Source organism: Mchenga conophoros, linkage group LG16 (assembly GCF_057382185.1).
Source record: "Mchenga conophoros isolate Kocher_MC1m ecotype Shallow Benthic linkage group LG16, M_conophoros_male_GT1.1, whole genome shotgun sequence".
Taxonomy (NCBI): domain Eukaryota; kingdom Metazoa; phylum Chordata; class Actinopteri; order Cichliformes; family Cichlidae; genus Mchenga; species Mchenga conophoros.
The window spans coordinates 11841863-11986041 of record NC_140541.1 but is presented as its reverse complement, the minus strand read 5'-3'; the positions used below and the strand labels follow the sequence as shown (position 1 = coordinate 11986041).

Below are 144179 nucleotides of genomic sequence, written 5' to 3'. Positions count from 1 at the left end.
TGATTTCAATCAGGCTGAGTTCTGGACTTTGACGGAGTCTTTGCAACACTTTGATGCTTTTCGTTTTCAGTCATTTTATTGTACATTTGCTGCTGTGCATGGGATGATTGTCACGCAGCATGATCCAGTGTAGGACAAGTCTTAGCTGTTGGACCGAGGACTTCACATTTGACTCTAGAATACTTTGGTAAACAGAGGAGTTTATAGAGTAACTGACTCAGTAACTGTAAGGTGCTCAGGTCCTGTAGCTGCACCACCACCACCACCTTGCTTGACCAGTGGTACGAGCTGTTTATGCTGATATGCTGTGTTCTGCCCCGATGCTCCAGACCAGCAAACTACTGTCATGTTTTGTAGCTCATCTGGGGTTTTATTTGCCTAATTTTAAGATCTGCTGGAGACCAGATTATTTTTATTGTTTTCTTGATATGTGTTTACTTTCTTTTTACCTTGAACGTGTCTTGATCAGCATTCACGGTGCCTTCACAGACATCCAAATATCCGTGACTGTTACCACTGATGCATAATCGTACCGTCAGATCAGGCTCTGATGCATGCTCTGGATAATCCTGCTCCTCTTCAGCCTGAAGTATGCTGCTCCTACCTTTTCCAAAAACACAGAAGGACATAATTTTCTGCTTAATTCATCCAAAATGTTTTTTTTAGTTGAATAGATGGCCAAAAAATCATAAGTATTCACATCCATTCAGCATTACTTTCCAATTTTGTAACTCCCACACAGAAACTCCTCAAGCTTCAGAAACTTAATGATTTATTGACGGCAGATTACAAAAGAAGTCGTCAAATTCTTCGCAGTTTAGTTGTGACATGCTCCGTCAAGAATTAGTTTGGGTGTTTTTTTTTTTTTTTTACATAACTTTCCCAGTCTTTTGTGTTTGTTTGCCTGCCGTCTTTAAAGGAAGAAAGCAGCACATAAATGTGTCTAAGACAAGTGTTCTTCTTGATTTTTTCAGTGACTCGCAGCTCACACGTTCAGTCTTCGACTGCAGTTTCACCAGAAACATTTGTCACATACAAAATATCTGGACAGTGCTGTGTTCAGTTTAGTTATAGCTCTTCGTCTGGTTTGGTCCACTTAAATCTAAGAACTTTTTACACATTTAAAGTAATAGTATAGACTAAAAAGAGTACTAATGCATATGTTTTAAAAGCTGCTGTATCTCCAGAATGGCATGGCATGGCTACAAGTGGAAAAAAAAACCCAGGTGCGTTGTGCTATCCTCTGTGAGGTTTCATTCCAATAACGTAGGTCCCCAAGGAGGAATAAATAAGAAATAAGGAGGAATGAGGAAATGATAGCTCTGTTTTTTTTTTGTTTAAACTGGTCATGTATAAGGTCAGTGTGGTACTCTAAAGCATACACTGATGTTTTAGTCAACAAATCCGTTTCCCAGCAGAGATGCTGACTTGTCACAGTAGGAAAAGAATTGATGGACCCGTTGTATTAAAGCATACCTTTACATCTCCCTGTTGTGACAAGTCTGTATGTCTGATTGAAGTGGTTTGTCCCTTTGTCTTGGTTGCATGACATGCCCATGACAGGCAGTCAGATCTTTTTCAACCAGGTCACTTTTTCCACCTTAAGCTAGTTAAAATTCTAAATCGTTTCAGTTTCAGATCTTCCTTTAGTCTAAATGGTAAATGGAAATTTTCTTATATAGTACCTGAGCACTCAAAGCACTTTATACAGCATGTCTCTCTCACCCAGTCACACACAAAATCACTTTTTTCTATGTCTAAGTGCTTTCTATCTAACATTCACACACATTCAACCCCAGTGAACACAGCGGATGCAACTCAGGGTTCAGTATCTTGCCCAAGTGCACTTTGACTTGCAGACTGGAGCAGTCAGGGATTGAACTGATTAGTAGATGACCAGCTATACTTCCTGAAGCACAGCCATGGTCATTCTTTCTAAGAATTACTAAAACTGAAAATGTCAGTTTGTTTTTTTTCCAGAGGCTTTCTGATATTTGTCAAAGAGGTTTGGAAATTAAAATAGGGATTTGTTAGGAAAAGCTAGCTAACTTATGATCCAAGTATCCACAAAAACATCCAAGCAGTGATGCAATCAAGAACAACCAGACTTCCAATATTTCCTGCATTGGTTGTCTTAACCTCACTGCGTGCAAATACCTATGCATGTCTGGAAAATGTAGTTTATTAAATAATTTCAGCAAATAAATAGCACATCGACCAGGGAGATGGACTGTCTGTTCCATCAGCAGCGTCCTGCCCCCCTGAGCAATGCTGGTGATTCTTCTGTCTTTAGCCTCTGGCAGTAACAGTGTGGATTGTGACTGAGCAGTGGTGCTTTGATCAAAAGTTGAATCATTTACGAACATGCTACAAGTGAGCATTTAAAAGATAAGATAAGATAACGTGGTGCCAAGGAATTTGCTACATCTATTCAACAGAATAAATATATAGAACAGTAACAATAGAGATTATTATCAAGAGATTATATAAAGAAGGAAACAGAATATATACACATTTTACACATATACAGTGGTGAAATATTGCACAGATGACATTTGAATCATTATTAAATCACAAAACCTCACATTAACAGACACTGTTTGACATCTTCAGTTTAATAAATAGTAATCTAACAATTTTGAAATTGTAAGGAACACAAGGTAAAAAAACAAGAACATTTTACACTTAGGTCTGTTTCTTTCTGACTTTTCCATTCTGTTCGCAAATTAGATTAGACAAAAAACATTTAACAACAAAAAAGGAAAATATATACAGTGTTGGGGAGTAACGGAATACATGTACCGCCGTTACGTATTTAAAATACAAAATACGAGTAACTGTATTCCATTACAGTTACCGTTTAAAAAGGTGGTATTCAGAATACAGTTACTTTGTTGAAATAAATGGATTACACTGCGGTACTTTCCTGTTTCATATTGTGGCAGGTCAGGACTGTTTGGGTTTTGTTTGACAGCTACGTTCTGTTGTTCCAGGTGGCAGCGTTACGGTTGCCATGGTTACAGGGTGACGCTCTTTCTCTGCGTGTTTCCTGGGTGAGAGAGCGCCTTTTTGTTGTTGTTGTTGTTGTGCTAAGCTAATAGGCAGAATGCTAAATGCTGTAAAGAATGTAGCATCATGGGCAGTATAGTCCGTGCTGCAGGGAGAATGGACTGCCATACACGTTATGGGTCTGTGAGCGCGAGGAGGGAGAAAAAGGGGAGTGGAAAGGTACGAGTTGTCATCGAGCAGAAACGGGAGCTGGAAGCATGTAAATATAATAATAACCACTGCAGCCAAGAAGAGTGCCTGACGAGCCCAGTTGTAAGTAAGCTATTAAGACTCGACTGTACACCGTGTTCCTGTTTTCCTCCGAAAACAATAAGTTCGGTTGGAGCAGTCTTTCAACGCCTCTCTCTGTCTCTCGCTAGCAGAGTTGACCCAGACAACAAAGTAAAGCTATTTTTCGGCTACGAGCCGACAGGGAGCCCGACATATTAGCCAGAGGTCCCTTTAATATGGTTCGGAGCCGCGGACCTTCAGTAATAGTCATAAATCACAGCAATAGTTGTAAAAAGCATGATAATATATTAAGTAATCCAAAGTATTCAGAATACGTTACTGTCATTGAGTAACGTAACGGAATACGTTACAGAATACATTTTGGGGCATGTATTCTGTAATCTGTAATGGAATACATTTAAAAGTAACCTTCCCAACACTGAATATATATCAAGGAAATACATTGTAATATGTCATCATTCAAACCCAGCAAAGAGGACATTACATAATAACCAGAGGTGGAAAGAGTACTAAAATATTTTACTCAAGTAAAAGTACTATTACTTTGCTGAAATTTTACTCAAGTACAAGTAAAATTACCTGTCTAAAAATGTACTCAGAGTAAAAGTTACATAGTTACTTTTTTGTCAGCAGGAGGACAGCCTCTTCTGAGTAGTGCAAAAAAGACAATGGGATAAATCTCAAAGTAGTTGTTTTTTAATTAAAAGAAAAACTTTACAAATTAAAGCTCAGTGGCAGTTAAACTGCAAGTCTATACATCAAAATGGATAATGGTCACCAAACCAACCAAACTGTCAAAACCATATAATTCTTTTACATGAGAATGTGTTCTAAACTGTCAAATAAGAGAACAAGTACTGAATTGAGCTGTACGGCAGCTGCTATAAAAATGTGTTTTCATTTTTTTAAACTTGGCCCTGCTCTGTTAATTTTGAGGAGCAATTCAATTCAATAAAACTTTATTGATCCTGAAGGTTGACCCCGAAGGAAATTGGGTTAAGGCTGCCGACCTTTGCCAGCGCCGACTTACCCTTCTGACCATACATACAGTACAGGGAGTGGAGAATTATTAGGCAAATGAGTATTTTGTCCACATCATCCTCTTCATGCATGTTGTCTTACTACTACCTACTACCTTACTACTACCAATTAAGCATATTAGGTGATGTGCATCTCTGTAATGAGAAGGGGTGTGGTCTAATGACATCAACACCCTATATCAGGTGTGCATAATTATTAGGCAACGTCCTTTCCTTTGGCAAAATGGGTCAAAAGAAGGACTTGACAGGCTCAGAAAAGTCAAAAATAGTGAGATATCTTGCAGAGGGATGCAGCAGTCTCAAAATTGCAAAGCTTCTGAAGCGTGATCATCGAACAATCAAGCGTTTCATTCAAAATAGTCAACAGGGTTGCAAGAAGCGTGTGAAAAAACCAAGGCGCAAAGTAACTGCCCATGAACTGAGAAAAGTCAAGCGTGCAGCTGCCAAGATGCCACTTGCCACCAGTTTGGCCATATTTCAGAGCTGCAACATCACTGGAGTGCCCAAAAGCACAAGGTGTGCAATACTCAGAGACATGGCCAAGGTAAGACAGGCTGAAAGACGACCACCACTGAACAAGACACACAAGCTGAAACATCAAGACTGGGCCAAGAAATATCTCAAGACTGATTTTTCTAAGGTTTTATGGATTGATGAAATGAGAGTGAGTCTTGATGGGCCAGATGGATGGGCCCGTGGCTGGATTGGTAAAGGGCAGAGAGCTCCAGTCCGACTCAGACGCCAGCAAGGTGGAGGTGGAGTACTGGTTTGGGCTGGTATCATCAAAGATGAGCTTGTGGGGCCTTTTCGGGTTGAGGATGGAGTCAAGCTCAACTCCCAGTCCTACTACCAGTTTCTGGAAGACACCTTCTTCAAGCAGTGGTACAGGAAGAAGTCTGCATCCTTCAAGAAAAACATGATTTTCATGCAGGACAATGCTCCATCACACGCGTCCAAGTACTCCACAGCGTGGCTGGCAAGAAAGGGTATAAAAGAAGAAAAACTAATGACATGGCCACCTTGTTCACCTGATCTGAACCCCATTGAGAACCTGTGGTCCATCATCAAATGTGAGATTTACAAGGAGGGAAAACAGTACACCTCTCTGAACAGTGTCTGGGAGGCTGTGGTTGCTGCTGCACGCAATGTTGATGGTGAACAGATCAAAACACTGACAGAATCCATGGATGGCAGGCTTTTGAGTGTCCTTGCAAAGAAAGGTGGCTATATTGGTCGCTGATTTGTTTTTGTTTTGTTTTTGAATGTCAGAAATGTATATTTGTGAATGTGGAGATGTTATATTGGTGTCACTGGTAAAAATAAATAATTGAAATGGGTATATATTTGTTTTTTGTTAAGTTGCCTAATAATTATGCACAGTAATAGTCACCTGCACACACAGATATCCCCCTAAAATAGCTAAAACTAAAAACAAACTAAAAACTACTTCCAAAAACATTCAGCTTTGATATTAATGAGTTTTTTGGGTTCATTGATAACATGGTTGTTGTTTAATAATAAAATTATTCCTCAAAAATACAACTTGCCTAATAATTCTGCACTCCCTGTACATTACACAAACATCACATGGGGAAGACAGGTCAGAGAGGCATAACAATGGAAAATGCACAACATGAGGAAAGATAAGGAGAAAAAAATAACTCCCCACAGACTGAGCTCCAACAGGGAGATCAGTTTGAGATCAGAAAAAAAACACCTCTGCACAAAGCACGTTATTCTTTTGCCTGCAGTGTGAACATATGTGGGTTAAGTAAGAAAGTAGCCGCTTCTGTCTTCTGTCTAATTTAACTATTTCTTTAAAATAAATTATTATTATTAACAAACAGGAAAAATGTATTTTCTTTTGGCAATTTACCGATCCTGTAAAAAAATTAAATTGCGTGGACAACAACGTGCCCAATAACAGCTTATGTCTTAATGTGATTAACTTGAGCACAGCCTTTTTGCTAAAATAAATGTACAGGTTTCATTTAACTTACCTCTACATGCTTGTGCAGGTTTGATGAGGAATTTTTAAAAGCTGCTAACTCGGTCTCTCTGGGCAAACACAGCTTACACTGCATAATAAAGCTGTTGCCTTACTTGCACTTGAAGCCGAAATGGTCCCTTAAATAAGGCCAGGGGTTCACATCGGTTTCCTCGAGTTCAGGGTCAGCATAATTCGACAGGGTTTCTTTTTTCGCTGGATCCGTACCACCGATGTCAGACTCATCTTTATCGTGACCCAACGCCAATTTGTTCTACTACCCATCATTCCCTGCAGTATTTCCGAAGCGCAATGTTGTTTTTTTTTTGTTTGTTCTTTTAATTTACTCAGTAACGGGTGTGATTGAAAATGTAGCGAAGTACAATACTTTTTAAAAAATATACTTAAGTAAAAGTAAAATTACCGACTTGAAAAATGACTTTAAAAAGTACAAATACACAAAAAAACTACTCAATTACAGTAACGCAAGTAAATGTAATTCGTTACTTTCCACCTTTGATAATAACCATGGTAGCTGCTTCATTCAAAATTTAACAGCCCATTATAGCTAATGGGCAAATACAGACTGATGCATTTGACTGGTCTGTTTTTCCAGCTTCTCACATATGGTGATAGTTACAGAACGCTAACTTAGCATTCTGTAATGCTATCATAGCATTAGTGAAGCCATACTGGCATATTTTGAAACAGCTGACTTTTCATCTGCCGTTAGTGTTTGTTTCAAATGGGAAAATTATGTCCAGAAATAAAATTAATAGATTTAATGATGTTAAGAGTACGTTTGCCATAGTATTTTTTGACAGCTAAAGTTAAACTCTCCTTTATTTTATCAGCTTCTGTTCACAAAAACATTTAATAACAACATTCCCATTGTATTGTGTATGTCTGTGATACTTCTTCTAATTCACTATCTTATGGAAGACCAGGCCACCACCAGTATTTGGTTTACTGACAGTATCTCTCATCAGCAGTTAAATGAAATGTGCACGGCATCATTACCATTAAACACACACATTTAATTTATGCCCCTTGGCTACTCTTGCTCTGTTTAACAGACCCTGCTTGCTATACAGCATCTTGTGTTGGTAACCGGCTGGCAACAGAGGAAAATATAACAGAAAAAAAAAGAAACAGAAATTTATCAGCAGAAGTTGGTGTGTTGGTTGAAGAAACTGACGCCAAGACAAGTGTTTCGTTTTTGCCAAATCCTCTAATAAACATTGGCAAGTGAATGTGTTCTCTGTCAACAGTGAGAGAATGAGAAACGCTAGAGGTGTAAAAATAAAGATGCAGAATTCAGCTTGTCTACTAACCTGACAAGACTGAACTCCGAGGTTAGGGGAACTCCGTCACGGGGAGTGAACACACTCCGAGGTTTGTTTAGTTTTCCGGAGGATTCTTCTGCTCAGTGAGAAAAGGTCTTAGATAAAACAACAAAGCTGGTTTTATTTTGGGTAGTGAGTAATGGCAACAGGCATCTGTAGTTTGACAGTAATGCTGCTTGTGCGTAAGCAGAAGCTCTGCATGCCTATGTGTCCCCCCTCAGTGCCTGTGCACCTAGTAAATAGATCCCCTGCTGCACCTGAATGCTAATCACACTCAAAAATTGTTGGCACCTCTGACCTAACAACTTGTGAGGCATAGTTGTAAATAAAGTAACACTCTGGGTTGCAAAGTAGCAGTGACTAAGGAGAGACCATTTGAATGAACAGTTCTCAATATGGAGCTTGATTAATAATTGTTTGGCAATTAGACTCCGATCAGTCTTTGTAGTAGAACAGAGTCCAACGCTGGTAGGAAGGATGGCAGCGAGGTGAAGCAGGTGAAGACTTGGAGGATCTCTATTCTGGCGAGGATGAGGTGGAGATTTGGAGGAGGCTGGTTGCACGAATGAGGATCTGAAAGGCAGAAAAGTAGTAAGATTTAAAGCACACAGGACAGAGCTCGCAGAAGACAAGCAAGAAAATGTTTGGGCCAAAGTGATGACAACAAAATTAAGTTTGACGCCACAGGAAAGTGGAAGTAATGTGAAGAATAGACTAGCAGCGCCAAACCCCGAGGGATGCAGGCAGACGAGTGGATATGGAGCTTCCCCATTGAAATTAGCATAATCATTATTATATGTTTCAGTCTGTTGAGTGGTGCACCACAAATGGAAATATCTCAATAAGTATGGGCTGAGAGGTTGTGAAAAACTCTATGGACATTCACGTCACATTCCTCCCTGAATAACAGTATCTCTGAACCTCCTGTCTCCCTCCCCTCAGCCCTAAACAGTCATGGCAGATGGATGCCCCTCACTAAGTCTGATTCTCCTGGAGGTTTTCTTCCTGCTAAAATGGAATTTTTCCTCCCACTGTCACTAAGTGCTTGCTCATAGGGGGTCATGTGATTGTTGGGGTTTTCTCTTTACCTTACAATATAAAGCATGTTGCATATATATATATATATATATATATATATATATATATATATATATATATATATATATATATATATATATATATATATATATATATATAATAGAATTAAATTAAGTTTGACTTAGTTCAGACAGACCACAAAGCCAAGCTTACCTGCAATCCATATGCTATAGGAAGGGTGGTGAGGTTCTCAGACAAGAGCCATGCAACCGAATATAAACAAACGAAAAGACAATCTGCTTTTGAATATAGTCGTTCTGACTTTGAGTCTCTTCATATGTGCAGTTACCAAAAATGAAAAGAAAAAATAATATAAAGAGAAGCCTTGTTGTTACATTTCTTTTTCATAGACTGCAAATTTTTGTTTGATTTAAAAAAAAAAAAAAGTATTAAGGTTACTTCATCATGTTACTGCCAGGTACATTTGTATCGCTATCATCAGAGCAGAGCAGAGCTGCTGTTCCATTTATAGACATTCTGCCTGCCACTGTTGACCTTTCCAGGCACAATCCTCCCTAAGTTTGGGGACTCTGTATTTAGAAGGGCCTTGTGACATTGACTTCTCTATTATAACCTGTGACACCTGTTAAAGCAAGTTTCTGAAATGTACAAATTATCATAAACTTTGTCCAAATTAAATAGAGCAAGCATGAATGAATACAAGATTAAGACCCATTCAAGTGGTCACAAAACCAGCTGTTTCTTTGTGTGAGCGATTGTGTCTTTGTGTTCATTACAATATTATTTCTTCCTGGCAGACATAAAGTTCATCCATAAATTAATCACAGAGCTTAAAGCTGTTTGACAAGAAAACAAAAAAGTGTGAAGATATTTATTTATTCGTTTATTTTTGAAAATTTCCCCCAGTTTCCGTGGTAACAGCAGAACATTTCGATGCAGTAAACTAGAAAAGGACAAAAAGAGAATAGAACAGCTTTTCATTTACTTTTGTTTTTTTACACATTGAGATGCATAATTTTTATTATCAGTAGGCTTTGGTGAGAAGCTGAGTGGAATTACAGAGGAAGTGTAAAGTGTAAAAACAAAAGCAAAAAATAACTTTTTTGACACATTAAAGAGCAGAAATCAGCTGAGAAAGCTCAGCTATGAAAAAAACGTTCTGCCATCTGAGGATGTATTAAAAGAAGTACCAGACTGTCCAGGTCAGATTAAGCAGAAACTAATCTTTATAATGGTTTTTGCATGTCTGGCTTGTTGTCATGCTTCAAAAATTAAATTTAGGACCAATCTGAAGCCACCCTGATGAGGTGGTTAAGAAACTAAACAACAAAAGGCTGATACTGTGTAGTGTGTGTGCACTGCTTCAATTTAATGGAGGTTCAGCTTTTTTCTCCAGGACACTTGGTCTAGACGTGGGCGGGTTAGATGGAGTTAACCATCACACACACACACACACACACACACACACACACACACACACACACACACACACACACACACACACACACACACACACACACCCTGCAGTGATGCATTGCAAACAGAACAGTGCACGAAATAAAATACATTCCACAAGCTCAGTGTTAATGATGCAGAGAAGAAAATGTGTAGGTGAAATCACAAAACAATTGGTACAAGGACAAAGAAAAAAAAAGAGGTAAAGACGCAAAATGCAAATTCTTTCGCTGAAGGCGTCACCCTGTAAAAGTCATGATAGGGAGGTGAGTCATTCTCCAGAAACTCTCTGTCCTCACCTGTCACTATTGCTGCTGCCGCGTGCTGGAGAGTTTTCTCTGACTAAGAAAACAATGCAGCGACCTGGCACTGATCAGCGTGCCTTATACAGCTTTGTAATTCAGCTCTGATCTGCCCACGCAGGCCGGCGTACAATTACCATTCGACCATGAAATAACAGGTCTCTACAGTCGCATTTCAAAGCTGAGACGTGTCAGAGCTGTGATTAGCTGCTGGGGTCAGATTCCAGAGCTGTGACTGGCTAATTTCAGACCAAATGGAGCGTTTAGATCGTCGTCATCTACTCGTGGGGTAATCTGCTGTTCAAATTTACATTCCAATAGGTGTTTCGGTTCGGTGACGCATGATTTAATGCTTGCATTTTGGTGACATTGACTTTGTTTTGCATGGTTTTAATAGTAGTAAAATCAGGTCTATTTTGTCCCCTTTTTTCTGACCTCATAACATGTAATGAAGTGGTAACACTTTCCAAATTGGATTTGGGCATATTTATCAAAGGTGAGAAAACATGTAAATTAACATTAAAATCTTACTACTTCACCAGTACCACCTCTTTGGCCTGATTTGGAAAGAGTGATGTTGTGTAAAAAGCCCAAGGATATTTGGCATGCAGACTGGGGGAGCCAGGGATCGAACCACAAACCTTCTGATCAGCAGATGAAGGATGTATGGACACCTTTAGATTTATTAATCATGTAAATTTCCTGTACCTGTTATAGATGTCCTCAGTCCAAAGTTCAAACATTGAATGTCATATTGATGGCCAAAGTGGGTCATGGCTGGACGCCCAAATTGTGGACTTAATTTGGACGGAATTGGCTATGGACCAATGGACCCAATATAGATCAGATCTGCATGTCTATCCAACGTCCAATGTATAGTGGGAAAAAACTAAAAAGTGACACAAAAACACTTCAAAAAGACATAAAATGTCTACAAAGGGACAAAAATTTACTGCAAAGTAGCACAAAACAACTTCTAGGAGACATAAAATGACTAAAAAGTGGCAAAAAACAACATCATAAAGACACAAAATAATTCTTTGAAGGAGACACAAATATGTAATATGACTTAACCCTCTCAAGGCAGGCGTTGCCGATTTGCAACAGTTAAAAACTAACAACCTGATTACCCCACATACATATTTTATGAGTTTTCTTTTACTCAGAAGTACCACTGCAGGACTTGGTTGTGCATTAGTAACAAAAAGTTTAATTTGAGCCTGAGAGGGTTAAAATGGTGGCAAAAAATATGTGCAGACTCACGAGACATCAAAGACAAACTTTAAAGAGAAGGGAACCGAGCACAAAGAGATATAAAATAAAAAATGAGACACAAAATGACTGCAAAAAGACACAAAATAAGTAGAAAAATGACAACAAACAAACAGCAAAATAGCTAAGAGAGGCGAAAAAGAAAGAAAAGGGACCATAAACTTCTTTTTAAAAAGTCAATATTTATTTAATATGTGTTTCCATCCCATCATGTCAAATACTGCTTGTGTTCTGGTTTCTCTCCCTGCTCCGTGTGCTTTAGTCAGCAACACGTACTTGGTTTAATTTAGGCAGCAAAAAAACTTAAAATTTGTCCCCTATACATCATTGACCTTGTGTGGTGAAAATGTAACAAAGGTGACCTTCCATACATGACACATTAGTTGTAAGAGAGCTTTTTCATTATTGCCAGAAATGTGTGTATCTGTCAGATGTCAGCATTTATAGGAATTTGGTCATTTACTTGAAAATCCATCCCAAACACACATCCAACATATCATATGTTTCTTTACATGTGACACAGCTTTAACCTGCACGCCCAATATCACGATTGGAATGTTAGATTCTTTAACCTTTCATCGCTACAAAAATCTGCAGACTAATATTTCACCCAGCAAATCATTTGTCAGTACAAAGTTATATTTAGGCACCCTGTTCATTAACTTGGCCTCTGTCTTTATCAGAGAACAGTCTGCATGGACTGGCTTTGCTTTGCATCCTTCACCACATAACAGCGGTAAAATGTAATCATGTGCTTCACAGTTTCACAAAATTAACAATAAATCATTTAACAGGTGCTGCTTCCCCAGATTGGACCTTACTATGAGGCATCTGTGTTTTAGAGGGAAAGGGAAAGGTTGTCTGCACTAGCACATTTAGAAGCTTCCAACCACTTTATTGATGCAACTTTTTGGGAAAATATTCCCGCCCCCTTTGGCGTAAGACAGGAATCAACCTCAGTGAATTCAAATGTTGAGCTGGAGGCAGTGACATCATTGTCAGCCATCACGCTCAGAGAAATGAATGAGAAAAATGGAGTCTGAAATGGAGTGTGACACTAGAAATATATTCAAAGAAAAAACAACTTGATAGGGTATGTGCGATCCCTGGTTGATGTAGGACAGAAAAAGCTGACAGTAAACCCCTGAATCCCTTTTAAGTCATGATTATTCTTTGTGTAGGGTTCTAATAATTTGGGGTTTTTTGGTGATATAAACATGAATTGTGTTGTAACACAGAGTCAGTCATTCACTTAAACTGCTGTAGTTTTTTTCATTGTTAGCAGTCTATCTGCAGTTCTTCTTTGGCATGTGCCTATTACAAAAGGAAACATAGAAATGTGAGGATTCTCAGGCTGCTTATCAAGATGACATATTCATTTATGATGCCTGCAGAATATGCTACTATCCTCCATACACTGAATCTAAAAGGAGGTGTATCATATCTATGTGTTCATATTTGGCTGTGCTATGACTCATAGGAAGCTCCATGTTTGATGCAAATTGCTGCAATCTGCTACTAACGGGTTTAAAGTACCTAAATTACCTCCATGAGCCACTGCTGTTGCTGGAACCTCTGACAGTGTTGAAAAGCAACCAAATCAGCCACCAATCTCCACAAAATACCCAGAATTCATGGGTTCCTTTCACCTCCGCTCTCCATGTTCAACTCTTTGACACCCTGCTGGGACGGCTCAATTCCCAGAACGAAAACCTTTGCTCCAGTGCTTTGGAGTGCTTGTCTGAGCCACCCTTGCACACAAAATGGGTAGAAAACATGATTTGCTAACCGGTCTCTTTCAGACTTTTCAGATTTTATTGGAATGAGGGACATTTTAAAAGACTTAACACAGAGGACAAACAGTTTTTGAGTATGTTGGCCATGTATCATGTATGTATGGTTTAGCTTTATGTGTCTTCTAAGCCTTTCGAGGCAACAGCAGTTGCCATTTTTGTTGTGTAACGCTCCCGTGGTTGCATGTCATTCTCATCTGTCTCGAGGTTAATGGAAATGACAGTTTGCTTTTCGCATGCAGTGTTTGAGTTTGCTCTCTGTTATGCAGCCCCCTGACTGACTTCAGTAAATCCAAGCAGCATTTCCACCTAACGCACTGACATTAGTGCAGGTAGCTTTGGTGTGCACTCATAAACTGTATATAAATGATGGACGTGCCATCAAGGTCTAAAACGTGAATCCAATGTGCCAAAGTACCTTAAGTACCTTCTGATGGCCACTATAGGAGCAATCTGGTCTCGTAAAAAGTCTTTTAAAATACATCATGTTGTTAATTTAATGAGTAGTTCAGTACAAATGAAATATATCTGTATATACCGATATAGACATTTATTCAAGCTTCTGAATACTCTGTGGTTTATTTATTAGTTCCAATGTGAAGATGTGTTTTTGTTGATGAAGATAAGACTTTATTCAGAGAAGAAATATCTTTGTTAGTCTGCATGTTTGTTTCAAGGTGTGCCTTCTAACCTAGCCTGAAACTCACCATGTGAGTGGCCGATTTGATTAACTCTTGTTTGTTCTTGTTTGTTTACAGGCAGAAATATAAAAGTACATCGCAAAGGTAAGGCACGCACTGGCACACACATACACGCACAATTGTTTTTATGGAGAGTTGAAACAATTAGTTGTATTCTTGTGTATTTGTTTAGCGGAAAATCATTGTGACAACTGACAAGCATGAATGAAAAATTAAAAATACAAAATAGAGAAAAAAAATCAGCTTCTCTAAACTGCAGATGTTTTTGCTTTTTTCTTCTTTATAAAAGTGTAGAAGTGAAAAGTGTAGATATTTAATAACATTCCCTTGGTCTTTTGGTCTATGAAACTTACACTACCAGTCAAAAGCTTGGACACATCTTCTATTTTATAGGTTTTTCTTTATTTTCATGACTATTTAGATTGTAGATTCTCATTGAAGGCATCAGGACTATGAATGTGTGTGAATTAACTCAAAACAAGTTTTATATTTTAGATTCTTCAAAATAGCCACCCTTTGCTTTAGGTCAGATGACTGTGAAAGCCAAGCTATCTGGCGCAGCACTCCATCACTCTCCTTCTTCTTCTTCAGCATGTATGTTGAAAGTAGTAAAAAATAAAGAAAAAATATTAAATGAGAAGATGTTTCCAAACTTTTGACTGGCAGTCTATATTTTCTGATTCATGATTAAATCCTTTCTGCAGTTGTTTTGAGTAAGTCTTTGATAATTAAGTGCACAAAGATTTTTTTCACCATAAAAGCACACTGAGCTCATTATGCATCATAAAAATATGAAAATGAATTAGCATGTTATTTTAGAATTGTGGAAACCATCATCGACACATAAAAGGTACTACTTGCTTTACCCTGAAATTTAAAAGAAAAAATAACTTTGTCTTTGTCTAAAACAGATACACTCCCAGAGGGAGGCCTTGTTTGACGTGCAACACTAAAACATGTTTCAGCTCTTTAAAAAGACCCTCCCTATTTCTTTACGTATTTTGTGTAATTTTAAAACAAATCTGACTGTAAATGTGTGTGTTCTCAGGGGATATTTAATTGTAGCTTTGAGACTGTAGACTGTAAACTTGTCATGGTCCTGGGTCATTTTGGCCCAGCGTTTTGTGTTTCCTTGAAGTTCATTTTTGTGCTTTGTGTTTATTCTGATTTTGTATTGGTTTAGGGTTGAACCTGTAGTTTGGTGTGTGTATTCAGCCCTACCTGTGTCTGTCCTTGGTGCTCTGTTCATGTCCCCGTGTTGTGTTGTAAATCAGTCTGTGTGTTCCTGCTTTACTTTGAAGGCTCATGTTCTGGATTTCCTATTCTATTTTGAAGGTCTGTGTCTGTTGTTATTGTGTTCAGCTTGTGTCCTCCGGTCCTCATGTGTATTAGGTTCAGCTGTTCTTCCCTCCTGTGTGTGATTACCTGATTACCTTGTGTGTGTATATTTAGTGGGTGTCGGTCTGTGTTCATTGTCGGCTCGTCTGCGTTCTATGGTGTTCCTGTCTCTGCGTCTCTCTGCCCCGCACCCCTTTTGTATGGTCTCAGGTTTGTCATTTAGTTCTCCCAGTTTAGGTTTCTTCAGTTGTTTTGTCATGCCTCACTGCCTGTTTCTGCCATTGTCACTTTGTAAATAAACATCACTCGTATCATCAGTCACTGCTGCATTTTGGGTCCTCCCTTTCCTCCACACCACACGGCTCACTCCGCCAGCCGTGACAGTACGAGCCGACCAAACATGGACCCAGCAGCTTTGTCTGGAGAGAGCGACCTCGCACGCATCCGACGCCTGATGGACTGGGTAACCCACGCCACCAACGCAAGGGCACAAGTGGTGGGGTTAAAAGCCATCGAAGCAATCCTGGAAGAAAATCCCTACCTCTGCCAGCTTAAGGGAGTTTCAGGCTTAATTTGCAACCTGCATAAAGCCCGGGGGGTGGTGCGAGCTCGGGAATCCACAGACTTTGTCCAGCAGCAGCGGATTACGGCCGCCCCGGAACAGCCACGTCAGCTTCTCCCGCCGGAGGTTTTGCCCGGCCCGCCGGAGGTTTTGCCCGGCCCGCCGGAGGTTTTGCCCGGGAGGAAGCGACGATCGCGCCGTCGGCGCGTCACCCCACAGCCGGATATTGGAACTTCAGAACTGCCGGCCGTGGTGAGTGAGAAGGACCCTTTTTCTGTCTTGGACTGTGGAACAGTTTATCCAGGGACTTTGTTTGGTGCAGCAGACGACAAGGAGAACGGTGTGTTGCTTGCTCATTCTCCTGCTGAGCTGTCTTTACCTCGTTTAGCTGCACAGCCGCAAGCAACTCGGACTCCGGTATCTCCGCTAGCCCAGTCATTCATGCCGTCTCCGTCTTCACAGACTCCCTCTGTACGGGAGGCTGCGTCCGTGCCTCCCATTTTTGACTCTTTTTCTAGTACGTATTATTTGCAGAGAGACAAACACGTTAAAAATGCAATCGTTCCTCAACAGCTGGCTAGTTTAGAGACTGTTACTTGCTCCAGGGCCTCCCCAGAGGCTGGGTTCCAGCCCCCAGCCGAGTCTGGACCCCTGGAGGTTAAGAAGCCAGCTGAGGACTGCACCGGACTGTCGCTGCCTGAGCTGAGTCACTGCTCAGTGCAGCTGCAGTCTGCTTTGTGTTTGCCAGAGGCCCGTGTGCCTGCTGGTTCTGTTGCGTCCCTACCAGAGGCCCGTGTGCCTGCTGGTTCCGACCTGTTCCTGCCAGAGGCCCGTGCGCCTACTGGTTCCGATCCATCCCTGCCAGAGGCCCGTGCGCCTGCTGGTTCCGTTCTGTCCCTGCCAGAGGCCCGTGTGCCTGCTGGTTCTGTTCTGTGTGTGCCAGGGGCTCCAGTGCCCACTGGGTCTGAGACTGTTTTTGCTGGGGGGCCCGAGGAGCCCGTCCAGCCTTCTGCCTCGTCAGCTGGGGGGCCCGAGGAGCCCGTCCAGCCATCAGCTGCAGTCTCATCACCAGCTGCAGTCTCATCACCAGCTGCAGTCTCATCACCCTCGCCTGCTGCGGCCTCAGAGTCTTCGGCCTCGCCTGGTCCGGTTTCAGCATCTGCTTTGGCTTCATCCTCGTCGCCTGGTCCAGCGTCTGCTTTGGCTTCATCCGGTCCAGCCTCTGCATCTTCGTCTGGTCCAGCCTCTGCATCCTCATCATCTTCGTCTGGTCCAGCCTCTGCTTTGGCTTCATCCGGTCCAGCCTCTGCATCCTCGTCTGGTCCAGCCTCTGCATCCTCGTCTGGTCCAGCCACTGCTTCATCCTCGTCTGGTCCAGCCTCCGTGTCTTCATCCTCGTCTGGTCCAGCCTCCGTGTCTTCATCCTCGTCGCCTGGTCCGGCTCCAGCATCCTCATCATCCTCGCCTGGTCCGGCTCCAGCATCCTCATCATCCTCGCCTGGTCCAGCTTCTGCTTCAGCGTCCTCATCAGCTTCGTCTGGTCCAGCCTCCGCCTCCGCCTCGTCTGGTCCAGCCTCCGCTTCGCCTTGGGCTGCAGGGGCCACGCAGCCTTCAGGTCCCCTACTACCACCTTTACATCGTCGGTCATCTGCCAGGCCGCTTGTTGGGCATCTCCGCCACCGTGGACGCCCTCCAGAACGCCCTCCTGAACGCCGCCACTGCCTTCCACGTGGCCGGCCTCCGGACTTGTTTCCACGCCGCTGTTGCCGTCCGCACGGTCAGCCCCCAGAGCTGTTTCCACGCCGCTGTTGCCGTCCGCACGGTCGGCCTCCAGAACTGTTTGCCCGTCGCCGCCGTTGCCGTGTGCACGGTCGGTCCCCAGAACTGTTTGCCCGTCGCCGCCGTTGCCGTGTGCACGGTCGGCCCCCAGAACTGTTTGCCCGTCGCCGCCGTTGCCGTGTGCACGGTCGGCCCCCAGAACTGTTTGCCCGTCGCCGCCGTTGCCGTGTGCACGGTCGGCCCCCAGAACTGTTTGCCCGTCGCCGCCGTTGCCGTGTGCACGGTCGGCCCCCTGAACTGCCTCCACTCCGCCACCGCTGCCTTCCGCTCGGTTGGCTTTTGGATCTGTGTCAGCCTCCGGGCCGGCCTCCTGAACTGTGTTTTGTCCTTGTGCTCCAGCATGTGTGTTTGTTTTGGACAGGTCACTTGGTTCGCTGGGGCTTGTTTTTGTTCGGTGTTGGTCCCTCCGTCCTGGGCCCCCGCCGCCCGCCCTGGGTTGGTCATCTGTTTTTGTTTTGGGCTGTCTGGAGTCAGCCCTTGGAAGGGGGGGTACTGTCATGGTCCTGGGTCATTTTGGCCCAGCGTTTTGTGTTTCCTTGAAGTTCATTTTTGTGCTTTGTGTTTATTCTGATTTTGTATTGGTTTAGGGTTGAACCTGTAGTTTGGTGTGTGTATTCAGCCCTACCTGTGTCTGTCCTTGGTGCTCTGTTCATGTCCCCGTGTTGTGTTGTAAATCAGTCTGTGTGTTCCTGCTTTACTTTGAAGGCTCATGTTCTGGATTTCCTATTCTATTTTGAAGGTCTGTGTCTGTTGTCATTGTGTTCAGCTTGTGTCCTCCGGTCCTCATGTGTATTAGGTTCAGCTGTTCTTCCCTCCTGTGTGTGATTACCTGATTACCTTGTGTGTGTATATTTAGTGGGTGTCGGTCTGTGTTCATTGTCGGCTCGTCTGCGTTCTATGGTGTTCCTGTCTCTGCGTCTCTCTGCCCCGCACCCCTTTTGTATGGTCTCAGGTTTGTCATTTAGTTCTCCCAGTTTAGGTTTCTTCAGTTGTTTTGTCATGCCTCACTGCCTGTTTCTGCCATTGTCACTTTGTAAATAAACATCACTCGTATCATCAGTCACTGCTGCATTTTGGGTCCTCCCTTTCCTCCACACCACACGGCTCACTCCGCCAGCCGTGACAAAACTTAGGCTACATTCACACTGCAGGCGAAAGCGCGTCAAATCCGATTTTTTTTTTTGACCCTATGCGACCCATATCCGATCATAGTGTGACAGTGTGAACGGCACAAATCCGATATTTTCAAATCCGATCTGGGTCACTTTCGTATGTGGTGCTGAATCCGATACATATCCGATGTTTTAGAAAGCGACTGCTGTTTGAACGGTCATGTCGCATTAAATCCGTCTTTTACGTCACTGACACAAGACAGATGCCAATTATCAGCGCCGGAGAAGCGCCCGATAAGACATCGCGAACGCTTCCTGGCCATCCAGCGTAGATGTCAGTGAAACTGTTGGGAAGACAACGTTGGAGAAACGTGAACATTTTATTTGTACTGTATAATCTGCAGATTCTGACAGAAATCTGCAACTATCCTTTGAAGCACCGCTCCTCTAAAGCAGCAATAAGGATAATTATTAGGTTATTTACATTATTATGTAAATAACAAAATAACTTAAAGCAATAATTGGGAAACGTAAAGTCCGAAGTCTTTATATTAAGGGCCATCAGTCAAATATTGTTTGCTCTGGGTCTAAACAGAGCGCGTTGTGTGTGACATCTTCTTTTGCGCATGCGGGCCGCTTTGAGAGTTCACACTATTTTATTTGTAGTGTGAACAAGCAGACAGACAACCATTCGCATGAGCAATTTAGAGACCACCAGTTAACCTAACATAACACCACTAATTACCTGTCTTTTATCTGTGGGAGGAAGCCGGAGTACCTGGAGAGAACCCATGGAAAACATGGGGAGAACATGCAAACTCCACACAGAAAGGCCTCCGGCTATTTTCAAGTCTTACTGAATACAGGGACTTCACCTTTGTGGTTGGGGTTGTGTCTTTTACTGAAACAGTTCTAAACGCACTGCATTAGAAACCTCTAACCTACAGTGACATTTGAACTCAGCAGCTACTACTACTAATAACTAATAATAACATGGAATATTTCAAGTTATTAAAAAAGAAAACAGATGGTGTTTTGTTGACACCTGAAAATGACGCACCTGAATCACAATCTCTCTAGTCTTGAAGTTATCTTTCTCACCATCTCCTACTCTGACTTCAGCTGTTACCATGGCAACTAAAACAAATTTCATCCAGTTTACAGGGTGGTGGTAGGTCACCATGGCAATGTTAAAAGGCTTGGACACAGCAGAGTCTTTAAATCACCCTGTCGACAGTCCGCTACATACAAAATATCACAAACAGCATCCTGGTTCTCTTGGCTCATCTGTCATCCTGAGCCTCAGGTACCTTGGTGTGATCTTTGATTCTGCCATGTCCCTAGAACAACACTGTCCCCACTTGATTAGAAATGGCCTTTTTCAGCTAAGAAACATCTCCAAACTGCGAACTTTGCTGTCTAAATCTGAGTTAGAAATGGTTATTCATGCTTTTACTTCATCTCGCTTAGATTATTGTAACAGTCTTTTTCTTTGTTTGAGCAAAAGGAATCTTGACCGTCTCCAGTTAGTCCAGAATGCTGCTGCAAGGCTTTTAACTAAGACACGAAAAAGAGAGCACATTACACCAGTGTTACATTCATTACACTGGCTTCCAGTACATTTTAGAATTCATTTAAAAATCTTGATACTGACTTTTAAAGCTTTGAATTGTGATGCCCCTGCCTACATTTCTGATCTTTTAGAACCCCACGTTCCCTCGCGCAGTCTGAGATCATCTAATCAAAGGTGTTGTTAGTCCCACAAACTCATTTTAAGACCAGGTGATAGATCTTTTAGAGCGGTGGCCCCCAGGTTGTGGAATGCTCTCCCTCCATCATTACGTTGCCTTGATTGTATTTATTCTTTTAAAAAGAAGCTTAAGACTCATTTATTTAGATTGGCTTTTAATTAGATTTGTGCTGTATGTTTGATTATTAATGTATTTTATGTATTTCTGTTTTATATTACTGTGAAGCACTTTGTGGTTTTTATTCTGTGAAAAGTGCCATATAAATAAATTGATTTGATTTGATTTGAAGTAGCAGGCCTAAAAAACTACAGCAAATCTACAGCAAATGAACTGTATCTGAGAGTCATGTCCTTGGGCAAAGACCTAATACAGGACCCGACAGATGCATCTGGCCTGGCCTTTCAGTTGATCTACTGATTGCCAAAGGCTCATCAGATCTCAGTGGAAGGGTGGCTGTCAAAACCTGGAATTATGAATGCAGAATAGTAGATTTTGATCCACCAGGCAATACCATCTGGAAAACTTGATGAATAGTATCAACTACTGCCAGTGGAGTAAAAGCATAACTGGATAGAAAACCACACATTAGAACAGTATCAGTCATGGATTGGCCTCCCCAGAGACAGGACGTCAACATTACTGAACCACTTCTCTTGACAGAAAATAGAAGAAAAGGCAGACAACATCCAAACGAGAGCACTAATTGTCTTTCATGAAGCCTGGAGAGCTTATAAGTGCTTTTAAATGCTTATAATTAACCTCTAATGACTTTCAAACAGTTTGCACAAATTCTGTTTCAATGAAGCCATTAGTTTGTGATATGTAACTTAATCTGATTTCATCATTTAAAAGTAAGTCATAGGTCATCCCATCTGAGAACTTTTCAAACTGGCATAAGGGCGCTGTTGGCTGGCAAAGACGCAAGGAAGATGCACTCTACAAGGCAGCGTGTTTATTTCCTGGAGGAGACTCCAGTCGTTTTCTGTGGGTGTCAGCTGACTGACAGGAGGCAGCGTGTCATGTGTCCATCTGGAGGAAGCAGATTTTCATGTTCTGGTTCTGTGGTGTGAACAGGACAGCAGCTGTGTGGGTGCTAAGAATGAAAATCCACCAGTTAGCAGGTGTGTGAAGACTGCAGGCAGACTAAAAGCATATCACTGATGTCGTGAGGTGCAGGATATCATACACATATACATTATATGTACATTTAAATCCAGTGAAGTACAGTATTTAGTATAGTAAAGCAGACGGAGCGTTACACGGGTTTTGAGTGATGCACTTCACGTTAACAGACAGTTTATTAGCGATAGTCATTCTGTATCATTCACAATACTGTTATAATGTAGGAACTACATATCTGACAACACAAACAAAATTCACCCTGATTTATGGCATACAGTTCAATTCATTTTGATTAAGTTTTGTTTAAATGACACCAATTTACAACTACAATCACCTCCAGGGGCTTTATATTGTAAGGTTAAGATCCTATAGTTTTAGAAAGAACCCTAACTATCACACAGCCCGCTATGTTCATGCCCTTGGTGACAGCAGGAAGGAAAAATTCCCTTTTAACAGAAAGAAACCTCCAGCAGACCCAGGCTCAAGGAGGGGCGGCCATCTGCTGCAACCAATTGGGGGTGATGATTAAAGATATGCTGTGGAAGAAACCAGAGATTAATACTAACTGATAATCAAATACAGACTAGTGTCACTCCTGGCCCTTCATATATAAAACACATGGTGAGTGAAAAAGGTGAATGAAGCACTTTGTAAGTGTGCTGCCTGCTGTAACCTATAATTTCCTTCGGGATTAATTGTTAGGGTTTCTGGGTCGGTGACCCAGTGTTTTGTGTTTTTGGTTATTTGATTTTGTTATTTCTTTATATTCTAGCTTTGCTTTACGGGTTTTTCTTAAGTTAAGGTCCTCTGGGTGGGGTTTGGTTAGAGTTTTAGTGTTTTGGTTTTCTGTCTGTGTTCCTTTGTTGCTGTCTTCCCTGTCTGCTGTATTTCCACGTCCAGTCAGTGTCTGTGTCTGCCCTGGTCCCACGTCTCTGTTCCCTTTGTTTTAGTGCTTGCCTGTGAGTCTGTCTTATGTTTCCGGTTTTACTTTGGAAGTCCATGTCTGATGTTAATGTGTCTGGTTTTGCTTCCCCTGGTCTCGTTAGGCCTGATTTGCCCCAGCTGTTTTTCCCTCCTGTTACTCATTCCCTGATTGCTCCCTCTGTGTATTTAAGCCCTGTGTTTCTCTGTGTCCATGTCGCGATCTACCGTTTATTTTGCTGGGCTCTCGTTCACCTGCCTTTTTTCTGGCAGCTATGTGGTCAGAGGATGAGGAGGAGGTCTCTTTTTCTCCACCGGTTCCTGTTTCCTCATCCCGAAGGAAACGGCGTTCTGGCCGCCGCCACAACAGAACTGTTGAGCATTCTGACATCACACCCACTTCATCTGTTCTGCAAACTGGTTCTGCTGGAGGGTCCGAGGGGCCCGTTCTGCCCCCTGTCTCCGCTGGAGGGTCCGAGGGGCCCGTTCAGCCTCCCGTCTCCGCTGGAGGGTCCGAGGAACCGCTTCAGCCGTCTCTTCCTGCTGGAGAATCCGAGGGGCCAGTTCAGCCACCTGTCTCCGCTGGAGGGTCCGAGGGGCCCGTTCAGCCACCTGTCTCCGCTGGAGGGTCCGAGGGGCCCGTTCAGCCACCTGTCTCCGCTGGAGGGTCTGAGGGGCCCGTTCGTTCAGCCACCTGTCTCCGCTGGAGGGTTTGAGGGGCCCGTTCAGCCACCTGTCTCCGCTGGAGGGTCCGAGGAACCGCTTCAGCCGTCTCTTCCTGCTGGAGGATCCGAGGGGCCAGTTCAGCCTCCTGTCTCTGCTGGAGGGTCTGAGGGGCCCGTTCGTTCAGCCACCTGTCTCCGCTGGAGGGTTTGAGGGGCCCGTTCAGCCACCTGTCTCCGCTGGAGGGTCCGAGGAACCGCTTCAGCCGTCTCTTCCTGCTGGAGGATCCGAGGGGCCAGTTCAGCCTCCTGTCTCTGCTGGAGGGTCTGAGGGGCCCGTTCGTTCAGCCACCTGTCTCCGCTGGAGGGTCTGAGGGGCCCGTTCGTTCAGCCACCTGTCTCCGCTGGAGGGTCCGAGGGGCCCGTTCAGCCACCTGTCTCCGCTGGAGGGTCCGAGGAACCGCTTCAGCCGTCTCTTCCTGCTGGAGGATCCGAGGGGCCAGTTCAGCCTCCTGTCTCTGCTGGAGGGTCCGAGGGGCCCGTTCAGCCACCTGTCTCCGCTGGAGGGTCCGAGGGGCCCGTTCAGCCACCTGTCTCCGCTGGAGGGTCCGAGGAACCGCTTCAGCCGTCTCTTCCTGCTGGAGGATCCGAGGGGCCCGTTCAGCCACCCGTCTCCGCTGGAGGGTCCAAGGGGCCCGTTCAGCCACCCGTCTCCGCTGGAGGGTCCGAGGGGCCCGTTCAGCCACTTGCCTCGTCAGCTGGGGGTCCGGGAGGACCCAGCCAGCACGTCCCAGTGTCTGCTGATGGTTCTGGCGAGGCCGTTCAGCCACCACCGGCCTCCGAGTCTGCAGCTCCGCCCGGTCCGGCCCCAGCCTCTGCAGCTCCGCCCGGTCCAGCCTCTGCAGCTCCGCCCGGTCCAGCCTCAGCAGCTCCACCCGGTCCGGCCTCTGAGTGTTCAGCTTCGTCTGCGCCTGGGGTCCCCATGCCGTCTGGTCCTGCTCGTCCTACACGTCCTGCTCGTCCAGTCTGGCCTGCTCGTCCTGTCCGGCCTGCTCGTCCTGCACGTCCTGTCCGTCCTGTCCGGCCGATGACTGAACGTCGTTGCCGTCATGGCCGGCTCCTTGACCTACGTCGCCGTCATAGACGGCCCCCTGAACTACGTCGCCGCCAGTGCCTCCCGCCCGGCCGGCCTCCTGATCTGCTCAGTCGCCGTCGGTGCCTCCCGCCCGGTCGGCCTCCTGACCTGGGCCTCTGCGCCTTTCATGGGCTCTTTTGTTTGTTTGTTTGTTTTTGGACTATTCCTGGGCCTTTGTGCTGTTGTTTTGGACTTTGTTTCCTGTGTTTTGGTTTCTGGTTTGATGCGTTTCATTTGTTTCGTGCCCTCCGTCCTGTTTCCCCCACCGCCCGCCCTGGTTGGGTTGTTTTTTGTTTTTTGGTGTTCTGGTTTGGGCTGTCTGGAAGCCAGCCCTTTAGGGGGGGGGTACGGTTAGGGTTCCTGGGTCGGTGACCCAGTGTTTTGTGTTTTTGGTTATTTGATTTTGTTATTTCTTTATATTCTAGCTTTGCTTTACGGGTTTTTCTTAAGTTAAGGTCCTCTGGGTGGGGTTTGGTTAGAGTTTTAGTGTTTTGGTTTTCTGTCTGTGTTCCTTTGTTGCTGTCTTCCCTGTCTGCTGTATTTCCACGTCCAGTCAGTGTCTGTGTCTGCCCTGGTCCCACGTCTCTGTTCCCTTTGTTTTAGTGCTTGCCTGTGAGTCTGTCTTATGTTTCCGGTTTTACTTTGGAAGTCTATGTCTGATGTTAATGTGTCTGGTTTTGCTTCCCCTGGTCTCGTTAGGCCTGATTTGCCCCAGCTGTTTTTCCCTCCTGTTACTCATTCCCTGATTGCTCCCTCTGTGTATTTAAGCCCTGTGTTTCTCTGTGTCCATGTCGCAATCTACCGTTTATTTTGCTGTGTTTTGCCAGTCCACCGGTGTTAGTTTATTTTGAGTTTTTCCAAGTTATGTTATGTTATGTTTGCGTTCAGCATTAAAGCTGTTTTGGTTTAAATTTGTCTCTGGAGTCTGCATCTTGGGTCCTATCCCTGTCCGCACACAGCCGTCATCTAAGATTAATAAAGTATTCTGATTCTGATTCTGAAGAAGAAACGCTCAGTGCTTCACAGGAATCCCTCAGCAGCCTAAACTTATTGTAGCATAACTAAGGGAGGATTTAGGGTCACCTGGTCCAACAATAACTATAAACTTTATCAAAAAGGACATATCAACATTTTTTTTAAACCAAATCTTAAAAGTAGAGATAGTGTCTGTCTCCTGAATCCAAACTCCCAAGCTGTTTCCACAAAAGAGGGGCCTGAAAGCTAGAGGCTCTGCCTTGCATACTACTTATAAATACTCTAGGAACAACAAGTAGGCCTGCAGTGCGAGAGTGAAGTGCTGTAATGGGGTGATATGGTACTATAAGGTCATTAAGATAAGATGGGGCCTGATTATTTAAGACCTTGAACAGGATTTTCAATTTGATTCTGGATTTAATAGGGAGCCTATGAAGAGAAGCCAATATAGAAGAAATCTGCTCTCTCTTTCTAGTCCCTGTCAGTACTCTTGCTGCAGCATTTTGGATTAACTTAAGTTCTTTTCAGGGAGTTTTCAGGACATCCTGATAATAAGAAATCACTAGTAGAACCAGACTCAGGGAGGAGAAGGGGAAACAATTCCAGAATCAAACATATAGAGAAACATGGTAATTGCAGCTGGACATCTGCACCCTGAACAAAGAGAAGTACCACACCTTTCACTGAGACACTTTGGAACTAGGCCTGAATGATCGGGTAATTAAAAAAAAAAAAGAGTCATGATGACACATAATTTCTGATTTCAGCTGAGAACAGACATACCGAAAGCTACCTCCTAGCTGATAAATTTAGCTCCACAGTGATAAAAATAACTCAAGTTGACACTGAGAGAAACAAAAAAGCAAAAATACTTGAAAAGAGGCAAGAGTACTTTGACAGTTCTGCAGCACAAACTACATAGTTCCGGAATGTTCAGAATTCCAGAATGTTTGGAATTCCGGAATGCGCCAAAGTTCCGGAATGTTCGGAATTCCAGAATGCACCATGGTTTCGGAATGTTCAGAATTCCGGCATGCGCCAAAGTTCCGGAATGTTCGGAATTCCGGAATGCGCCAAAGTTCCGGAATGTTCAGAATTCCGGAATGTTCGGAATTCCAGAATGCGCAAAAGTTCCGGAATGTTCGGAATTCCGGAATGCGCCATGGTTCCGGAATGTTCGGAATTCCGGAATGCGCCAAAGTTCCGGAATGTTCGGATTTCCGGAATGCGCCAAAGTTCCGGAATGTTCGGAATTCCGGAATGCGCCAAAGTTCCGGAATGTTCGGAATTCCGGGATGCGCCAAAGTTCCGGAATGTTCGGAATTCCGGAATGCGCCAAAGTTCCGGAATGTTTAGAAATGTAAATATGCTGTAAATATGAGGAATGATATCCACAGCAGCCATGAAGAAAAAGATACCTGACTATATTAAAGTATAAAATCAATGCCATATAACCGAATTAAAAGTGCTTATTGTGTTTGTGACTAAACTGCATCTAACAGAAAATTGAGCATAACATTAGTTCTGTCAGGCTGGACAGTAAAGCTCAGCCTGCAGTTCCATCAGATCAGCTGATGCCCAGGCTGACATTCTTCAATTTATTCTACTCACTAATATTTAAGATGCTTCACCTTCCATACAGATACTGCTGCCTCTGCAAGCTGCTTCACAACCCAGATTCCCTCCAGCTAAAGTGTTACATGCCGTTAATTAATGCCATATGTTTTCTAACCGATGCCTGCTCTGCTGTGTTAGGGGCCTTTGTTGCATTCTTTTTACCTCTTAGCTTTCAGTGTATGCACATGGACATACAGAACAGAACTGTACAGACAAATATGAGTTACTGCAGATATAGACAACAATCTCCTTTCAAATAAAGTGGTCCTGACAGGATTTTAAATGTTACCTAGCCCTTTAACACTGGGCGTCCAACTTCTGAATAACTTTGCATCATTTACTTGTTCTTCTACTGTTTGCTCAATTAGTATAATGCACTGTATATTTGTTTGTGCTGTCAGGCTGAAGGCGGTCTTGGAGCAGATGGACCGTGGTATGGTGGACCTGCAGGAACTCCGGAGGCACTTGGAGCTTGCAGCTGCCATGCTGGATGCTGTTTACACTGATGAGACCAGGTGAGCCTGAGCAGGCTGTTGAATGAATGGCTGTATAGAAAATAAAGCTTTATCAGCAGTTGCCAAAAATGTGACTGTTTCTCTCTGCAGGCGCCTGCTGGACACTGAAGATGAGCTCAGTGACTTGCAGGCAGAGTCGGTGCCAAGCGAGGTGCGTGACTGGCTGGCGTGCACCTTCAGCAGGAAGATGGGTGTGGCCAAGCGTCGCCCTGAAGAGAAGCCAAGATTCAGGAGCATTGTTCATGCAGTGCAGGCTGGGATATTTGTAGAGAGGTAAATGTTGCTCTGATCAGCTAAACAGAAAGCTTGTATTCACTAATAAGCATGCTAGAAATACTGCACGGAGTGTGAAGAAAAGAAATTCACAAATTGTTTCAGTCCCATAATTTCTCCAAAAGCCTGCATTCAGGTTTTGTGAATTCAAAATAAATGCTCATGAATAGAGAAAGTGTCTTCGCAACTGCACCAGCAATGAGATTCTCACTCTAACTGCTGCTAATGGCCATTAAACATAGCAGGCATTAGTTAAGCTTTGTAAATCTCATTTTAAATCATTGTTCAGTGTGTATAAAACTGCAGAAAACTTTAAGTACCTCTGCTTCACACTCCATTAGCTGTTAACAGACCTATTCAAGGATTAAAATGGCTGAAGAGCTTGGAACGAATTTATATACTGACTCACTTTCTTCCTTTATGTCCTCCCAGGTGCTCTGACCTAGAAAATAATGAAGTAACTTTGACATCGCCCATTATCTCCTTATATAATAAGACTGTTACAAAAAACAAACAAACAAAAAACATATTATGAACATGAACTGAGTCCTGCAGGACAATTCACAAACCTTTACAATATTAATAATTTGCTGCAACTTCTCAACTGATATTCGAGTTTTATGTAAGCATAACAACCCACAATCCACCCATTCATTCATCGGTTTTCATCCACTTATCCAATTTAGGGTCACAGGGGAGGAGTGAGTCAATTCAGAGTCAAAAATGAATGTTGAATTGTAAATAACTATAAGTTTTATACTTACTCAGGAAGAGACTAGCAATGTGAAAAGAGTCTGGAATGTCAATGCTGCCATTAAAACTCACCATTAGCAACGTGAAGTGCAAGGGACTCAGGCTTTCACGTTTGGTTGACCCATCAGTCCACCCTTACCTTCTCCCTGATTTCCAGAAAAATAATTACGATGAACAGTATGCCACACTCCGCAAATGAACTTCCGATAACTATACTCTCCACTTTGGGTGTTTTTGTGTGTTTGCTTGTTTTTTAAAATGACCTTACTTTACTCTTAACCCTCTCAGGCTCAAATTAAACTTTTTCTGCAGTCCTGCAGTGGTACTTTTGAGTAAAAAAAACCTCATAAAATATGTATGTGGGGTAATCAGGTTGTTAGTTTTTAATTGTTGCAAATCAGCAATGCCTGCCTCGAGAGGGTTAAGACTTCAACATACAACCACACTGTAGACAATACTGATCTTCTAATTGCACTCGCCCCTCGCTAGAACCTGATCATCTTTTTGCACACAAAGCCAGCTCCAAAGTGAAGTGGCTTTCCTAGTTTGGTTTATAGGTCCTGAACACCAGGGGATGAGTTCCAGCACTGACTGTGACTCAAATCCAGTTCCACAGCTGGACCTTGTGAATGCTCTTGCAGGTACATGTGGACCAGATTCAATGTTGAGGGATTCATATGATTACATTTCATAAAAGTTGGGTCTGACTTAGAAACTGAGGAATTCTACACTCACCCTCATACTGCAGCAACTCGTCAATCACACAGTAAAGCATACCCCATTTTATCCTGCTGTGTGACTCTAATGGGGACCATAATATTGTGCAGGCGGAAACTATCCATAGAGCTAAATTAACTAAAAACAGCTTACCATGACAGGTAATTATTAATAATTGTAGGAGCACAGAACTGTGCACACTTTGCCTTTCTCTTGCTATTGACATTTTTCTTTTGTAGTCCAGCACTTGGAGAGAGTTTTCTGGAATATTCTGACCCTGAAGGTAGAAACGATTGCGGCTGTCTCGCTGGCAGGAGGTGACATTTTATTGTATTAAACCGACATTTGATCAGAAGTTAAAACAAATAAAAACCTTTTCAGTCAGAGCTCATTTTTTTCACAGCTCAGAACCTTAAACAGAAATTGAGAAAAAAACAAAAACAAAAGAAAAATTGAAAAAAGGCTGTAGAAAAGTACACAGGTAACAAAGGCAGGGAAAGAGCAATCTGAGAAGAAAAACAGTAAGGTGGTAAAGGAAGATAAAACAGTCAAATGACAATTTATCCTGCTGTTTGACTCTAAAGACTTTTGTACTTTTGCACAAATATTTTGTGCATGAAAATATTTTTTGTACTCACCTGTACTTACTGCAACCTTTCACACTCACCGTATCATTTCACTGAATATAGAGTATTTTAGCATTTATTTTTTCAAACCAAGCTTGATTCTTGCTATTTCTCAGCTCCAAAATAACAGATCTGACCCAATCAGACCACTGTATGTGGTAACAAGTGTGCTCGTCGCTCAAAGTAGGCACAGGTACAATTATATGGTAATAGTAAAATAATACTAACCCCAGACACACAGCTAGACACTACTCTGGCCAGTTGGCTCTCTGAAATGATTTCTCTGCCTCCTCAGAAGTTGTTTCCAACTCTGCCAACAAGAGTTCAAACTTCCCCACTCACATCCTGAAATATGTGTGAATGCGGTGGTGATACAGCTTCAAATCCTGGATCAAACCATTAAATTCTCCCTCTTGCTGCTTTCTTGTGAGACTTGGATGAACCCAGAATCTTTCTTTCTTTGTTTTCTTCCTCAAAATTTAACACTTTCAGTGTGTAACATTTGGACATATTACATTCAAATATTACATATCTTCCTAGTTTTGTCATTTCTATTTCTAGTTCTTAGATTTGTGTTCATTTAGTCTCCTCCCTTTCATGCTGTGGTCATCTTGGTCTTGTCTGTGTTCTCCCCAGTCCGTCATGTCTCTCATCCTCTCTGTGTCCTCATTCTGTCTTGTTCTCTGCTTCTGTTTCTCCCCTGGTCCCAGTGTCAAGCCCTTGTCTCTTAGTCTGTGTCTCAGTGTCTTTCCTGTTTTATTTTGACAGTCTCTCGTCCTGTGTTCAGTGAGTTCAGTTTCCCTTCTCCCTGTCTCATTGTGCCTGATTACTACCAGCCGTGTTTCCTCCTGTTTCCTAGCCCCTCATTAGTCTTTGTGCATTTAAGTCCCCTGTCTTCCTCTACTTGTTGTTGTGTTGTCCATGTTGCTGTGTGTTCTCCTGGGCTCCTCGTGTCCATCACTTCCTCGAATTTTCTTCCAGTTTCGTGTTTTCATTTTCCAGCGTTAGGTTTTGTTTTTGTGAATTTAGTATCTGAGTATTTTGATACAACACATAAAAGCTGCCTCTTCTAGTTATCCCTTTGTGTTTGAGTCCTGCGTTTAGGTCCTACTCCTGCCTGCCACACAGCCAGCATTGACAGATCTGACCATTCAGATCATTATTTGGCAACAAGTGTGCTTGTAGTTCCAAGTCTGTAGAATGAATTTTTCACAAAAGCGCAGCACATTGGTGTGCACATACTTTACAAGACAAGTTTATGATGTGAGCAGGAGGTCAGGCAATTGAGAACAGTGAGTAGTTGCATTTCTGGGGAAAGAGTTTGCAAGAGGACTTGGTGGATTTTACCATGAGCCAGCGTCTAGGGCAGGGGTAGGCAACTTCAGGCCTCGAGTGCCGGTGTCCTGCAGGTTTTAGATATCACCCGGGTTAACTTAATCAAATGATTAGTTCATTACCAGGAGAACTTCAAGACATGTTGAGGAGGTCATTTAGCCATTTAAATCAGCTGTGTTGCATCAAGGACACATCTAAAACCTGCAGGACACCGGCCCTCGAGGCCTGGAGTTGCCTACCCCTAGGAGATTGCACTGCGGGTAAGTTTAATCAGAGACTTGGCAGGAGAACAAGAGCCACAATGGACTGTAGTTGACGGGCATGACCTGGGAGATGTGGAATGTGGGATGGATGTGCATGGATGCTTGAAGCTTGAGTTTAACCACTGAAAGGCTGATGACAATCTCGATCTCATATAATCCAATAAAACAGGGAGCGAGCTTGCAAGAGAGATGGCCTTAAGATGAATATCTTTAGTGGCTAATCAAACCTTTTGTCCTAGTTCATATCTGAGAGTGGGTGTTTGGAGGCAATCTGCATAGTGGCAGTGCTGATCGACTGTTCGGAGTACGGCCTCTGGGCCTAAATGCGCTATCTGCAGGTGGTGCTAGATGGAAAGAACAGATCTGCTTCTACAGACAGGCAGGTGGTAACCTAAGGATACGTTGAAAGGTGAGAGACAGTAGCAGATAAGGTGAGTGAGTTGTTCTGTACTCTACTCATGGGAACTCTGAGGACCAGATGGCTGAGTTTTGTGTCATAACAAAACGGAGCCAATTCCAACTCTTGATTGAGCCTCTTGGTCAGGCCGTCGGTCCGCAGGTGAAACCTGGAACTGAGGCTGATGTTGGCTCCCACTGCAGTGAAGATCTTCCAGACCTGGGAGGTGAACTGAGGACCCCTGTCCAAAACGATCTTCAGCGGAATGCCATGGAGCCTGAAACATGATCAATGAGCAGTTGGGTGGTTTTGGTAGCAGTGGGTAATTTCTGAAGAGCAACAAAATGAGCGAACTTTGAGAACCGGCCTATTATGGAGAGGAGATGGGTAGCCTGGTAATGAAGTCCAAAGTAACTTGGGCCTGTGAGGTGTAACTAGCGGTTTGAGTAAACCTGAGGGTTGCTGGGAGTTACTCTGACTGCGTGCAGAGATGGAACAGTTGGCTACATAATCCCTAACATCTCTTTCCATAGATGTTAGATTGAAGATGAGAGAAGGAGGTGAGCAATCAGGGCACATAGGTGGACACAGGAGAACACAGGACCCAAACAGAAAAACACCAGACATCACTCAGATCATGACAATATTTAGTCAATGATTTTTATTCTGTCACTGATAAATTAACAAACTTCTGTGAAAAAGTAGCAGGAAATGCGCATTAGGAATGTGAACAGGCCAATCACAATATTTAGTTACATTTCTAGGGAGGTGCATGCCAAGTTATGTCATAGGTTACAGTGCAGGGTTTCAGAGTGCTTGCAATTACAGCTAAACATGTGAGCCTATGAGGATTGACTCACTTTTGGTTATTTAGAAGATCTGCAGTTTATGACACGTTGAATTTACTTCATTTTTCAGCCCTTAAATGAACTAAAAACAGGAACCCAAGCTTACCATGACAGACCTTTATTGATAAAGGACTGCTGAGAAAACAGTGCTGTGCAGACTTTAGCCTTTTATTGCTATTGACATTTTTCTTCCATAGTCCAGCACCTGCAAAAGAGTTTTCTTGGATATGTGAATTGTTTTTATATGATGTTGAAGAGCCATAAACAACATGAAAAGTATACTTTTTAATGTAACTGTATCTTATCTTTACAGTAACGTCATAAATGTATTCCCTGCCACTTCACTGACATGCAGAGGTATCTCTTAACCTCTGAGCCTAGTGCTCTATATGTTAATTTATCTTAAAACTTGTTATACATGTGCAGAAAAGCAGTGAGGCATCGCAGAATTCTGTCAAATGATTGTTTCAAAAGAACACTTTCAGATGTTTAGTCATTTCAGTTATTTTTATCTGCAGCAGAAATCTGGAACACCTGCAGACAGAACAGAGAACAGTCATAGATTTTCTTCAAAATAAACGGCAGAACATCCGGCTGACTCCACCGCAGATGTGATTAAAGGGTCCAACATGAAGTGTAACAATGTTAGCCTGCAAGAGAGCTGGGGATGGAGATCATATAGGGAAACTGTGAAGTCCACTATTATTATATTGTAAATGACTCGCAGTGATAGAACGGTATCAGTTCATCTGCTGCAGCTTAATGACGCATGAAATCAAAAAATATCTGCTGCACCGAAGCAGCGCTCATTGTGTGTCTGTGTGTGTGTTTAGAATACGGTTACCATGACAACAAACAATCCATCCTGGTCACAAACTGTGGAGGAGGGTGGCTGGAGGGGGTCTGTGCGGGGAGTGTTTATATGCATGCCACTGCCTGTATCAATGTGTGAAATTAGTGCGTGATATTTTTATCTGTGTGTGTGACAACAGGATGTACAGACGGACGTCCAACATGGCTGGTCTGACCTATCCTCCCACAGCTTTGACAGCTCTGAAGGTAAAAATTACTGCTGCGTTCCCACTGGCAGCAGGTGACATTTTATTGTATTAAACCTGCGTTTGATTAGCAATTGAAAAAAAACAAAACCTTTTCAGTAAGAGTTCTGAGTTCAGAGCCTTAAAAGGAAATGAAGGGAGAGAAAAACAAAAAATGAAACAAAATAAAGAATGACAAAAAGACTGGAAGAGGTAAGAAAGTGTGTAAGAAGGTAGGAAACGCAGGGAAAAGCAATCCAGGATGATGAAAAGAGGAACGTGAGAATGACAAGGAGGGTAAAAAAGTAAGGTCGTTGAAATGGAAAGGAGGCAATGTGAAAAGAAAAGAGGAATGAATGAGTGAATGAGTCAGGGAGGACTTGGGAATGGGAAATAAGAAATAGACAAAAAGGGGAAGAAAGTGAGAGGAAAACAAGAGGAAGAACAGGAAGTAGGAAAGAAATACGAATTGCAAAAAGGAAAGGAGACGCTAGAGAGAGACTGAGAGGGGTAATGATAAAGGAGACAGAGAAGGAAGTGAGGACCTGGTTGGGAGGAAAGGAATGAAGTAAAGATATAGCAATGAAAGGAGATAAGAGAGGACATTTGGAAGAGAAGAAAAAGTGGGATTTGGGAAGAGTATGAGGGTAAGCACAAGAAAAAGGTAAAGCTGTAAAGGGAAGGCGGAAATAAAAGGAGCTAATAAAACATCCATCCATCCCGCCAGCTAGCCAACCAGCCAGCCAACCAGCCTTTTTAAACCCTTGTCCAAGTCAGGATTGGGGGAGGGTGTTGGAGTCTATGTCCTAGCTGTCAAAGGACAAAAGGCGAGGTACAGCCTGGATAGCTTACCAGGGAAAAAAGAAAGTAAGATAAAGAAAAGAAGGGTGGAAAAACCAAAAACAGTGACTGAAAGCAGGAAACAGAAGTGCTTTGGATAGTAAGAGGTTATTAGGAAGGAAGGCATGAAAATGAAATATAGACAAAAAAATGAAGCAGAGAAGGAAAAGAGGAGATAAACAATAAATGAAGGAAGCGGAGAAAGGCAAGACACTGTGGTGAAGGACAATGTAGATTTAGTACATTAATGATATATGTTTCCTCCTCTGCACTTCCTTTTGTCTACAAACTTAGAAAAAAATTGAATTATTCTAGTCCACGCTTCTTGCATGATGCAAAGCACGACCCAATGAGAGGCTTTAAATGTAATTGTGTAAGTAAATGTGATAATTAATCTGAGTTTTAGATCCTTCCTGTTTGAGCAAACATTATCAGGACAGTGCCCTCTACTGGCAGAAATCTTCATTTCACTAAGGTCTCACCAGCTTTATGTCACACCCCCCTGCTGTAATCATACCTTACATGTGAGATGGTATTTGTTGATGCATTTCTCAGGAGGTGGATCAGTGGTCCTTTGATGTCTTTGCCTTCCACGAGGCCACAGGAGAGCACGCCCTCAAGTTCCTAGTCTACGACCTTCTGACCCGCTATGACCTCATCAACAGGTTCAGGGTACTCGCAGTTTAATTTTGTTCAAATCTGGTGGTGGGCGAACTTAATACTGGGGAAAGTACATTTAGTCTTTGTGCTAACTTACAGTTTTGTGTTCAGATTCCTGTGCAGGCTCTGGTGCAGTTTGTTGAAGCGCTTGAGAACGGTTACAGCAAACACAGGAACCCCTACCACAACCTTATTCATGCCGCTGATGTCACTCAGACTGCCCACTTTCTGATGCTACACACTGGACTGATGGTAACACACACACACGTGCACATCTTTTTGTGGGGAACCTCTGGCATCCCTTTACACTGCTGTTAAAATAAACCAGATTCTTAAAAGCTGAATCCTCAAACAGTCTTTCCTAGGACCACGCAGCATGTCCTCATTTTCCAAAACGTTGCTGATGTCCAAACCTTAAATTAGCCCACACAAAGACAGAAGTAGATTTTCAAAAACACCTATGTGGATATCATTTTGTCACAATCTTGTTGTGCAACTGTGCTTGCCTGCACATGGCTTGCAAAGACAGTTGTCTATAGAAGCTAACTAATGATGTGTGTGTGTGTGTGCAGCACTGGCTGAGCGAGTTGGAAATTCTTGCAATGGTTTTTGCCGCAGCAATTCACGACTTTGAACACACAGGAACCACCAACAACTTCCACATCCACACCAGGTAATGTAGATGGTAACACTTCATGTAGGTTATCAGGGGATCTGATTTGACAGGGACAGTTTTTCTCAAGATAATTAACTTAAGGTAATTGTTATTTGACATTTAACACTAAACACAATATAAAGTTAACAATATAAAGTTTGTCACGTAGTACATAACATATGAATTAGGCCTGTGTTTAAAGACTCATGAAAAACATCTTTATCTTACATAATAAAACAATGGGAATCTGCCAGTTCACTGGGTGAGTTGTGAATTCATCCAACAGAGTTCCAGATGCTTGATTCAAAAGCATGGTGACAGGTTTAAGGAGGTGCTAGGAATAACACAGTGGGGTTCATCTGGAGTCCCCCCACCCTTCTTTTTTTTCAAAAATTTCAGCAAGTGTGGTGAATCTTAAGTAGGGGAACAACAGGAAACCTGCTGATGTTGCGGCTTCTGTATACAAACTGCAGAAGATATCTGATTGGATGTTGTGTCTGTCTGTCAGGTCGGAAGTGGCCATTCTGTACAATGACAGGTCAGTGCTGGAGAACTATCATGTCAGCGCTGCCTACAGGCTGATGGCTGAAGAAGACATGAATATCCTGGTCAACCTGAACAAAGATGACTGGAGGTTTGCCCTTACTGCCAATTCTTGATGTTTGTGCTTCCATCTCAATGCACCTAAATGCCCTTACCCTGAGCTTTGACATCACAACTACATACAAAACTCCACCTTGTGTCCTTTGTGTTGATGTACAGAACTCCTTCTCTAAGAGACAAAGAAAGGGCTATTTTAAAATACTTACTGTTCTGATGACATTTACAGAATTCCCAGCAGATTCTGTAAAAATCAGGTGACTGAAAATATTTTAAATATGTTTCCTTGGTTAAAGTGTTTTCTATACAGCTAGTATTGTTTTCAGAAACAGAGTTTTCATCACATGATGACACAGTCCTCATGTGAAGTCTGGTTAGTGCCCCAACCTGGCATGATATATGTGAACACACACACACGCACACACACGCACACACTGTGTGTACTCATATCCTTGTGGGGACATCTCATTGACATAATGCCTTCCCTAGCCGTTTATCCAACCCTAACCAAAAATCAATGCCTAATCCTAAACTTTAATTATTTACTTGACTTGTTTTTTGAACCCAAAAGAAGTTGAGTTCCCACAGCGTCTCGACAATGTCAAGTTGACAAACTTTCAGAGGTGTGGGCTCTTTGATGAGAACTGATGTGTTTGTTTATTTATTTTTCATAGGGAGCTGAGGTCTCTGGTGATAGAGATGGTGATGTCAACAGACATGTCCTGTCATTTCCAGCAGATCAAGACCATGAGGAATGCCCTAACACAGACACACAGGTCAGAACTCTAGCCATTATTAGTGACCTTTGACCTTTGTAACTGGCTATCATTAGATCAGTGATAGCCAATGATACATTATGTTTTGTTAACAAAACATAATGTATCCATGCCTTTGTGTACTTTTCATATTTTCCACAGCTTTATTTAATAAATAAATATATTATTTTGCATAAATGTATCATTGTGACCAAACTTTTCCAGTTCAGATGGAAAAGTAAAAAGAAACGGATTCATTCTATCAGTTTATTTCCACCACATGAAAATAACGTCATGTCCTGCTGTGGCCACAAATGTTGTGTAACTGGCAAACTGGAAAAAGTCAATTTATTGTATTATTAAACAGGATATTTGCAGATCCTTAATTTCTACCACATGCAAAATTGAGGCCTTGATTGCCAATAAAATTGATTCAGGAGAGGGTCCTGCTAGCAGATAAGATATTATAGATAATGTTTTTGGTTAGTTTGTACAACATATTGGTGACTCCAGATAATGTTGGCTCATATCACTTTAGAATGTCTGCAGTCTGTCATTGGAAGAAACGATAAACCTGAAAGCCTTTAGTTATAAAATCGTGCCGTGAAAAATATCACTTATTTGTTGGCTTAGGTTTGGTGGAGGAAAGCGCACGATAACGGTCGGCTTACAGCTGTGAAAGCTAACACTGCAACAGATGTAGCAGCTAATTATGTTTAAGATGGTGCTGTGTCGATGGCATGAAATTAGTTCCTGTGTTAGCAAACAGGTGCCACCATCATGTCACCCATTTGTTAGTGAGGTCCTGTCTTAAAACCTCCAGCTGAGCATAGTAACCAAGACATACTGGGCACACATGGTGTAGTAGCTATTACCAGTCAATCACTGGGAAGTCACACTGGGAAGTAAGGCATACTCTCCTTCATCCCCCTTTCCCCTCTGATGAAGTTGATAATTTACAAAATGAACATCATGTTGTATTCAATATGTTGCTAAACTATCAAGCTGAGACTGTAGACTGATAAAGTGAATAAGAGAACTCATCTTTTTCTCAGATTTCCTTTTGTGACCAGATTTATGCCCTGAGCTGGAGATTAGAAAGATTAAGTAAGGCTTGTTGCACATTGCTTTGAAGCTGACAGCTGGTCGCCTGCAGATGCTCCGGCTGATGTATGTCAGTCAACAATATTTTTCACTCTCACTGGTAGTCACTTTAGTGGCTCACTATAGAGGTGTAGAAAAGGTTTTTCTCCAGTAGGCCCACTTCTTGTACACTGATGGTTGTTTCGGCCGTTGTCTCTTGAAGTTGTCGTTCGCTTTCCATTGTCTCAGGTCACCACATTGTTTTATATTGAGCCTGTGGCTAATTTAACCCTGAACTTTGTAAGACTTCTAAGAACCTTTTAGGTAAATAAAATTCTCTAAGTGAAAACATGTCTTTCTGTCTTTCTTACGTAAATAGACTTCTTCAATTTCATCTTAAAAATCTAATATTTACCATTTCTAAACCCGCTGATACTCTGAACTACAAATACTTTTCATTCTTCACACAAAAATGACTTTTCCCACTCAAACATGTAAAATTAGATTCCTCTGCAGTTTCATAAAAGATTTTCCGGCAGACTGTGCAAGGCTAGTCTATCTGACAGAGACGACCAGATCATCTGTGGGAGTGTGGTGAAAAGGCCCAACATAAGCTCCTGCAGGCTGCTGGACCAGATTGCCCTGTGCGTTCCTGTAGGAGCTATCACAGGAATAGTACCAGAGTCCAGTATCTCCTCTATGTTTGTCAGTCCTGCTGGACCTGCGGAGGTGTGTCCATGTGTATCTGTGTGTCTCTGTGTGTAAGCGTGTCTGAGTGTGTATGGAGGGGGTGCTGGCAGCTGTCGTGATTCTCAGCTCACGCTTGGATGGATTTTGGGGGAAGACGCTGTCATCAGCCTGTCAACACGCTGGTTCTGCTTTTGTTGCTGCAGCAGCGGGCAGAACTGTACAGTCTGCACAATATGATCAAAATACAAAAAGGCACAGCACTGTTCACATAACATATGGGAAGCTGTAGCAGAGCAGTTTCTTTCCTTCACAAGTCATTCTCAAAAGACATTTTTGCTGATCTTCTACAGGTCCAAAAATGTAGATGCTCAGTTTTTAGTCAAGGTAATATAGCTTCTTTTTGATTGATGGATATTAATGAAATGATTTTGTTTCCTTTTCCTTTCCAGTATAGACAAAGTGAAGGTTTTGTCTCTGATGCTTCATGCTGCAGACATCAGCCATCCAGCCAAAGCATGGCCACTGCACTACCGCTGGACCCACAGTCTGATGGAGGAATTTTTTAGACAGGTACAAACATCTGTCAGTGAGGGTTCTCATTTGTGAGGATGCTCGTGGACTTTAAAATCAACTATCAAATCAAGCCAAGGAATCATCCTCTGTAAATCAATAAAACACTAAAAATCAGTGTAACACAGGCACTGTCACTGGTTGTATACTTTGTAAAAGTGTTTTAGTAAACCCTTGACTGCCATTTCCCATCATGGCTTAGCAACAATTTAGAAGGTTCTTTAAAACAGGATTTCTCCATATAATAACACAGAATTCTGATACCCTTCTCTTTGTAATGCCTACTGCAAAATTAATTTGGTGCCATGTTAAAAATAAATCAACCAGTAAAGAAAAATTAGCTAATTGTTGCTGCATTAACAAATAAAGGCAACGTTAGCCTAATTAGCCATTTAGAATTAATAAAATCTTTTTCAGTTGTCATAGCCGACATAATTGACATTATTACTAGAAACTGTATGAGCTCTGTAACAGTTACAGGTGATGACCTGGGTGCTGCAGAGCTGTTTGTTTTGTTATACAACACTTAACTTTTTTGAGTCCACCCAACGAATTCCAGTCAACTTGTATCGGTAAGAATACATTTTTGTGTTATCACTGAAGCACTCTGAAACACTGAAAGACTCTATTGCCCATGTTGTAATGATGAAGATATTTTAGCTTATTTCCATGAGGAGGATGTCTCCATTGTGTTTTATTGTTTAAGGCTCAAGCAGAAACTGAATGCAAATCCCATAAAGTTAACTTGAGTACTTGAAGACACAGTGTTATATTGTCCCACTTTCTACATTGTTTCCAGGGAGATAAAGAGGTTGAACTTGGGCTCCCCTTTTCTCCTCTCTGTGACCGTAAAGCTACGATGATTGCCCAGTCTCAGATAGGTAAGAGTCACAATGAGAAAGGACTTCATAAACTTGTGCTGGATTTGCAAACAGCTGTTGAAACTTTATTCTCATGTTTACTATCTGGTAGTGATTTATTATAAGAAAAAGAACCAGTATTAAGTTATTATTAGTAATGATGCTGTTACGTCTCCTCGAGGGCAGGAGAGGATGACACGACGACTCTGGAAACCTGGTACAGGTGTTATAAAAAAAGTTTAATGGCAGCGCTCTCACAAAATAAGTAACCCAAATTCAAACAACAAATGTGGGGGAGAAAGGGACAGTTAGGTTGTGCCAAAAAAACCACCAAAAAGGCAAAACCAAAACTTAGCTGAGCTATTATCCTAGAAAAACAAAAACAGGGGGGAAAGACCCTAAACCTCAACTCAAAACAAGCTCAAAATTACATGGGTGGCATCAACCTACTTACCTAGTGTTTCTAACAAAAAGACATCAGCCTGCAGTCTGCGTACCTAAGGGACTGGCAAACAAAAGGAGAGGGAAAGACAACATGCAGCCTGCAGACACGTAACAGATGCGCTTGTTATATATTTTGCTCTCTCTTCTTCTATTATCCTAACATTTCTCTTGGGATTCAGGTTTCATAGACTTCATTGTGGAGCCAACCTTCAGTGTACTGATTGACACGACAGAGAAAGTGATTGGTCCTCTAATAGAGGAGGACAGGAAGGCCAGAGAGACTGGAAACAGGAGATCCAGGTACTGCTGCTATTACTGCTGTAAGTTCAGTGACTTATTCAACATGTGTATTAGACACAAGGTTTTTAACATGAACGATTCCTCAGTGAATAACCACAACAAAAGAAAAGCAACAGACTTGATAACAGCTGAAACTCTTAATCCACATCAGAACAAGTCTTTGGAAGTCCAGACCTCAGCCCGATTGAAATCTGTGGTGGCACTGTGCATAAACAGATGCCCACAAACCTCAGTCAACTAAAGCAATGTTATAAAGTATAGTGGACTCAAATACATTAACAGCAATGTGATAAACTGATAAAGTCATACAGATAATTATTACTGTAAGTTACTGCTGCAGAAGCTGGTTGTACAAACTTGTAATTGTTTTTACAACACTGCATAAAGTCATTTTTATTCATACTTGATGATTTTGGATGAAAAATCATTGAAAATAGGCTGGTCTTAGACCAGAAACTGTGAAACCCAGTCTAATCACTCAATTGTACAACTACTTATTCTTTTCTTAAAAAAAAAAAAAAAGATTTATTTGGGGTTTTTTTTGTTTTGTCTTTATTATACAATCTTTATTAGTACAGAGAACTGACAGGAAACTATGGAGAGAGTTGCATGCAGGACATGGATGCACACCTGTACATAGCACGATGTACAGATACATGACACAAATAGTAATTGGTGTTCTTCAAGACCACATAGTGGGCAAAGAGGGTAAAATATAACTTGTTGGTACAAGAACCAGTAACAGTCCCAACCTTAAATCAGCTAAATGTCCACAGGAAATGCCTCGACTACAGCATATGTTGATCGGTGTGTGAGGGCAGGTCATCACTGCACAAAATCAAGTAACATTGTTTTTCTCATAGAAATATAAAGTTTTTGGCCATGTAGAAAAAAAGTATTGCTCATTCACCAGGTTTTATTCAATCAATGCAATATGGAATTTTCCTTAATACATTAATACATCCAAGGTGGAAAAGGCAGTCCCTCTCATCGCTTTACACCTCTCTCTCTGTTTCAGTCTAACAGGAAGCGGTTCAGTTACCGTGGAGTCAGTGCAGAGACACAGTAGTGTTCGCCATGGGAACAGTGATGATGGACAGATGGACTTTTCCCTGACAGCCATTGATCTGCTGGCACTGAAGCTGCACCTCTCTGGTGTCATTACCAGCAACAAGGACAGATGGAAAGAACTATCTGTGCACGGTACACATACAGTCACAAACAAATATTCAAGAAACTCAGAATCATTCGAGGTAAAGTTTCTACAACCAAATTTAGAAAAAAATTGTTTTATTTGGAGTGTTATTATTTTGTTTTGCGCTTTTGGACATTATAAGACAAAGCTTCCAACAATCTATAAGTGATTTCTCAAAAAACGAGATTTTTTCAGTGTAACAAATGTCAATTGTTCAATTCTCCCAATTCTTTTGATCTTTGGGCTGAAGGAAAGACAATACTCGGTGTATAAATGCTCAATCAACAATCTTTTATTCCATACAATTCTTATACCTCAGCAGTATAATGCATCATAAAACAATATCATTCATTCACAATAAATCAGCAGTCTAATGTAATACAAATCAGTTTAATAACTGTAATAGTTATCACCTTCTTCTAAGTCAGGAGAATAATGCAAACTAAAACTACATAATGATTTCACAATCTTTAATTAGGGGTCTAACGTGGCAGATAATATAATAATCTCACACTCTTTGGAGAAAATGTTTGTCTGCATTTTTATAAAACATGCTCTTGAGAAAATTGTACCCTTATTTTAATATAAGCTACCATCTTTGTGCTTTTAGCCTTGTTGTGCTTGTTTCACACACTCAGCTGTGGACTGCTGTAATTTGTAAGACAAAAAAATTTAATAACGGTGCTGCCGATAAATATCCCAACAAAATCGATATTTTTCCACTGCGAAGTCATTTTTTCCTTGTTGACATGATCACAATACAGTGAGAGGTTAAATTGTTGAACTGAGATTTGTCCACCTTTTTCTAAAGTTTTGTGCAAGTGCCACCTGTTTACCTTTGGGTAGTCAACATTTGAGTTAGGTGTGATTTTTGGCTTAGCACCACATATCATATCTAATATACTGGGAATGTAATATAGTGGGAAAGTGTCTCATCTTCTGAGATAGATTCTGATATTGGAAACATTTGCCAGTCAGGTTGTTGTGGTGATGTATCTACACACAAGCTTTGCCATTAATGTAAATATCCACCAAATATCAGATGCAAAAAACACTGAACTGAGTGTAAACTTCTCCAACACTAGTCCTAGAAACAGCTAAGAGTCTCAAACCATCAAGGGCCCAGGCTTGAAGAAGATCCCCAGATTTGATGGAACAATTTTTTTTTCAGTTGAAAATTTGTGTATTTTCCTGTGTTTGCCTATTGTGAACAGAGCTAGCCAGCAAGGCGCAAGAAGAAAAAGAAAGTGTGGACCTCCAATCACATGCCTCAACCAGCCATCGTACTCCTGATGGACCCGCTGCCGATCAGCCACAGAACTCTGACTGCTCACCTCCTGGTGAATCTCATGACAAGTCACCAGACCAAATGTTGAATGGTATGAACTTGACAACAAACATAACAACTTCCTGACATTTAACCCTCAAACTCACCTTTAGCTGTGGTAACCTTTACAGGGGAGGCCCCAGAGGAGGAGAAAGAGGAAGATGAAGTGCCTGAAAACGCCTGACTGCCCTCTGCCAAACGTACCACTGTATTTGACTGTGGCAGACGACCCTGGCAACAGGGCGTTGCCGTGCAGAGTTCACACTCTCTGTTTAAACACAGCAGCTGACTAAGTGGTCCTTCAGTGACTGAAAAGGGCCACTAGACCTTTGTTTTTTTGGGGATTTTTTTTTACAACTGACCATGAAAATATCACATTCAGAGTGAAAAGATTCATTAGATAACAGCTTCTTAGCAGCTTCATGGCCCATTAACAGTGGTGAAAATGTGTTGTGATTTTATTAGAGATTCAGAGGAATGCTGTCTGTGAAATAGATGTCATCATTTAAATAAAAACAGAGGCAGGCAGGTCAAAACCAAAGAGTGTGGAGCGGCTTAAAAACCCTATTCAGGGAGTTGGGAGACTGAATGTCTGTTAGGAATAATAATTAACTGAGCTGTTAAGAAGCAGTTGTCGAGGTTTTGTTAATGCAGCTGATCACAACAACAGGTGTGATGTTTTAAACTTATGAGCGTGAAAAGTGATTGCTGCTCTGTTCTTTGTTCCTACTCCTTTTTATCTCACACTTCTACCCATGATGTCAAACAAAAACATGTTGGATGATGTTGCAGCAGTTGTTTATCGTACCGCCTAAGTAGCAAGCTAAATGGGGCCAATTGCATATTGGCATAATTGACTATGCTGAGATTATTAATACCATACAGAATTATTTCTTCTGGCATGCACGACTTAGGCTATTTTTTGGGGCTAAACCATACCTGGCCATTACGAACGCTTTTGGGGCAAAAATGTTAGCAGTTATTCAGCAAACTGGAACCTCTAACTTTTGGTCTTGCACTAGCATCGGCCGAGAAACTTTCCAAAATGTGTGCCAGGTGGTTGATGCCCAGTACCCCTCTGCAAGTTGTGCTTAGTGCTAATTAGCAAATGTTAGAGAGCGAAACTAAGATAAACCATAAATGCCATAAACCTTAAGCATTACACAAACAAAACTTATGTATATTACCACTATCACTGACAGCATATTAGCATTCTGATAGCATAGCTGATGGCTATTAGAGAAGCTGTAGACTACCAGGTGTGTAAAACATCCCAGCACTTTGTACAGAAGACATTACAAATGTTACATTGTAGAAAGTGATGTACAAGTTATGAAATTTTTCAGTTTATTTGCAAAGGAAAAATCCATGGACCTACTTGCATTGGTCAATTTACAGTGCTAACAAGTTAGCAATATATACCAAATGGAGGTCTCCTGTATGCAGTCTTTTAACGTAACATAAAAGGAGGCATCTACAGACCTGGATATAGTGAATATTTGCAGTCCTGGTTACACTGTAATATTTGTCCTAAATACTAACATGCGACAGAGACAGGAAGTGTTGTCAGTCACGATGCTTTTTAAATGCACAGTATAAAAATGTAATCTCAAATGTCAGTTATTTATGTTTTGTCAAGCTCAGTTTGGTTATAGAAATCGTACCACAAGCTTAATTAGCTTAGTGTTAAATGTAGCTAAGCAAAAAACCATATAGCCCTTGTGTAGAAGGACAGAGTGTGGATGTTATTCACAGCTTGTTTACACCATCAGTGATGTATTTGATTCAAGAGCATTTTATTGAAACCGAATCACTCAATTCATTTTCTTATCAAATCTCAATTACAACGTGATGAATATTATGATATAATATTCATTAACCCCGCCCTGACTTTTTCTGCTGCTGTCTAACATGCCTCCTCAAAGTAATACAAATTAAATTAAACTTTGTATTATATGCATAACTAATGTTTGCGTGCACAATGTAGTGAACATTACCTGCAGGTGACCTAGTTGCTGCTCTGCTGCAGTTCACAGATCTCACAGATCACAGAATATGGTTTGACAGCTGTCATGAGCTGCTGCTCAACACTCGAATAATCTAAAATATCACATGTTCTTGCTTTCACATTTGACAGTATACATTTCAACAAATTCTAGTTTAACATTAAACAATATGCTATTAATACACTACATGGAAACGGCATGTAATTTATTATTTCTTTTCCACTTTTGACATGAGGCTGATATTGAATTTGCTTATTTAATTAGTATCTTTTTAAATGTTTACTGGTTAGGTAGAAGGTGAAGGGGGGAGCTGTACATAAGAAAGCTAATAGAAAGGATTAGCTCCAAGGCAAGAGGCTTGGTAACTAAAGATTAACAAAGATTTAATGAGGGATTTTCTGGCTGCTAAGCCTAACCAAGTACGTTGCAATCTCCAAAAAAGACATCAGAGCTCATCTGTAGGATCAAATCAGAGTCAGTTCTGTGTTACAACTGATTGTAATAAACGGTTGATCCCAAACCTGTATCTGAGCCCTGACCGAAGAGTCTGTTTCACTTGAAAAATGTTACATACGGGAGCTAAAAAGCTATGACTGCCATTCAGCTGGCTTTACCTTTTCCATGGCTAATAGCAGTAAAAATCCAAACATAACACAGTGGCAGTTTGAACGCACAGAGAGCAGAGCAGCAGCAGTGAATCGGTGTGAATTTCTTTACATGTTTACACGTGACCTTTTTTTTTAAAAACAAAACATGGGCCATCTTATCGTATTCTGGGCCAATATACCCATAGGATAGCATTACACTGTACTCTCCATCGTTGTAGAGATTGTGGAGATGATGGAAAATGATAATGAACACTGAGTCCAAGGAAGTGTGATCATGAGTAAATAAATAAGATTTACCTTTAAATCGACAGGAGCCCAGAGTTCAGGCAGCTCTTGTTGTTCCTGTGCTGGGCCCCTGTTGCTCCACCTGGCTGTGAATAAAGAAAAGTGCCATAGAATCAACATGGTGACAAGAGAAACACCAGTTTCTATAGCAATGGACAATGAGTCAAAGGCCGGAGCCAAAATGGCCGAAAGTCAAAGCTCTTTAGATTCTGTGAGCACTGTGTTTGTTAATGCAATGTGTGCTATAGTTATTGTGTGCTCTTTGACTCTGTGTGTGGATGAGATTTTGAGTGTGAGTTTGTGTGAGAGAAAGTGTAAGAGTGTGCACTGTATACTGTACAGCTGTTTTCTGTATTATTGTATTAAACATTCACAAATCTGGCTCTGTCTTTGATTTTATTCAGTCTTGTTGTTTACATTTGGTGGTCAACAGACCTGTATCTGAACTTCTGGTATCTGCTTTCACTATATGGACATTCTACAGGAATGCCATTTCTGTCCAGTGCATGCATATTAAGTGACTTCAAAGACAAAAACAAAACATAATACTAAAGTAAAAAAAGATTTTAAACTAAAGATCCACTAAATCAACCTATTATACTTTCCCTTATTTTCTAATGTGCTGTGAAATTTTTCACCAGTCTCATTTCTTAGTCTTTTGTCAAACTTAAATGTTAAAACCAAATTTTAACATTAGACAAAGATAACCCGAGTAAATAGAAAGTTAAAAAGTAAAAAAAAAAATCATCTGGTGTAAAACTACAATTTCACCATCATACAAGAGTCTAACATGATGTGGTAGTGTGATGGTCTGTGGTTGGTTTGCTGCTCCAGGACCTGGACAACTAGCTAAAAGAAAAACCTTATGGAGACCATCCAGCCACCAATTTGTGTCCTGAATTTCAGGTACAGTTGGATGTTATTGCAGGACAATAATGTGAAACACAGCAGTGAGTCCACTGGTTAAAAAATGGGTCAAAAAATAAAGTAAAATGAGGGTTTTTGGAGTGGCCTAGCCAAAGTGTGGACTTCTTTGCCATGCCCTTAAACAGGCCGTCCCCCTGTATCGAGATGCCAGAGAGGTGACATTCCACGATCCAGGACCTAATTTCAGTAAATGAGGACTGGACCATCAGACCACTGGTTGCTGTCTGAGTCACGTTGCACCCAACCCCTACAGCATCTTCTGTGGGTGTGGGACCACAGGATGGTTGTACCTGGCTTGGCCCAATAGGGTAAGACCTGGCCAACAAGTGTTCTCCTATGAGGTGAGGGGCCTCTTCAGGGGAGTGGCTGCGGTAACCCTTTTCAGGGTATAGGTTAATCATGTACCATAGTGTATTCTTCATAGAGCTACTGGGATTTGCTCTCATCTAGGGCAGCATAGCTCCCGGGACAACAACAGTGCCCCTGTACTAAGACTCCATACATAAAAATTAAAACAGATGTACACTATAATGAAATGCATTTATTACCTAATCTTCTTTTGTAAAAAGTGTGCACCTTTGCCTTGAACACAAAGTTTTGGATCAGTCCAGAAACCTTTTAAGAACTTCAATTTGACAGCATTTATTAGAAAGCAGCACTCATGACCTTACTCAGGTAAATATTGCCGAAAATGTCGCAATGCAATCTTTCAATTTGATGCACTAAATTTGTGCTGCCAGCAGAGAGCACTGTGACTAAACCAAATTTGTGATGTTGTGGGGATCTCATTCTATTGTTGCACAACAAATACCGGCCACCAGAGGGTAGCAGAGAACCACTGTCATTAACAAGCAGTCACACTAACACTTACCGCTCTTTATTCATTGATTAGTGTTGTGTAGAGACACTTAAGGTGTCTTCAATCACATCCAATCAGCTCTCTGACTAACAGCACCACAAGAAGCTACAGAACATGCTATTCTTGCACAAAAAGTGGCACGACTAAACCGTAACAATACATTGTGTTTCAAGGTAATGTATGACTAACGGATGCCTTAAAATGTAAGCTAACAATCTGCAAATTGCACTCTCAGCACCACAAAATGTTAGAATTTCTTTTGAACACTTGCAGCTCTTGTTAGTTGGATTGTAGACAGCAATATGGCATCCAACAGGAGACAGATAGAGACAACATGGTAAACATTTCGCAGAAGAGACTGACATTTTTCAGAGCTAAAATAGATTTAGTAATGCCATTCTGCTTTTCATATCACCTAATACAGGGGTGGGGGAACTCCAGGCCACACAGGCTGGTGTCCTGCAGGTTTTAGGTGTGTCCTGGATCCAACACAGCTCAACATGTCTTGAAGTTCTCCAGAGGCCTAGTAATGAACTAATCATTTGATTCAGGTGTGTTGACTCAGGGTGAGATCTACACCGGCCCTTGAGGCCTGGAGTTCCCCACCCCTGACCTGATAAGACTGCTTGCAACTTTTCTTTCTTTTTTTTTTTGCAGGTTCACAGAATTTACAGCAGATAGGTGTAAGAACACACGACTGTCATAGTCAAAGATGATTCACATTGAGACTCTGGCATGATCAAAGCTGATAGTTAGCCTATTTATAATAACTGCACCGTTAGAGTCTGTTAGTTATTTGGTGGTGTAATAAATGTCGACCTGAATCAGCAGAATTTCCCCAAAAAGCTTCTGTGAATAAGTAAGTTTCACTTTCTGAGTTCAAAGGGTCAATTTAATGGTTTACAACAGCCTTTGAAGTCTGGCCAAGTTCATTCTAATTGGGAGTACAATTCTGATGGCAGCGGTTGCCAGCAGAGGGGCCTGTGTCAGACCATACTTTTGCCAACTTAATTTAAGCAAGTGGCATAGGGTCTATCAGGGTCTCAGATCGCTTTTTGAAATTCCTAAATCTACTGTATGTTTTGGCAGACTTGCACTGATGCGTTGACTGGTTTTACTGATCCCAGAGTGGAAATTAGGTTACTGCAGCATCCAACATGTAGGGATGTAGTTTGTGACAAAGTCAAAAATAAGAGTGATGAAAAAAGACGCATAATAAAATATACTTGCTATCTAATCTCTGTAGATAGTAATGTACATCTGTGTTATGTGTTGTGTATATGTGTTGAAGCAATAGTGCGTATGTTTTTTCGTATGTTGTTTTTTAACTACTAATTTTGTACAACTGTCCGAAACAGCACAGGTAGTAGCTGAAATTTCAGTGAACCTCATTAACCAAAGTAAGTGTGCTATTTAATAGGACACAGGTTTAAATTGCAGTCACTTTTACCACTGTCTATTTCCCTATATCCAGATCATTGGGTCCAGTTCACTTCACCTCACCTAATGACATAAAGCAGCAGTTCCTCTGCTGAAAGAGTAATCAGTTCCATCACTGCCATGGCAGGAATGAGAAGAGGAAAAAAGCAGAAGATGCAAAAGAAGAAGAAGCTGAAAAAATATCACTGTTTCTGTGTTCTAGCACGTGTTCTCAATATCACCCTACATTTAGTCGTTTTGTATTTATCCTATTTCACTTCTCTCTCCTCAGCAAACTCAGTATGTTGGTTTGGCTTGATCAAGAATCATTTCAAAATCAGAAACTTCTATTAGAAACATGTAGCAAACTAAACCAATTGAAAACTGATGGGAAATTTAGCTCCACTGATTTTGGATGAGTTTTAATTCAGTGTGTAGCAAAGGTGAAGCTGAGGAAATGCAAGGACTGACCTCGAGCTTCTCAGGACCTGTGCTAGCCAGGTGTGTGTGTTCCTGACAACCTGACTCTGTTTCACATCGCTTCACTTAGCACCAGTTCATATAACAGTTACCTCAAGGTGCCTCAAGGTGCTTTATTTAGTGAAGTGAACAACCATATTAGAGGAAAAACCCCAACAATAACTGGGCAACAGTGGGGAAAAACTTCCTTTTTCCCCACTGTTGCCCAGGGCAGCCATCTATAATGACTAGTTGGGGAGGTTTGGGGAAAGAGAAGAGAAAAAATGAGAACATGGGGAGAAACAACAAAACTCAAACTTTAAGAGAGAGGAGACAAAAGTTAATGAATGTTGTAGTGGAGCATAAACACATGGGAGTGAAAACCAGTACCTTCATCACATCACATGTGATGCCATGGCAGGACCACAGGTGAAAATACCAACCTCATCTTTTAAGTGGATGATGTAATCATCTGCATGCTTGGATGTATTAGTGATGGGCTGGAGGAGAAGTACAGAACACTATTTGGTTATTACTTTTTGAGTAGTCTTGAAGAACTCATGACATGGTGATCAATTTCAGAAAGAAGAGCAAGCCTCTGAGGTCTGTACTTTGGGCCATTGCAGCACCTTGGCTCTTCTCTTTTTCAACTTGTTGCTGTGCTTGGGATCTTTGTTCTGCTACGTGAGCCAGCTTAGGCCAAACTTCAGCTGTTAAACAGCTAAATATTGCATTGAAATAAAGAGGAGTTTGTTGTTGACACAGTAACTGTGAGGTTCCCAGGCCACGAGGCTGCAAAATAAAAAGAACCCAAATTAAACTACTGTGCCTGACAGCTGGTATGAGGTGCTGATGTTGGTTTGGTTTTCTCCACATGTAGTGTTATGGATTATGTCCAAATATCTCCATTTTGGTCTCATTTGTCCAAAGGACATGGTAAATGGTAAATGGAGCGGTTCTTAGCTAATCTTAGCACTTAAAACACTTCATTGTCTCACCCATTCACACTAATTCATACAAGCACTTTTTCTGAGCTTTTTCTATGTAAGTGTTTTCCATTTACCATTCACAAGCATTTATACTCCAATGATGCATTAAAGAACAACTTGGGGTTAGTATCTTGCTCAGCGATATTTGCCATGCAGACTGGAGCAGATGGGGATTGAGCCATCAACCTTTTGATCACCTGCTCTGCCTCCCGAGCTACAGCCATCCCTCGTTTACCAATATGTGTGTGGAAACATTTTTAGTCTGTGCAAAAAATGAGTTTTCATGAAAAATTACTGTCAGATTTATGACGTATGCACCAGGCAATTTTGTTCTTACCGCAGTGCATACGTTGGCAACTCAGACTCATTTTAAATCAGCAGGCTCATGCTTGCTGCCTGCAGTTCGAATATCACCACCTCCATACATCCATTTCTCTGTATAAGGAAACAAGTTTACCTCCAGGTGAGAAAAAGTGGTGAAGTTACAAAAATGTGGCGAGTAAAAGAAAGCAAAGTTTTAAACACCTTTACTACTGAAGAAATCGAAACAATCGTCTCTGAGGTGGAAGCAAAAAAAAGTTTTCCATACTTTTCAAAAGTGTTTCTGCAGGTGTGACGATGGTAAAGAAAAATGAAGCTTGGGCTACAATAACAGAGACAGTTACCATTGTATCCTCTGAGACGCAGACTGTGGCTCAAGTTAAAAAGAAATGGTTTAACGTTAAAGCCAATTCAAAACAGACACAGCTAGAGTACAAGGGCCATCTGATGTGTCAGACATAAATGAGAGACCTCCAGCATTTATTGGGCAATCATACACAGTGGGATATCACCCAGACATAAGGAGGAAAGTGGTGACAAAGACTTTCATCCACAGGCAACTTTTTCCTCATTTGCGATCTCCAATTATTATTTTTTGTGTAAATAATGATCAAAATTCAAAGACATGCAGTCAGTGGGGACAGGTTAATTGGTAACTCTAAATTGCCCATAAGTGTGAATGTGAATGCAAATGGCTTTCTGTCTCTATGTGTTAGCCCTGCGGCAGATTGGCAGCCAGGGTGTACTGCCTCTCGGTCTGTTAGGAAACATATATTTTCTAGCGCTTATTTGCTGTGTATTTTGTTTTATGCATTTAATAACAGGCCAGTATATTAAAGGCCACCTTTGAGTTATAAAATGTGTCATAGGTCATTAGAGTGTTTTGCAAGACTGAAAACTGAAAACATTTAAAGGATTTAAGATATCTCTCAGTTCTTTGTTTGCAGGATTATCGTTCTGTCACTTTATGTCCTTTACATGACTCAAGTGACGTTGGGGGAACACATGCCTACAAATGGCTGTCCTTCAGTGGGACGTGGATAATGTCAACTTGGGTATTTCACACAGGCTCTTATTCATGTTTAGCTTTCGTCTGCTAACCTTGGAGGTCACTTGTCCAAATGAAACCTCTTGATGTAGTTAAAACTTGACAGCTGAGGACGGACAAATGACATCTGAGTGGTAGGAACTTGGTAGAAAGCCTGGTAGAAAACTTGATTAAACCCAAAGGGACTTTACCATCAAAAGGGGAGAAAACAAAAAAGTCCACAGTGAGTCCAGTTTATAGTGTACAATTAAAGACTAATGCCCTCAAACTCACATTCATTGAGCTGGAATATCGACTGAGGTACCTCTGAACGGTCTGAGAAACAGCTAAGAAAAAACCTCAAAAACATTCAGCTCCACTGCGCAAACATCCTTCGTCTAAAAGAGAACTATCACTCCTCACTCCATACAATAAAACTTATAAATATTTCAGCAATGCTGGATTCATTGTTCCTTCATGAATTTTTGAGTTAAACATCATATTGATCCAGAAAATATTTTAACAATGACCTGATGGATTTCTGTGAAATTTGTTTCTCGCAGGGTAACACACTGCTAACCTATAACGCTCTGTTGCTTTTTCCTATTTGGAGTTTAACGTGTTATATTGATCTGTATCACAGTGAGTATGATTTGCCATTTCTGTTTTCTTTTCCCCAGAAGTAGATTAACCAGTGTGTCCAAACCGGCATATTAGTCACTCTTCTCATTTTTAGGTTTGATTCCATTTGAACAGCAAATATTAAAATTTCTTTGATCGAAAAAGCAATGAAACTGGCCATGAAGAGATTACAGTTGCTGGGCGGAGTGGTAGGGTATTTACACAAGTACTTTTGGCTGTGCTCTTATTTCCCCACAGGTTTTCACGGTAGATGGATGCAGGCAGTTGATGTGGCACAGATTTTATGCTGGATGCATTTCCTGATGTTACCCTCACGTTTCTCTGAGCTTGGGGTCAGTACTGGGAACACTCTAGCTTATGACCCCCCCAAGGCTGGCTTTGTGTCTCTGAACCAGGGATCTTCTGCATGTAAGTGATAAATAAATTCTGCATGAAATCCAGATATTCAGAATCTTCTTATGTTTACATGTAGACTCAAAGGGATAAGTACTGAACAAATCAAATCAAACTCATGGATATATGGTCAAGTTAGTTCTATTGAATGTGCACATTAAAAAAAAATCATATTAACAGATGAAAGATGTTGACTCTGTCTGTTTCCATTAAATGGACCTTCTTAGACGTCCTACACAGTGTGTGATGCTGAGACATGGCAAACTGGGATAGTAAGATCTTAACTGTTGCTTCAATTATTTAAGTGAGCTGGCCTTGAGAATGAAACTCGGGGTAAAAACTGGCTCCGGTTCCTTCCACATAACAGTTTTTACAGCCTCCAAATGAAGACACGTATACATATGCAACACATTCTCACATCCGGTGTTATGACTGTGCTAATGCTGGATGGCCATTGTGAAAACAACTATGCAAGAAGAAAGTAGTTTAAAAAGATCATCAGGAGCTATCAGAGAATGACTCCTGCTGGTTATGTGAATGAAGGGCCTGTCTCACTGTTGACGCTCACCATTTCTGTTCTTTATATGGGCTAATGGTGTGACTAATGCCATCAAACTGAGAGGGAGGAAAAGGGCCTGCCACACTGAGGTTCATAATAATTGGATTTTGAATAGAGTCTTCTGGTTTGTTGCTGAAAGAGAATGTTATTCACTGTTTCATCACCCATACTTAATCCTCATTGCTCACAAACAAAGTGGTGCACCTGCACAGAAATTACGCTCATCAGGGTAAAATGGGAATAGGAAAGCGTTGAACTGGAATTCATAGAAAATTAATGTACTTTTGCTCAAAAAGAAATTGTGTATTTTTCATCACCTCTTAGTGGAAAATCTACCTAATGAAGATTTAGGGACCTCAGCCAGAATGAGCTGTACTACAAGAAAGACTCCCGTACATATTCTTGTATTGATACATTTATTTATGTCCTGCACAGTAAGCACAACTAGGTTACATAGAATGGGCACTGGGCTGATTTATATTCCTTGTCCTCCAGCCTGTTTTATTATCTTCTGGCATGACACTCTTTTCTTTTGACATCAGCTATACTGGTGTTTCAAACAAACAAGAAAGACAACAATGCCAATACAGAAATAACCAACTGGTGGATCCAGTATCTAATAACCACGAATGAGTATTCCCTTTTCTGACACTTAAAATCATTAAAATTTAATTTTTTTTAATTCGACTTGACCCAAAATGAGTGATCTAGCCCAAAAACTAATGAAACTATTTGAAACTCTAAAGAAAGTGTTTGCTGAATTCAGGGCTGACAGTTGTTTCCCCATAGATTTCTATTTCATAGATGTCTTATTGCAACTACAGCCATCACCCCCTGGTGGCTACTAAAGAGAATGCTGCCTTGTCTTCACATTTCAGACCTGTAAGTTATATTCATCTTTTATACTGTCTATGCTCATCATACTCTGTTTCAAAATACCAAGATAGTGTGTGTAAAAATTCTTATTGCAAGGGTTCATAATGGGACATGAGCAACAGATTGCTACATCTTTACTGTCTGTGGCTGGGAAAGATGCTGTTTACCAGTAATATAGAGTGTGGGTGCCGGGGTATTAATCAGACTGGATCATAGTTGATGTCAAATCAGAAGCTCAACAGAAGATTTGTAGGAAAGTAAGCCACAGTGTTGGGAAGGTTACTTTTAAAATGTATTCCATTACAGAATACATGCCCCAAAATGTATTCTGTAACGTATTCCGTTACGTTACTCAATGAGAGTAACGTATTCTGAATACTTTGGATTACTTAATATATTATCATGCTTTTTACAACTACGTGAATGCACTATTGCTGTGATTTATGAAGGGCTCCGAACCCGTAGTAAAGGGACCTCTGACTAATACGTCGGATTCCGTGTCGGGCTCGTAGCCAAAAATAGCTTTACTTTGTTGTCTGGGTCAACTTTGCTAGCGAGAGACAGAGAGAGGCGTTGAAAGGCTGCTCCAACGGAACTTATTGTTTCGGAGGAAAACACGAACACAGCCTACAGTCGAGTCTTAATAGCTTACTTACAACTGGGCTCGTCAGGCACTCTTCTTGGCTGCAGTGGTTATTATTATATTTACATGCTTCCAGCTCCCGTTTTTGCTCGATGACAACTCGTACCTTTCCACTCGCCTTTTTCTCCCTCCTCACGGTCACAGACACATAACGTGTATGGCAGTCCATTCTCCCTGCAGCACGGACTACACTGCCCATGAGGCTACATTCTTTAGAGTAGCATTCTGCCTATTAGCTTAGCACAACAACAACAAAAAGCCGCTCTCTCACCCAGGAAACACGCAGAGAAAGAGCGTCACCCTGTAACCATGGCAACCGTAACGCTGCCACCTGGAACAACAGAACGTAGCTGTCAAACAAAACCCAAACAGTCCTGACCCGCGACAATATGAAACAGGAAAATACCGCCGTGTAATCCATTTATCTCAACAAAGTAACTGTATTCTGAATACCACCTTTTTAAACGGTAACTGTAACGGAATACAGTTACTCATATTTTGTATTTTAAATACGTAACGGCGGTACATGTATTCCGTTACTCCCCAACACTGGTAAGCCATCAGTAAGTATTATGACACTGGCAGCAGTGATGACATATCAAAGCTAGGCTAATTGTCTGCCTGCCACCCTAACGTTAATCAGAACAAGAAGCCTTTTCTGCAAAGTTAGTAGCCTGATGTGGTTGTTATTTAATTAGTTTCAGTCTGTTTATACTGAGCTTTTGCACACATGTTACCGCTAATCATGTGACGTTAATTTGTCTGCCATTTTGGATGAGTGACAATCGTGGTGACATTGTAGGATCAAGTGAATAAAGCCCCAGTCATGCAGACCTACGGACTGATCTGTGGAAACCACATGAGTGGAAAATGAGTGCTCCCCAACCTGTTACGATTGGTTGCTGCAGGTTAATCGTGGTCACTGAGAAAATCATTTTCAAAGCCCATAAAACCACCTGCAGACTAGTCACTGGCCCATTGTAACCACCTGCTGGTTGGAAAAAGACTCCTTGTGACTGCTTTGGTCACCAGCATATGTTGTCATAGTTTGAATGGAAGTGATGGACTTGTCTACAAACACTGGCCAGCTACGTTCCAGTGTGACACACACTGGAAATGGAGACCGTTTGCCTTCAAAGTAACAATTGTGCCCTTTGAAACCTGTGGGATGCAAAGCTGAGGTACCAGTCTTTCTATGAAGGTGAATCATTTCTGGTTTACATCATACTTTAATCAAGATGTATTAGTGCTCAGTAGTAGGTAGGGAGTATTTGCTGATTTCATCCAGCAAGAGTTAGCAACCTCCAAGAACCATTGCCAACCAGTGGGGAAAGACACAAATTTTGTCTAGCAGCTGGTGGTTGTATCACTTCCACTATGGCAGACAACTTTCGAGCAATGTGCCTCAATATAAGGTTCCATTAGAGTATTTTATCTTATTATCTTATGCAAAGAATTTGTAAAGACACATTCAGTCGTACCAAATCGAGACCTTAACCCAAATGTGTGTCATAGTGTCCTCCTTTATTTTGAGGTGCATTTAGAGTAGTGCCTTTTGGCTACCTGGGCTACAAATGTCTTGTTGTCTTTTAAGAGAAACAGAAACATCAGCATGTCTGTGAGAATATGTTGCCATGTTTGTGATTGAATGTGCACAGCATGCAAGCAGAAATGCATTTGTGCACACACGTGTGTCTGAGCATACCTGTTGTGTTCAGAGGAGAGAAAGAAAAAGAATCTGTCTCTGTCTCCGCTGAGAGCACTTGAACTCCGGTGCTTTCTGTTGCTCTTCAGATTCACCTGTGAGCTGAATTTTAATGCCTTGCAGTCTGGTGCTAAGCTCCCAGGCATGTGTCATATCACCATTCAGCATGCTTATAAGTTTAGAATGAAGAGATTCTTGTGGGAATAGTGGCTGTAATGGGTATATGGTGGATACAGAAGATATGTGCATTTACAGACAGACTGAGATTTTATATTGAGGGTCATGTTGAATTGCATTTCTGATGGGAATAGATGACACCTTCATGACAGAGACGTCTGACATTAACATGCTGCAAAGCCCATCTGTTTTATGCTCCAAGAATACAGTGGATTTTCTCATTAATCTCCTTAATCAAATATTTATTATCTTTCTCTTACTTGCTCAAGTCCCTCGCGAAATGGAGAGAAGGAGTCATAAGCAGCTGATTGAATTTGTAATTTAGTTTCTATCTTGAAAATTTGATACGCCTGTGCAGTATTTCGGACTGTGTTAATGCAATGAAAATATGCAGCATCTCCCCCAGAGTGTTTGCAAGTTCTCCTAATAGATGATCTGTTTGTTTCTGCCGTGCATGTGTGGACAAAATAACTGAATACATCTTTATGGTGACAGGGCAAGATGTGGTCGTCAAACCTGCTATTTCTTTAGATTTTCTGATTCCCTGTTTCGTGTTCTTATGCTGATCATAAATCAATACTTTTTCCCAACATTTATGGGTGAAAAAAGTTTAAAAAGAGTTCAATTTCGGTAGGTTTCCTGACAATTTCTTTTCACCTTAAGGGTTAGGGTTAAACCCAGACAAGGATTTGGGTAATGAATCAAATCAAGAGAAAAGTCAACCTAGTGTTTGCTACTTACTTATCTGCACTGTGTAGGACAGTAGCATGCTTCCTTGCCTTGCATCTTTGCACCCTTCAGAACAGGTTTGAGCAGCCACCCAGCCCAAGTGACCAGCATAAGTCCTGTTATTTACACATTTAACCCTATAGTATACTTTAAAGAAATTTTAAAGAAATGCAAACATTTTTTTTCTCGAAAAACGTCAACAGTTTTTAATGTGCCATAGAATGATTGCAAGTTTTTATTTTCTAATTAAAAACGTTTATTTTCTCACCAGTTATTATTTTTTATTTCATTCTGACTTTTTCTTAGTTAAGTTTCATTTACTTTCCACAGTGAGTTCTCTTGTTTCAGTTTAGTTTTACTTTAGTTTTTGTTAGCTTTAGTGTTAGTTTTAACATTTTTTATTTTCATAACTTTGACTCACAAACTTGTAGACATCCAGGTCTCAAAAAAGCATCCATCAATTCCTTTTTAGCTACAAGTTAACCAAATGTTTTTCACCCTGTTTAACAGGCTAATGAGGTATCGGATACACAACTTTGTAAATGCAATAACTCGAGAACGAGCCGACGTAGGATTTTGAAATTGATACCATACTCAAAATCTTGGACAAGGTCAAGGTCAGAGGTCAAGTTTTCTTAAAATCTTGTGAATGTTATATGTCAAGTAGAAACTTACATAGGTTCTTTTCACATTTATACCATGGGTAGATCTACTGGGAGGCTGCTGGGTAGTTAAGTTTTAGTTAACTGTAACAATCTCGCTGAGAGGTCAGCAATGTGGTGATGACCACAGACAAGGGTCAGGATTACAGAAGTGGCAGTTTTTACATCTACAGTGTATTTCATTATATGTAAACTCAGTGTGCTTACAATAGAAAATGTAAACATAAAAACCTGTGTAGGTTTACAAGTCCAAGCAGAATAAAACTTTACACACACACCTGTGCGAACAAACAGATTTTTAGTGCGTTTTTGAGAGCTGGCACAGAATTATTCCACACATGCACGAGAGGGACAAAACCGACAGAAGCTGGCAGCGGACAGAAAAGAAAGATGATGTTTTCTCCTGAAGCATGGGGAGAGCTACGACAGAAATAAATACCCTAAAGTTTTCAAAAATTACACACTGTCAGGTTGGATTTTAGGGCAGTGCGCAAAACACGACAAGGCATTCAGAAAATGAATGATGCAGCCATAAAACAAATCTCAGGGGGCAACAGGATGATACTGTGCACTGATGTTATTGCACATGATGATTTTTCTCATCTTCAAGCTGCATAAGAAGGAATTAAAGAAAGTACCTGAATACAACAGTGAGGGGTTAATTGCGGAGAAGTGCAAGTCAACTGCACTTTAAACTAATCAAACAGTGATTTCTCTGCCTGTTTTCTGTGTGCAGACGTGGGCCACTGCTGAATAAGGAGACCTTAAACTGAATGCTCAACAAGACACATGCCTGCTGCTTCCTCAGGTGGTGTTTGGTTGTAAGCAGCGGGTGTTTTCTGTCTCCTGTCTGATGGCGAGGACAGAATATCAATCATTTGGTTGAGGAGTGAAGCAGCGTGTTTGATAAGCTACAGAAAAGCTGATGTATGAAATGCAAAAAAAGGTGAAACCAGCAGCTAGAATATACAGAGAAGAGAAGGAGAGTTTCATCTCTGCTTTACAAGTGTATAACATAGCTGTGAAATAAGTGGGAAAAGTCCTGAAATGTTCAGCAGGTTTCTTTATTAAACTTTATTTTTGTGATATTTTTATTTATGACATTCTCATTTAAACAATAAAACAAATAGCAAAAAGAACTAAAAAGTAAAAAATTGAGAATCTAATAATAATTTTACAAAGACTGGGACCCAACACGCAGTTTTAGGAGTGTTTATTAACGCTGCACACATATAGTTTTCATGTTCATGCTCACGTTTCATGTTCATGGCACCTCGTCCACCAATGTTCCAGCTGACTGTACGCACTCCTCCTATCTGGTCTCCGGCTTCACTATAAAACAGCAAAAGCCCCCTTGAGCTCATTGCACCACCCCTCCCCTGCAGCTGAGTCAGGGACCACACCTCCGCCACAAATTTATACCCAGATAACTCACATTTACTCTGTTAGTTCTTCCTCATTAAAAATAAATAAATAACTAAATGCCTTAAACCTCTGAGTTGGCGATGGCCCTAACCTCCTAACCTTCACTCTAACCGTATATTTTGGAGAAGGGGAAAATGGCCATGGGAAAGAGTTTTTGATCTATTTCAGTTATAATAATTTTCTTCTTTTTATTTATTTATTTTTTTTATTTTCTTCTTTTTATTTATTTATTTATTATTTAATTTTATTCTTAATGAATAATCTAAAAAACATAAATTACATATTATGATAGTTTATGGTTAGAGTTCTTTTTCCAAGTGTTTGTTCTGGAAAACCACCTTCAGGCATGTTTTAGAAATGTAACATTGTCTTCTCTGCTTTTGAGATTTCTACATTGATCAAAGAGCTGATGCTTCTGGTAGTGTTTACATTTGTGTTGTTCAGGCTGTAAGCATGATAGCTTGAGAAATGTTGAATGAATTCTAATAAAACTGTAGGGGTGTGGAGTGGGGTCATGTTAACAATCCATTCAAATTTGCCTTAAATCCATCAAAGTCTTTAAGGTCCACTTTACAATTTATTGGATAAAAAATGGCAAAAAGCCATAGAAGTGTGGCGTGTACTGTCAACATATAGAAAGTACTTATAAAGATTTAAAATATCATGCCATATTTGACCTCTGACCTCTCCTTAAACATTAATAAATTGATCTGAAGGCCAAAGTGATAATGCGATATAGAGATATTCAAAACTATGTTACTTACTACCATTGATTGTATTGTATTGATAACACATAGGGAATGATATGTGTGGACTCTAAATATCTTTGCATTATGCCTTTATTATGTACATTAAGAGGCTATGACCATTTATAGCAAAGAAAAATGTTCACTTTATAATTATTACTAAAGATTTAAACAATGAAATTAATGCCACTCATGTAGTGTATACACATATATTAAAAAAAACCCTCTAACTATACTTTATACTAATACGACGTATCTTAAGAACTTTCGTTTCTCTAAAGATAAGCTGAGGATATAATACAGCACCAAGTGATGCCCTTACTCGGCCAGTGTTTAAATGATAGATTCAGCTGAGCTTGTTTAAAGCTGACAGAGTTCTTTGCACGAGATGCCTAAAGACACAACAGCCCAACTAGCTCATTTATCCAAATAATTATTTGAAGCTTTTTATCTCCCAAATATTGTTTGGCTATCAGGCCTTTGTTTTGACACATATAGTTTATGGTATAGATGGATGTATCCACGAAGATGGAACAGTGAAGCCGGAACAGTACCACTAAGGTCCTGGCTGCTGTGGTTTCATATTCAAACAGCATCTGCTTCTCTCAGGAAAATAAGTTTTTAAGATTGTTTCCTAGCCTGATGAGAGATCGGGCTAGGGTTCGTTTTTGAAAAGAAAGCCCCACCAATTAAATATTAGTATTCAAATAGAGGTTTCCCAAATCAGCTTTGGAGTTCTACTCATGAGACCCACACTTTTGTCCAAACAAGGTGGCGAGGGCAAGGGCTTTTTTTGTTGCAGTGAAGTGAACCACCACTGGGACAAATCTGCCAGAGGGGCATTTTAAAGATGTTTTTTGTCCTTTTAGAGTAACACATTCACTGGGACTAATTACTGAGGCACAGTGGATGTGTGTTCAGCAAGAAAACACTTAAATGTTCCACAGAATGTACTGCATTTGTGCAGCATCAGTCCCCGTAAGGGAAGAAATTTACATTGCTATTCATCATTATCTCTCCCTAACTTAAAACCAAAGGCTGAGACTGATCGACCTTCAAGTCAGGCTGATTTCACTGTCTTTTAGGCCCATTATCAGCGGTTTTAAAATACCAACTTGGCTCTTATCTCCAACTTTCACAAGCGCTGCAGCTCCGTGTACACTTATAACTGGTATTTTTTGATGTCATACAGTAACTGTTGTGCAAGCATTTTTTTCTGGAAGCTACATAAATCTTAAGCATGACTGCATGCATTACAAGAAGAGACAATATGAAAGCAGGGCTGTAATTTTGCTCTCTGACACCACGGGGATGATTGCTTGTGCCGGTTGACCTTTGAGAGACCATCTAATTTGGTGCAGTACAGTTCAGAGTAAACAGCAGCGTGGTCAGCTAGACTACATGCTTTGAACACTTTGGTATGAGACACAGAAGTTTTTTGGGGTTTTTTTGTCACAGCACACATTTGGATTTGTCACGCACAGGTATAACTAACACTATCAATGACTGCTTTCTCTTTTCACCTTACGCTTTCAAGGACATTGCATTGTACCAGCTGGCTCAGTGTTATCACTGCTTACACCCGTGCTTCAGCTGCTGGGGTAAGTCAGCATGTGTGCTGTGAGAATTCATGGCAATTTTAGCGATTTCCAGGAAAAATGATTCAATTCGAAAGTTTGTTCAGCAGTCAGAGCCAATGTTTAGCATCAGCGCACCAAAGAGGACTTTGCATCCAAGCAGCTTGTTTTCTTTCGCAGCTTTTGTCTCTGAAAGCACACTGTGTCTGTTTCCAGCTTGCATTATGCTTTTTCAGTTTTCATTGCACACATTGGACAACGGGACAATGAATAATGAAATCGCTGTTTTCACCAAAGGTGACCCAAAGAAGGTGTTTTAACTTTGTTATTGAAGAATGACTGTTGTCAGTATTTATATTTGCATAAGTAGCCATTATACAACTGCAAACCAACAGTGGACCAGGAGAAGAATTTACCTACAGGTCGGTCCATAGGCTTTTTTATTTATTTGTAAAATGACATTTTTTAATAATAATTTTTGCCTCTGCTCACCAACACAAAGGATTTTTAACCAGCATGCAGGATGTGATTGCAGATGATCAGTTTTAATTGAAAGGGATTAACAAAAGCATTTTTTATTTTTTATGAAATACCCACATTTTTATACATAGCCCCCACTGTCAGAGGCTCAAAAGTAGGGCCTGCCCCCTCATTATTTCATGGCAAATTAAGCAATTCTAAGATCTGGAGCTGATTCCAAGTGAATCATTAAGTTGTATTTGTTGGTAGTTGTTCACTGGAGCTCTCAATAAGAGATGTCAGTGCAAGTGAAGGAGAGCACCGTAATACTGAAAGACCAGAATAAACCTATCAGACAGGAAAACTTTAGAAGCGACCAAATCAATAGTCTGATACTTTGTTAAAAAGAATGAATGCACTGACCAGCTCACAGACGACAACTCAAGTTTGAAGAACAATCTTGTGTAGGTGCGCACATCCTTTTCAAGGTCTGCAATCAAGAGATGTCTTCACGAATGCAACAAGGTCCAAACAAAAGGTTACGCTCAAGCCCAGAAAGGCCTGGTGAGATTGAACCAGAAAACATCTAACACATTAATTTGGAGCCTCTGACAGTGACTGACTATGTAAACCTGTGGGTAATTCATAAACAATTAATGCAATACTGCTGTTAAACTGAACATCGGCATGCCAGTCACATCTTGCTTGTCTGGTTTAAGATCTGCTGTGTTAGTGTACAGATGCAAAATTAGAGAAACATAACAAAAATGTATGTAAGTCATCCACGTGTTGCTCTTTCTTTCTGTGTCTACCCAGATCTTATGATCATAGGTGACAACAGAACAAAACTGGTAAAGTCAGACACTCTTTATAAAAATCAACCTGACTCTTCGTGTCGGTCAACCCAATAAGAGATTCGTAAATTCGAGCCTAATCTGCTGGTGTTTTTTTCTTAATTTGTCAAAAATACAAACATTAATAATTAGTCAGACTTTCTGTTTTGACAACAGTGAGTGGTCGACTTCAATCAAAACATTAATCGGATCTTTAGAGAGAAAAAAAAGAGTCTTTAGGCCTGTTCTTCACCCACGCTGTGAGTGAACGGGAGTCTCAGAGTGTGTTTACACTTCCTTTACCCGACAACAGCAAGACTGATGGCTCAAAGATGATTCGTTAAATATTTGATGCTGTTTTCAGAACGTTCCCTTTCATGCAGACATGCCGGCTGTACTTGCCGCTGTGATGAGAAGTTCATCTGTGGAGTCCTGTCTCAATTAAAGTTTTTACACAGCCTCCCAACTGCAGGGTTATTACAGTCTAAGTTTTTCCTCACAGGAATCACTGCTTTGATCCAGAGTATGTACTTGTCTGTCCTACAGCTGTGCTAGTTCGTCTCTTAACTTAGTGTGAGGATTTAAACCCAATGCTACCATCAAGTCAGCTGATATTAGTATTTCAGAGTCATTTTTTTCTAATTGAGCTGAAGAGAAGAATTTCTCCTTTATAGTCAGAAGAAATTGCAGTCTTACGTACAACAAGGTGCCTTCAACATTAGATGTAGATGGCAGATTACTTTTTGACTTTACAGCTTAAAAGTTGTATCAGAATTCTCTGATAGAGTAAATTTCACATAAAGGATCTTTGCTGTGCCCTATTTACTGTGCAGGAAACTGTTCTGACAGGTGAAGAGCTGGTGAGCCCGAGGCAAAATCTTCTTCCTGGACAGGGACTGAAGAAAACCACAGAGCCCTGGAAGGGACATAGAGGAAATAATTATAAATGTCAAGAAAAAGAAAAGCACTCTTTATCTCACAACAATATAATAACAACTCTCTAAAGTCAGGTACCATATGGTAGGGCTACACAGCCCAGTATAATGAGACAGGATGTGGAGCTGCAACTCTTTCATATCCATCCATCAGCCCAGTGTTCATTTCCTGGACAAAAGCTGACCCACATGAAGCCAAGAGTAAATACAAACGGATGTTGTAGTTTGTCAAGAAGCCGAAGGATGGCTTAACAATCTCTATTGGTGACACCATTCGAACAGCAGACACATGTTAGGAAATGAGCTCTAATTCAGGTTTGGTGGGAAGTGGAGGTAAACAAAGTTTGTTACATGTCAATAGTTGCTCAGAGGTTGGTTTTCCTTCTTTTGTTCAGCTACTTCCAGCATTTCTTCTAGAGCGACAGCTGGAATTAACATCTCATGGAGAGTAGGAGCTGTGCTGCACTCTGGCGAACCGCAGATTAATTTGCTAGTAATGACCGGGTTAAATGACTTACTTAGTTTAATGTTCATCTCTTAGTAATAGTCAGACTCCAGACGTTTAAGACCCCTAACCCTAAATGGAGCCATGAGACACCAAGAGGAAACAAACAGGCTTTCCAACAGTATGAGATTTATTGCCAAGAAGCACTGTTACAACAAAGAAATAAACCACCAAACACAGTTTTCCTTACTTTTGGTATTACATTTAGACCAAGGATAGTTACCTCTACATACCACAAGATAAAACTCATATTGTGTCGTGTGGTTCAGGATAAATGAGTTTATGGATAAACCTCAAACAGGTCTTGTAACCAAACTTGCAATAATCAGAAAATAAATAGTTATATTGCACCCTGTATCTTTGAAAGTGCACTACTTCACCTCAGTGCACTTTGCAATATAAAATGAATAAATGATCAGACGCCTCCTCTATGGTATTAGTAACGGCTATGAATTTAAACATCCAAAGTGCCCAAAACTTTTGCACAGCAAGTTCTGTATATAATAAAAGCTAATGCATTTTTTCAGTTCTACCACTGAATATAATTAAAGGGATTTTTTTGGTTTTACTCTTGCTGCTCACTCATAGTGAAGCTGTTTGTGTGTTTGCAGAGATAGAAGTCCGCTTATTTTCAGGTCTGTGAAACATAACACAATTTGTCAGGTGTTGTTAGCGATTATGTAGATCAGCTGTCAGCTCTATCGTGCTGAGTGTAATGTAATCTACTTTCATAGGCATGCTTTGGCTGCCTGCTTTTGTCAGGATGTGGCGACAGATAGGAACCCAGACTTTGATATATTGCAGACAGGAGCCTTACATTTCCACTTTGTCTTTAATCGCATTAATTGAAAGACTTATATTGACAATAAATACGTTATTTTTTAAAGCATAATAATAGCACTATTTTAGGGATGGCAGTGTTGGTCTGCTGTTGGTCCAGACAGAAACCTCTGTCGAAGCTAAAGTAAAGATTTCTCACCTTTTCTCCTCCAATCATAAATTATTCTTTCAGGCTTTTGGAATCTGTATCTGTACTTAGTGTCAATGTCAGACTTCCTGTACAATTCTGTACAATGTGACGGTACTACAGTATATGGCTAACATTCAGGCTTGTCTGCTTTGTGCATTATGTCAATTAAAGTCATAGATGCTGATGCAATTGAACTTAAGATAGAAGCTGCAGTGCACCTTACAGTCTAGACTGTGATCTGTGGACTGGCACACTGTACGAAACATGATGCCAATACGTTTTTAAACCATGGGACTGATCAACTTTTGATTTTTATTTGAATCTGTGCTGGTCATTCCATGTTTTCAAGCTTACCATCTTGTTCTTTTTTCCTGATGCAGTTCTGGCATAGCTGGGACTTGTGTTTTAGGTCATTATCCTGCTGTAGGATGAACCCCTGACCAACTAGGCGCATACTAGAGGGTATTGCATGGCGCTGCAGAATACTGTGGTAGCCATTTTGGTTCAGGGTGCCTCTCACTCTGTACAAGTCACTGATCCCGGATCCAGTAAAACAGACACAGACCACCACACTTTCCTCCATGTTTGACAGTTGATGGCACACACTCTGGAACCATCCTTTCGCCTACTCAACTGTGTAAAAAGATCCTGAACCAAAGATTTCAAATTTTGATTCATCAGTCCATAATACTAGTCTTCAGTAGTCCAATGGTGGTGTTTCATGGTCCGGCAAGCCTCTTTGTCTTATTCTGATGTCTTAGTAATGACTTTCTTGCTGCAACTAGTCCTGTCAAACTTGCAGCTCGAAGTCTTCTCTTCACAGTCGAAGCTTAGACTTTCTTACTAAGACCACTATTAAGCAGTGATTGCTGTTGTCCTGTGAGCCGCCTATCAGGCAAGTTGTTAACTCTCAGAAACTTGACCTCTGATTCAGTTGTGGCTTTGGACCTGCCAAACCTCTTCCTGTCAGAGTTTAGTCCAGTTTCTGAGTGCCTTGTGATATAGTGAAGGAAACTGTACTCACTGACACCTTGACTTTCTTTCAAATTTCTTTGTAGGAAAGACCTCCATTGCTGCAGAACAGTTTTAAATTGTTAACCCATTTTGTGGTCCCTGACAAAGGCCTTCTTGTTCATTCTGAAATGTACGTTATTTTTCTGTTTTAGGTAACCTTACCCTTTTTCAACCTCTGGCAGTTCACCATTTACCTTTTTTACCATTTCAAGCTATTCATTGGACTTAAATGACTTGAATTGGAATAAATAACTGGGAAAATTGGGGTTTTCTAAAACATTTGACCGCTAGTCTGTATATACATTTTAGTTGTATCCTACTTAAAATGATTATTTCATGTTTATTGAGGGTGAAAATCATATTTGAGTGCAATTATGGACGGTGAATTTGTCACGGCTGCGCTGGCAGCCCATGCAGATGAGGGAAAGGAGCACCCAAATGCAGGACTCTTCAATGCAAGCAGTACATTTATTTACAGTGACGTAAATAATACACAACAATAAATCCCCGTGCGCCCCAGACTCCCATGCTGTGTCTTCCTCCCAGTGTCCGTGCCCTGTGTCCTCGTTTCCAAGTGTCCATGCACCCCGTGCTTGCTGCCCTTTCGTTTCCAGTCTCCTCCTGGGAAATAACAGAGGCAGACGTTAGACACTTTCCAACTGCGGCAGGATTGCACTTACTGATATGTTGAAAACACTGACGGGTAGTCACATAATGATCTAGCGTTGGCGAGAGCTCCACCACACTCCTAAGTAGCTCCTCCGATGAGGCTTGATCAGCTGTGGTGTGTGATGATGTTCAGGTGTGACCAACCACCTGGCAGGGCCACACCCACCAGGCCTGAAGGTGCCTGTCACAGCCGCACCCACACAAGCACACACACCTGCCTATATACACACAAGCGTGAACAACAGGGACAGCAGCACAGAGCAGCAAAAACACATGTAATGTGACACAAGTCCATAAGTGCTCAGTGACCCTGGGTTGCTCAGATCCAGGTCCCTGACAGAGTTAAAGAACAACAATTAATTGCTACTATCACGTTTAGATGCATATAATTTTTTTTCTAATCTTTTTAATTGATCTGAATTAATTTAAACCTCTGAATAGGTTATAGGTGATCAGTTTGAGTCTTGTTTGAGTCTAGCTTCTCTGCTTGCCTTTTGGCAAAAGCACAAAGAGGAATTCAAATGAGGTCAATTCAATTCCAATCACAACAACAGTCACCTCAAGGCAATAATAGTAAAGAACCTGCAAGTGAGGAGGAGGGATGGATAGAGAGAATAGGAGAGAAAGAGGCCAGATCACACATGGATGGATCTCCAGCTTCCTCTTACAGTGGTTTGCAAGTGTTCGACCCCCTTGAACTTTTCCACATTTTGTCACATTACAGCCACAAACATGAATCAATTTTATTGGAATTCCACGTGAAAGACCAACACAAAGTGGTGCACACGTGAGAAGTGGAACGAAATCATACATGATTCCAACAATATTTACAAATAAATAACTGCAAAGTGGTGTGTGCGTAATTATTCAGTCCCATTTGGTCTGAGTGCAGTCAGTTGCACATAGACATTGCCTGATGAGTGCTAATGACTAAATAGAGTGCACCTGTGTGTAATCTAATGTCAGTACAAATACAGCTGCTCTGTGACGGCCTCAGAGGTTGTCTAATAGAATAATGGGACCAACAACACCATGAAGTCTAAAGAACACACCAGACAGGTCAGGGATAAAGTTATTGAGTAATTCAAAGCAGGCTTAGGCTGCAAAAAAGATTTCCCAAGGTGGGCGAATCTGTCCATGGGACAACTATTAGTCGTGCACTGCACAAAGTTGGCCTTTATGGAAGAGTGGCAACAAGAAAGCCATTGTTAACAGAAAACCATAAGAAGTCCCGTTTGCAGTTTGCCACAAGCCATGTGGGGGACACAGCAAACATGTGGAAGAAGGTGCTCTGGTCAGATGAGACCAAAATGCAAAACGCTATGTGTGGCGGAAAACTAACACTGCACATCACTCTGAACACACCATCCCTACTGTCAAATATGGTGGTGGCAGCATCATGCTCTGGGGGTGCTTCTCTTCAGCAGGGACAGGGAAGCTGGTCAGAGTTGATGGGAAGATGGATGGAGCCAAATACGAGGCAATCTTGGAAGAAAACCTCTTGGAGTCTGCAAAAGACTTGAGACTGGGATGGAGGTTCACCTTCCAGCAGGACAACGACCCTAAACATAAAGCCAGGGCAACAATGGAGTAGTTTAAAACAAAACATATCCATGTGTTAGAATGACCCAGTCAAAGTCCAGATCTAAATCCAATCGAGAGTCTGTGGCAAGATCTGAAAACTGCAAAACAGCTCCAGCTCAGTCAGATTAGATGGACAGCGTTTGTGAACAGCAAAGAAGAATGGGCAAGGACTTCAGTCCCTAGATGTGCAAGGCTGGTAGAGACATATCCTAAAACACTGGCAGCTGTAATTGCAGCAAAAGGTGGTTCTACAAAGTATTGACTCAGGGGGCTGAATAATTACGCACGCCCCACTTTGCAGTTATTTATTTGTAAAATAATTTTGGAATCATGTATGATTTTCGTTCCACTTCTCACGTGTGCACCACTTTGTGTTGGTCTTTCACGTGGAATTCCAATAAAATTGATTCATGTTTGTGGCTGTAATGTGACAAAATGTGGAAAAGTTCAAGGGGGCCGAATACTTTTGCAAGCCACTGTACTTTTGCTTTCAATACACAAATACTTGTTTGCTTTATTTATTATCAGATTGCATGTTACAATCTGGTTTAATACAGTCTATGTGTGGCTGACCAGAGGTGGCTGGACACACACTTAATTGAAAGAAAGTAAACAGGAAGTCAAAGCTCAAGAGTTATAATTCTTTTTTCGCCATATCGACTGTGTGAACGCCAAAACTAATCTGAATACTGTAACTAATAAGAGTATTGATACATTATCAGAAACTGTTGCATAAATTTGATTGTGCTGTCGTTAACGGCAATCTGTTTTGGTTTGTTTTGTTTTGGATGTTGCAGAGAAAGACAATACTGCAAAGAAGAGAGGCAAAGCTACGCAGAGAGACAGCAGAGATCACACCCAAGAGATGAAACTGAGGCACTTGTTGCCACAGTAGCAAAGCACATCAAACTAGGGAAAAAAGAAAAACAGTGTCTGCGATGTAAAAGAGAATGTTTGTGACCCAAACTGAGAGAAGTTGTCCCAAAAATCCTCAGTGCAACTTTGGATTTAATAGTGATCCTTCAACTCTAACTGGCTTAGAAGCTTTTGTGGTTGGAATCCACATCTAGAGATGCAGCTTTTCGTTTTTCATTTAGGATGTTTTTGGCAACAGCACTTTGTAAAAAACTGGCCAAACACTTAAGCAGAAAAAAATAAACACCTGTGTATAAATCAAACATTTTTTGTGGGCACAGTTTTAAATTCAGAACAGCAAGAAATCAAATTCAATGCTGTTGCTGAACAGTAATACTCTGAAATGTCACAGACAGAAGAGTATATTAGTCACAATGTGAATATCACACAATTCTTAGATATGCAAAATATTTCCTGGTCACGATGTATCATTGCAGCCATAATCAGACAAATGTTCTAGTGCATCAAACTACTCTTCCAGTCCTCTTTACACATTATATTTATCACCTCCATCTGAAAATGGGGGAAACCACAGATATTGTCAGTGAATAATAAAGAGGCAGGAATTTTTCCAGGTGATGAAGACACTGAGTATTTTTATGTGTTAAGTTTGGCTTAAGTCAGCTATAATAACCTAAAAGTCCTTTTAAAATATTCAAAGACAGACAACGTCATAGTTTGATGTAACAATACTAACTCCGAGTTAAAGACAGCATCAGTGACGCTAAAAGTAAGCAACAAGCATATAATATCAACACTACATATACATGAAGATAAAAGCATAAAGTGACACAACAACAGTCACAACAGTTTTTTAACAACAGTTAAAAAAGCACTTGGGCTTAGCCGTTTATTGACTCTAACACTGAATGCTGAATGTGGCTGTAGATGTCATTGTTGCTTCTTGCTGCTCTAGAAGAGTCATTTAAAGCAGCAACATCGTGACATCATGTCCTTATGGAAATGTCTCCCGGTGAGGCCCCTCCCTGTCCGGGTGACATCAGCCGGAGCTCGGCTGCTTTCCTCCAGGAGTCCTCGGTGTAACCGCACATACACATCCAGCGCTGCCACCGGGAGAGCTCGACGGAAAGGGCGCCTGCTCGGCTTTTCTAACCGCTTTTCTTCATGGGACAAAACAATATTAATACTCCCCTGCCAGGTAAGCTTCCATCTTTCTTTCGTCTTCGTTTGCCTCCGCGTCAGTTAGAAATGATTTTTAAGAGACAATTATGCTCTACCTGAGGGCGGCAGTTTAAAAGCAGCAACTTTTTCTTCTTCTTTTTTTATGAACCTCAGCGTGGAGAGTGGTGCTTACATTTGGGCTGTTAGGGGAGAAAACGGCACTTTCTAGCTGGGTTTTAATTCCAAAATGTTCTCACTTAAACAGTTACACGGCTTTATTTGGCTTGTTCTCCCCGTCTCGCTGTTTCCTATCTGTGAGTGCAACTCTATCATACCTGCCTAATAACTACAGTAACGGGTCTTTCCGCCGTTCATGTAGCGGTTCTTTTGCCTCGTTTGCGCTGCTAAAAGTCATGTGTGACTCGTCTTCAAGTGTAAATCCGTCTGAAACACAGCTAAAGCCTCGGTAAGCTGTAATAACTGTCGGATAGTGAGCTGTAGCAGTGTTACAACCTGATAGTCTCACTGTATGCTAATGTTTAGTTCCTAGCTCAAATAGGGCTGTGGGTGCGTGTACTGTGGGTGGTGGTGGTGGTGAGGGGGTCACACTGGTTTCCATGACAACACATTAACCACAACACTGATTGCGACTGAAGATTTGACACCAGCACCTCCACCACAATCATCATCCTCACAATAACTACAAGTTGCAGTTTTCTGGGTCAGAGCTTTCACACAATGCACACTGGGTCATCAGCCTTGCTTCTGCATTGGCGTCCCTGACCTCCAGGGCCCTACGTGCCCCATGTATCATTCCTCCACCTACTCACCACCTGGACCAGTAGATCAGAGCTTTACTGGCCCCCTTAATTTTCACTGGCCCAAGGGGAGAAAAATCCACCCCATCACTACAGAAAACATTTGACTGTAATGCAGTCCTAGCACTAGCCCCACTCTAGAGCTCCCATGGGTCATTAGAAACTCTTTTGTTTGTATAATTTTGTTGTATAAAATGTAAAAATGCTGCGTTTAAGAAAAGCTCATCACCAGTAGGATTCATTTTATTTATTTATTTAATTTTTAGAAAGAGGGGCAATACATATTAATGAACATTTTAACAAATGTAAATATGCCACATTATAGCCTTGGGCTAATTTCCATCTGCAGACCCTCTGGCAGGTTGGTGTTAAACACAAGTTAGTAAAAACATACAGAGACACTATTTACAGGTCATGTGACAAGGACAAAAACAGTGATCACATTATACTAGAACAAACAATGACAAGGAGAGTGGACGCATAGGACAGTATAGATAACAATAACGGAAACACATCAATTATATTGCACAAACCCCAGTATTGTACATGCCCTGACCATCGTGATATTGCGTTCACCCATTCCACTAACAGTTGTTTCCCTTTTTGTAATACACTAACTCTTTTTCCCTTCCAATATAAAACATGATTATTAAACATGATTACATGTTTGTGTGTCCCTCAGCCGCCCTTTTAAGTGACTCTTAAAGATGGGTAGACTTGTACTTTCCCTCACTGACAGTGGAAGACTATTCCAGAAGCTCACTCCCTGATATGACAGAGCATTCTGTGAAAAGGTGGTCCGCCTGAATGCCAGTTCACAATCACCTCTAACAGTGGCTCGAGTCAGTCGAGACCCGGCAACACTGCTAGACTTTTGTTTAATAAAATCACTCATTGGTGGAGGCGCCAGACCATGTATAACTTTGTATATTAGACAGGCAGATTTAAATAATTTGAAATTAGTAAAATTTAAAAACTTGTATTTTTCTAAAATTTGACAATGGTGATATGAAAAAGGTTTTTTATCTAATATTTTCAATGCTCTTTTGTAGCATTTGTACAGGTTTTAAAGCTATGGCAGTTTCTAGATACTTGCTCAATGTTGTCACCCTTTTGTTATCTGCATCTAGTGAAGCCAGTAGGTTCTAGGACACATACAGGCAAAATATGTCCTGTGCAAATCTCAGTCTGATGTCCAATGGAACAAAAATGAACAACCCACAAAAACATTAGGTGAAAAGCAGAGTTATGTTATCTGAATTCCAACAGAATTTAGATAACATAGTGCTGAATTCCCCACTTGTGTGTTTCATAAAGTACTTTATTTATACAGTAATGCAAGTCCATCCTGCAGTGGATCCTACACAAGTAAAAACAGTTTGACTGAAGTATTACAGCAGTAATAACAAAACAGAAAATAACTGGAGTTCATTCATATATGTACAGTATAAAGGATGGGTGTAGTTTCTGGGTATTAAAAGTAAAAACAATATGAAAGTGCCTTTTTAATTGCCAGCCGGGCCATGGGCTGTGGTTGTTTTAGTTCTCTATGCGTCTCTATGATGGACCTCAGCCCTGACTAGCATAACCTCATTTTTTGTGGTCACCATTATTTCCGATCATCTTAAATAAAATGTGTCAACACTTGTTGAGCATCACTTCGAAGCTGTTTGGGAGTCATCTTGTTCTTTCAAAAATGCAGTTCGAATAAAATGCTTCTCGGGGAGTCCAAGGTTAGCTTAAGTTATTTAGCATCACAGGTGACTTTGTGATCATAACTGGTAGAATAATTGCTAACTTTACACATATTTTATGATCTCTTTGCTACATTGGGGCATTTGTTATCTGGAACCCAGCCCTTACCACCCCAGGTAAAAGTAGCCTAATCTTAATCTTGAGAAATATGTAAAGAATCTTGAGATAATTTAATATGCCAACAAAAACAGCATGCTAGCTTTTTCTGATCTCGAATCTGTATAGTATTAGTGAAAGACTGATCATCACTCACTCAAGACAGCTGAACAGACTTAATTGTCACAAAAATAAGAGATCTGTTTCTGACAGCTTAGACAATTACATGAAAAATAGATTCAGCGCTAAAAAATAAGCAACTACAGTTTACTAGCTCATACTTTAATAGTTAATAAAATAATTAAACTTTGGCAAATATGCATCCCAAAAGTCTCTGTAGAGAATTATTTTTGTTTTTGTCATTTTCTCCGTGTATACACAGTATATGAGAGCATATAAGGTGGCATGGTGTGTGATGTGTACATATATAAATGCACTGAGTGTGTAAATATTGAGCTCTCTGAGCTGATTATTTAAGCACACCTGGTGTGTAATGGGTTGATGTGGCACAGTGTGCTATTTACTTCTCTGTGCTGAGAGTCCGATCAGCTATTTACATTTCCAGAGTCACTTTGTCTGTGTGGTGTACTGGTGGTGGCTCCTTGACGTTCTTAACAAATGCCACTTTGTAGAATCACTCTCTTTTTTTTTTTTGCATCTTTAGTGCTTTTCCCTTTTTGTCAATAGGAAGGCTGTTTTTTTTTGTCAGTGAGTCATGTTTCAAATGAAATCAGATGATTCTTTTACTGGGTTGAAAAATCGCTACAAATGAATTAACGCCCACTTTGGATTTAAATAACACTTCAGAGCAGTCTTTCTAATGTTCTTTTGTAATCACTTGTACGTCACGTCTCAAAGCGCAAATAGTGTTTTACTCTGAGTGTGATTTCCTTGTCATCTGTTGACATCATGAAAATATAGTCAAATTTCATTCACATCTCTATTGCTTTGAGCGTCATACCTGCTGATAAGTTGATATAAAAATAGAGCATGAAAAGATCAACAGATTAAAAGAAGTCCGCAGAATAGCTCTGTTACGAAAGCTTGTTTTCTTTTTTACATATTTGGTTAATCTGTGAGCTGCTGGTACATGGATTTTAAAGCCAGTTGCCTCCTGTCTCCTGCTGTAATGTTCTCTGTGTAAGGAAGGGAAGAGGGTAAGTTTATTTACAAGTAAGGTTACAAGTTATAGTTTTTACACAGCTGAATAAACGTCAAGCAGACAACTGATTATCAGAAGTGTGAGATGCTCGAGAATATACTCCGGTGTCCTGTTATATTTTAGATAGCAAGGAGTTTATTAAACCAAAACAATCTGCAAATTTCATTAAAATTTAATAAACTATCATCTTGTCTTTATTTTTAGTTAGCACATACCTTAAACACTTAAAGCTGTAAGCTAATGATAGTTATATAAGAGCAGATGCTGCTGGTGCAATAAGCTGTACGTTTTACGTCCAATGGATGCATGATCTGATTAGTCGACTAATCGCAAAAGTAATCGGTGACTAGTCAACAATCAAAATAATCATTTGTGGCAGCCCTATTTACAAGTGCATTACATATTGCATTAAAACAAAAATTGCCCAAAAATATGAACTTTTTTTAGGACTGCTGTTAGTTTACGAGACAGTGTTCATTGGGGCAGATGGGTTCCCCTCCCTGAACTGGGATCTGCTGGAGGTTTCTTCCTGCTAAAAGGGTTTTTTTCTTCCCCACGGTCGCCAAAGTGGTTGCTCACAGTGGATTGTTTCATTGTTATGGGTTTCTCTGTATTATTGTAGGCTCTTTATGTTACAAAATAAAGTGCTTTGAGGCAGCTGTTGTTGTGATTTGGTGCTATATAAATAAAATTGAATTGAATTATTCAGACTGCTACAATGTTTGAAGTTTTCTTTTTTTTTTCTCCATAGTTAACAAGTACAATGAAAGCACAGAATCCAACAGCGTATCAGTCCATCTTTAAATAGTCACTGACTACACTGCCCTGTCTGTAACTTTCCACTCCAAGCATACCACTTTCCCCTTATACACATTTCTCAGAGCACAATATAAAACCTTTATAAATATATAAAGCCAAATGATCTTTGTTGCTTTGATGAGAATATCTACCATTTTACTGGGGACTATTTTGAGTGAGGGATTAATGCATCTTTGTGACAACACGATGGGGTATGTGTGATTAAGTCAGAATAACTACTCTGTGTGTGTGTGTTTATCGTAATTAATGAACTTGTCACCCAGTGCAACATTATGGCTCACTAATGTATTTTTAATAGTTTTTGGATGATAGTGGAGGTCTGTTACACAGAGAAATAAGATATGCATGCACAATATTTAAGTATAAAAAGAGACATTTAGAATATTACCAGAAGTTTGAGAGGTGGAAAACAAATCTATGAATTAAAAAGGACATTACTGAAAAACTAAATATTTCTGTAATGTATTTGAAGTGTGCGGCTTACGCAAAACTAAGTAAACAGCATCCTCTACAGCAGCTTCTGAATCCGAAGCGACCATACCACGTGTGTTATTATTTCATTCCAGGCTACCCTTCCTTGTCTCAGACATTTCTGTGAGCCACACTGCAGATACACCAACAGTCATATGGCTGATTGCAGTGTAAATTTGATTTGTGGTGCGTGACTGAGGTTGACGTGGCTCAATGTCGTTTTGTTTGTTCTGGACATTTCACCCGGAGCAAAACTTACTTCATCTTTCTGTCACTGGGAGGCCCGGTCTTGTGTTTCAGCTGGACTTGTACGGACTTCATTGTGTGAATGAATACATGTGATTCCAGATAAGCGTCACCCCCACCCCTCCCCTCCTTCCCTCTCCCCTCCAGGGGTGAACGTGCGTGTCCTGGTGTTGCTCTAGCTCAGTTCCAGCTGATTACAGCATGAGTTATGACAGCATGGGCACTGCTGCTGTTGGCATCAGACAGGCAGCTGGTCCTCACCTCCATCCCCCACCCAGCAGCACAGGGCCACCATCATCAGCTTTACTTGTCAGGGATTGAAGCCAGCCTTTATATCAGGGGTGAGTCATACTGGAGCTCGGTCTTTTCCTAACTACCTCCCCTCTTTTCACGCTCAGCATCAGCTGGCGCTTAGAGTGTTCCACTGCTGCACGAGAGTCATCGCCACCTGTTATCAAGAAGGAAACACAGTGTTTATCAGATTGATTTTCTTCAAGGTTTTTAAACCGTGCTGTATGACAGTCTGTGTGAACATCAGTGTCCCTGCAATATTGTTTGGTATTCAGAACTGCAGCACATTAGAGGTGACTCCAAGGATGGCAGTGTCTGATGGTCAGACAGTTGTGTTAGTTCTGAGAGGAGTGTGACATTTCTGACAGGAATTCAACAACATGTGAGGTACATGGCGAGTGTACAGAGATCTAAAACACCCTGTAAATCTGTTTAGATTACACAGTACTTTGTCTGATGAGATGCTAATTGGGCCTCATTAGAGTGACAAACTCTGTGTGGCTTGTTGATTTTCTAGCCTTCCTGAGTGGTTATTAAGACTGTAAAAGTTTTGGAAACTGTTCTTTTTTGTAGGAGATAACATGAACAAATGTTTTTCACAATAAACATTTGCTGTTGGCTTAATGGGACTTCACACAAGAATTGACTAGCAGCGATTTAGTGACCAGAGACCTATGGCCCTATGGCAGAGCTTCCCTGGTATGTCCTCTTTTCTTCCCGATATACACTTGCAGACCTGCAGGGACACGTGAGGTGGGCTAGATGGTCAGAAACGCCTCATAATGAGGGCACGCCACTGTCCCTCATCATGACCACATATTGTTTTCATTTGTATGTGTATATATTGTATTTACACATATATACAGCAAAAAAGCTCCATGGCGGAGTTTGGAGTCTGACTGTTTGAGGCTGTGGACAGGTGTCTTTTATACAGATGATGAGTTCAAACAGGTGCCATTCATACAGGTAACGAGTGGGGGACAGAAAAGCTTCTTACAGAAGACGTTACAGGTCTGTGAGAGCCAGAGATTTTCCTTGTTTGAGGTGACCAAATACTTATTTTCCACCCTGATTTACGAATAAATTCTTTACAAATCCTACCATGTGGATTCATGGATTTTTTTTTCACATTCTGTCTCTCACAGTTGAAGTGTACCTCTGGTGCAAATTACTGACCTCTGTCATCATTTTAAGTGGGGGAACTTGCACAATCGGTGGCTGACTAAATACTTTTTTGCCCCACTGTATCTTTTAATATCAAATGACCATATATACATTTAGTATTTATACTGTTTGTATTTATAGTACAAATACTGTAAAAAAAATAGAAATTACCATACAGTATTTGCAATATTTTGGTTGAATTCCTTTTTAGTTAAAGGAAATTCTAATAGCCACCCATTTTGCAGTTTACAAGTGGACCCTGCTACAGCTAAGCAGCACTTTTTATTTAACATGCACTTTTACAACTATTTTTAAGCTACATCCATAACATTAGTAATTGTATTACCTTAGCCTGCTGTTTTACACAGTCTGGCCAGTTAACAGAGTTAGAAAATAGCAAGTTTCCTTGTCATTGTTTTCTAGCTGAAATTCTTAAAGTATCACCTCTCCAGGGACCATGGAATAAGTGGGAAATCTACACTTTAGCTCCATAACCACAACCCCCTATGAAACCCTACAACACAACCTACAGTGTAGAATGTAACTGTCGCAGCCTGCTAGTATTGTGATCGATCTGTTCAGTTCATCAATTAATACTGTGAGTGGGAAACATGACCAAACTAATAAACGATCATGGTGGACTGAAGGACTGTTTGACGTGTCCATCAGTGTGATTTTTAGGATGTGTAATATAGATTCAAGCTTCACAGCTTACATATCATTGGCTTCAGTCTGTGGACTTGTTAAAGAAAGCAAAAGGGAATGAAGTGTGTGTGTGTGGGGGTGTGTGTTGGGGCTAGGGTATATGGGTTTGTGTCTGTGTGTGTGCTGCCATTGTATTCAGGATCGTGACAAGACTGGTAACACTGAAAACAGCCCAGTGAATTTGCTGGTAAAGGCAGAGAGTGACAGTTAAAGCGTGATCTCTAACCTCGTCTTTGTCGTCAGAAGAATACATTTTCCTCTTTTTCTCCCTCCTCCTTCACTAGAATAGTGCATGATTTCATTTGAAGCTTGGCATTCCTCGCATTCCTCCATACTTTTCTTTCCTGCAGCTCCATTCCACCTTGGTGTGTTTATATAGTGAAGTGAAAGACTGGATGATAGAGGCATCTGCTGCAGCAGTGACACATCACACAGAATACTTTTGTGGTGTCAGAAGAAAACTGAACTGGTATCTACAACTAATCTTTATCCGTAAATATGTGCTTAAGAGAATGCACCCGGGACTGCCAGAGACAGAGGAGTTTGGAGTCAAAATATTCAAACATGCACGGTTTATTGCCCCTGGTCATCATCGCAGTACTCTAAGGAAAGTCTGTGAGCCAGCACAATCAGGCAATCAGGAGTTCTGGCTTGGAGAGTTCTGTTAGTCAAAAAACAGAAATAACAAATAGAGTTCATAAAACAAGAGTAATGACGGTATGAGACACCTAACTCAGTGCAGGCTCAATGAGTTGAGCAGATTCCTTCTTTGGTTTTTAGGTGATAGCTAAAACTGTTTCCAGACAAACGCTTTACTGCAGTTTGTCTGTTAATCAGCAAGATTGAAAGAAAACTACCAGGCTGAATTTCTTTCAACCTGGTGGAGTGGTGGAGCATCGGCAAGATGAGAAGTCTGAACCAGGGATGGTTCTAAAGTCTGAGTGCTGATTAGATCATTAAGCCGTTGGTTAACAGGAAATCCATTGACAGCTATTTATTTACTAGTAATTTGGTCATCTTCCTGGTTCCAGGAATTGCGTATACAAATTTAAACTAAAACAAGTGAATGTCAGGTATTTTTGAAATGGTGCTCGAACTGGTGCTTAAAGAATGGAAAACACAAACTTTGTCCAAAAACCTCTCATGTTCAGCTGTTTTTTTGTAAAAAGATAACAATGTTAGCCTTTTCTGTAGCTATAGGGCATATAAGGTATCACTCCTGGCTGGAAGCAGTGCTTAAACAATGGAATAAACACAAACCTCTCATATTTAGCTGTTTTCCACTTTTCCTTTGGTCGTTTTAGCCTTTTTGGCCAGGGTGAAGGGAGTATCTGCCATCAAACAAGAAGACAGCCGCATGTAGCTATGATGATGTTTGCTAGTTCACCTTACATGCATTAATGTAATAACGTGGTTAGCATACTCAACGTAAATTACACACGGACGACATTAAGCTACTCACCCAAAGAAGAACGGCTGCTGCTGCCATCATCATCCGTCATCATTTCTGCTACACTGGCAGGGCTAGGGGCCAGGACTCTCCTCTTCGGGTTCTTGGGGGATGTTGCTAACTCCGGGTCCGATAACAGGCACCACACCCGCAGTAGATGTGCTCGGTGTGAGGTCTTGCAGCAAGCTATCAAATACGGTGCATTTCTCAGCTTTTTTAAAAACGCTATGCGTTGCCAGGTGTTTCATCAGATTCGAGGTGTTACCTCCTTTGCACAGTATCAGCTTAAAGCACTTGTTGCAGGCTGCTGAGTTGGCATCTTTTGCTGTGAAGTACAGCCAGACTTTTGACCACTTCGCCTTGGGCATTTTTAATCTGTAGCTCTGCTCTAAAAGAACGTACGTACCTGGGCCCGCCTACTATCTTTGGAAAGGTAAAATGATTGGCTAGAATCCAAAGTGTACGACATCTCAGGAAAAAAAAAAGCACCAAAATAAAGCACCGAAATGTACGCTGCTTTTCGGTCTGGTTACTACTGTTTATGTCAGAACCCATCCCTACCTATATAGCAGCACTTTGTCCTAATTTCAATAGCACAGAGCACTGCTTACACTAGTGTTATTACTGTATCTTTAAGCAGATTTCTTGGTGTGATGTAAATTCTAGTGGTCATTGTTACACCCCGGCCTAGGCAACCGGCGTGCAACGTATGAAAATAAAAATAAGAAAAAAAACACACGAGAAAAAAACTAAAGCTCTCCACCAAAATCCCAAAACGAAGGTGTCTCAAACGAAAATATTAACAAACCCATTCACAGCTATTTACAACAGACTATTTATTTACAACAAAACACCAAACTATTTACAACACGGGGGAGATCACGACCATGACCAACTGACACACAGGGCTTAAATACATAGAAGGAGCAATCAGGGAATGGACCACAGGAGGGAAACACAGCTGGGGCAAATTAGACCTGACGAGACAAGGAAACGTAAACTGAACACTCTAAGATAACAACAGACCTTCAAAGTAAAACAGGAAACACATGACAGTCACGCAAAAACAAAACACTGACAACACCGAAACGTAACAGTCATTTACTTTTTTACTACTATACTGAAAGGTACCAATGCAACGGTGACACATAATGGACTAAAAAGTTGTACATGAACAAACATCTGTCCTAGGTGTCCACACCTATCTGGATGTTTTCTCTTGCTTTGGGCCTTCCCATGTCAGCAACTTTTGCCTGTCATTGAGGTGTAAAATGTTAATTGCACAGGTCGCCAATCATTAGAGAAAAAAGTTTTTGTAACAACTGTCCTTTTTTTACTTGTTTCTATTTTCTATTTAGCATTACTCTTTCATTCATTTGACAACTGCATTTGTTTTCATTCAGAGTGAATTTAATCCTGTTTTAATTGTTGATGGTTGGTTGCCTGGACATTTTATCACCTTGTGGCTACTATCTATTGCCACTTGTGAACAATGTCGCACATATTTTTCTTTTTCTTTTTTCTCTTCTTCAGAGAGTATGGAAATTATAACATATCTACAAAGAACTGTACTTGAGTAAAACTGTGTTAAAAATAAGGACAAAAAATAAGGACTCATGTTACTTCTGTAGCACGTGTCCTTATTCGTACGATACAGAGAAGATTAGCATGGTCCCTGCGCAAGGATGACACGCAAATTTGTGAAGCGTTCCTCTTTTTTTTTTTTGGGCAGGGATAGCTCAGTAGGTAGCATGGTGGCCCCATGATGGGAAGGTCGGGGTTCCGAATCCACTGAATGGCTACTCTGAGGTAGAGCAGGGCAATATGACCAAAAATATTTATTACGATATACATTTGAAAATTTGCGACAATGATATAACTGACGATATAATTGACACTAGACAAAATACTTTACAACTCCACAACTTTATTAGTGCAAAAAAACCCATCAATGTATTTTCACTTAAACAAGAAGCTGTTTTTTTATGTGCATTAAAGTTATATAAAAATGTAACAGTGTAAATTCTTTGCTGACAGTTTAACCAAAAGGCATTTCCAGTGGAAACTGGCCGACATATCCTCAGCATAACCATGTGTAATATCCACAAAACTTAAAAAAAGGTTATACACACACAATACGTTAATATTATGTTGAAGCACAGTACGTATCACTCCACGAGGCTCCTGCCTACGATAGCTGTAATGCTCCGACAATCCATCAAGCGGTGTGGCTTCGTAGCTTAGCAAAGTTGTACTAAAACATTGGACAGATTTTCGAGCGCCGTGTTCCACATAAAATCGTTTCGAGGTCAGTAAACACAACCAGAATTCATATATAAGGCACACGGGATTATAAGGGGCGCTCTACCAAAAATTGTGCTTTGTTGTGTATCTGACGGATGAAAGCTAAACCAGTTCCACACCACTGAAGTTGCAGCATTTTTACAAACCAATTCTGGTTCATCCGTTTCATTCAACGATCCGCTTTCGCCCTTCTCATTCTGATTTGCCGCCATGTGCTTATGTAAACAAAGGCACTGCGCATGCGCATTTTACCCATATTCTATTGCGATATTTCATTTTCCTTTCATTGCCCAAAATTACTCCGGTATTACCGTGAACGGTATGATATAGCCCAGCCCTACTCTGAGGTACCCCTGAGCAAGGTACCGTCCCTACACACTGCTCCCCGGGTGCCTGATTAGTGGCTGCCCACTGCTTAACTGAGTTAATGGGTTAAATGCAGAGAGAGTAATTTCCCCATGGGGATCAATAAAGTATTATTAGTGTGAATGCTTGAAAAGCATTCACAGTATTGTTCTTCTAATCTTTATTATTAGTGTGAATGCTTGAAAAGCATTCACAGTATTGTTCTTCTAATCTTTATTATTATATTTTATCTATTCCGTACGTTTTTTGAAAGCCTACTCCTTCAAAACCGTTCAACTTAGAAAAACCATTCAAACATCGTTAGATTCCTATTATTTTGGACATGATTGCTTGTATTTTTCTCATTTTTAACATTTATATTTTTAATTTTATTCAACTTTATTCAACAAAAATTTCCCATGTATTTCAATGGGGAGACCCTTCAAATTCTCATTCAACTTACTAATTTTTAAACTCTTACTACTTCAACATACGTTCACATAGAGCCACCATTCAAACTTTAAAACGAAGACAAGACATTCAACTATTCAACTTGTATTTATCTTTTCAATATCTATTATACTTTTTCTTCAGTTCCAGTTTAAGTTTCATGATGTTTTTTCACCCGTTTCAGAGTTTATAATGGGTGTGTATGGGACGGAATGTTGGGGCTAGAGTGAGACAGCTCAACTGCTAGAGTGAGAGGAGCAAAAAAAATTAATCTTAAAATCTTTTTTAAAACTGCTGCTGTGTCCACAGCGTTTGCTCTACAGCCACCATTTTACCCTCAAAACGTAGCCATCGCTGTCCTCTTTCATCCAATGTGTTTACTATTGTACTAGGTGTTATGGTTCTTTCGTAAATGTCACCAATGCACAGCCTCCTCCCTCCAACTCTTCCATAGACTCTAATGTTAAAATGGCTCAGAAGGTTCGTTTGAAAATCAGAAGAGCATGGTGTCTTTCCACTGTCACCACGTCCATATAATAAACTCCACAGGCATGAAAACTGAGAATTCAGTAGACTAGACATTGCTGTCACTCACGGTGAAAGAATTTTGTCAATACGACTTTTACTTTTCATTTGGGAACGATTTGTTTCGGCCTGACTTTTCTGTTCATTTTAAGCAGCAAAAGTGAGGCGCATGTCTGTGTACGTGTGTATGGAGCCATTGGGTGCGGTCACTATAGCAACCAGGCTCACACCTGCCTGCTTAACGAGCTCTGCCTGCCACTGTACCAAGATTCATCTTAAGCACTTCTCTTTCAACTGCTGCTGTGTCCACAGTGTTACAGCCATCATTTTACCCTCAAATTGTCGCCATTATTGTTCTCTTTCCAACACCGTATCTTTCAAAGCTCAGGCATTTAAACTTTTTAAACTGTGTGGATCAAAGTGGAGGGATCACATTTGAGTCATTCAGTGATTCAAAGAATATGACCTTTTAATATTCATTCAGATGTTTTCTGACTCTAAATGTTCTTTTCTCATTTCTTAGGTTTTTCTAATTTACATTTAAAACATTTTCAGTTTTTTTCCAACTCCTTCTTCTGTGTAACCTTCAGCTTTTAGCAGTTCAGCACCTTTGTTTTCAGGTTAAATTCGTTTTTTGTTTTTTTTTTATCTCATTCAATATTTTTAACTCAAAATTCAGCAATTAATTCATTTCAGTGCATACATTCAGATTCAAGCATTCACACTGCAGTTTCTTCAGAAAATGCACTTTCTAGTTAGTGTGAATGCTTGAAAAGCATTCACAGTATTGTTATTCGAATCTTTATTAGTGTGAATGCTTGAAAAGCATTCACAGTATTGTTCTTCTAATCTTTATTAGTGTGAATGCTTGAAAAGCATTCACAGTATTGTTATTCGAATCTTTATTATTATTATTATTATTATATTTTATCTATTCCGTACGTTTTTTGTAATCCTACCCCTTCAAAACCGTTCAACTTAGAAAAACCATTCAAACACCGTTAGATTCCTATTCTTTTGGACAACACTGCTTCTATTTTTCATATTTTTAACATTTATATTTTTAATTTTATTCAACTTTATTCAACAAAAATTTATAATGTATTTCAATGGGGAGACCCTTCAAATCCTCATTCAACTTACTCATTTTTAAACTCTTACTACTTCCACATACATTGACATAGAGCCACCATTCAAACTTTAAAACGAAGACAAGACATTCAACTATTCAACTTGTATTTATCTTTTCAATATCTATTATACTTTTTCTTCAGTTCCAGTTTAAGTTTCATGATGTTTTTTCACCCGTTTCAGAGTTTATAATGGGTGTGTATGGGACGGAATGTTGGGGCTAGAGTGAGACAGCTCAACTGCTAGAGTGAGAGGAGCAAAAAAATTAATCTTAAAATCTTTTTTAAAACTGCTGCTGTGTCCGCAGCGTTTGCTCTACAGGTATGATTTTACCCTCAAAACGTAGCCATGGCTGTCCTCTTTCATCCAATGTGTTTACTATTGTACTAGGTGTTATGGTTCTTTCATAAATGTCACCAATGCACAGCCTCCTCCCTCCAACTCTTCCATAGACTCTAATGTTAAAATGGCTCAGAAGGTTCGTTTGAAAATCAGAAGAGCATGGTGTCTTTCCACTGTCACCACGTCCATATAATAAGCTCCACAGGCATGAAAACTGAGAATTAGGTAGACTAGACATTGCTGTCGCTCACGGTGAAAGAATTTTGTCAATACGACTTTTACTTTTCATATGGGAACGATTTGTTTCGGCCTGACTTTTCTGTTCATTTTAAGCAGCAAAAGTGAGGTGCATGTCTGTGTGCGTGTGTATGGAGCCATTGGGTGCGGTCACTATAGCAACCAGGCTCACACCTGCCTGCTTAACGAGCTCTCTCTCTCACTCTGCCAAGATTCATCTGAAACACTTCTCTTTCAACTGCTGCTGTGTCCACAGTGTTAAAGCCATCATTTTACCCTCAAAACGTCGCCATCGTTGTTCTCTTTCCAACATCTTGTCTTTCAAAGCTCAGAGATGTAAACTTTTTAAACTGTGTGGATCCAAGTGGTGGGATCACATTTTAGTCATTCAGTGATTCAAAGAATATGACCTTTTAATATTCGTTCAGATGTTTTCTGACTCTAAATGTTCTTTTCTCATTTCTTAGGTTTTTCTAATTTACAATTAAAACATTTTCAGCTTTTTTCCAACTTCTTCTTCTGTGTAACCTTCAGCTTTTAGCAGTTCAGCACCTTTGTTTTCAGGTTAAATTCGTTTTTTTGTTGTTGTTTTTTTTAAATCTCATTCAATATTTTTAACTCAAAATTCAGCAATTAATTCATTTCAGTGCATACATTCAGATTCAAGCATTCACACTGCAGTTTCTTCAGAAAATGCACTTTCTAGTTAGTGTGAATGCTTGAAAAGCATTCACAGTATTGTTATTCGAATCTTTATTATTATTCTATTTTATTATTATTATCTATTCCGTACGTTTTTTGAAAGCCTACTCCTTCAAAACCGTTCAACTTAGAAAAACCATTCAAACACCGTTAGATTCCTATTCTTTTGGACAACACTGCTTCTATTTTTCATATTTTTAACATTTATATTTTTAATTTTATTCAACTTTATTCAACAAAAATTTATAATGTATTTCAATGGGGAGACCCTTCAAATCCTCATTCAACTTACTCATTTTTAAACTCTTACTACTTCCACATACATTGACATAGAGCCACCATTCAAACTTTAAAACGAAGACAAGACATTCAACTATTCAACTTGTATTTATCTTTTCAATATCTATTATACTTTTTCTTCAGTTCCAGTTTAAGTTTCATGATGTTTTTTCACCCGTTTCAGAGTTTATAATGGGTGTGTATGGGACGGAATGTTGGGGCTAGAGTGAGACAGCTCAACTGCTAGAGTGAGAGGAGCAAAAAAATTAATCTTAAAATCTTTTTTAAAACTGCTGCTGTGTCCACAGCGTTTGCTCTACAGGTATGATTTTACCCTCAAAACGTAGCCATGGCTGTCCTCTTTCATCCAATGTGTTTACTATTGTACTAGGTGTTATGGTTCTTTCATAAATGTCACCAATGCACAGCCTCCTCCCTCCAACTCTTCCATAGACTCTAATGTTAAAATGGCTCAGAAGGTTCGTTTGAAAATCAGAAGAGCATGGTGTCTTTACACTGTCACCACGTCCATATAATAAACTCCACAGGCATGAAAACTGAGAATTAGGTAGACTAGACATGGCTGTCGCTCACGGTGAAAGAATTTTGTCAATACGACATGTACTTTTCATTTGGGAAGAATTTGTTTGGGCCTGACTTTTCTGTTCATTTTAAGCAGCAAAAGTGAGGTGCATGTCTGTGTACGTGTGTATGGAGCCATTGGGTGCAGTCACTATAGCAACCAGGCTCACACCTGCCTGCTTAACGAGCTCTGCCTGCCACTGTGCCAAGATTCATCTTAAGCACTTCTCTTTCAACTGCTGCTGTGTCCACAGTGTTACAGCCATCATTTTACCCTCAAATTGTCGCCATTATTGTTCTCTTTCCAACACCGTGTCTTTCAAAGCTCAGGCATTTAAACTTTTTAAACTGTGTGGATCAAAGTGGAGGGATCACATTTGAGTCATTCAGTGATTCAAAGAATATGACCTTTTGATATTCATTCAGATGTTTTCTGACTCTAAATGTTCTTTTCTCATTTCTTAGGGTTTTCTAATTGACATTTAAAACATTTTCAGTTTTTTTTCCAACTCCTTCTTCTGTGTAACCTTCAGCTTTTAGCAGTTCAGCACTTTTGTTTTCAGGTTAAATTCGGGTTTTTTTTTTTATCTCATTCAAGATTTTTAACTTAAATTCAGTAATTAATTCATTTCAGTGCATACATTCAGATTCAAGCATTCACACTGCAGTTTCTTCAGAAAATGCACTTTCTAGTTATTATATTTTATCTATTCCGTACGTTTTTTGAAAGCCTACTCCTTCAAAACCGTTCAACTTAGAAAAACCATTCAAACATCGTTAGATTCCTATTATTTTGGACATGATTGCTTGTATTTTTCTCATTTTTAACATTTATATTTTTAATTTTATTCAACTTTATTCAACAAAAATTTCCCATGTATTTCAATGGGGAGACCCTTCAAATTCTCATTCAACTTACTAATTTTTAAACTCTTACTACTTCAACATACGTTCACATAGAGCCACCATTCAAACTTTAAAACGAAGACAAGACATTCAACTATTCAACTTGTATTTATCTTTTCAATATCTATTATACTTTTTCTTCAGTTCCAGTTTAAGTTTCATGATGTTTTTTCACCCGTTTCAGAGTTTATAATGGGTGTGTATGGGACGGAATGTTGGGGCTAGAGTGAGACAGCTCAACTGCTAGAGTGAGAGGAGCAAAAAAAATTAATCTTAAAATCTTTTTTAAAACTGCTGCTGTGTCCACAGCGTTTGCTCTACAGCCACCATTTTACCCTCAAAACGTAGCCATCGCTGTCCTCTTTCATCCAATGTGTTTACTATTGTACTAGGTGTTATGGTTCTTTCGTAAATGTCACCAATGCACAGCCTCCTCCCTCCAACTCTTCCATAGACTCTAATGTTAAAATGGCTCAGAAGGTTCGTTTGAAAATCAGAAGAGCATGGTGTCTTTCCACTGTCACCACGTCCATATAATAAACTCCACAGGCATGAAAACTGAGAATTCAGTAGACTAGACATTGCTGTCACTCACGGTGAAAGAATTTTGTCAATACGACTTTTACTTTTCATTTGGGAACGATTTGTTTCGGCCTGACTTTTCTGTTCATTTTAAGCAGCAAAAGTGAGGCGCATGTCTGTGTACGTGTGTATGGAGCCATTGGGTGCGGTCACTATAGCAACCAGGCTCACACCTGCCTGCTTAACGAGCTCTGCCTGCCACTGTACCAAGATTCATCTTAAGCACTTCTCTTTCAACTGCTGCTGTGTCCACAGTGTTACAGCCATCATTTTACCCTCAAATTGTCGCCATTATTGTTCTCTTTCCAACACCGTATCTTTCAAAGCTCAGGCATTTAAACTTTTTAAACTGTGTGGATCAAAGTGGAGGGATCACATTTGAGTCATTCAGTGATTCAAAGAATATGACCTTTTAATATTCATTCAGATGTTTTCTGACTCTAAATGTTCTTTTCTCATTTCTTAGGTTTTTCTAATTTACATTTAAAACATTTTCAGTTTTTTTCCAACTCCTTCTTCTGTGTAACCTTCAGCTTTTAGCAGTTCAGCACCTTTGTTTTCAGGTTAAATTCGTTTTTTTTTTTTTTTTTATCTCATTCAATATTTTTAACTCAAAATTCAGCAATTAATTCATTTCAGTGCATACATTCAGATTCAAGCATTCACACTGCAGTTTCTTCAGAAAATGCACTTTCTAGTTATTATTAGTGTGAATGCTTGAAAAGCATTCACAGTATTGTTATTCTAATCTTTATTATTAGTGTGAATGCTTGAAAAGCATTCACAGTATTGTTATTCGAATCTTTATTATTATTATTATATATTCCGTACGTTTTTTGGCATCTAACTCCTTCAAAACCGTTCAACTTAGAAAAACCATTCAAACACCGTTAGATTCCTATTCTTTTGGACAACACTGCTTCTATTTTTCATATTTTTAACATTTATATTTTTAATTTTATTCAACTTTATTCAACAAAAATTTATAATGTATTTCAATGGGGAGACCCTTCAAATCCTCATTCAACTTACTCATTTTTAAACTCTTACTACTTCCACATACATTGACATAGAGCCACCATTCAAACTTTAAAACGAAGACAAGACATTCAACTATTCAACTTGTATTTATCTTTTCAATATCTATTATACTTTTTCTTCAGTTCCAGTTTAAGTTTCATGATGTTTTTTCACCCGTTTCAGAGTTTATAATGGGTGTGTATGGGACGGAATGTTGGGGCTAGAGTGAGGCAGCTCAACTGCTAGAGTGAGAGGAGCAAAAAAATTAATCTTAAAATCTTTTTTAAAACTGCTGCTGTGTCCACAGCGTTTGCTCTACAGGTATGATTTTACCCTCAAAACGTAGCCATCGCTGTCCTCTTTCATCCAATGTGTTTACTATTGTACTAGGTCTTATGGTTCTTTCATAAATCTCACCAATGCACAGCCTCCTCCCTCCAACTCTTCCATAGACTCCAATGTTAAAATGTCTCAGAAGGTTGGTTTGAAAATCAGAAGAGCATGGTGTCTTTACACTGTCACCACGTCCATATAATAAGCTCCACAGGCATGAAAACTGAGAATTAGGTAGACTAGACATTGCTGTCGCTCACGGTGAAAGAATTTTGTCAATACGACTTTTACTTTTCATTTGGGAGTGATTTGTTTCGGCCTGACTTTTCTGTTCATTTTAAGCAGCAAAAGTGAGGTGCATGTCTGTGTCCGTGTGTATGGAGCCCTTGGGTGCGGTCACTATAGCAACCAGGCTCACACCTGCCTGCTTAACAAGCTCTCTCTCTCACTCTGCCAAGATTCATCTTAAGCACTTCTCTTTCAACTGCTGCTGTGTCCACAGTGTTAAAGCCATCATTTTACCCTCAAAACGTTGTTCTCTTTCCAACATCTTGTCTTTCAAAGCTCAGAGATGTAAACTTTTTAAACTGTGTGGATCCAAGTGGAGGGATCACATTTTAGTCATTCAGTGATTCAAAGAATATGAACTTTTAATATTCTTTCAGATGTTTTCTGACTCTAAATGTTCTTTTCTCATTTCTTAGGGTTTTCTAATTTACAATTAAAACATTTTCAGCTTTTTTCCAACTTCTTCTTCTGTCTAACCTTCAGCTTTTAGCAGTTCAGCACTTTTGTTTTCAGGATAAATTCGGACTTTTTTTTTTTATCTCATTCAATATTTTTAACTCAAAATTCAGCAATTAATTCATTTCAGTGCATACATTCAGATTCAAGCATTCACACTGCAGTTTCTTCAGAAAATGCACTTTCTAGTTATTATTATTATTATATATTCCGTACGTTTTTTGGCATCTCACTCCTTCAAAACCGTTCAACTTAGAAAAACCATTCAAACACCGTTAGATTCCTATTCTTTTGGACAACACTGCTTCTATTTTTCATATTTTTAACATTTATATTTTTAATTTTATTCAACTTTATTCAACAAAAATTTATAATGTATTTCAATGGGGAGACCCTTCAAATCCTCATTCAACTTACTCATTTTTAAACTCTTACTACTTCCACATACATTGACATAGAGCCACCATTCAAACTTTAAAACGAAGACAAGACATTCAACTATTCAACTTGTATTTATCTTTTCAATATCTATTATACTTTTTCTTCAGTTCCAGTTTAAGTTTCATGATGTTTTTTCACCCGTTTCAAAATTTATAATGGGTGTGTATGGGACGGAATGTTGGGGCTAGAGTGAGACAGCTCAACTGCTAGAGTGAGAGGAGCAAAAAAATTAATCTTAAAATATTTTTTAAAACTGCTGCTGTGTCCGCAGCGTTTGCTCTACAGGTATGATTTTACCCTCAAAACGTAGCCATGGCTGTCCTCTTTCATCCAATGTGTTTACTATTGTCCTAGGTGTTATGGTTCTTTCATAAATGTCACCAATGCACAGCCTCCTCCCTCCAACTCTTCCATAGACTCTAATGTTAAAACGGCTCAGAAGGTTGGTTTGAAAATCAGAAGAGCATGGTGTTTTTACACTGTCACCACGTCCATATAATAAACTCCACAGGCATGAAAACTGAGAATTAGGTAGACTAGACATTGCTGCCGCTCACGGTGAAAGAATTTCGTCAATACGACCTATACTTTTCATTTGGGAGCGATTTGTTTCGGCCTGACTTTTCTGTTCATTTTAAGCAGCAAAAGTGAGGCGCATGTCTGTGTACGTGTGTATGGAGCCATTGGGTGCAGTCACTATAGCAACCAGGCTCACACCTGCCTGCTTAACGAGCTCTGCCTGCCACTGTACCAAGATTCATCTTAAACACTTCTCTTTCAACTGCTGCTGTGTCCACAGTGTTACAGCCATCATTTTACCCTCAAATTGTCGCCATTATTGTTCTCTTTCCAACACCGTGTCTTTCAAAGCTCAGGCATTTAAACTTTTTAAACTGTGTGGATCAAAGTGGAGGGATCACATTTGAGTCATTCAGTGATTCAAAGAATATGACCTTTTAATATTCATTCAGATGTTTTCTGACTCTAAATGTTCTTTTCTCATTTCTTAGGGTTTTCTAATTTACAATTAAAACATTTTCAGCTTTTTTCCAACTTCTTCTTCTGTGTAACCTTCAGCTTTTAGCAGTTCAGCACTTTTGTTTTCAGGTTAAATTCGGGTTTTTTTTTTTTTATCTCATTCAATATTTTTAACTCAAAATTCAGTAATTAATTCATTTCAGTGCATACATTCAGATTCAAGCATTCACACTGCAGTTTCTTCAGAAAATGCACTTTCTAGTTAGTGTGAATGCTTGAAAAGCATTCACAGTATTGTTCTTCTAATCTTTATTATTCTATTTTATCTATTCCGTACGTTTTTTGTACTCCTACTCCTTCAAAACCGTTCAACTTAGAAAAACCATTCAAACACCATTAGATTCCTATTCTTTTGGACATGACTGCTTCTATTTTTCTCATTTTTAACATTTATATTTTTAATTTTATTCAACTTTATTCAACAAAAATTTCCCATGTATTTCAATGGGGAGACCCTTCAAATTCTCATTCAATTTACTCATTTTTAAACTTTTACTACTTCCACATACATTGACATAGAGCCACCATTCAAACTTTAAAACGAAGACAAGACATTCAACTATTCAACTTGTATTTATCTTTTCAATATCTATTATACTTTTTCTTCAGTTCCAGTTTAAGTTTCATGATGTTTTTTCACCCGTTTCAGAGTTTATAATGGGTGTGTATGGGACGGAATGTTGGGGCTAGAGTGAGGCAGCTCAACTGCTAGAGTGAGAGGAGCAAAAAAATTAATCTTAAAATCTTTTTTAAAACTGCTGCTGTGTCCGCAGCGTTTGCTCTACAGCCACCATTTTACCCTCAAAACGTAGCCATCGCTGTCCTCTTTCATCCAATGTGTTTACTATTGTACTAGGTGTTATGGTTCTTTCATAAATGTCACCAATGCACAGCCTCCTCCCTCCAACTCTTCCATAGACTCTAATGTTAAAATGGCTCAAAAGGTTCGTTTGAAAATCAGAAGAGCATGGTGTCTTTCCACTGTCACCACGTCCATATAATAAACTCCACAGACATGAAAACTGAGAATTTGGTAGACTAGACATTGCTGTCACTCACAGTGAAAGAATTTTGTCAATACGACTTTTACTTTTCATTTGGGAACGATTTGTTTCGGCCTGACTTTTCTGTTCATTTTAAGCAGCAAAAGTGAGGTGCATGTCTGTGTGCGTGTGTATGGAGCCATTGGGTGCGGTCACTATAGCAACCAGGCTCACACCTGCCTGCTTAACGAGCTCTCTCTCTCACTCTGCCAAGATTCATCTTAAACACTTCTCTTTCAACTGCTGCTGTGTCCACAGTGTTAAAGCCATCATTTTACCCTCAAAACGTCGCCATCGTTGTTCTTTTTCCAACATCTTGTCTTTCAAAGCTCAGAGATGTAAACTTTTTAAACTGTGTGGGTCCAAGTGGAGGGATCACATTTGAGTCATTCAGTGATTCAAAGAATATGACCTTTTAATATTCTTTCAGATGTTTTCTGACTCTAAATGTTCTTTTCTCATTTCTTAGGTTTTTCTAATTTACAATTAAAACATTTTCAGCTTTTTTCCAACTTCTTCTTCTGTGTAACCTTCAGCTTTTAGCAGTTCAGCACTGTTGTTTTCAGGTTAAATTCAGGTTGTTTTTTTTTTTTTTTATCTCATTCAAAATTTTTAACTCAAAATTCAGCAATTAATTCATTTCAGTCCATACATTCAGATTCAAGCATTCACACTGCAGTTTCTTCAGAAAATGCACTTTCTAGTTCTATTTTATTATTATTATCTATTCCGTACGTTTTTTGAAAGCCTACTCCTTCAAAACCGTTCAACTTAGAAAAACCATTCAAACACCGTTAGATTCCTATTCTTTTGGACAACACTGCTTCTATTTTTCATATTTTTAACATTTATATTTTTAATTTTATTCAACTTTATTCAACAAAAATTTATAATGTATTTCAATGGGGAGACCCTTCAAATCCTCATTCAACTTACTCATTTTTAAACTCTTACTACTTCCACATACATTGACATAGAGCCACCATTCAAACTTTAAAATGAAGACAAGACATTCAACTATTCAACTTGTATTTATCTTTTCAATATCTATTATACTTTTTCTTCAGTTCCAGTTTAAGTTTCATGATGTTTTTTCACCCGTTTCAGAGTTTATAATGGGTGTGTATGGGACGGAATGTTGGGGCTAGAGTGAGAGAGCTCAACTGCTAGAGTGAGAGGAGCAAAAAAATTAATCTTAAAATCTTTTTTAAAACTGCTGCTGTGTCCACAGCGTTTGCTCTACAGCCACCATTTTACCCTCAAAACGTAGCCATCGCTGTCCTCTTTCATCCAATGTGTTTACTATTGTCCTAGGTGTTATGGTTCTTTCATAAATGTCACCAATGCACAGCCTCCTCCCTCCAACTCTTCCATAGACTCTAATGTTAAAATGGCTCAGAAGGTTCTTTTGAAAATCAGAAGAGCATGGTGTCTTTCCACTGTCACCACGTCCATATAATAAACTCCACAGGCATGAAAACTGAGAATTCAGTAGACTAGACATTGCTGTCGCTCACGGTGAAAGAATTTTGTCAATACGACTTGTACTTTTCATATGGGAACGATTTGTTTCGGCCTGACTTTTCTGTTCATTTTAAGCAGCAAAAGTGAGGTGCATGTCTGTGTCCGTGTGTATGGAGCCATTGGGTGCGGTCACTATAGCAACCAGGCTCACACCTGCCTGCTTAACGAGCTCTCTCTCTCACTCTGCCAAGATTCATCTTAAACACTTCTCTTTCAACTGCTGCTGTCTCCACAGTGTTACAGCCATCATTTTATCCTCAAAACGTCGCCATCGTTGTTCTCTTTCCAACATCTTGTCTTTCAAAGCTCAGAGATGTAAACTTTTTAAACTGTGTGGATCCAAGTGGAGGGATCACATTTTAGTCATTCAGTGATTCAAAGAATATGACCTTTTAATATTCTTTCAGATGTTTTCTGACTCTAAATGTTCTTTTCTCATTTCTTAGGTTTTTCTAATTTACAATTAAAACATTTTCAGCTTTTTTCCAACTTCTTCTTCTGTGTAACCTTCAGCTTTTAGCAGTTCAGCACTTTTGTTTTCAGGTTAAATTCGGGTTGTTTTTTTTTATCTCATTCAAGATTTTTAACTTAAATTCAGTAATTAATTCATTTCAGTGCATACATTCAGATTCAAGCATTCACACTGCAGTTTCTTCAGAAAATGCACTTTCTAGTTATATTTTATTTTTCCGTACGTTTTTTGAAAGCCTACTCCTTCAAAACCGTTCAACTTAGAAAAACCATTCAAACATCGTTAGATTCCTATTATTTTGGACAACATTGCTTCTATTTTTCTCATTTTTAACATTTATATTTTTAATTTTATTCAACTTTATTCAACAAAAATTTCCCATGTATTTCAATGGGGAGACCCTTCAAATTCTCATTCAACTTACTCATTTTTAAATTCTTACTACTTCAACATACGTTCACATAGAGCCACCATTCAAACTTTAAAACGAAGACAAGACATTCAACTATTCAACTTGTATTTATCTTTTCAATATCTATTATACTTTTTCTTCAGTTCCAGTTTAAGTTTCATGATGTTTTTTCACCCGTTTCAGAGTTTATAATGGGTGTGTATGGGACGGAATGTTGGGGCTAGAGTGAGGCAGCTCAACTGCTAGAGTGAGAGGAGCAAAAAAATTAATCTTAAAATCTTTTTTAAAACTGCTGCTGTGTCCGCAGCGTTTGCTCTACAGGTATGATTTTACCCTCAAAACGTAGCCATGGCTGTCCTCTTTCATCCAATGTGTTTACTATTGTACTAGGTGTTATGGTTCTTTCATAAATGTCACCAATGCACAGCCTCCTCCCTCCAACTCTTCCATAGACTCTAATGTTAAAATGGCTCAGAAGGTTCGTTTGAAAATCAGAAGAGCATGGTGTCTTTCCACTGTCACCACGTCCATATAATAAGCTCCACAGGCATGAAAACTGAGAATTAGGTAGACTAGACATTGCTGTCGCTCACGGTGAAAGAATTTTGTCAATACGACTTTTACTTTTCATTTGGGAGCGATTTGTTTCGGCCTGACTTTTCTGTTCATTTTAAGCAGCAAAAGTGAGGCGCATGTCTGTGTACGTGTGTATGGAGCCATTGGGTGCGGTCACTATAGCAACCAGGCTCACACCTGCCTGCTTAACGAGCTCTGCCTGCCACTCTGCCAAGATTCATCTTAAGCACTTCTCTTTCAACTGCTGCTGTGTCCACAGTGTTACAGCCATCATTTTACCCTCAAATTGTCGCCATTATTGTTCTCTTTCCAACACCGTATCTTTCAAAGCTCAGGCATTTAAACTTTTTAAACTGTGTGGATCAAAGTGGAGGGATCACATTTGAGTCATTCAGTGATTCAAAGAATATGACCTTTTAATATTCATTCAGATGTTTTCTGACTCTAAATGTTCTTTTCTCATTTCTTAGGGTTTTCTAATTTACATTTAAAACATTTTCAGTTTTTTTCCAACTCCTTCTTCTGTGTAACCTTCAGCTTTTAGCAGTTCAGCACCTTTGTTTTCAGGTTAAATTCGGTTGTTTTTTTGTTTTTTGTTTTTTATCTCATTCAATATTTTTAACTCAAAATTCAGCAATTAATTCATTTCAGTGCATACATTCAGATTCAAGCATTCACACTGCAGTTTCTTCAGAAAATGCACTTTCTAGTTATTATTATTATTTTCCCTTTTCTGTTAAAGAAATGTTTTTAACCACTCACCATTCAACATTCGACTCAATGGACAACGCTTCTTAGCTTCTGTGTTGATTGAGAGCTACACAGTGTTTATTTCAGCTGGAACCAAGATGCCCTTTCTTTTGTCTTGGGATTAATGAGCATCTCCCACTGGTTCTGGTTTTGTATGCTCACTTTTCTGGAGACTTTTCTGGAGAAAATCTCAGAGAAACAAACTCAGCGATTTCTTTGCCTCCTGTTTCGATGAGGCCTTCAAATGCCAGCATAAATGGGCTATAGTGATGTCATGAGTATCTTGAGACACAACCAATGCAATCGCCACAAATTAGGGTTGAGTTGTTGTTTGACTCTCTGCTTTTTATTGTTGTGTGTGTATGATGTCCCATGGTGGCAAACACTGGTGTTAACTCCATACCAGAGCATCCCATGTCCTCCACTATATTTATCGCTTTTCAGCCCCCCCCCCTTTTTTTTTTGCAATTGTTTTCCAGTACCTAGTTTGAATATTTTTAAGGTGTAGTTGTGACAGCGAAGCATGACTCTCCAAATGCACAGAAACAGGTCTCCCTGACAGTTGTGTATACCCTGCGCCAGAGCTCTGCCTCGCTGCGGGACATGAAATACCGGAACTTTGTTTCCGCACACTCAAGGCCTCGGCAGTGTTGACTCAGTATGAGAGTGTTTGTGTTCTTGCATCTCTCGCAGGGCTGCTGCCTGCAAACACAGCAGCTGGGTTTCTCTCATTATCTCATGAATTCACAAGTTAATTCAAGGTCTGAGAGCTTGTTTAACAGCCAGCGCTCGTCAGCTGCCTCATCCTCCCTTGCTGGAGACACACTCAGATGGCTGTGCGTGTTAGTGGGTTTAAATGTGACGCAATGGTGGAGTCACTGTTGTTTCTGTTCAGTCCGTCTTTAGTCAGAAAGTAACTTATACAAGAATGTTTTGTTAACATTTCGAAATAAGAAAAAGCTTTGTGTTAGGAAAACCATAATATGATGCCCTTTTTTCTGCCATCTTCTTTGTTGGTGTGTCCTGAGGATCTATGATTGCAAGTGAGCAGATGCTATCAATGTATTGAAGGCGGCTCTTTGAAGGAAATGCAACAGGCAGGGAGAGTAAGCAGAGATCTGGCCGCCTCTCATCACAAAGGCATTTCCTCCTCAGCCACTTCCTGCTAAGGAGCAGTCGCCCTTAAAATCACAGCAGAGGCCCAGGCTACGCTGACGGTCAATATGAGGCCTGTCATTTGGTCATCGGGCTCCTTTTATTGCTGTGAGGAAAACATCTTTAACCTTGTACAGTAGGTGGTTTTATAGCCCAAAGCATCATTAGTGGCTATCCACTGCAGTCCTGTTCTTTACAAATGGTGTACTCTCCTTTTTAAAGTAACAGCATAAAAGGAAAAAAAATGATGAGCAAGCAGGAAGGCAGGGTCTGTTTCAAGCCACAATCTGTGATCCAAGTATATTCAAAATGCTAAATCCAATCTCACTGTTAGTAACAGCAAAACCGGATTTGATTTGTTTTATGAAGCTGGAATTAAAGAGTCACAGAGTAGTACACAATACAGACATTTCACCAGTCCAATGGGACATTTCATCTGTAATATGAATTGATTGGTAACTGTTCAAATCCACCCAAAAACGTGGGGCCAGAAAAATAATTTCCTACGGTTTTGTACTTGAAAAATAAAATAAATGTGTCATTAATGTAAAATCACAATCTGTCATAAGTTTAATTTATTAGCAGGCTTTGTGCCCAAGGCGAAGTCGTGTTTAATTAGCTCACCGTGCACAGGCTGGTGTTGGGATTTTAAAACCCAACACAGAAGATCCTGTTACCAGTGGTACTTGTAAATATGTGCACCCAGACGTTCTGAAATATTCATATTTTGTGACAGTAAACATCAAAGCAATAATCAGCCCTGTCTCTTTAGCCTTGGTTCTGCTTAACATTTAGTGCTAATTAACAAACATCAGCCTACTTAAGGTTGAGTCCACTCATAAAGTCACTCACGCACTTGTTGTCATGGTTTTGAAGCAGATATGTTGTTGCTAGTGAACGTGAAGGTGCCTTTGGAACCAACTTATATGTTTCCAAGTAAAACAGGCAGTGTTGGAGTTGATATTAGTTAATGTACCTGTCCTCTTATCCAGTGGTTGATTCGTCTGTTATCATTAACACTTGCTGCATTTCTTTGTCATTTCTGACAGCTCTACTAATCTAGGAAACTAATTTAAAATTACACATGCATAATTAGCATACTGGCATGGTCATTTATAAAGGCAAACTGTACAGGATTGAAATTAGTTTATGTTGCAGTACAGACGCTTGCTTAACAGCATATGATAACTCCACCCCAACTGCTGTGCAGGAAATGGATGCTGACACTAAAAAAGTTGTTGTGTTGTTGTTTTTTTATAGGTTTAATAACATTTCTGTATGCTACAAATGTCATATGGACATTAAAGTTAGAGAGTCTGGGAAAAACAAAACATTTCATAACTAAGAGTCACAGGGAGAGCACATTATTTCTAAACTGTGGGTTTTATCTATAATGAAGATGCCCACTGTGCCTTATAAGCTGTTCAAAGGCTCTTTGTGATTTCCCTGTGAATCTGTAATAAAAACCAGTTGGCACCAGCATTTTCCTGAGGGACATCCACCCTACAGGAAGTGAACGGCTGAATAAAAGGAGTGGCACGGTTGACAGCTTTGCAGAGCACTTCCTCTGCAGGGACCGTGAAGGAAAGGCTGAGTGACTTGACTTTTTCTTCAAGCTGAGATGTTCTCCCACGGCCGCTGCAGTGAACTGAAGTGTGGAAATCGGCTTAAGGCGCCTCAGCAGGGTCAACTATCTGCCGTTCCTGCTGCCTGCCTAAATTGACCACCTCACTGCCCTGACAGGAAATGAGAGCAGAGGTTGGAGAATGACGGATGTGATTATTATTCTATATTCATGGCCTTGCTTTGCATCGGAAGAAATCGTCTCACGCTGCAACGCAGTTAACACTTCCTTCTCCCACTCCCCCTTCTCCCACTCCCCCTTCTCCTCCTCTTAGCCCTCCTTCTGCAGACAGTTTAAAAGACAGAGCAGCAGACAGCCTGAGGGCGGCTGGGCTTTAACTGGGCTGACAGTGGATCAGTACCATTAAACAAGTACGCAGAGAAAGACAGCAAAACAAAAGATATGACCAAATTATCTCTCCTCGCTGCCTGCAGTACAGTCCACTACACCAGAGTTTATTGGACGATTTTGAACCTGTTAAATGGGATGTGTAAATAATTTAGAGTTTATTGCTTGTTGCTCTGTAAAGATGTATTTTAAGGATGTACATTTTAAAGCTAGAAGCTAAACAGTAGTTAAAGGCGACAAGAAGTCTCTTTTTGGACATTTACACTGGGGGAAATAATTAGTTGATCCCTTGCTGAGTTTGTAAGTCTGCTCACTTTCAAAGAAACGAATAGTCTCTTATTTTTATGGTAGCTTCATATGGTAGCTCGGAAATATATTTTGGGTCATTGTCATACTGGAAGATCCCCCAATGACCTATCTTAAGTGTTCTAGCAGAATGAAGGAGGTTCTTCAACTCCAAACTGGAGTTGCTACTAAAGTTTCATTGTATTCCTGATAAACCTTTCTTTTGGTCATTTGGTCTGTGCAATCACAATTTCTTAAATTCCAAAAAGCTAGAGTTTTTTTAAACCCTTGCAGGGTCCTTCTGTGTGTGGAGTATGGGTTTTTAGCATGTTTTTTCTCAGAGAGCTCCGGTTTCTTTCACCTTTAAAAACATGGTAAGTTAATGCTGTCTGTCTTGTCCCAGGACACAATCTGAAGTTCATGTCAGGAGTTTAAACTTTTCAGGTAAATGAAAGTTAAAAAAGGTTCCAGAAATTAGAAAATACATTGAAAACTGAATATTCTCACATGTATTTCATAGATGATGTAATACTTGCTGTAACTTTAGACAATAATAGAAAATGTATTTTTAAATGTCAATTAGATGAACAAAGCTGCCAAATTTGTTGAAAGTCAAGAACAGCCTGAGACTGTATACCCCCACCAAGGCTGGAAATAACCTCCACTCTAAGCATGAATTAGTTCCTGGATCCAGATACTCTTGATATTTTCTTGGAAACTGTCTCCCACTTTTTCCTATTTCGGATCTACTAACTCTATTAGCTTGCACTCATGCAGCTTTCTGCTCATATACTGTACATCTTCATCAAGTCTTTATTTGCTCAAGTGTTTCTGTCCACACACTTGGTTTGTGTGCATTACTCTTTTCAGAGAGCCTTATTTAGCTGAACTGCCTCCACAGTCAGGCTTTAGGTCTTTACATAAAATTCTTCACAATCGATGAAAATAAAAGACTGTTACTGTGTGTTCTCTGGTCACTTGTTCTGCATTCATCTGTGTTTGTTCTACTGTGGCTTAGAGGAGAATACCAGCCACAGCTTTCCTTTTTGACACAATCCTCCCAATGAGAAACATGAAATTGTGTGAAACTGTTATGGAAGTCAGTTAAAGCAGTTACACTTTGCAGAAATGTTATTAGAAAAAGTCTGGAGGGAGAGTTTTTGACATGTTGTTAGCAAAGAAGCTGTCTGAGCCTCATTATGGCCTCTCCAAGCGCCTTATTACCAGGCAGCATGTTGTGATTTGCATGAATAGAGTCTTCTTGTTGCGCTTTCTCAGATATACATGCCAGAAGGACCTCGCCCACCATTGTTTTACAGTGTTAAACAGTGCAGGGTGGTCCGGCTGAGGTTTGGATAGCTGCTGCTGCAGACCACCCAAAGTTTACATCTGACCTCACCTCACCCAGGTCTTCCCACTCATTTCAGATGAGATCCAGACAATATGCCATTGAGCAGAACATACTAACATTGGTTTTGAGTTAATAGTGAGAAAACTGTCTTTAGGGCTGGACTAATGTGGATTATAGTGATATTTTTGGATTAAAGCTAATTTTTTTCTTCATGAACCTGTTTGTGCAGCGGTTTATATTCAGAAAGGAGCTTTAAGGATGGCTGGAAATCCAATAGGACATTAGATAAAACAATAAATGGGGACACAAGTTAAAAAAATAATCAAATTAATGGTCAAAAACATGAAGCTGTACTAAAAGAGTGGATTTAAAATATGTATAAAGCTGTCACTACACTCTACTCCTCTCAGAGCCTCATCAGGCTGTTTCAGCAGCTCAGAGCTGCCAAGCAAAAATGTGCCCCACCAGAGGATTTTGGCCTGAACGTTGGAAAACCTAAAAACGGCTCGTGCAGATGACCCAAGGGACCCACTCGCTTCATCCAGCAAAAAACTCAGACATGGACTATATTTTGGCACATGAGCATGTAGTCTTGTGTAAAGTCATAAGAGGCATTCTTATAGCCGATACAATTACAACCAGTGCTACAGCTTTAATATTGGTGTAATGTACATGAGTAATCATCTTAATTAAAATAGCCTCAGAGCTGTTATTTTGGCCACTTGTGGGCAGCAGAAGTGAATTATGATAGCAATATTATATCACCTTTACTGGTGGCAAAAATGCTCATGAATGGGAATCTGATACTCACTTCATTTGGTTACCTCCAATACCAGAGAAAATACTGAAGTGTTTAGCTGGTCTACTGGCAGTTCACCTGAAAAATGTCTTTTAAAAAATTCTGGCCAGCAGAGGCCAAAAATGAATGTGCTAGACCTGCGTAAGGCTCCATTCACACAATTCTAGAGACTGGTTGGCGTGTACCTGGTAGGGTCGTAAGTATTCCTCAACTGCTTGCTGGCAGTTGCCGTGAAATCAGTTGTTAAGTTCCAGTCACACAGCACTAGAAACTAGTCAATCCCCCAGTAACTACCATTCATTAGTGAAAAATGTGTATTCCTCGGTAAATGTTTGTGGGATGTTGCTTGCTGTCACTTGGTGAAGTGGTCACCAGTAGGGCTGCAGCAGTTCGTTGCCAATATCGATGATGTCGACTATGAAAATTAGTCGACGTGAAATTTTACTGGCGACACGTCATATACTATTACCACGTAAATGTATTAGTATATAGTAGTTAATATTTTTTTTTCTGATGATCCTATTGAGTATTGTTAAAAACACATTTGATTATTTTCACATTCATATGTTTCCTAAGTCATTAATTTAATTTGCTGTGAGACGAGACAACAGGGTGATATTCACAGGTGGGCAGACCTGAACATGTGAGGCACTGGAGCCTAGAACAGGAGGTTTGCCCGCAGGATGAGAGTTATTGAAATGATCGTTGACTAATTGACTAATTGAAGAAAAATTGGCAGATTAGTCAACTACCAAAATAATCTTTAGTTGGAGGCCATTTCTTTAGATGGAAGATATCTCCAAACACTCCATTTCGTGCTGTGCCTCTCTGAATCATGAAGTGAACATGCATGTATAAGCTGCAGTACCAGCAGGGGAGATCATATATTTAAAGCCAAGAAGCTCCTAGCGACCAAAGATAGTATGAAGTACAATCCTTCTATGCTAGTAACGATTAAGCTAGGCGGCTAATATGTATTTATATGTAAATGTGTTAATAATGTCTGTTTAAGCGCTTTCCCTTGATAATTTTCATTTTGGTTTGAAATGAAATATTTCCCTCTGCTGTTACTGAGCTTACTCAGCTTCTGCATGCGTGACTGTGTTATAAATAGGCACAGTGGACTGATGTATCTATTATATGCTTGACCTTAATACTGGTTTGAACAGAGACCGTTCATTAAAAGTTGCACATTTAAAATGTATCTGCTGCACCAGTGAAGTGTCTCTGTTTCTAGTATGTGTCACACTTTTTCGAGTTTCACTTAGGTTAGGTATGTAGCGAGTGTTTGCAAACAAGTCAATATCTTCCATGCAGTCTGCTAGTGACTTAAACAATCTCAGGGAGGGTTTTGGTGCAGCATTTTAATTCTGATTGTGACTCAGCGATGACCAACAGCTTCTAGCAACCACTCACCAACTGGTTGGAGAATGCACATTTTTTCCAGAGACTGCTAGGGAGTTTCCAACCATTGTAAATGAGGCCCAAGCTAACAAAGAATATAACGTTTGTGGGCCAGACAACTAAAAGAGGCTAAAAATTCTAGTTAAAAAAAAGAAAAGTTAAAAAATCTATCCTAAATTAACTTACAGTCAGTAGATATGCTTACCTGTATTTGCAGCTCTATATGCACATAATTTCCATGTACAACCTTCCCACAGCAAACTGGCCATATTCTTTGACAAGTAATTTATCTTGTTGAAAACACTAACTAAACAGTCGCCCCACAAGAACGTGTCAGTGTTTAAACTAAAGACAATAAAGTAATTTTTATGACAGTAGTGATAATGGCCTTTGTTGCTAATGTGCCTTAGATTCCATTGCCCAGCCTGTGCTAATACTGAGAACATGGCACACAGATACAGTTTTAAGGGTTATAGCACAAAACAAAACCATACTTAATGTGCTAGAGAGTAATGAAGGTTAATCACGCACACCTTTATGCATTGCTACAGCTATAAAGTGAATCTTTGTCTCCCAGCAGGATAGAGATTAATCATAAGCTGGTATTTGTTGAGCCTGTTAGGACTCAGAAACCCTGCATGTGGTTTTATGGGGATACTATAAAGTAGCTGATGCTGCAGCTTTTATATACCAAATTAATAATTTTGCTTCAGTGAATGGGCTGTTAATGGTTTCCAAAGCATAAGACAGTAATTTCCCCTGATGTTCTAAATGTCAACAGCTGACAGTGGGAAGCTGTAAAGCTGTGACTTCTTGTTTTGGAGCTAAAATCAAACTTTAAAAGCAGAACCTAAAGCAGAACAGCTGTTTGTTTGAACCTCTTCCTATCCCCTTTGTGTCTGAAACAGTCTGTATATCTATGTTTTATGTGAAGCAACAGAATGAACTGAACTTGAATCTTTAAATGCTTCAATGAGTGTGATGTGAAGCAAAGAACATACATGTCCTGATTGAACAAATTTAAACTGGAGCGCTCAAACTTTAGAGTCCCAGTTTAATTAAGCAGTTACACACGTGGTGCACATAAGATTCAAAGAAGCCTGTAAAACTTTGGCTGCAGTGTTTTTGATCTAATGTTTGGTGTACGTGTGTGAGTTAGAAGCACACCAGGGTTGCATGCAGCTGTCTAAGAGGATCTCTTGCTGTTATGTGATGAAATACCCTCAGTCACCTTTTTCATTGCACATTGTATAGGTTTCCATAAACTGTATTTGTTTTCCATTAGAAATTCTGATTTAATTCAGTAGATCAATCAAAATAGTTCAAACTAAGATAACTGTTAACAAAGCAGAGAACAGGAAATTGGCTTTACCAGATTTTATGAAGGTGAATATTAACATCGTATTGATGTTAATGATAGACAAAGTGTGTCTGACATCTGCCAAAGTTAGCTGAAGCCAGAATACTGAAATGGTTCATATATGGTGCTTTTGTACATGAGCAATCGAAGCACTTTACACAAGCTACACCTAAGTGCTTTCTATTTAACATTGTCACGCAGATGAACACATCAGAGCAAGTTCAGTATCAGGATTCTTTGGCATACAGACAGGAGCAGCCATGGATTGAACCACTAACCTTCAGATTAGTAGATGACCTGCTAAAACTCCTGAGCTACAGCCCAGTGAAAGACTGGATGTTTGCTTGTATAGTGCAGTACAGCTGCAAGTCTTCCTCGGCCTCTTCCTCCTTGCGCTTTATGCCATCTTTGAGCTGACTGTGTTATAAATTATGGATTACAGTGAAATGCCTGGTGTCTCTCAAACTGCTATGTTCCACTGACCCATATCTGCTGTTTGCATTTCTTCACGCTCCTGTTCTTTAAGCCTTGTGTTTATATTGACTGCAGTGGGTTTAAAGTCTAGTCTGATTCCTGGCAAGGACTGCAAGAGCAGACAGAAAGTTATACTAAACGTCGCATGATGCATCTACAAAAAACAAGAAATATTACAATGTGTGGAAATATGTGCCACGTGTAACTCACAAAGAGAAGATAAAAGTCCAATTATTCTATCCTAAAACTATATCAAGAGACATTTCATTCAATATTTGGTATTGCACTAAAGGATGTTGAACACAAGCTATGTTGTATCGTTCACATTTTCCTGTGTGAAAGTATAAACTGCTTCACAGACAGACACACAGTTACTACAGCAACTGAGCTCTTAAAACGTCTTTTTTTTTTGAAGCACCACAGACAAGCTGGAGCATCAAAGGTGAATGAATCAGTTTCTGTTGTTTCCACCTGTATAGAAATGCTGTTTACAGAATAGTTTCAGTTTTAAGATGAAACTATATTTGTAACAATTTTTTAAAGATTTGTGTCTTCAGCAGGAACCAGACAGCCTGGGGCTGAGAAACTAACATTTATTTGTTTTGGTATTTTTGGAGGATTTATTAATAGAAGGAAAAAATACAGACTACTAATCTTAACCTTTATCAGTGTGATAGTAATCACTTTGGAGGAAACACTGATCCTGTGTTATATTTATGTCTTTTAGTTAATTTGAATCCAACAGCTAAGAGTGGACAGCAGTGTGAGTTTGCCTTCTGTTGACCAAAGATGAGGGAATATTTTGTGTTTTAACTTGATCATATCTGGCAGCTGACTTGTCCCCTGAATATAACCCTTCTGCGTTTTAGATTTTAGAAGCTCAAAAACAAGATAATCTCTTTTTTCTTTCGAGTATGTTAATTATTACAGAAATAGTCTTATCACTAAGGAGAAGATTAGTCTGAATAAATAAGATAACATTTATGAAGATTAATTGCTATCATCGCCCAGGCAGCCAAAACTCATGCGTGTGCTTAATTTTGTATTCTACTGATGTTTATTTTCTGGGCTGAATCTGTACATGAATATCCTGAACTCCTGAAGGATGCATCAAAGAGTTTAGGAGACTTTAATCATCCAAATAATTTTGAACATCCACTATAGCTATACACACTGGTGTTTAGTTTGTCTTAAAGAAGACAGAAAACCAAAAACATTCAGATTAAAAGATTAAAAATCTTACTTTGAGAGGACGCATTGGTATATTCTAAATAATAATTAATAACTGCTGACTCAATATATTCTCTGTCTTACAGTGATCATGGGAGGCTGTTGACATCTGATCTCCCCGTTAGCTCAGAGGACGCTAGAGTAGCTCGAAAACACCGCCGGGTGTGCAGTCACTGGTCCAAACATGGCTGCCCATCGAATCAGAGCCACGACGAACAACAACGCTTCCCTGCCTCGCTGCAAATCAGAGGGAACGCTCATCGATCTCACCGAAGGAGTGTCAGAAGCCAGTCTCACCGATGTCAAAGGTCAGCAGGCCTGAAAAGCGTATTGAAATTAATGACACAAGAGTCATTTATTTCTTTTTTTCTGTTTTTCTCTCAGGTTTGAAGTACTTTACTTTAAATAAGCTGATTACAATTTTTCAGAGATAAACTTTGATAAATACTACTTTTAAGTGCTTTTTAGGGTAAATTTTTCAGTATTGTTAAAACTAGGAATAAAGTTTAAATAAACCCCAGACTCAGCAGTGAACTTCTTTAGATGCAGACTCTGTTTTGTAGTTGTGTTTATGGGGATTATAGGTACTATCTTTGATAATTGTAGAGCTCTCTGTAAAATCCTGTGTAAACAACTCCACAAAGAACATTCTAACTCATTCCGCATTGAGCCATCATTCTGCCATACATATTGTTGTTAAGTGTAGGTAAGATACACAGGAACCAAACCCCCCCCCCAAAGAAAACAACAACAACAAAAAAAACAAAATAGGGGCATGAAATAGTGAGAGAGCTTTCCTTCCATGTCTGCACATCTGGTAGTGACACTCCATAGCTGAATATAAATGGCCCAGGTTCTGCATATGTAGACAAAAAATATTTAGTTCTTGAAATAATTTGTAATAAATAAAAATTTGTTAAAGCCCTATTTCTAGAATTTTAGAAGTTAACCCTACTTCTCTATAGAAACACTGAAAAGTTGATGACTAGCACTTGCCTTATATACATAATGATGTATTTCACCACAAAAATATCACACTTTCATGTTTTATTTATTTATTTTTTTCCAGTGCCTTCTCCCAGTGCCTTACGACTGGACACAACTGCCTCCTTTGGCACTGCCAGGGAGGTTGTTGCCATTAAGGACTACTGCCCGTCTAGCTTCACCACCCTGAAGTTCTCTAAAGGAGATCGCCTCTATGTTCTGGACTCGTCAGGAGGAGAGTGGTGGTATGCCCACAATAACAAAGAGATGGGTTACATTCCTGCAGCATATGTGGAGCCCATTAACTACAGAGACTCGTCCTTCAGCGACAGTGGGATGATTGACACTGTGGGAGACTGCAATGAGGAGGCAGCCAAAGAAATGGACCTTCTAGGCGAGTGGGCAGGAGTGATTCTTAAACCAACCACCTTCCAAAATGGAAATCCTTTTGCAACTAACCATACCTCTACAAATCCCTTTCTAAACGGGGGTCCCCAGAGCTCACTTGATCAAAACAGTAATGAAAAATCAGTTGATCTTCTTCTGTTTGATACCGTCACTCCATCGTTGCCCAAGTCCACCAGCAGCACTGTTGACATTAATGGTTTTGGCAGCGGTGTTATCAGTTTGAACCCTGTAAGTCCTGTGGGGGTCGGTCAGGTTATGCGCAGAGACAACCCGTTTTTTAGAAGCAAACGTTCCTACAGTCTGTCGGAGTTATCCATCCTGCAGGCACAGTCCGATGCTCCTCAGGCCTCTGCTAGTTTCTTTGGAGGCCTTAAAGCACCAGCACCAGAGCAGTTTCAGAGCAGGGAGGATTTCCGGACTGCATGGCTTACACACCGCAAGTTGGCCAGGTCCTGCCATGATTTGGATTCCCTTGGCCAGAACCCAGGCTGGGGCCAAACGCAGCCGGTGGAGACTAACATCGTATGTCGACTAGACAGCTCAGGCGGAGCTGTCCAGCTTCCGGAAACCAGCATCAGCATCCATGTACCAGAGGGCCATGTCGCCCCTGGGGATACACAGCAGATCTCAATTAAAGCTCTGCTAGACCCGCCGCTAGAGCTCAACAGTGACCGCTGTACCACTGTCAGCCCTGTGGTGGAGATTAAACTCAGCAACATGGAAACCAAAACCACTGTTACCCTGGAGATGAAAGTGTCTGTTGTGGTAAAAATGGAGAGCAGGCAGACTACTGAAGTCTTGTGTGTACGAAGTGATTGTAAAGAGGGACCTTACACTCCTGTTCCTCAGGCATACATGTATGGAGACACAGTCCAGGTGTGCCTGGATAACCTTGAGCCATGTATGTACGTGTGTGTCGTGGCTCAGGCTCAATCCTTATCTCCAAATTCCACAGTTTGGGAGCATGTGGTTAAGAAGATAACTTTGGGAGTGTATGGTCCCAAACACATCCATCCATCCTTCAAAACAGTGGTGGCTATGTTCGGCCATGATTGTGCGCCAAAGACACTGTTGGTGAGTGAGGTTGGCAAGCAGGCCCAGTCTGCACCACCAGTTGCTCTCCAGCTCTGGGGCAAACACCAGTTTATCCTGTCCCGACCGCAGGACCTTCGTGTAGGAGTTTATTCCAACATGGCCAATTATGAGGTAAAGGCTAGTGAGCAGGCCAGGGTAGTTCGAGGATTCCAAGTTAAGCTAGGCAAAGTCAGCAGGCTTGTCTATGTCATTGCATCACGCGCAGACGATGTGTCGGATTTCACCCTAAGAATCCAGGTCAAAGATGACCAAGATTGTATACTGGCCCAGTTTTGTGTCCAGACACCAACACCGCCACCCAAAGCAGGCCCAAAGACATCAGCGCAACGGCGATTCCTGAAGAAGAAGGAAGTTGGTAAGATTGTCTTGTCTCCTCTTGCCATTGCCACTAAGTATCCTGTTTTTCAGGACAGGAGAATAAACAACCTGAAGTTTGGAAAGTTAATCAAAACTGTCATACGACAAACAAAAAATCAGTACTTGCTTGAATATAGGAAAGGAGATTTTGTAGCTCTGTTAAGTGAGGAGAAGATCAAGCTGAAGGGCCAGTTGTGGACAAAAGAATGGTACATTGGATATTATCAGGGCAGAATGGGACTTGTTCATTGTAAGAATGTGCTAGTGGTCGGCAAAGTTAAGCCAATTTACTTCACTGGGCCTGACCTCACAACCTCATTGTTACTTGAGCAGATACTGAAGCCCTGCAAGTTCCTCACATATATTTACGCCTCTGTAAGAACTATATTGATGGAGAACATTGGCAACTGGCGAGCATTCGCAGATGCACTTGGATATGTCAACCTACCCTTAACGCATTTTTGCCGCGCTGAGCTGGACAGCGAACCAGAGAGGGTTGCATCAGTGTTGGAGAGGCTGAAGGAAGACTGCAACAATGCCGAGAGCAAAGAGAGGAAGTCCTTCCAGAAAGAACTCCTGACAGTAAGTTACTACCTTGGCATCCTCCTCTGTAGCAGTGACATAGCGTTTTCTTTGAACAACCGATTTGAAGAAATGAAAATTGTTCTTTTCTGTTTTAACTTTTCAGTTTCATTTCGATACATTATGGCCTTCATTGGTCCAATTAGAGGCATTATTTGTTCTTTATCCCCTTGGTTGGACACTTGTTTCTTAAAGCATAATTATCCCTCTGCTGTGTTATCTTCCCACAGCTGCCTTAGGATTTAGGCTGTGGTCCAGTCTACTGATTCTTCTGGGAGTGCAGTCAATAACTGCTGTGTAGGCATCGGGGTCTAATCAGGACCGAGGAGCTATGCAGAGCAGCAGAATACTTTTTCCCCATGAGTATGCTGATCCTACAAATCCAATAGATAGCATAGACTGCACTTGTAATTTTTTTACTTTATGTGCAAATAAATCAAATACCAGGAAAGAAAAAAAAGTGTTGAGAGCTTAATGAAACTGGCTCTTACTCTGGTATGTACACTAAGACATTTCAGGAATGGAAACAATGATACTGAATTAATTAATTCTGTGAGGCTAACGTGTGATTGATGATGAGAAGTAACCCAAACTCTATTTTTTGGTGAAAAATGCATGTTTTTCATTTGTGTCAGTTCCAATTACTATGATTTTGACCAGTGGTTGTGACAACTTGGGAAACAAATCCCGTATTCTTAGGTTATCATTAGGGGTTAGGGTTAGCGATACAGCTCAGCCAGTTAGAAAGAAACACAGGTGCTTGTCAGCTCATAACAAAAACCCTTTTCTTTACGTCTCTTTTTTCAGTTGGGCTTTAAGTAGAATATCAAATGTGGAACGCTTTAGCGAAGTTTAACATTTTTAGGGATTTTACTGGGGCTTTTCTTCTAAAGTGAACAGATGTGTCTGAAGCCTGGTCATTATGCTTATGTATTGTGTTTTTTTCTTTTCAGTGCATTCAGCCTTTTTTTTTTTCTCGGAGGGGGAAAGGCCAAAATGCTGAGCTGTGCTCACTGTAAATGTGCAAACCAGCTCTGTCTGGCACTCAGTTATACATCTTCTGTCATGGAAATGTGGATTTTCGCCTCAGCGCCTCAGGCTGTCTGGATATCGAGCCTCATCCTTACATGCCTAAACACACTGTTTGTGGAACTGTGCTCCGTAAAATTTGGCATTTTTCATTTTACGACTTACATTTTACATGTCTGTGTGCCCCTGAAATATTACTTTTTAGTGGGCTGTCTTCCCTTTTGACTTGAGGCACTGTTTCTACGCTTTGTTTCTGTATCAGTACATTATCCTCCTGAGAGTTTCTCGGAGGTCACAGACATCTTACAGCTGAAGTAATGCCGAGCAGAAACACTGTAATTTGCACAGGGTTGTAAACACTAGTTAGAAACATTTATAGACAGAGAAACTGCAGTATGGAAAAGAACATAATAAAAGGTGGTGACTGAAAATATGCCCTGCTTGGTAGTTTGAACATAGGCCTGTTTTTATGTTATTCCTGTCTGGATTACACATAAACTACTGGTTACTCTCAGGACAATCAAAGCACGCAATGATCACTCAGATTCAGTATCACGAACGGTTGTTTTACCAGCATACATATTCTCGTTTGACCGATGTGCAAACACTGCTCCCCCCCCCCACCCCCGAAAGCAGAATCATTTGCGTGATCAAATCTTCCCTCCTCTGGAAATTGAGCTATTTTCTGTGTCGGGGGGACATTCTCCAACGATTCGCCTGTGTGCCATTTGACGTGCCATTTTGAAATCTATTTTTAGACGAAAGAGAACCAAATCAAAAGCACTGTGGCTGCACCAAAGAGCAGTCTTTGTGTTAAAATGTATGATGCTTTTTTAGTGTGCTTTGATTATTAGTAGAGAAAAGGAACATTGTATGTATATATGCACACATCCAGTCCTGCAATACATCTTCCTTCGCAACGATTATGAGATTCAGTTTAAGCTGCACCTGTATTGCAGAGGCACAAAAGGTATTATGTTATGAGATGATTATGTTATGTGCTTATATTGTAACTTGGCCACTGATGTATGCTGTGTTCCAGAGTCTGTGCTTAAGGTGACATCTTTATAAGCCATGTTTTGGTCCACCAACCGTCCAGAACAAATTTTCTGTAGTTTAGAACAGAAACTGAGCAAATCTTCACACTGGAGAGGCAGAAACAAGACAACAATTTGAGACTTACTTCTGCCATGTGAGTAACTTGCAGATCTTTTATAAACCGTAACAGGAAGGCAGAACAGCAGGGAAGTCTGTCACTCAGACTAATTCCCCATACATCTGCATGATGTTTTATTCAGGAGTAAAATCAGTAGGGCTGTACTGCTGTGCTCATATTCATATAAATCCATCAATTCTTTTCTTACATTTTTTAATTTCCACAACATGTTGGAGTGTTTATTACACTTCAAACCAATTAGCTGGTTTCAATTTAAAATATTATTTCTAATATTACGACAACCGCGGGTATTTTCTGGCGCCACCATCAGGTCAGGGTGTTCTTACACTAACTAACTTAGTGTAGCTAAGTTTTTCGTTGTTGTTGTTTTTTTAACAGTAGTCAGAATACTAAACTAGGATTAAAGTGAATTTTTTTTGGTTTGCTGAGAGTGATTTTCAAAGAGCAATACAGTGCATTCTAGTGTTTTTTTCCACAAGGTTTGTTTATATCAACAGGCAGGGACAAGCTTGACTTCTCTGTCGATACCTTGGGAGTACAGCTGGAGATTTATTTCAGCTGTCTCTGCGTGACTAACTGGAGTCTGTGATTTTTTTTCAGTCATTATGAAAAAAAATCTGTGTTATAATGCTGTAAAAATGTCTCATCTAAACAAAATAAGCATTTTCTTTCTCATAATAACACAGCCATAGATGGTAGATGTTTTAAAGGAAGTAAAGGGGAGACATGCTGTGGACTACATGAACATTTAGCATCCTAAACAGTGTAATAAATGGGGAGTGATTTCAGATTTATGGACAGCTCAGTTGGCAACAGAAAAATAAAGTGGCATTATGTTAAAAAAAAGAAAGAAAAGCATTTACACCATTAATGTACTTTCCCTTTACTTTGTCTACAAACCATTAATTTGTGGAGCAGTTTATACTCCACCAGTAGACGGTAAAAACACCATCATGAGGCAAACTCACAGGTTAAATCTCAACACACTTAAACTTGATGTTAATGGGGTGTGTTTATTATTATGCTCAATTTCACCCTTTTAGATGCTGCTTTGAGCTTTAGGGAAGTTTTAAATTCTAAAAAGTGCTAGACTGTTATTTCATTTAATACATCTTTTGTGGAATTGTTTCAGTGCGTAAATACAAATAGTGGTGTGAATATAGCTTCCATCGCACACGTAATAGTTTGGCCCTGCAGGACAGTCAGATGTGAGTTTTGTTGGTATGTAAAGAGAGTTTTGTTGTTGTTGTGGATAATGGAAATGATCCAAGTTATGTCTGTTGGATCTCAAACCTGCAGATGTTTCCTGCCTCATTGTTCCCAAACTAAACAGAAGATGCAGTTGTGGACTAGTAGGCGCCTGCAATCCATGCGACCCCATTGTCTTCCTTGACCCAGACCCTGCACATAGGACCAATTTGAACTTGTCTGAGGCAGGTGGATGATGTCTATGAACAGATTAATATTTTAACAGTAAAAATGAGCAACTATGAGAAATCACTCATCTTTGGAAAAGAGAGTTTATTACAGAGAAATGGCTCTTTCCAAAATAAAAGCTATACTATACGCTTCTTCTGGGCTATATTCTCAGCAGCATATTAAACATATCAGGTCCCCATAAGGAGAATCATGTGCTAACGGCTGTCTAAATGACTCGGGTAAAGTTTGTAGCATGCATGATTGTTGTTTTTGTCTGCTTCCACTTGTCTTTGCACTAGGATGATGTCGGCGTAAATGTGAAATCATATTCGTTGTGTTCCCACTAGTGCTGTCAGCATTAATCTGAAATGATGTTAACGCCACAACACGGCAAATCTCCGTTAACGAGCTACCGCGGATCGCCCCGTGCGTGGGGCTGGACGGCCAACACGTTAACGAGCTAACTGCGCTAACGCAGTAGTTCCCACCATGTAATTGAGCATTGCGTGGCACATCCGACATACTGTTTTACTTTTGTCCATGACGCGCTTACCTTCAGGGTCATACGTCACATGAAGACCAAAATAGTTCCAAAGGCCAGATCTGAATGCGGGTGGGGGAGGTTCAATTTGCCATGTTGCAATGAGCTTAGCTTCTGTCTTGCTAGCTTGCCCTGCGCTCAGTGGATCTGCGCTCGACAGTGCAGCCTAGGCGGAGTAGTCGAACGCAGATCCACTGAGCTCTCAACACAGACAGCAGTTGATAAAATAAATTCAAAATTTTGTATTGTTCGATACAAATGTGTACCGAACCGAAAGCACTGTATCGAGCGGTTCAATATCGATACGAGTATCTTTGCACCCCTAATATGTATATATATATATTTCTTTGGGGTGAAACCAAAAGGAAAGGCTAACCTAAGCACCCGGCATTTTACAAAAATCCTTGCACACCTTAAATGACTGACCCTCACAGTCTGAATTGGTGTCATTAGGAATGCTGGGAAGGTGAAAATCATGGTGGATCAATAAATTACCTATCTCTAAGCTGGTGAGCAATTTAGAAGGTGCTTTGAAGTGGAAAGATTTAGAAAATCTTAGACTTCAAGGATTACTGTATTCCCTTCAGAAGGACAGTAACAAAACCTATTCCAATGTAAGGGTTTGTTGGTAGGGAGGCTGGGCCATATCATACCGTTCATGGTAATACTGGTATAATGTTGAGCAATGATAAGAAAATGAAATATTGCGATAGAATATGGGTAAAACGTGCATGCGCAGTGCCTTTGTTTTCATGCGCAAATGGCGGAAAAAGCATGGCGGCGACGCAGAATGAGAAGGGCGAAAGCGGATCGTTGAATGAAACGGATGAACCAGAATTGGTTTGTAAAAATGCTGCAACTTCAGTGGTGTGGAACTGGCTTAGCTTTCGTCCGTCAGATACAGAACAAAGCACTATTTTTGGTAGAGCATGCTAGCGGGCCGTGGTTATTACCGTGTTTTTTGGAAAATACGGCACACTTAAAATCAATATTTAGATTTTTCTGAAAATAGACAGTGCCCCTTATAATCCCGTGTGCCTTATGTATGAATTCTGGTTGTGTTTACTGACCTCGAAACTATTTTATGTGGTACACGGTGCTCGAAAGTCTATCGTAGGCAGGAACCTCGCGGAGTGATACAACATAATATTACCGTATTTTTAAGTTTTGTGGATATTATACGTGGTTATGCTGAGGATATGTCGGCTAATTTCCACTGGAAATGCCTTTTGGTTAAACTGTCAGCAAGGAATTTGCATTTGCACTGTTAAATTTTTTATATAACTTTAATGCACGTAAAAAACAGCTGCTTGTTTAAGTGAAAATGCAGTGATTTTTTTTTGCACTGATAAAATTGTGGAGTTGTAAAGCATTTTGTCTAGTGTCAATTACACTGAACAAAAATATAAACGCAACACTTTTGTTTTTGCTCCCATTCCCCATGGGATGGACGTAGAGACCTAAAATTCATTCCAGATACACAATATAACCATCCCTCCCAAACAGTGGTCACAAATCAGTCCAAATGTGTGGTAGTGGGCACATCTGCTATATTGAGATAATCCATCCCACCTCACAGGTGTGCCACATCAGGATGCTGATCTGACATCATGAGTAGTGCACAGGTGTACCTCAGACTGCCCACAACAAAAGGCCACCCTGGAATGTGCAGTTTTGTCTCACAGCAAAATGCCACAGATGTCACAAGCAATGAGGGAGCGTGCAATTGGCATGCTGACAGCAGGAATGTCAACCAGATCTGTCGCCCGTGCATTGAATGTTCATTTCTCAACCATAAGCCGTCTCCACAGGCGTTTCAGAGAATATGGCAGCACATCCAACCGGCCTCACAACCGCAGACCTCGTGTAACCACACCAGCCCAGGACCTCCACATCCAGCAGGTTCACCTCCAAGATCGTCTGAGACCAGCCACCCAGACAGCTGCTGGAACAATTGGTTTGCACAACCAAACAATTTCTGCACAAACTGTCAGAAACCGTCTCAGGGACGCTCAACTGCATGCCCGTCGTCCTCATCCGGGTCTTGACCTGACTCCAGCTCGTCGCCGTAACAGACTTGTGTGGGCAAATGCTCACATTCGATGGTGTCTGGCACGTTGGAGAGGTGTGCGCTTCACGGATGAATCATGGTTCACATTGTTCAGGGCAGATGGCAGCTGAGAATGTCCCAGTTCTTGCATGGCCAGCATACTCACCGGACATGTCACCCATTGAGCATGTTCGGGATGTGCTTGACCGGCGTATACGACAGCGTGTACCAGTTCCCACGAATATCCAACAACCTCGCACAGCCATTGAAGTGGAGTGGACCAACATTCCACAGGCCACAATTGACAATCTGAGAGACTCCATGCGACGATGTGTTGCACTGCATGAGGCAAATGGTGGTCACACCAGATACTGACCGGTTCTGGGTCCCCAGACCCCCAATAGCACAAAAAACTGCACATTCCAGGGTGGCCTTTTGTTGTGGGCAGTCTGAGGTACACCTGTGCACTACTCATGATGTCAGATCAGCATCCTGATGTGGCACACCTGTGAGGTGGGATGGATTATCTCAATATAGCAGATGTGCCCACTACCACACGTTTGGACTGATTTGTGACCACTGTTTGGGAGGGATGGTTATATTGTGTATCTGGAATGAATTTTAGGTCTCTACATCCATCCCATGGGGAATGGGAGCAAAAACAAAAGTGTTGCGTTTATATTTTTGTTGAGTGTATATTGTCAGTTATATCGTTATCGCAAATTTTCAAATGTATATCGTAATAAATATTTTTGGTCATATTGCCCTGCTCTAGTAGGGTCCAGAGGTTATAATTGATCTGATGGGGGTTGTAGGAAAGATTTATTTAAGGCATAGACCGAGCAGGCTGACACATAAGAATAAACCTCCCTTTCCAGAGCAGACCATCAGAATGTTTGTTTAATAAAGTTTCTGGTTCAACTCACTCGAGGCTGGCATGCAAATCTCACAGCATTGAGCCCATTGGATTACTTGAGAGTGTATGGAGGAGGGAACATAAAGACAGTTGGGAGGGCCTCCTCCTATGTCTGGATCATGTTGTCTGGTCTTGGTTGACTGTGGCTTCATGTCAGTCTCTCCATGTTAGTTCACCCATATTTATGGGAGGAGCATCGGGACATTCTTTGGGAATCTGTGTCTGGTATTACATCCCTGGATTTCAAGCAATAGGTAAAAGGAAATTTAGAACACCCACAAACAGTCCCTACACAGCATGACAAGGACTCGACCTCTTAGAGCTGGGGTGTCAAGCTCCAGTCCTCGAAGGCCAGCATCCTGCTTGTTTTTAAGATATCCCTGCCCTACCTGCTGCTGGTTACCTGGATCAGGTGTGCTTTGCCAATAAGAAGGAACCAATGTTTCCACTCCCTCTGGGGCTAGCTTAATGGCAACATCGTTGTTCTTTTCAGATGAAGATAGACAGGATGTAGCTTACCATCTGAGCCAATGTTCTGGGAGATTGATTGAGTAAGGGAGGCATCTACATCAATAATCTAAAAACCTGGGGGAATAGACAGGTTTGGAAGTCTGTATCGGCTTCTGGAGACCAGAGAAAGGAGAGAGTTGGTGTGGTGAGCATAGCTAGAGGAGCCAGAGTTCTGCTGTTGTTCTGCTGCAGGAAAGCAGGGTAACTAACTGATAAGCAGGCAGGTAGGTTGATAATCAAAGTCCAATTCCAGTTTAGCTTGGAAGTCAGTTGTGAATTCTTCTTGGGGGCCACATGGGTATGAAGCACACACTAAGAGTTTCCTAAAGATGAAAACAGCGGGTATGTATTTGTGAAAAAACCAAAGCATGAAAAGAAGAGTCTAATGTTACAGCTACTGAAGCTGAACTTGCTGGGGAAGGTGGATGGGAGAAACCTGCCTTTAAAAGCACAGAAGTGTGATAAAGAATGGGCATGAGGTGTGTGCATCCAGCTGCTTCACAATCTTATTAACTTCCATGCACCAGGGCGGCAACCTGCACACACACGAGAACACTCTCCAGAGCAAGAGAGCGTGACACTAAGGGTTTTGTGACAAAGATATGTCGGGGGGAAAGATTGAGATGTAGAATGAAAAATGTCTGACACAGTGTAAAATCACAGATTTCTAACTTTTCTGATTTTTTTTCATGAAATCTGCAATTAGGTCCAAGTATAATCAAGTTTCTGTTAAAGGTTCTATAAGTGAGAATTAGAAGCCTGATATAATGTAGTGGCAGCTAGTTTTTTCCTATGAAAATATATACAGGAGCAGAGAATGAAGTCACTCTCCCTCTGTGTGTGTGTGTTGTAATCTGAGATTTTTTTATTATATGTTTTGGTAGCTAATCTGTGTGTGCATGTCGGTGCATGTGAGACCCTCCCTGTGAAACTGTTATGGAAAAGCAAAGAGAGAAAATGATGTGACGTGGTTTCATTTTCAGCTCAGTGTTGATTCTGCTGGTGTTTTCCTGTGCTTCACCCACAGCAGCAGGAAAACCTCAGCAGACGATTTCATAGTGTCGGGCTGGACACCAAATTCATTCAGTGTCATTTGGTTGCATTCTGTTCACGAAGAAATTAGATTAAAAAGGAATTTCAGCAGCTTGAGAGTTTCAGTCTTGTCATAAACTGTAGTTGTTTCTATTAATTTTTCATGCTTTGTTTCAAATTGTACAAAGCTATTATCAAGCAGCACTTCTTAATGTTCAATAAAATGCTGTAGATGCCATGCAAGCATTCAGATTTAATGTTTTGGGAGATACTACTGCTGTGAGCCTAAGAAAAAGAGCAGAAAAGTTGAATTTTGACATATAACCTAAATCATTTTATTTTTTAAAGTTGCAATGCTACTTTTCTAGGGCGTTGCAAGGGATTCACATACTTCAGACACATTAAGGTTTCCTGATAACAGTACACTTATATCAAAGAGCGAGACATCTCCCTCAGGGGTTAGTAGAGACCCACCCATGTCAAAAAATTGAACAATATTTATTGATGTTATAAGAAAATTACATGATTTCAACACTATGTTGCCCTAAACCGAGTGCTGTGTGATTGAGAAATTCTGGACAAGTTTTAACAGGCTCTCTCGGTCCTGCACTCCCCCTGAAGTTTCTTTTTAACTCACTCCATTCCTCTCCCCTTATCTGCTCATGGCCTGTTGTAACCTCAACATGATGTTTGGGCACGTTCAGGTTTTTACACTAAACTGTAAACCTGCCTGCTAGATGCTTACTCACTCGCCAACATTGATTTGCCTTTGCAGTAATAGTGTGCATTTTAATGGAAAATAGCTAAAGCAGTAGAAATATTAGGAAAATCTCTCTGCAGCTAAATCATAAAAGTCTGAGGGAATAAACTTGTAAATGTTTAATGTTTTTCTGACAAGTCAGTGTCATAACCTTTCTGTCTTTCTCTTCCACACAGAGGTGGAAACTGATTAAATCCAATTTTTATGATAATTTGCCAGCATTTGTGTTAGAAATATAAATGACAATGACAAAACATGTATTATTACAACTATTAAAATTATTTTGCAAATGCAGTCATTTTATGTTATGACAAGGATTGGATGGTTAAAGGGAAATGTATAGACACCTAAGTCTATTACTTAAACACATTAACCTTACGTCTGAAAGACCCCTGGCTTGATTCCGAGGGGTACAAACAAACCCAGCCTGACTGGGTCTCACATTGCTGTAGTCCTAGTCCTTCTCCCAAGCCTGAGTAAAATGTGAGGAAGAGCAAAAACATGTGGCAAATCAACATGTGGATACATCCACTGTGGTGGCCTCTTGGGAAATAGGGGATCAGCTGAAAGTACCTTCTGTTGATGGTCATTTGCAGTAGTAATGCAAGAGTAAATGTAACAGTGTTACATGCCGTTATCATCAGTGATCACTTTGAAGAAAGTAGTGGAGTGTGATGGACCTCCTGTGGTGCTCTTAAAATGGGTCTTTAAATGACTGAAAAGACCAACTCCACAGACTTTTTCAGTGTGGACACTGATGTGAGTGTGCTGTGGCTTTTCTGTGGCAGCTTGTTCATTTTCATTGAAAGAGTGAAAAAAAAAAAATCTCCTTGCAACTTTGTGAGGTATTCCCAGTATGATGTGTAACATTTTTTGAGGTTTCTCCAGATATCCTCTGAGCATCATTTAAGTCTGATTAGGCTTTTGTGTTTCGATCTCTGTGGTTCCATCTCGATGGTGGCAGGTCAGTGCTGGCTTCCTCAGTAACACTGATGTTAGTTTTCTTTTCTTGTCAGTGGATATGCAGGACTTTCAAATGCATCTCTGATATTAGGATTCAGGGTTGCTCTGTGCCTGCTCAAAGTAATTGAGGTCTCTGGACCATATCAGTCTGGTCAAGATAAATGCCTCATAGATGAGTAGGGTACTTCCATACAAACTCAGGCAAATCTAAAAATGGAAAGAGTACAAAACTATTCAGAATCAGTTATAGTGAAGTGGCTTCAGTATATTTAACGAAGCCATGCAAAATGTTATTCTTAATACTGTAAAATTATAATGGCTGAAAAACATATTAAAGCTGTACAACCAAATAAGTTTTGAATTCAAGTAAAAAATTCAAGTATTGACAAAAATTCAAGTATCACAATATGGTAATATTATCGGTAATCTAGAGATTTTTTCAGGTCTTTTTTTTCTACATCCATTCACAGCAACATTGTCAAGAGATATATCATAGTTTCAATAACAAAAACATGACACTGGTTTCTATTACTGTTTGACATAGAGTAACAGAAACCAACGTCCGTACTGTGGTGTGAGAAATGATCAAAAAGTCGAAAATTTAAGTATTCTGATTCTGAATTTCATGGCTTATGAGAGCATGTGGGATAGGTGGTTGCTCAAAACAATTTATGGTATGCGAAAGGTCTTTGATGCCACACACATCTTCTAGCTTTCAATCCTTTCACACAGTACACAAAAATACTGAATTCCCACCACAATCAGTCCTTTATGATTTCATATGTTGGCCAGAGGGGCCGATGGCGCGATATGGCAGCCTCGCTTCTGTCAGTCTGCCCCAGGGCAGCTGTGGCTACAACCGTAGCTTGCCTCCACCAGTGTATGAATGTGAGAGTGAATGAATAGTGGTATTGTAAAGCGCTTTGGGTGCCTTGAAAAGCGCTATATAAATCCAATCCATTATTATTATTATTATGTCACTCATAATATTAATATTCTAAACATCCATCAGTCTCTATTGTTAACTAGTCCAGTGGGGATGAAGTCTGTCCCACCTGACTCTTGGTAAAAGGCCAAGTACAGCTTAGGTAAGTCCCCAAAAAGTCAAAGGACTAGATCAGGGGTCCCCAACTCCAGGCCTCGAGGGCCGGTGTCCTGCAGGTTTTAGATCTCACCCTGGGTCTACACACCTGAATCAAATGATTAGTTCATTACTAGGCCTCTGGAGAACTGCAAGACATGTTGAGGAGGTAACGTAGCCATTTGAATCAGCTGTGTTGGATCACAGACACATCTAATAACTGCAGGACACCTGCCCTCAAGGCCTGGAGTTGGGGACCCCTGGACTAGATGAACCGTCTGCTGTGCAAGTAATCACTGATCAACCTGATCTCTGAAACTCTATGTAAAGCAACAAGGACTTTTGTAAAATAATTAAATTATGATGCATGTCAGTTTGAATGATTACTTTGCTTGCCCCCTGATTTCCAGACTTTGGAAGACCATGAGGGTTACGGTCACTTAGAGGTCATAGGATTAATCGTTTAAGCTCTAATTCTGACCCAACAACAGGAAAATCAAAAGAAAAGTTTCCATTGTTTCAACATAAAGCATCAAATACAAAGAGAATTTTGTATTGGCTCACTAAGTTTAGTATGTAATAAACACATTTCCTTCTGTCACCCTTAAAAAAAGACTGTGAGCTTTGCTCTTTCAGCTGAATGTCTTCTGTTCAGCACCAAAGAAACCCCACGTCCTGTTCTTCCTTTCAGTCAGATGCCGGTGTAGAAATTCCACAAGATCTTGAGGCGTGGGACCACATGGGGGGCGGGGGACCTCTGTTGTATCTCAGAGCTAAAAGGGGATTTTCATTTCAAAGCTCTCACTCAGTTCTGCAGCTGAACATCTGACCCCACTGAATTACTTGCAGTGAGATCAGTGGAGCAAATCGAGCTTGGGAATAATAATAACATCCTATTTCTGGAGGAAGGCTCTGAAAAATGGCGAGGCCCATTATATGCAATTTGCGCTCTGCTATGCCATTTTTGTACACAGATCAATCTAGGGTTTTTTTTCCCCCATCCCTGGCCTCCTTCCTCTTTTTTTTCCTCCCTCCACTTCCTCTTCCTCCCCCTCCTTCAGTGGTTGGGTGTGGTGAGTTGCTGCTTCTGGAATAACTGTCTGAACAACAGCTCGCTTACTCTCAGGAGATTCTGCCTTTTTGGGGGGAGTTACTTAAGAATTAGGAGAGTTCAGATGCAGGGTAAAAACCAGCAGCTGGGCTCTCCAGTCTCTCCAATGTTTTAGTTTTTGAGGCTGATACCACTGCTCGCAAAGTGGTAAAGAGATGAGAAAGAACAGACAAGAAAGAAAGAAGTGTGCCAAAGATAGAGCACAGAGGCTGCAAATGGGTGAGGTGGAGGAAGTCAGATGGAAAATGAAGATGGGATAGAAAAATAATAAAGAGGAGATTGAAGTGGAGAGATTGACTGTCAGTTTTCTAGGTGAGGGGAAAAGAACTGCAACAGGACAATGGAAGAAACAAATCATTTATCAAAATTGTCATTGCTTTAGTTTGGTTGTTTTCTACAGGTCTAAAGGCACCCTCTCTCTCTCTGTGTGTTTGTGTGTGTGTTTTGGTGTGTAACAACAGACACCGAAACCACCCGCTTCGTTCGTTTCCACACCGCCGTTATCTCTGAAAATATGTCTGGAGGAATTTTCTTCTCATTTTGACAAGCAGATGATTTATGCAGCAGGGAGAGCTGCAGGGCTTCAGAGCACTGATTGCTGAGCTAGTGAAACAAACTCGGTGGCATTTAACAAACACACACACAAACATTCAGAGAGTCCTATAACACATAAAGCAGCTGACATTTTGGAAAAACGCAGCACAGTAGTTGATTCCTCTATAGAGGCAGAGTATTATCCCACTACATAGAAGCTTTTTAAATGGCAATAATGACAGTGTGCCCAGCTCGGCCTTCTGCAGTGCAATTATTAGTTTAGAATCAGACTCGGTGACTCGTGAGGGAGCCACGCTCTGTGATAAATACTTTACAACACGCCATCAAAAATTTACAGCAAGGAGAAGATTTCCAACCACCAAGACGCTCCAAAAAGAGACCAAAGTGCGGATCCACAGAACATCTTCTTTGAACATCTTCTTTAAACTCAAACAGTGAAATAGACCTCATTACTGCAGGGAAAAAACATTCATAGAACCTGTACTGTGTCTGGAGCTGCTCCAGCATTACAGATCACATGTAAGATAGGGTTTGTAGCATGTTTACTTAAAATGCTGGTTTTTGGCTTACCAACATAAAACTTTGAAGCAGCAACATTCAAGTTTTACTTAAAATAACACTTAAAGTTTAAAATGTAAAGCAGAAAATCCTCACAGACTGAAGGATTACTGACCACTCAGTCCATTATAGGCATGATAATGCCTGTAATGGACCGGGTGGTCATTATAAGGACCATTGCTACAGCCGACAGTTATTACACCACTGTGCTACTACTCTAGAAAAGTGTGATAAGGTCTATCAGGTGGCCAGTAACCTGTCTAGTGTTAGATTAAGGGTTTTATTGTAATGCTGGAGCAGCTCCAGACACAGTTTTATTGGGTTTTATTGTTTTAGCAACATGCTAAATAGGCACATTTTCAGAAACTAGAAGATGTTGCATTTTGAATTAAGTTTCGGACTTTTAAAAAGGGGTGGTTGTTAAAGAAACCCTACCTCCAACCCTAACACATACTGGGTCGCCAATGGTAGGGAAGGTAGCACCAGCAGGTAGGCTGCTTCAGTCATTCACATTCAGTTCAGATGCCCCTGTGGAACAGCAAGTGATTAGCTCACTCAGCATTGCTTTGTAGCTGATATGTGGTTGCTAGGGGACAATCCAGACATACAGTAAGCAGCCTAGGTAACCCCCTAATCTATATACCAACCTTTCATATGTCAATCAGCAGTATCCTTTACTCTTGTTGGTAGTTGCTTCAATTACTTGACTTCAAGCTATGAAAACATTAATTCTGGAGCCGCCCACTTTGCGCTGACAGCAGTTATTTCATTCCCTGAAGTTGCGAAAGCCTCTTTTTCATTAGTACCTACTCGACTCGGATCGACTGGTTTTCCATTACAACCCAGGAGTACCTTGTTTGCATGCTTGTCTGTGCGTCACAATAAATGTGCAAGATGAACGCTACAACAAAGGTGGATATCGAAGCGAATATATACCTGCTGCTCAGTCTGTTGCTTTTCGTCAGACTCAGGGACCACAGCGTTGTTTTTTGTAGCCATTTCCCTTGTCGAGTTTCAAAATTGGTTTTCGTCAACGAGACGCTCTCATGACTCATCGAGTGACACTACTGACCAGCAGAGATGGGCAGTAACGCGTTACTTGTAACGTGTTACTGTAATCTGATTACTTTTTTCAAGTAACGAGTAAAGTAAGGGATTACTATTGCAAAAACTGTAATTAGATTACCGTTACTTTCCCGTAGGAACGCTGCGTTATTGCGTTACTAAAACCGTGATTTTTTTGCGAGAATGTCTCATGACAGTGACGTAAGCGAGTGCGCCGTTAGTGACAACAGCTGTGTGCAGATCAACAATGGATCACATATCGATTGTGGGAGAGAGTATGAGCGTGCAGCGTTTAAAGCGTGGAAGTACTGACCTTACTTTGAGTTTGATTCCATAAAAAGTGCGCAACGACGTAATGGGAAACTCACAGAGAAACTCGCGGATTCTTCAACTGACCGCGGCACACCTGCACCAGGGTAAACCTCCGCCTACCGCAGTCCTGCTTTACAGGTGAAAAAAGAGCAACAGGACCGCTGAGTCTTTGACTTTATTTATTTTCTGCTGTGTTTTACGTGCATCTATTTGAAAGAGTGAGTGTAAACACAAAAACTTTTTTATTTTATGTGCTGGAATGTGCAGAAAATAGGTTTAAATGTTAAACTAATTTATTCAAGTCAGAGAATGTTGCATATAATTAAATTTTTGCTTGATGCATAAAGTTAAAAGATTAAAACTGATAAAACAAGTTAAAAAAAGAGACTTTTCCATTTGATTACATTTTGTATGATGGATTATGTAGAAAAAGTAGAATTGGGCTGAAAGATCTATGGCTTTATCACCTATTCAGGTTGTAAATCGTGTTTTTAAAAAGTAATTAAGTAACTAAGTAATTAATTACTTTTGAAAATAAGTAATCAGTAAAGTAACGGGATTACTTTTTGGGGGAAGTAATCAGTAATTAGTTACTGATTACTTTTTCAAGTAATTTGACCAACACTGCTGACCAGCCAATCAGTGCCATGCAGTCTGATGACGTCAGAATTTAGTACCTATTTGGATTGCTTGGAACCCTAGCTGAGCAGGTACTAAAAACGACCTCGTCCCAGGTACTGTAACCTAATGGAAAACCCTGAAAACCGTGGCGAGTTGATCTGAGTAGGTTCTAATTGAAAAGGGGCTTAAATGTCGCTGACTTGTATGGTGTGTGGTCACCACGTCACTGCATCAAGTCATCCTGTGTGAGCACCCCTTTAACCCTTTCTCCACAAGTAAAGTCATTTTCTTATTAGCCATTGCTGTGTAGCTTATATTTGGTAATAAAGTGGCTGTTGGTGACCCTGTTGTACTGGTAGTTGCTTCAAGCTTGCAACCTCAAAGCTGAGATTCGTCTAACTTGTGAGCCTTCATTGGAATTCCTCGGTCCCTGGTCACCGCGTGGCTGTGTGCTCTGCGGCAGGACACAGGGTGGTGTGTTAGCTCATTGTTCTTGGTTTTTGTGCTGTTGCATTTTTATCTTTTTAGTGACCACTCACTTCTTTTTATATTTATTGTGTCATGTGTTTATTTTCTGTTCTTGTGTGCTTTCATAAAGTTCCTTGTCCAGAGTGGGAATGCTTATTCTCTTTTATTGGAAATACGTTAAAAAGTTAAACATTAAAATACCAGTATACAGCAAAATAATAACATCTCAGTTAAACTCGCCTTGTTAATAAAATTAAAAACTCTGAACCTACGAAATACAATAAATATGTGTTTATTTTCCTAATGTTTGCTGGACTTTGTCAGTCCAACAGTTTCTGCCTCAGTAAACAAATTCTAATATTGTTAGAGACTTAAAGTTGTGTTGAGACAGGAAGTGTTCTCCTTTATTTTGGCAGGAATTTCCTGTTGTTATCTAGCAAGGAAACAGGTGCTTGTATTGCTAAAATCCTCTTCCCCTTAACATTCACAAAGATATCCAGAAAAATACCAAACAAACATTGCGTGATTCTGTCTGTCACTCAAAGTCCAAATCAAACTTTAGCTGCAGATTTTGTCCAGAAGTGTCTGATCGACTCAGTTTGCTTCTCTGTCTTTGATGTAATGTGGCGACAGATCAGCATTCCAGCAGAACAGCAAAACGCCGTCTGATTGGCCCCCAGCTGCCGCTATCTCATCCTCTGGTCTTCTCTCAGAGCGAGAGAGGCTGCTGGAGCATGACATCTGCATTCCTTACCCCCTCCCCCAGTCTCCCGTCCCCCCCCCCCAATATCCTGTCGTTCCACACATTCCTGCACATCCAGCTGAGGTCCAAAGTGGAGCTTTAAACTCACCTACGCTCTGTTGAGCCTGCAAGTCAAAGGCTGCATCCGAGTGTGTGCTGACACTTCTGTCTTTGTGAGGACACTCAGAATAGAAAGTTTTCGTTCCTCATTTGGTGATATAGTCTGAAACAGTTTCCATGCATTTCTATCAAAAAGAGATCAGTGTTGTTGGCACAAACCTGGAACCAGCACGGCAACATCAAACTGTTGGGCCTAAAGTTAATATCAGTGCTGTTGGGCCCTCTAGCTTCTGTAAAGGGCAGGATTCAGACTTAGTTCTTAACTTGCACTGCTTGAAGATTAGCACTCCAGGTGTAAACCCCCCCCCCCCCCCCCCCCATGTGGCGACCACATGCCACACTGCTGAGAGCAGCCCGGGTTCGAGTCCAACCCGTGGCCTTCTACCACATGTCTTCCCCTGCTTTCCTGACCCTTCTTCACTGTATCTATCAAAATAAAGCTGAAAAAACACTTTGCAACTCATTTTATGAAAATTTCTCCATAAATGGATATAAGCCTCTAGAATACACTGTCTTCACAAGTGTACTCATAAAGTCAGCACACATTAGTGGAAATGCACTTATTTGCATGAGATTCATTTGGATTTGCAAATCTGCTCTGACGTGCTGCAGGTCCTCTCCGCCGTAGGAACACAGCGAGTCTCCGCAGTCTTTAGTTTTCCCACAATCACCAGTCATCTGGGCAGAATTGACAGAGACAGAGAGGTTGCAGGGGCTGATGGGAGGGGCCGGGCTCCTGTCCAAACCAGTTAAATTCAAACAAACAGGAGTCACTTTAGCATCATGCATTTTTCTTTCCTAGTTTGTATTCTCTCTGTCCTCAGTTGTCCTATTTTTGGTTAGAAGAAAGTCAGATAATTACTGTTCATTTAGACCCAACTACATCATGAACGTGGTAAAAGACCAGAGACATTTTTGACCAGACTGGGGAATTTTGTAAGAACATTGTTGTGTACTGGATCTCATATTGGATCCTGTGTGTATCAGTGTTGAGCTGCTGCATTCCTCATGTCATAAATATGCTACTGAAGCAACACAGGGTTCTTACTTCTACATCCAACACGAAGTTCGTAAAAATTGCACAAAGCTGAGATTTGCAGTGGTTTAGAGAGGCCAGCTGTGGAAAAAACTGAAACCTCTAGATGTGCATTTATTTATTAATTGTATCTTTGTAAAGGGTGACTTCTGTCTGGCGTCTGGTCACTTTGCACCTTAAACAGACTTTTTGTGAACACACTGTATGTATGTTCATGTTGTGTGTATTATTGTAGGGTCTACCTTACAATATAAAGCGCCTTAAGGCAACTGTTGTTGTGATTTGGCACTATATAAATAAAATTGAATTGAATTGAAATGAAATGAAATGAAATTAAACACTGATTCCAAACCAGAATTCTTCAGAATCAGGAATTGATTCTGAATCGACCTCCATCACTCAAAGGTGAATAATTTATTTAGAACCCACATCTGAAATCTTCTCCCTCTCCTTTCTCTGCAGGCCCTGTTGAAGATGGACTGTCAGGGTCTTGTAGCCCGACTGGTGATGGACTTTGTCCTGCTCACCACTGCCGTGGAGGTAGCCGGCCGCTGGAGGGAGATGGCCGAGAGGCTCGTCAAGATTTCGCGCCAACAAATGGATGCTTACGAGGCACCACACCGTGACAAGAACGGGGTGGTGGACAGCGAGGTATGCGTGTCCTAACATCCCAAAAAAAGATTTCACACAACAACAACTTCAGTTGCAACTGGCAAAAACAACAAATCCATTCTGTACAAGCCTGATCAGCTTTATTATGTTTTAGGACTGAACATTCAGTTATTTGCTTGTCTGTTTGAATCTGTAACATTAAGACATTCATGTTTCTCAGAGGATGAAATCAGCTGACCTAAGCAGCTGAAAGTGTAGGTGATTCCTGACCTGATTATTGTGTTTTAAAGGAACAGTGACACATCTTGAGAAATACAAATGTTTCACTTTTCCCTTCTGTCAAAATCACAAGTGGACCGAGTGCATCTGTATCATTCTGTCAGCCGGTGACAGTTTTCCGACATGTCAGTGTCCCAGGAGATCATGACACGTTTGTTTCTCTTCTTGTCTGCAGGCCATGTGGAAGCCGGCATACGACTTCCTGGTCACGTGGGCAGCTCAGATTGGCGATAGCTACAGGGATGTGATCCAAGAGCTTCACATGGGCCTGGACAAGATGAAGAACCCCATCACCAAACGCTGGAAGCACCTGACCGGCACGCTCATCCTGGTCAACTGCTTGGATGTCCTGCGGAGCTCCGCCTTCAGCCCCTCTGCTCAGGATGACTATGCCATCTGAACCCAAGCATTGCCCCACACCAGCACACCTTGCTCTTCAGGAGCAATTTTTTTTTTTTGAAATTGCAACGTTTGAAATGCTGCATATCAGCTGTTTGCTCACTCTGAATGCCACTACTGCTGTCGTTCCTGCAGCGTTGCCTTCAGCTCTTCGTGCCCAGGGCAACATCACCAGACAGGCCCCACGTCCCCAGCAAACAATACAGTGCTCTATGGAGCTTGCAGTATTCACAGAGACTCTTTTAATAGCTTCAGTCTTGCACAGTTATGTATTTTTGTAGTCTTATTATGGCACAGCAGTTTTTTAAGCAACCATTTGGTTAAGATCTGTGGATTGAATGCCAAGACAGACATTTTTATTAAGAAAAGACATTTTTAGATATTGTATCCTCGTATCCTCACGTGTCAGATCTGTTCTATTTATTTATACATTAAGAAGAAGAAGCATCACCTTTGGTCTGTCTTCAGCTTCTCCCTCACTGCAGTCCTTCAAATTTCAGTGATCCAAATATTTTGGTGTCCTCTATTTTCGAAGATCTGAGACTGAAGATTCTACACTCAGTTTTACACTGAAACGCGCAGTGTTTTTGTAGAACATGAATCAATGGATTTATTAGATTTAAACTGATAATTTAGTTTCAGCAAAATTTAAAACCCTTGTGTCAGTTTTAAATCATCTTTTGAGTTTTGGCCTCCTAAAAAATGTTATATTGTTTTCTGATTAAATTTATTGTAACAAACTTGACCTTCTAAACATCAATTGATAAATCACCCTCGACCTGAGCCATACTCACTTTGTTCTAGTTCACTCAACTTGTCCCAACCTTTCCAAAACTCAGAATGTCAGACATGGACATCCACAGTCCATGTTTGACTTAGAATGCACTCCCGTTAGGCAATTTGAGCATGCTTAACCCGCCACAGTCCAGTTTGTGTGAGGAGTGTGAATGCATCGTGCCCGCCTGTGGGAGAGAAAGGTCTCTCAAAGAGTCCTGAATTAAAATCTGTGCAAAAATTGTGCAGCAGACAAGATGGTAGTAGAAGTCAAACTGTGGCGGGCTGTTTAAAACATTATTTTCGGACAGAATCAGACAGAATCATTTTTTAAATCAAGTGGGTAGTGTAGTGTTTATTCCCTGCAGATCATTGAAATCTAAGTTAATTTAGATAATCCACTCAAATCTTATGGATCACCACAGCAGGTCTTTTGCCTCTATCTCACCCAAATAAGTGCCTGGAGGCATTTCAAATGAATTGTTAAGTTATGAGACTCTCTTTTAAAGGAACTTTGACAGGATGCATGTGACTTGCATCTGAAAATCTCTGTTTCAGAGTGGACCTCATTTAATTTCAAGTAGCATTTCGTGAGTTCATACATGGCCTTTCTGCAGCCCCTCAGTTCCTCCTCTGTCTGAAACAAGCTACTTTTGCTCTCTGTTCACCTCTTTAAGCCAACTTTCCTCTGATTGGCTGCCCCTCATAAAGAAAGCATGAACAGCAGATAGGTGGAGCTTCTATCCTCATAGCCTGAGATGTGAGCATATGACATTAAAAAAGCACCAAAAGTAAAAATAAAATGTCTGAAAGAGTATTTAGAGTAGCATGACGCCTGAGCTTTTGACACACAGGGATTCCTTCTACATATGCTGACCTCATTATCTGAAACCTTGGCCGTGTTCATTGTTAGTAACGACCACTTTCAAAGAAAAAAAAGGGAATAGTATAATTGGTTCACCTTAAATAACTGCTAGGTTTGTGAGAGCAAACTTTGTAACTTTGCTCCAGAATGACTCAAAACAGAATAAATTTAATGAGCTGCATTGCATTGTGCTTTGGGAGAGTGCTTTTGTTCTACTAAACGGTAGTATCATGATGAAGTGTGTGGTTCTGCAAGTGGGGTTTAGATGCTAATTTTATTTCAGGATAAAGTAAAGTTGAGGAGAAGAGCACTGGCGAAATTATGGGGAGAAAAGTGAAGCATGTTTAGCCCTAAAAGCACAAAGTAGAGAGATGGAAGGGGGACAGTGGAGATGGGGCATGATTCACTGTGTCCTGCGTAATGCGGACCTTAAACTGACTGGCTGAAATATGGGTCACAGTAAACTAAACAATCAAGAACACTGACTGAGTGTTAGGATTGGTCCATCAAGGATTTATGTCTTGATTAACGATTACCTTGAGCCTGTACCTCCATATAGTAACCAAACTCGCACCTCTTAGTTCTGAACTCTCTCATCTTTGTTATGCAAAATCTGTTTTTTTTTCTTTCTGTGTTTTTTATAAAGCTTGCCAAAAATAAGTAGAGCTCCACACAAATAACCATGTACAATGTTGAGACCACTGTTGTAATGACACTGTCTATCAAAGCTTCTCTAGCTTTCGTCCCAGTGCTGCATACTGTATAATGTGCTAGTGACACAGCCAGTGTTGAGTTGAAAACCTTTTTTGTGACTGCATACTTTTACGGAAGAGACTCTAAATAAAATGTAAATATTTGTACACGACATTCGTGAGAATTGACTTGCTGCTGGCTGCGCAAACAACCCCCTCACCCCCACCACCATCACCAACAAACGGCACCACAGTCAGGAAACTCCTTATCTGAAGCATGGGAGACAGGCCGTCATGTTTCAGGTGTTATCAGTGCTCTGTTTGTGGAAAAAAAACAATGGCTGAGAAAGTGTGCAGTTGAAGGTGGTGGGGATGCAGGAGAGATTCTGGGTAGTTTCTGGCTATACATTGCAAGACCAAGAGAAACTAGAAGGGAGGCTCAGGTAGCATGAAAAAGGGTCGATGATATGTACCAGTCCCTGTTCTCATTGTTGAACTGCTCTCATTATACTGTCCATTTTCTTAAAGATGGGGGCTGGAGGTTCTTGATCACGTGCATAGAGCAAATCACCAGTGTAGATGACCAGGAAGGCTTTTATAGTTTCCACAACTGCAAATTTACTGGGGTCCACTTGGGTCAGTATGAAATGAATTTTGTCATCAGTTGATGAGTGAGTTTTAGCAGCCATCTGTGAAAAGACCATAGTCTGCAGTGACATGCCCGTCTTGGTAATCAAGTGTAGTCCCCACCAAATAAAAGACTATCTGGACTGAGGATTTTAACTAGAGACTTTAAAGGAGAGGCATATAGAACTCAAAAATTCCTCAACATAAATGTACTGGAGAATACTGGAATTTTGGAACGGACGGCACAGACTTTATAAGTATAACTTCCTGGAAAGTTACTTTGGTGGTAAAGGTAAAGTTTTTTGATTTTTCTGCCTTTTGCTGTTTTACGTCTCTTTGACATCTGAAACTTAAGCTCATTTTGATAAACTGCTCAGTCTTCCAAGAATGGTAAGATTCTTGTCTTGAAGAAAACTGACAGGCCTGACAGCATGTGTGCAAAAAGTTGGGAGAAGATGGCTAATGCTAAAATGGTGCATGGCAAAGCTAAGTTCTCAGTCAGTCAGGCCTAGATCTTTGTGTTACCAATCTCATTCAGCGACAGCACACAACCTCCAAAACCACTTGCAAACCAGTTGGAGGAATGCAGTTTTTCCCCCCTAGCAACTCGTGGTGAATATGGGGAGTGTCACTGATCGGTGCATGACTCAATTAGCAATTAATTTCATAGCAACCATCAGCAACCACTACATCTGTTCAGGCAATACTTAATTTTGCCTTGCAACTGGTGGTAGCGAGGCAGTTGCCAACCAGTCTCTAGGCCTGTGTGATTGGGCTTAAAGAGTCTCTTGGAAACTGGCATCTCCTTTGAGAGAAACTTTATGGACTTTAACCCAGAAACAGCAAGAGTGATTGTGCCAAGGTGTTTGATCAATTCTGTGAATTGGTGACAAAGAAATTGCAGCTGCCTTGCTAGACCCAGATGCCATAAATGTGCTGTCAAAAATATAATGTTATGCAGAATATTAGACAGAAATAAAGCAGTGCCTTTTAGTTTTAGTTTCAAAGCACATCATGTGCCTTGGGCACTATACTTTTCTAGACAACCAGCTTCTGTGTCTCCAAAATTCACAGGTCATATGTTACTAATCACTTGTCATATATAGTAGTATAGTAGTGTTATGTTGAGTTAAGACAGCTAATTATAGAGCAAATAAGCAAAGAGCCACCAGATCTTGACTAAGCAAAAATGAGTGTCTCTGCTTCTTTACTCAGATAATTGAGAGGATTTCCATATAAAAAAAAGGTCTGTAACTTTGTATCTCATTTTCTCTTTCCATTCCTTTCTCTACCCCTTTCTCTGTCTCTCACTCTCTGTGCCGTAAAAGCAAGCAGACATTAATTAAATACACAAATTAATGGAGGATAAAAAAGAGCCAAAAGGAGTAGAATTAATTACAGTAGGGTATGGGCTGACAGGCTTCAAATCCCTGCCTGGAGTGCCAGTAATGAGCTCCCCAGGGTGACAGGGCTTACAGAACAGCACACAGCTCTGTACTTAGCTTCAAAATCCAGGGATAATCTGTACAAAGAGACGACTCACTCGACATGTTGACTTTTTTTATTGTCTTTTCCGACGTGTCCGAGATGTTCGTTCGCTGGGGTTTAACATTTTTAATCATTGCACGCAATAGGCATAAAGCTTTGGTTTCCAGAGAAACATTCTACTGTTGAATAAGTGGATTATAGTCTAAGCCTCATAAATGCCTACAGGTTCCACAGTATGCACAGGTACGAACCAGAAAAGACATGTTAAAAGCAATGATCTGCTCAATTTTTGCACACTTTGTACATTTTCACTGGGGTTTGAGTCTTTATGTCCTTGCCTCTCTTTCTGCTCATGCTTGCTGAATGATATTTCCATTTCCATAATGCTGCTTCTAAATTTGGACCCATTGTGGTGTGGCGCATGATGCAGGAACTCAACGTTCTCTAAAAATGTAGAGAAGCCATCCATTGCCTAAAATCAGAAATCTCTAACCCTTTTTTACCACCAAAAAGTTGGGACACTGTGAAAAATTTAATTAACTTATACACAGTAGAACATAAAAAACTCATTTTGAATTTGATGGCCAGCAACACATCTCATGCAGGTTGGAAGGCAGGGAAAGAAACAGCTGGAAAAGTTAGTGGTATTAAAAAAAAAAAAAAAAGCAATGTAAATATACAAAGACTGAGTATCTCATCATCTACAGCAGCGGTCCCCAACCACCGGGCCTCGGAGTCCGTGAGTCGTTTGGTACCGGGCCGCAAGAGTTGAGGCTCAGGTGTGAAATGTATGGTTTTCAGGGTTTTTATCGGTTTCCAGCGTTATTTTGTTATCGTTTTTATCGTTAACTCGGTTTTCCTGGGTCTTTTCACGTGTGTTATGAATAAATCTTCTTTTTTTTCGTGAAAATATTGTTGGACATAAACCGGTCCGTGGCACAAAAAAGGTTGGGGACCGCTGATCTACAGAACATAATGTCATCAAAAGATTCTGAGAAGCTGGAGAAATCTCTGTCTTCTGAAATCAGTGGTGGATGTTTGAGATCTTTTAGGTCTTCAGGCAGCACTGCATTAAAAACAGACGTGATTCTGTATTGGAAATCACTGCATGGAATCAGGAAACGTTCCAAAAATCTGAAGTAACTGGCCACGAACAGAGACGTAAAGCTATGAAGATGAAGCCATATTTGAACATGATCCAGGAACAACGCTGTGTTCTCTCGGATAAAGCTTAGTTAGTTAAAATAGACTGCAGCAAACTGGAAAATTGTTCTGTGGTCAGACAAATCGACACTTAGATGGAATCTGTGCTCTTCGGATTACAGAGCAAAGCTTTTAACAAACTTGCGGCTCGCTATCAGCTCTTATTTCAAAAGCCTGCATCTCTGATTATAAGCTGCCAGTTCAATACAGCTTTTCGAATGGGCGGCTTGCATTTGTCTAAAAGCGCCAAAGGTATGTACAGGTTTCAGAGAAGCATGTGCTCCTATCCACACTTTGTTTTGTCTTGTGTATTTCAACAAGACCATGTTAAACTGATTACTGCATCTATTTCAAAAGCATGGCTTCATAGCAGAAGAGTCTCATCATAATATTGGGAGCATCATGACACCAAACATATAACATAGGTGACCCAGAACTGTTAAGCAGTTAGAATCCCATATCAGAAAGGAATTGGACAATTCTTGGTCCTAACTTTATTCAGACATGTGGCTGCCACAAAATTCATAAAATGGGCTAATGATCTTTCAGTCAGATAATATTTTAGAATTCTTTTATTTTATTTATTTATTTTTTAGAAAGAGGGGCAATACATATTAATGAACATTTTAACAAATTTAAATATGCCACATTATAGCCTTGGGCTAATTTCCATCTGCAGACCCTCTGGCAGGTTGGTGTTAAACACAAGTTAGTAAAAACATACAGAGACACTATTTACAGGTCATGTGACAAGGACAAAACCAGTGATCACATTATACTAGAACAAACAATGACAAGAAGAGTGGACACAGAGGACAGTATATCTAACAGTGGCTCGAGTCAGTCGAGACCCGGCAACACTGCTAGACTTTTGTTTAATAAAATCACTCATTGGTGGAGGCACCAGACCATGTATAACTTTGTATATTAGACAGGCAGATTTAAATAATTTGAAATCTTTCTAATATTCTTAAAATGGTACGTTTTCTCAGCTTAATCATTTGATATGTTTCCTGTGTACTACTATGAATGGAATGAGATTATGCCATTCGGTCTGTAAACATGATAGATCAAAAAGTTTTGAGATAATACTGATAAAACTTTGTGTAGAGTGGGCTCATGTTAACAATCTATTACAATTTGGTGTACGTCCACCAAGGTCTTAAAGGTCAACTTATTGGCAGAAAATAGACAAACAGCCTCATAACTATGTGAAAGAACAGTTGGTAGCATTCAGAGGCAGGTTCAGTTTCAGGCAATACATTCCTTCTATACAAAGTAAGACATAACTGTGATCTCTAAACCCCTTCTTATACAATAAAGACTGAAAACTATAATTATAACATTATGGAATTTGTCACAGATAAAGGAATGATACACTAATACACACTAATTTAAAAATCCAATGAATGAATCCAACAAGTTCAAGTCCATCCAAACCACACTCCTCAGACATTTTATTAGCTGTTCCTGGCCAACCGATTGTTAACCTAAATATCGAATCAGCAAATCATATGGTATCAACTCAGTTAGTTTAGCCATGCAGGTCAAAATGACCTGAAGTTCAAACTGAAGGAAGAAAGATGATTTAAGTGACTTTGAACATGGTATGTTTGTTGGTGCCAGATGGGCTGGTCCAAGTGTTTCAAGAACTGCTGATCTACTACACATCCTTTTTTTTACAAAACCATCCTTAGGATTTAGAGAGAATTGTCTGAAAGGGAGAAAATATCCACAGAGCAGCAGTTCTCCAGGCAAAAATGCCTTGTTGATGTCAGAGGTCAGAGGAGAATGGAAAGACGGCTTTGAGCTGATAGGAAGGCAACAGTAACTTAAAATAGCCACTTGTTACAGGAGCAGAAGACCACACCATGTGCCATTCTCGTGAAGAACAGGAAACTAAGGCTATAATTCACAAAGGCTCACCAACACTGGACAATAGAAGATGGAAAACCATTGCCTTGTCTTATGACTCTCTATTTCCACTGCAGAATTTGGGTGGTAGGGTTAGAATTAGGCACAAACAACATGGAAACCTGGATCCATCCTGCCTTGTATCCATTGCTCAGACAGGTAGTGGTGCTGTAACTTTCTTGGTCATATTATCTTTGCTCACTTTGGGCCACTTATTACCAGCTGAGTATTGTTTAAATGCAACAGAGTACCTGGGTATTGTTGCAGCCTGTGTCCATCCCTTTGTGACCACAGTGTACCCATCTTTTGATGGCTTCTTCCAGCAGGATAACATGTCTGAAATCATCTCAAACTAGTTTTGTGAACATGACAAAATGGCAAAATGGCCTCAACACTCACCAGATCTCAATCAAATAGAGCACTTTTAGGTTGTGATGGAAGAATTGTTCATGGATGTGCAGCAACAATGTGATGCTATCAAGTCAATATGGACCAAAATTTCTGAGCAATGTTTCCAGCACCTTGTTGAAACTAAGCCAAGAACAAAGCAGTGTTGGAGGCAAAAGAGGGTCCAGCCCAGTACCAGCAAGGTATACCAAATACAGTGTTCAGTGGTATGTAACAGCCTATCTGTCACAAGGTATTGTTCTCTGCAAAGTATTTCTAAAGGGAACATATATAACATTAGAAAAGCCAGTTAATAACATGAACCTAATGCCAAAGCTTTACACTGCAGCCTTATTTAAGAAATGAGAATGTTCTTAAAATGCACATTGAAATTCAGACAGCATGAAACACCTATTTACTAGAAGAAAGAAAGTGTACTTTATTGGTCCCCGTGGGGAAATCCCTCTCTGCATTTAACCCATTCACTCAGTGAAGCAGTGGGCAGCCATTGGGCGCCCGGGGAGCAGTGTGTAGGGACGGTACCTTGCTCAGGGGTGCCTCAGGGTAGCTGTTCAGGGGAATCGAACCCCCGACCTTCCGATTATGGGGCCACCACTCTACCTACTGAGCTATCCCTGCCCTGCCCTTACTAATGCACCAAGACAGCTCAGTCGAGACTTACTAGTTCTTGATAGACTTGACAGTTGGTGGGTTTTCCTTTGAATCTTTAGAAACATTTTCATTAGATTCTCTAACCGGTCACAATTTTTTTTTCCTCAGCTGAATGTAAACAAAGAAGTCAAAGACTGAGTCCAGCCATCTCTGACTACAGCGATTGTGCTTTTTTTCCCCTCGCCTTTCCATAAAGTGCGACGGCTCCTTCTGTCAACAGCAGCGGCCAAATGTCAGTTTAACTACAGCTGAGTCTGTGACAAAGGCTTTGACGTTCCTGCCAGTTGACGAGGAGCTCAGTGTAATTCGAGTCATTTTTTATCATTGTGCTGTCATTTTGCTGTGGCAGCTATCAAGAGCATCAAGGAAAGGTCAAGGTCTGAATGAGCCACTCAAACAAGGCTCTCACAGAAGCTTGATGGATCTCTGTTCTTGTGTATCTAAATACTGAGTCATGAAAATGAGGAGTTAGCTTTTAGTTTTGTCCTGCTGTATGAACCACAGTTCTCTTCTCTTATTTTAGAGGTAAGTTTGTCTACGCTTCTTAAACTGACAAACCTTCACGCAATGCAAAGTAAAAGACTGTTTGTTTAGATTTTCCGCTTTCCTTTACCATCTTGCAATAAATACCAAAGCAAATGACAGATGTATAACCTCTTGCATTTCATTGTGACAATCGTGTGAATATACTGGGAATAGAGATTAGATACGTTCTGCTGTCTCAGATCTGTACATAAGAAAGTGACTGTACAGAACTGATACTTTCACCACTTTAGTTTCAGTGTTTTGATGTGTCACAGTCATTTTAACTAAAAAATTACTTACATGATTTATTAAAGTTGTACCATCGGGCCTAGGGTCCTGGGTGGGTTATGGGGGACTCTGTTATAGCAAACATCAATCAAGATTTTAAATCATAATGGATTAAAAAATGGTACAAAAAAGGTAAAAATGGCAAAAAAGGTATGTTTACTGAAAATTTAGGTTGTTTGCCTATGCAAGGTCCTAATAGATTCAATGAATTAGGTTTTAATTGTCAGCTTAGTTCAGAATAAGTTACATCTAACTATAATGATGGCCTCCTGTTTTTCCTCCTCACGTGCTGCCATCACTGACAAAAATACATGCAAGAAGTACTAAAATCTGCACAACCAGTTCAGTACCCACGTTTTAGCCCTGAGGATGAATCCATTTTCTTTTCCTTCAACCAAAACAAAACAAAAAAAATGGTTTCCATCTAAAAGCATTTGAAAACACATTTGATGCCACAGAAGCTTAGACATGCTATGTGGACCTATAATCTATGATGTTGTCAGGACATGAACATTGAATGCCACAAAATGACGTGCCTATTTTGGTTATCTGGACGTGAAAAACTGAGAAGAAAAAATAATTTAGTATACTGTGATTTTTACACATGTAGTCACCCTGACTTGTTCTTTACACATGAACACGTAACTTAGATGTAACGTCACTGTTCGTTCTGACATCACTTACCAGACATAATATATTTAATAAGAAAGGATTTCAGTGTTATAAAATATTTCCCAAAAGCTATACAGATGTTGTCCTGGTACCCAAAATAGTTTATATAATTAAGTTTCATCCAGATTAATGTGTCTAGGAGGATTTAGGGAAAAGCCATTCAGATATATTTTATAATCATCATAGTTAGATTGTTATTATTATTATGATAACAAACTTGAAGTAGAGAAAATCATTTCTGACTTCAGAGACCTAATGCTCTGCCTTTATATCACTCAGATAGGGATGAAGGCTTTTTTAGGAAAATAAAAGTCATTTTTCCTTTTTATTAGCACTGGCCTGTGGTGGTACAATCCAGTACAGCTGAAAAATCATTTACTAAATTGATTACATAACTTCCTTAGGGATTAATAAAGTATTCTGATTTCAAAATGTGACTTGAAGTTGTGCACTCATGGACTGCTTTTTCCTGCTCTACTTTTCCCTGTTTTTTGGTGGAGATTTCAGGGTTCATACGTAAATAAAAGGTTGGCCAGCATGTTCACAAGCATCGGTACCGCAGCAGGAGTTTGTGTCTTTGCCAGCAGGAACAGAACAGAAGTCTGTTTGTTCTCATAGTAGCTCTCTGATGAGAAAGGTGAGTAAGATCGAAACCTGGAAGGGAGGCCGAGGCTCTGTTTGCTCGGCACCCGTCAGCCCCTTCCACAAACCAAAGCCTCTTCTGTTCACTCCCAATCCTTATGTGTGTGTGCTCGCTAAACACAATCAGGTTTTATAGTTTGAAGGGAGATTGGGAGCAGCAACAAACAGGGAAGAGAGCAAAGAGAAAGATGCTGACAGATTAGACTGCATCAGAGTTTAGAATTAAAGGTAAGTCACTTCTTTTTACGTTTTTTTTTATTATGTGCCCCAAATATATTTTGGGTAAGTTTTTAAAAATTATATTCCTGTGTGATACATAAAACATACAGGGTATCATTTCTGTTACTCTACATTATGGACATTAAATTGGTGCAGTTATGATATAACTATCCTGCAATACTGGTACTGCTATAGAAAATTATTATGCTGGACAAAAGCAAGAAACATCTCAAACTGATTTGTTTGCAGTTTTAAAACAATTTAAATGGGCTCTTCAACCCTTAAATTTCATGTGACTATCTCTGCTACTTATCAGAAGTCAAAACCCAAGCATTGTCTTCCCTGAATATACTACTGTTATTGTGGGGTCCACCTATTGATTTTGAACAGATTGAGCTCTTTGTTAACCCTCTACTGCATGACTTTTTAATTTTTTGGGAAAAAAATATTTCTCCCTATTTTGGGGGAGCTTTAGGCCCCCCCCCCCCCCAAAAAAAAACAAACAAACAGATATTGGTTTGTTGCTTCAAGGCAACACTGTGCGACAAGGGTAGTAAAATGCCAAGTTATCCTATAATAAGTTGTATTAGTACAACAAGGATGAACAAATAAATAAACAACAAATAAACAATGTAAACATTTCACAGAACAATAAAACACCAAAATACATCCAACATTTGACCCTAACCCCACACGCACACACACACACACACACACACACGCACACACGCACACGCACACACGCACACACGCACACACGCACACACACACACACGCACACACACACACACACACACACACACACACGTTGTGTTTCAATCACTTTTGGGGACATTACATTAACTTACATTCATTTCCTGGAGACTTATCCTGACTCTACCCATCACAAGTCCCTGCCTGAACCTTACCCTAACCCTGACTCAAGCCTTCACCCTAAAATTAAATGATTTACCTTGCAATTTGTCCCTATAAAGTAGGCGAGACCTCACAATGGGAATGTGTAAACAAATTTGTGTCCCCACAACAATAAGTAATACACGTCCACACACACACAGCAAAACTGGTATGGAACGGATCTGGCCCACACAATGTGCTTACACATAGCCCGCATACCGCAAAGAATGACAGCCCCTTGGTGGCCCAGACCTAGTTTGCCAGTGGTGGCCCACACATGGGCCAGTACAAGGCCAGTTTCAGACACACTGGTGGTCCTGTGCTGGCCCATGTGTGGATTACATCTGGCAAACCTGATCTGGGCCACCAAAGGGCCGTCATTCATTGCCGTATGTGGGCCATCTGTAGGTGGTGTGCAGCCATGGGCCAGTTGCAGACACACTGCTGGCCCTGTGCTGGCCCAGAACGGTTTCAGCTCTGGCCCCAGATGTCAGCCTAATGTGTACCTTAATCAAGCCATGTAATAACAACATGCGCCGGAACATAATAGTGCAAAAGTAACATGCCGAAACTCTGTTCAGACAGTGAATGGACTGATTTTTATATAGCGCTTTTCTACTCTCCCAGATTACTCAAACTGCTCTATACAACATGCCACTTTTGCTTAACTGAGTGCTTCCTAACTACATGTCATGGTCCTGGGTGGTGTGACCCAGTGTTTTGTGTTTAACCTAATTTTGATGATTATCGTTTATGGTTTGTTTAGGTTCACTAGGTAGTCCAGCCAGTTGTATATATTAAGTCTCCCTTGCCCTTCGTGTGTTTATGTCAGTGTGTCTTGTATTGTCAAGGTCATGCTGTCCGTTATGTCATCTCCCCTGTACTACGTCTCCCCGGGTCATGTGTCATGTCTAATCTCCATGTTTCCTGTTTTACTTTGAAAGCAAAACGCAAATATGCTTCTTAACATATTCATGCACATACAAGTATTTTTAATATACATTTATTTCACTATAAACATGTAAAATAGTGATCTTTATCTTGCCTCCTAATGGAGATGTCCCTCATGTAGTGCAGCTTGCAGAAAGGGGTCCCCCCCCCCCCCCCCCCCCAAATGAAAGGCACACCACCTTCAACTCATCATTTTATTGGAAAGAGATGTGTCTGGTAGCATTATTTGAAAAAAAAAGTTTTTTTTTTGAAGGGCCAGTGTAAGGCATGAAAATGTGGTTTGTTACCTCAGGGCAACGCTATGCTAAGCCCAGCTTTACAGCAACTTAAATATATTTACAGCCGCACTTACAGGGTTTGGTTTCCATAAGAAAGTTTATTGGAACTACTCCAGTCTACAAATCTTTGAAAGTCTGTGTATTCAGAGGAACAGCCATTTAATATAGAAACAGTTTATCACTCTAAAAAATAAAAAAAATAAGAAGAAGAATTAAGACTTCTAGGGTGGACTATTGTAATTCAAAAGTTGATGTAATGAGATCACTGATAGGGATCGGAAACACAGAACATATTTCTCCCACATTGGCTCCTTGTTAAATCCAGAATCAAATTTCAAATCCATCTCCTTTTGACTAAAACCACCTTATCTTAAACACCTCATAGTACCGTATCACCCCAATACAGCACTTCACTCAGACTGCTGGCTGTGAAGTGCAGCCTCCCATTCTACTTTTACAGTTTTTTCTGATTGCTTAAGCACATTTTTT

At 40.4% G+C, this 144179-nt stretch overlaps 2 protein-coding genes and 1 non-coding gene across 4 annotated transcripts in view; all 3 read left to right on the top strand.

Moving 5' to 3' along the window:
• The window catches only part of LOC146556363 (dual specificity calcium/calmodulin-dependent 3',5'-cyclic nucleotide phosphodiesterase 1A-like), a 50125-nt gene extending 2812 nt beyond the window's left edge, over positions 1–47313 (top strand). The window contains exons 2-16 of the mRNA XM_085248823.1: positions 14313–14339; positions 27691–27804; positions 27895–28077; positions 34009–34075; positions 35449–35565; positions 35665–35805; positions 36126–36226; positions 36717–36842; positions 37483–37584; positions 39786–39906; positions 40706–40787; positions 41390–41510; positions 42529–42713; positions 43920–44084; positions 44164–47313. Of these exons, the coding sequence (XP_085104949.1) occupies positions 14313–14339; positions 27691–27804; positions 27895–28077; positions 34009–34075; positions 35449–35565; positions 35665–35805; positions 36126–36226; positions 36717–36842; positions 37483–37584; positions 39786–39906; positions 40706–40787; positions 41390–41510; positions 42529–42713; positions 43920–44084; positions 44164–44216 (1705 nt within the window). The 3' untranslated portion in view covers positions 44217–47313. The remainder of the gene's footprint in view (positions 1–14312; positions 14340–27690; positions 27805–27894; positions 28078–34008; positions 34076–35448; positions 35566–35664; positions 35806–36125; positions 36227–36716; positions 36843–37482; positions 37585–39785; positions 39907–40705; positions 40788–41389; positions 41511–42528; positions 42714–43919; positions 44085–44163) is intronic.
• Positions 47314–71861: 24548 nt separating this feature from the next.
• Positions 71862–133213, top strand: LOC146556361 (SH3 domain-binding protein 4). 2 transcript variants are annotated; one of them, XM_085249607.1, is made up of 5 exons: positions 71862–72109; positions 107904–108125; positions 108887–111243; positions 129772–129960; positions 130376–133213. In XM_085249607.1, the coding sequence occupies exons 2-5, from the start codon at positions 108002–108004 to the stop codon at positions 130598–130600; spliced, it is 2895 nt and encodes a 964-aa protein (XP_085105733.1). In that variant the 5' UTR covers positions 71862–72109; positions 107904–108001; the 3' UTR covers positions 130601–133213. The 2 variants fall into 2 exon arrangements, with proteins under 2 accessions (XP_085105733.1, XP_085105734.1); XM_085249608.1 differs by lacking the exons at positions 129772–129960; positions 130376–133213 and adding an exon at positions 111474–111716 and having other exon boundaries at positions 71865–72109.
• Positions 82668–82769, top strand: LOC146556362 (U6 spliceosomal RNA). The gene has a single exon (XR_014889093.1). It is a non-coding gene; the product is annotated as a U6 spliceosomal RNA (small nuclear RNA).
• Positions 133214–144179: the final 10966 nt, after the last annotated feature.

Coding starts and splice junctions, on each gene's coding strand:
- LOC146556361 (XM_085249607.1), top strand. CDS start 108,002: ATGGCTGCCCATCGAATCAGAGCCACGACGAACAACAACGCTTCCCTG. Junction 108,126..108,886: donor CAGTCTCACCGATGTCAAAG/GTCAGCAGGCCT, acceptor ATTTTTTTCCAG/TGCCTTCTCCCAGTGCCTTA. Junction 129,961..130,375: donor ACGGGGTGGTGGACAGCGAG/GTATGCGTGTCC, acceptor TCTTGTCTGCAG/GCCATGTGGAAGCCGGCATA.